The sequence below is a fragment of the Rhineura floridana genome, chromosome 13 (genome assembly GCF_030035675.1).
Source record: "Rhineura floridana isolate rRhiFlo1 chromosome 13, rRhiFlo1.hap2, whole genome shotgun sequence".
NCBI lineage: Eukaryota > Metazoa > Chordata > Lepidosauria > Squamata > Rhineuridae > Rhineura > Rhineura floridana.
Genome location: NC_084492.1, coordinates 22,005,495 through 22,121,587, shown reverse-complemented (window position 1 = coordinate 22,121,587; position 116,093 = coordinate 22,005,495). Strand labels below are relative to the sequence as shown.

Sequence of the window (116,093 nt, the reverse complement as noted above, 5' to 3'; positions counted from 1 at the left end):
GGTGTGTGGCCATGAGGGGGTGTAACAGTGATTATCATGAAGGGACCCTGCATTTCTGAATTTGCCATGATACTACTGTGGGTGAATGTGTGCAGGGCAGGTTGCCTGAGGTACAGGTGTGTTAACTGGATGCTGAATTTATTTGTGTAGGTATTGAATGAGTGGAAGCAGGGCCAGATTAAGACATGCTGAGGCCCTAAGCCAAGTCAAGATTCAGAGGCCCCATACCATAAAAATAAAGAGGAAAAAAGAGGTGGGAAAGTGGCAAGAAGGGGATTAGCAGAAATGATGCCTGCTGTGGAATGGGCCTTTAGAATGTGTTGGTAGGTTAGTTCCCATTGTCTCCTCTTGAGGTCTGAGGTGAAGTTGGGCAACCTGTGAATGACACGAGTAGTCCAGCAGCCCTGGAAGGGAAATTGATGGGATTGGGTGTGGAATTGGGTGTGGACTGGATGGGATTTGGTGTGGATTGGGATAAAGAGGTCAGGGGTCAGAATTCTGGTGGTGGATTTTATATGAAAGGCTATGTAAGCGACAACATTTTCAATGATAATGAATAATAATTATATTAAATAATATAACAAAATATTTTCAATTATACTAAAACTACAGTACTTAGTTATCTCCAACATTCTAGAGGCCCCTCAGCATGAGAGGCCCTAAGCCTTGGCTTACTCTGCTTGTTCCTAAATCCAGAACTGAGTGGAAGTATATTGAGTGGGTATATTTACAAATATATAAAAATTTCTGTTGTAAAAGACAGAATGAGGTTAGTCCAGTGTACTAACTAGTGTTGGGAATGCTGAGTGACTGGTCAGGGGTAGGCGGGGAGGAAAGTTGAAAACTAGGGAAGGGGGAGGGGAATGGAGTGTCCTGGAGGAGGGCACGGCTGACTGCCTGGATCACTGAACAGGAGCACCCTGCATTTCAATATTTTCTTGCAGGTCCCACTTGTATTATCCTTAAACCAATCAATTCCCAAACAAAATACAGAATGCACAGGCACCCTCCCCTATGTACCAAGTACCAGTGTAGGAGGAAGCCCTTGGAAAAGGTACCTTCAGCATTGGTTCTTCCCACCCAGTGGAGGCTGTTCTATTAGGATGAATGGGGCACTGCCCTACCAACTTCAGCCTGCCCTCAGCCACTCCCCACCTGCCTGCCTTCTTACTTACAACCAATCCTGGGGCAGCTTCCTCCTTCTCAAGTCTCAGAGTTGCCCCTTGTAGGACTCAGCCAGGAGGAGGATGGGGACAAAACTAGAATGAGTTGGCTCCGCTTGTCGTGGGCTCTGGCTCCACCTACTGTTGGCCTCCCTGCCTTCTGCCCCACCAGTCCCAAGGGGCACCAGTCAACACTACTCCACCCCCTTTGCCACCGTCACCACTGCCCATCCGCTTGCTTTCTTCTGGGCCCGATCTGCAACACAGCTACAAGGAGAGAGCTTGGGAAGGCAGATGAACAGGCAGCCACAATGAGGAGAAAGAGGAGGAGGAGGAGGAAGGCCCTCTGAGGGTTGGCAGTGCCCTTCCTTCTGGCATGTGGAGCTAAGCAAGTGCCCGGTGCTGCTGTTGCCAACCCCGGCACTCTCAGGATTGCCACAAGAGCGAAGGGCTTTATGGAAATAAGTCTTTGCCTCCCACAGAACATACTGACTTGCCCAGGAAAGCAGAAAATGTTAAGTCTGACCTCCTGCCCTGCTGCTCTTCTGAATAAGCTGCCTCCCCCCCGCCCCATCCACCAATGTGCTATGCTAGCAGTAAATTCCTTTATTATTTGTAGAAAAATAAGCTCTTAAGGGGTTTAGCTTGATTACTAAGCAATGTAGGTAGGCAACCCCAAAGAAGCTTTCATGTGGACTAGCAACGGGGTCGTGTAAAAGAGGTTTCATTTATTTCAGCAGGCCTTTTCCAGAGTTTTGAAATTGTTTAGGTTTAATTGTTGCCAACTGGGCATGTTTTTAATCTGTTTTTACAATCTGTTTTAGATGGTTGATTATTTTTTATTAAAAAACCATGGCTTTATCTTTCTACATTGTACTGAGACTATTTATTGCTGTGATTTGATGTCACCTTGAATACCTTGGAGAAAGACTGGAGGGGAAACATTGAATAGCAACTGATTTTTTTTCCTGGGGTGTTTGAAGGTTTAAAAAAATCCAAAAAGAGAAACGCCAGCCAACCGTAAGCAGCCAAATGAGAGGATTGAACATGCTCAGTGGGCATGGAATGCTGACTGACTGGGGAGGTGAGCGCAGAGGTGGAAAACCAGGGGAGGGGAAAATAATGGAGTGGCTGGAGCTCTGAACAGAAGCATTCTACACTGCAACATTTTATTGCAGAGCCCCACTTCTTTCCTCTGTTTCTGAAGTGCAACTATGTGTGTGGCTGCTTATGTAGTCAAAATGGCACCACAACACCCACACATCCACACACAAGAGGGAGGTATAAGCAGGTTTGGGGCAACTCCAAGGTTTGCAGAAATACAAAAAATCATGGGGTGGGTTGCAACCCCTACTAAAAACAGCCCAGTGAGGACTGAGAGTGATCTGTGGCCACAAAATGCTAACTGCCTGAGCCATGGGGAGAGGGGAGCAGCATGGAGTATCTGCAAAGTACATACACACACCATAAATGTAAAGTACATGACTTCCCCCAAAGAATTTTGGGAACTGTAGTTTGAGGGTGCTGGGAATTGTGGTTCTGTGAACGGTAAACTACAGTTCCCAGGATTCTTTGGCGGAAATCATGTGCTTTAAATGTATGATGTGTACACAGCCACAGGAGCACTCTGTGCTGCAACAGTTTCTTGCAGGTCCCACTTCTATTATCATAAAAGCAATCAAGGCTCAACAATTGTGCATACTCAACATAAAACATACACATGCTCCTCCCCAGTCACATCCTGCACACAAAATACCTCTGTAAGAGACACATCACATTAAAGGCCAATACAGGACAGCAAACTTCAGGTGGTTAAATATTGCTAAATGCCCAGTAAACAAACAAACAAACAAACCCCCAACTGTTTTAACCTGACATCAAAATGCAAATTGTACAGACTTGCAAAAAAGGGAGTTCCAAAATGAGGTGCTACTGAAGCAGGTAGAGACAGGCGAAATTGGCCATTTCAGTTTCTCTCCATTTGTTATTTTCCCACTCTCAGTTAAATTCTCCACATTTCCACACCAGTTTGTGATATTTTTTAAAAAAGTCCTTATCAACATTTGTCAGCATTTTAGTGCAAATTTCTCCTACTATTTTGTTGTTATGTGCCTTCAAGTAGATTACGACTTATGGCGTCCCTATGAATCAGTGACCTTCAATAGCATCTGTTATCAACCACCCTGTTCAGATCTTGTAAGTTCAGGTCTGTGGCTTCCGTTATGGAATCAATCCATCTCTTGTTTGGCCTTCCTCTTTTTCTACTCCCTTCTGTTTTTCCCAGCATTATTGTCTTTTCTAGTGAATCATGTCTTCTCATGGTGTGTCCAAAGTATGATAACCTACACCTGTTCATATAATTTTGCAGAATATACATATTTTTGCAAAGCAATTTCCCCTAAAACAATGCATTTCTGTTTGTTGTTTTCACGCATATATGCATTTTTATGGACTCTTTTTTACCCCAGTGTGTGCATTTGTACACATTACTTGGCTGGAGAATTGCATTGCAAAATGCAGATAAGTGCGAATTTGAAAGGATGACTGCTTTTCGTTCACATACTATTTTGGAAAGCGCAAATTTGGTAGGTTCACCTTTAAATGAGAACTATCTCACTTGCAGAGGACAGTCCTCTATTTAAGTCCAGTGAGACAAAGGGCTCATCCAGATGACTGTAAAATGTGTGACATGATCGCTTTGTGTTTTCATTATTTTTCGGTCGTCCATATGACGCCGTGCGCTTTTGCGCATTTTCGCACGGTTAAATCTGCTCCTGCAATACCACAAATCATGCAATTTGCTTTTTTAAACTGGGAATCATCCGCTGTATCTTCAGGCGCTCGGATGCAATACCGCGGACTTTACAGCTGTGGGCGTTTGATGGGCGGTTCTTGGGCGGTTCCCCATATCCCTTCCCTCATTCTCAGCCAATCACGTATTTCCACTGTTGCGCATGTGCGCGAATGTCCGGGGAAAGCCCGGGAAAAAGGAACCTATCAGAGCAATGGTGTGGTGTTGGGGGGGGGCACAACTTCTACTGTGCAGATGCAAAAAAGCACATTTGCGCAGAAGCAGCAACAGCAGTTAATTTTTAGCCAGCCTGCAAACTGGGCAGCTGCTCAGGGTGAGATCTGCAATTGTGGTTGTTTGTAAACTTTTTCAAGGGAGAAAATATTTATCTTTGCCTAACCTCCACCTCTCACCCCTCACCCCCCCCATCAAATGCCTTTCTTGAAGGTATTGGTCTTTGCTTCCAGGCATCCAGAGTCGAGGGAGAGGGGGGGAGAAGAGAAATAGAGGCTTTCCTCTTGGATTACAGACACTCAGGAACCCTTAGTCAATTTCACTTTCCTGCCTGCAAAGCTACTCTCTTTGAGTCTTGTCAATTTCAAACACAGCCTGCAGGTTCTCAGCCCAGCTGAGCTGAAAAGCATACAGTCCCTTTTGCGAAATATCGCAAATACAAGCAAAAAACCCACAGGAATTATTGGCATATAAATGGTTCGCTAGAGCATCTCAGCCACCCGCAACCATAGAAACTGGTGATCTACCTTCCTAGACATGACACATCGTTACTTGCTGTTCTGGAGAAATAAGTGGAATTGCAATCATGTGTATCTCCAGAGACCTTAATATGCGTAAAGGTAGAAAAGCATACAGTCAGTTTTGCGAAATATCGCAAATACAAACAAACAAAAATACAGGAATTATAGGCATATAAGTGGTTTGCATGTTTCTTTTATCAGAGGGAACACCGCAAAGCCTGCGCCGGTCACTTCACAGCAGCACGCGGGGCTGTTTGCCCACATTCCCTGCCCGAGCCAAGAGTGGCCACCCGTGGGGGGCCTGTTTGCTTCCCTCAGGGGCAGCATTCCTGCCGCCGAGCCGCATAACGGTCCGGGGCTGAACCCTGCAGTGAATGAGCCTAAGGGTCGGGGGGGGGATTCGCCCGGTGATTACAAGCGCTGATCCCTCGCACTGCCCACAATCCCCCTGGATGGTCAGGGGCACCTGGAGACATCCCCCCAGGCTGGCGCTACTCCAGAGTGGTGAGTGACAAGGAACTCCATTACAGCCACTACTTCCAAGCCATGAGGAAATTCAAACTTTCACACTCGTACGTTCAAGCGCATGCGCCTTGTTGTCCTTTCTTGCAAAGGGGGAGAGGAGCATACGTCATATTTTTGCGGACCAATTGGCTGATAGGGGGGAGTGTTATGGGTGGAGCTGGGAAAAAGCGAGAAGTACGGGTCCTCTTGCTGCATGTGTGGGCACAAAAAAAGTGTTGTTTTTTTATTGGGAAAGAGCAAACAAACAGGCAAAGTGAGGACTGTCCCATGACGAACCGGATATGGAAAACATGGATTATCCCGCTCCGTTTGGATGAGCCCAAAGAACCCTAGAAAGGAAGAGCAAGGTGTTGCAGTTATCCATCAATAGCAGCCACTGGACAGCAGACCGAGCAGGTAGGCACACAGGTCACCTCGACACAACAATCCCCACTATTGAAATTAGAGGAAATATTTCAAAATTTGCATCTATGCATATAAATTAGCAGAAGCAAATTTCATGCAAATCAGTGTCCTCTTTTTTGGTGATGCATTTCCTCTTGTGTGGGCTCCTGCTGGGAGGAAGGGCGGGATATAAATGCAATAATAAATAAATTAATAAATAAATAATAAATTTGTATGCTGACTCTCTTCTTGAGAGCCATCCACCTTGCCCTGAAAGGCAGATGCATTAAAAGCACAGCCACAGCTGACAATCTCCCTAGCCTTAACTTTCTCCAGTTGAAATCAGCAGGACTTAGTTAGTTGCAATGCACTCACAGGCATCAGAATGAAGTGGAAGAGTCCTGAGGTGGTAGAATGAATGGTACTACTTAAGACTGCAGGTATGGAATCATACTGATGAATGCTCTCCTACATTCAAAGCGGGGGGGGAACACACAACCTTCTCTCAAGTAGAAAACTAGCAGATGAGGGAACATGATGGACTAGAACATTTTCCTTGACAGGCTAAGTTTTTCATTGCAGGGAGTTTTTTTAAAAAAATAGGAGGGTATACCATTAAAATGACCTGTCTTCTATTCACTGCCTGAAGTGGTTCATTCTGCTCTGCCACCTCATACCACTGGATGGGTAGACCAGACATGACTTGAAGAAGGCTTAACTTTGGCAGGGTATGATTGGCTGGGAACATTTATTCCAGAGCGGCAGGTGGGTGGTTGTTCATGACAGCAGCTCTTAGCACATCCAGATGCCGAACAAAGCGACAACAGGCTGGTCCTGTCGTGTTTCCTCAAGATGGTAAGTCTCACTGGGTTCTGTGGGAAGTAACCCAGATACCGAGTAAGTGTGCCTCGAGCCCAAGAGAGTGGAGGAGAGCGAGCAGCTTTGAAAACCACCTGCAAAAAGGCAGAAGCCATGAAAACATAGCAAGGGTTACCCATGCTGAGAGCCAAGCAAATGTTCTTCTGACAACTCCTTCTGCTTGTTTGTTTATAGGTTTTTGTTTTGTTTTTAAAAAACAGGGCTTGGCGCCGGCTTGCATTGGGATGAAGCAGCCTTTTGTTTTGCCTTTAGCAAGGCCGCACGCTTGGTCAGTAGTTAATATTTTAAAATATTATGATTGAAAAAAGAAAAAGCAGCATTCAGAAGGCATGGGCTCATCCAACAAAGAGCTGCTCCCCAAAGTCAGCTCTCCGGAGCAAGGCCTTCCTGTCGGCAGTCAAATCCGAACATACAGTGTTCCCTTGAATGACGAAATGTTAGTAAGTGCTAAAAGGCAGACTTCTTTGCAGCAAGGCAGCTGCTTCATAGCAACTGAGCAGGAAGCAAGTGCAATGAATGTTGTGCTCTCTCGCTCTCTCCTTTAAGGCTTGCTGCTGTTTCTGGCCTGGTTTCTTTCTTGCTTTAAAATGCACAGAAATGTAGATAGGTAAAGGCCTTTTTTGTTTGTTTAATTTTTAAGCTGAGTCCCCTTCATTTGCCATTTCAGAATAGCTGGAGGGCATCAGGGTGGCAAAGGCTGCTCTGGAGCAATTGATGACAAATTTGCTTCCTCGTCTATATCAGGGGGGCTAATTCCTGACCTCGTGGCCTAATCTGACCCCCAATAAATGTTTTCTCTCCCTGCCCAAAACCAGCAGTGGCAAAGACACGATTATAAGTAGACGCTGGAGTGGGCAGTGAGGTTTAAACAACTCAGCATCCTGATGGCAGAGATAGGGAAGGAATTCCTTGGTCTGATCCATTGGGCTCTTCTTATGTTCTTAACTTTCTGAAACAATATAAGAACCAAAACACTGCCATCCTTTGACGTTTGCATTTCTCCGAATTTTGCAGTGCAGTTCTCTAGCCAGGTAATGTGTGCAAAACATGCATATACTGAGGTAAAGCATGCATAAAAATGTATATATTAGGGAAGGGAACATAAATATTCATTATAATAAAGAAAAGTGCTTTGCAAAAGTTTGTATATTAGGCAAAATTGGATATAAGCATGAATATATTAGGAGAAATGTGCACTAAATGGCTGATAAATTTTCATGAGAACTGTTTTTATTAAGAAAAATAATAATCACAAACTGATGTGGAAATGTGGGGAACTGAATGTAAGATTGGAAAAATAAGTAACGGAGAGAAACAAAAATGTATATACTGAGGTAAAGATTCATAAAAATGTGTATATTAGGGATGATAACATACAAAAATGCATTATACTGGAGAAAATGGCTTTGCAGAAATGTGCATATTAAGCAAAACTGCATGCAAGCATGTGTATATTAGGAGAAATTTGCATTAAAATGCTGATAAATGTTCATGAGAAAGTTTTTAGAAAAGCAATAGCAAACTGGTGTGGAAATGTGGAAAATCAAGTTTAAGACTGGAAAAATGAGAAACTGAAACAGACTCGCTCATTCCTATCTGATGGGGATGGAAATTGTCTCCTCCCCAACCGTCTGATCAATAATTTGATGAATAGGGAAGGGGTGATAAGTCCCTCTCCTCAGCTGATTTGCATGTGTGTGTGATTTGAGAGTAAAGGAGGTCACGGATGCTTTTGTCCATGCCCACTGCTGGCCTGTGTTCCCTGGAGGATTGCCCAAGGTTAGCCACCCCTGGTCCATGGGAAAGCCTTTCAAAGACCTGAAGATGGCTTTCATGTTAATTGTCCCTTCTCACAGCCAACTCCTTCTGCCTTTCCACACAGGACTTGGGATGTAAGAAGGCATCCATTTCCCTTCTGACCAAAATTTTGTTTGTTACAATCAGTGCTGTTTCCATTCTGCTGTAGTTCGGCTTCTCACTGTCCGCTTTGGCTGAATATAATGCAATTAATGACATAATGAATGATGTCATTAATGATGTAATTCCACAGCATTCATTTCAATGCAAAGGAAGTATCAGGAAAATGGAGGGGGAGGGGTCTTTAACTACATACAGTTTGTGGACTAAAAAACAACAGTCGCAAATACCAGTCGCTTGTCTGATTTCTGTTGCTGACCACAAACAAACATGTGAACTGCAGCCATTTCTGTTCCTGTGTCTGCTTTGAGCAGAATTCTCCACCATCCTTCGTCTCCTGGTTCTTCACCTTCTGCCAACCCTTGAATAGGGATGGGGGAGAATTTCGATTCAGGTCACATTCTGAGCCAAGTCTATAAAATCTGCACTTTCCGAAACAATATGAGAACCTAAACACAGCCATCTTTTGAAATTTATTCAGATTTTGCTATGCAGTTTGCCAATCAACCAATGTTTAAAAAAATGCATATATTAGGGGAAAGTATGCATAAAAATGAATTATGTGAGTGAAAATAATATGCAAAAGTGCATTATATGATGAGAAACGGCTTGCAAAAATGGGTACATTAGTTAAAACTGCCTCCAAAAATGTGCTTATTAGGAGAAATTTGCACTAAAACGCTGGAGAATTTTCATGAGGTTTGGATTTTTAAAAAAACAAACAAACCACAAATTGCTGCATAAACATGGATAACTTAATATAAGTCTAGTAAGATGAGAAAGGATAGAACCGAAATTGACAGAGCTTTCCACCCCCACCTTTGAGACAAAGCACTTCTCTTAATAGTTGCTATCTTTAAACTTCTGTTCCCCTTTCCTCCCCTTTCCTCATTTTTTTCAGTCAGCTCATTTTCTGATGGTGTATCTCTGTTTTGTTATTTTAAATAAAGGTGAAGGATAATGCAACACCAAGCTCATCAATCTGGCGAAGATCACTTCAAATACCAAAAGATCTTGGCAAACTGCCAAGGTCAGAATAATAACTCAGTACTATTTTCATTATAAGCCAAAAGACAGAGCTCCAGTGGCCAGAGTGATTTAACAGTCAGCCCCTCTTCCTAGAGAATTCTGGGAACTGGAGCTCTGTGAGAGGAATAAGGGGTCTCCTAACTACTCTCAAAACCCTTCACAAACTACACTTTCCAGGATTCTTTGGGGAAAGCCCTGACTTAAAGTGAAACAAATGTCTGGTGTCGATGTGGCCAATATTAAAATCAGTTAATGTACAGTTAGGAGGATAGGGAGGGAGCTCTAAACCACAAGCCCAGGTTCCAACAAAACACTAAACCAAACTATGGCTTTGCTCAGCACAGCGCAGCAGCATTACGACTAGGGAAAAGGGGCCGCAAGCTCCTCTGTAGTAGCCTGCATTGACACTAACCCATGGTTTGACTGAGTGTGATGTGCAAGCTAGCCCAGTGTCGTACACAGCTTATCCAATTAGGGTTGGTTGCTAATGGATGAACTGGTCCCTGCAGGTATTCCTTTCATAACAACAGTTCCATACGCATCAATTAACAAGTGAGCATGCTTAAGGCACAAAAGCATGCCAGACTGGTGGTGTTATTATTTTATGGTCAGTTGGCAATGCTATACTATTTTGTGTGTGTGTGTGCATTTATTTCTAGTTGTAGTCATGTAGCCTTCTTTAATTAATTCTGCCTGGGGAGAGTGTTCCATAATCTGGGTGTCAACATGGGAAAGATCCTGTTCCTGGGAGCTCCCCCTACCTAGGTGAGGCTGGTCTATTGGGGCAAACAGGGCACTGCCCCACCAATCAACCTCAGCCTGCCCTCAGCCAACCCCCACCAGCCTGCCTTCTTTCAGTCAGTCAGTCACGGGGTGGCTCTGCCTCTCATTGGCTCCATCTCCACCTACTGGTGGTCTCCCTGCCTTCCGCCCTACCAGTTCCAAAGGGCACCAGCCACCCCTGCCCTTCCTCCTCTGAAAGTGAGGGGACATTAAAAAAGGGTTTTGGATGGGCAGGTTCATTTTAGAATTAATCCATACCTAGCACTGAACTCTGTGCAAAGAATGGAAAGTAAGCAAGATACTAAGTATTTGCTTATGAGAGCTAATAGTAATATATGTTTGCATTTCCCGTAGCCTTGGTAACCATTATCTGGCTGTGGATTCCCAGCTCTCTGGAGTACTGTCCAGTTCACTTTATTGGTGTATAGCAGGGCACTCCATCTCTCTTGTTTCCAGAAGGTGAAGGGGAAAAAAACAGAATCCAAACTATATAGAGTGGAGAAGATCCTTGTATAGCCCCGTAGGCAGCACTGCACAATTAATACCTGGCATCATAGTGACACCTTGTGGTGAAACTGGGGAAGTCTCATATGCAGAATCTCAAAATGTTTGCTCTCATTTAAAAAAAATATTTTGCATGGATGTATTGTTTAAACAGGGTTCAAGGGTGCCTACGAGTGATGGGGGAGTCACCCCCCCACACACACCTGCTTTTCAGATTTGTTATGTGCCTTCAAGTCAATTACAACTTATGGCGACCCTATGAACCAGTGACCTCCAATAGCATCTGTTGTGAACCACCCTGTTCAGATCTTGTAAGTTCAGGTCTGTGGCTTCGGAATCAATCCATCTCTTGTTTGGCCTTCCTCTTTTTCTACTCCCTTCTGTTTTTCCCAGCATTATTGTCTTTTCTAGTGACTCATGTCTTCTCAATATCTGTCCAAAGTATGATAACCTCAGTTTCATCATTTTAGCTTTTAGTGATAGTTTTGGTTTAATTTGTTCTAACACCCAATTATTTGACATTTTTGCAGTCCATGGTATCCGCAAAGCTCTCCTCCAACACCACATTTCAAATGAGTTGATTTTCCTCTTATCCACTTTTTTCACTGTCCAACTTTCACATCCATACATAGAGATGGGGAATACAATGGTCTGAATGATCCTGACTTTAATATTCAGTGATACATCTTTGCATTTGAGGACCTTTTTAGTTCTCTCATTTATATTAGAGCAAAGTGTACATAATAATGAATATACTAGAGTAACATACAAAAATGTATATTAGGAGAAACTGCAAAAATGTGTACATTACTTAGAATTGCATACAAAATATTTTATTAGGAGAAATTCACACTAAAACGCTGAAGAGTTTTCATGAGGATTTAAAAAATAACAATAATTGCAAATTGCTGCAGAAATGTGAACAACTGAATTTAAAATTGGCAAAGGAATATTCGAGAGAACTGGAATTGACAGCTCCTTCCATCCCTAGCTTCAGCATGCCCAACGAACTTGCGATTTGTTTTAATTCTTTTGATACTGAATTTTAAATTGCTGCAACGCGCCCTGGGATCTGCTGGTGAAGGGCAGGAAATAAATACAACAGCAACCACAGCAACTCTGCATAGGATCAGTCATGCAGGCCCGCTCTTACATGCTTTTTAGAAGAGTGGTTGTCATCCTTTGAGAGGGCTCCTTCTGGCTCAGGAAGGTTTGGATGAGCTCATTAAATAGACTCTTCCTCCTGTTTTGTTCTGGCAACATATTAGCCTCCCACTACATCTGCTTCCCAGATTTTCCTGACTGTGTTGAAACCTACAAAGCGATAATGCTGCTCAGGCTGCTGTTTAGAAACTAATCCTTCATCATCATCCCCATGGCAATAAATAGCGACAACAGGTTTGAAGCTGCAGCTGGGGAGGGCTGAACCAGAAGCAGATGAGCTGCTGCTGCTGCTGTACCAACTGGATTCTTTGTATTGAGGATTAAGATAGATGCAGCGGGATACATCTGCAACACTCACTGCAGGTGGGCAGAGTGAGAGCAGCCCTGTTCTCTCCTGTGATGGCTCCTTTAGGTAAAGTTTTTAGAAAGGTGTTGAGGAGGGCGTGATTTGGCTAAAACTTTGGAGGGTCCAGGATTTTGTAAAGAGCCCTCCTACCTTTCTCCTGCGTCAGTGTTCTTCAGCTTTGGGTCCCCAGTTGTTGCTGGACTACGACTTCCATCGCCCCTGTCCATTGGCTAATCTGGCTCCAACTGATGGAGGCGGGTCCATTGGGGCTAGTAGGGCACTGCCCCACCAACCTCAGTCTACTCTCAACCAGCTCCCACCTGCCCGCCTTCTTATTTACAACCTGTCTAGGAGGTGACACTGGCTGTCAGCTTCCACTTCCTTAGTCTCAGTGTTGCCTTTGTAGAACTCGGTTGGCAGGGAGGAGGTTGGGGACAAAATCAGAATTAGTGGGCTCTGCCTATCATTGGCTCTGGCTTCACTATCTGTTGGGCTCCCTGCCTTCCGCCCCACCAGTCCCAATTAGCATCAGCCATCACTGCCAACAGCATCTGGGGACCCAAGGTTGAAGAACCCTGCTCTACATAGTTTGAGCATTGTATGTCTGTGCCAGGTATGGGGAACCTTTGGTCCTCCAGATGTTGCTGAACTACAATTGCCATCACCCCAAGCCATTGGCCATACTTAGTGGGCTGATGGAAGCTGTAGTCCAGGGACGTCTGGTGGGTCAAAGGTTCCCCATACTTGTTCCATACCGTAAATATGAACCACATTTCATACTTGAGCACTCTGTGTCTTTACTGCAAAATTTAGCTACGTTTCAAGCCATGTCTGGCTTTCCTCTAGAAACCTTGATTTTGTGGGGTTGCTCAGAACCTCCCTTTCCCTGCTAGCATTCTCTTAGTACTCTCACAGAACTACAGTTCACAGGATTTCTGTGGTGGCAGGCCACGGAGGAACCAATTTTTGAACTGGCCTCCCAAGACTGGCCCATTAATCAGATCTGTAAGATGGTCACTTTTACACATTGGCAAATAAAGAAGGAAATATATCACACACAAAAGCAGAACACAGATTTACAAAACAGTTGTTTATACTAAATTATATGTATAGATGCAAATACAGAAATAATTCCTGTAAGTTAAATAGAAATATAAGGCTGAGGAAATGGAAATGGACTGCCTTCAAGTTGATCCTAACTTATGGCGACCCTATGAATAGGGATTTCATGGTAAGCAGTATTCAGAGGGGGGTTACCATTGCCTCCCTCCGAGGCTAGTCCTTCCCAGCTGGCCAGGGCGTGTTCAGCTTGCCACAGCTGCATAAGCCAGTCCCTTCCTTGTGCACAACTGCCAGCTGGGGGGCAACTGGGCTGCTTGGGACTATGCAGCTTGCCCACGGCTGCACGGGTGGCAAGGCATGTAACCCCTGAGCCACTCCCTGTGGGGGTGATCTTTAGCTGGCCCTTGACACCCAGGAGACACGAGCGGAGATTTGAACTTACAGACTCTGGACTCCCAGCCGGGCTCTCCTCCCCACTGTGCTATACCAGCTGTTATAAGGTTGAGAACATACAATTAATGGTGACTGAGTTATTGTTTTTTCTGCCTTGTCCACACACAATGTAGACCTATTGCATTTTTTTTTGCCCCTGAAAAGCACTTCTTGACAAACTGCTTTTATTCTTGAAAAAAGCTCATCACAGATTGATTCTACACTACACTGCAGTGTCTCCGTTTGAAGACAGATGGAGGTGGTCCCAGCTGAGGTGTGTGTGCGTATGGGTGGGGTGTGTGTGCATATCCACACCTGCCCAATGACGTTGTGGGTGGAGGCATATCCCTAGTTCGCAAAAGAAGGGTTTTCTAACATCTAATCTAGTCAAGGGGAGGGATTTCAAAAAGTACTTGAGGAGGGCATGGAGCAGGGCCTATGATGGGTGTGGCCCCGAGGCTTGAGGTTCCCCACACTCATTGTACACAATTATAATGTATGCACAGTTATAGTGTGTGTAAAAACTTCGCATTTAGCCCTATGGCAGCCTTCCACAACCTGGTGCCCTCCAGGAGTTTTGGCCTACAACTCCCATCAGCCCCAGTCAGCATTCATGTTGTAGTCTGAAACATCTAGAGGCTACCAAGTTGGGGAAGGCCGCTCTGTTTTATAAACATTTTTACCTGATGGTGGAGGAGCCCAGGTGGCTGTGGCAGGTGGTTGCCACTTTAATTGCCCCACAATGTCTGTGGGGCCCCAACATGCCCTTGCTTTACAGCAGCCTTTCCCAACCTTTGGGTCCCCAAATGTTGCTGGATTACAACTCCTATCAGGCCCGGCCAGCAAGGCCAATGGTCAGGAATTATGGGAGTTGTAGTCCAGCAACATCTGGGGACCCAAAGGTTGGGAAAGGATGCTCTAGCAACACTACAGCATGACCCTAGAGACGTTGTGGGGGGAGTCCAAGTGGTAGGTGCCAGCTGCAGCACTTACCATCTAGACAGGCTTTTGGTGGTTGTTGCAGCTATTCCTGCCTGCCACGATTCAGGTACGGCAGGCATAGGGAACCTGTGGCCCTTCAAATGTTGCTGTTGCAGCCATTGGGGCTGAAAGGTATCATAGTTCAGCAACATCTGGAGGGCCAAAGGTAAGGGAAAGAGAGGGCAGTGCCACCATTGCCCAAGAAGCCCACCTGCATTGTTCCTGCGGGGTCCACCCAGAGAGTGCCATCGTAGAGCTCAGCAATCCTGGCCCTGGCCCCAGTGGCAATCCCATTATTTATTTATTTATTTACTTTGTATCCCACCCTTCCTCCCATTTAACTCCATCTCCCCCCCCCTCCATATTTCAGACTACCAGAGTTAGTTTGGAAAATGTGCGTGCTGGCGTTTTGTGCCACAGTTTAGCATTCAAGGCAGCTTTAACATAACTAAGGGCCATGGCTCAGTGGCAGAGCACATGTTTTGCATGCAGAAGGTTCTGGGTTCAGTTTCCATTTTCTCCAGGTAGGAATGAAACCTTGGAGAACTGCTGCCACTTAGATCATGCAATACTGAGCAAGATAGACCCATGGTCTGTCTCATATAAGATGTCTTATAACATCTTGCTAGACAATCTTTTTAAAAACAACAAGAGCGTTACAGAAAATAAAAATGCAATCGGAAAACATGCCGCCCTACATAAATAACAATAACAACAGCAGTTAAAAAGTCAGCAGCAGCTTTATGATGTTGTAATGTCTGCCGCCTGTTTAATTTATGCTTACTTTGCTTGCCGAATTGTCTCTGTTTTGATATATTCATTTTTGCATGACTGGCACAAAATGTAATAAAGAAACAAGCAAGCAGGTCAGTAGCAAACAAACACTCCCCACCCCCAATTCAATGTATGCATACCCAAAAAATGGAAATGGGCTGCCTTCAAGTCGATCCCGACTTATGGCGACACTATGAATAGGGTTTTCATGGTAAGCAGTATTCAGAGGGGGTTTACCATTGCCTTCCTCTGAGGCTGAGAGACAGTGTCTGGCCCAAGGTCACCCAGTGAGCTTCATGGCTGTGTGGGGATTCGAACTCTGGTCTCCCAGTTTGTAGACCAACACTCAAACCCAAGGGCTGAGTAAACAGGATGATCCACTGCTTAAAACTGGGGTGGGGATCTTATAGCCCATTGGCCTATTTATTTATTTATTTATTTGATTTATATCCCGCCATTCCTCCCAGCAGGAGCCCAGGGTGGCAAACAGAAGCACTAAAAACACATAAAAACATCATAACAGACCCTAAAATACACCAAAACAAAACAACTTTAAAACTTTTTTTAAAAAAAGCTTTTAAAACATCTTTGTATGGGTCCTATTTTCTCCAGTAAGGGTGATTTTCCCCAAGCCACTCCCACCTGCCCTACACTTGATGTCAGGTGTGAGGTGAGTAAAGCTGTGGCTCCCTACCAAAAGTGGAGTTGCAGGCATGGCTGATCAGCTGATTGGCACCACTGATCAGCTGATTGGCAGTACCTGCAAAGCCCTGTGCCTTTGCGCACATGATTTGATTTCAAACCATGTCTGCAAAGGAAAACTCTTCACCTGATGCCATGGTGATATCAGGTGGGTGCCATCCACCTGACCTGTCAAAATGGACTCCAGGGGTTGAGTGACCTAAGAATCTGGCCCAACAGCTGGAAAATATTTCCCATTCCTGGCTTATCAAGGCAGCAGGTGGAGAGAGTTCCAGAAGCAGTATTACACTTAAAAGAAAGGATTGCCCTCACGATCGCCACTGGCGACCAGCAGTCTGTCCTATATAGGGGAGAGCATACAAAGAAGGGTGACCAGTTTAGCTATTGGTTTAAAGGGAAGCAAGTGACCCGTGTGCCTGCTGACCAAGTGGTAAATCTTGATGGGCAGTCTCAAAGTTCTTGCCCCACCTTCTTACAGTTCCTTGTCTTTGAACCAATCTGAATTTGTTGGTTTGTGATCAAATCCCACCTGAAAATAGCCACAGTCTGGAAGCACCCTGAGTCAGAAAGTGCACAGCTGTATACACAATGCGCTCCAGCCATGAGCCAGCCATGCTCTCTTCCTCCATACTGATTGAGTGGAAGAGCCCTACCAGAAGCCAACAGTGTGACAAGGTGTTCTAACTTCTGTACAGAGGGCAATCCTTGTTTTAAAGGAGTCTTCTATCTAAAGGGCTGTCTAGTCCCCACTAACCCCGATGGGTATGCTTTGCCTCTATGGCCAAAGGCAGAAAGCTTCTGAATACCAATTGGTGGAAACCGCAGGAGGAGAGCGTGCTCTTGCATTCAGGTCCTGCTTGCAGGCTTCCCACAGGCGTCTGGTTGGCCACTGTGAGAACAGGTTGCTGGACTAGATTGGCTGCTGGCCTCATCCGACAGGACTCTTCTTAGGGTGAGTTGTATTGTATTTCTGTTTAGAGTAATTACTTCTACCTTTTCATCTATACATCTGAATCAGCACATGAGAATTTTATGTAAATCTGTCTTTTTCTTTTCTTTTTGCTTTGCTATCCGAAAGGGGCCACCCTGGGAGCCACTAAGGGTTTTTTATGAACACCCCTTTTGTAATTATAAGTAGGGTTACCAGGCCCGGCCTCCAAGAGGTCTTCTGTATCTTTAAAAGTTGTGCAGGGGGAAGGGAGAATTCCACCTTGTGGTTTTTCCCATACAGGGTTGCAAGAACACCTGCACTTGGCTGACTTTCTCTTCTCCTAAAGATACAGGATCAGTCTCAGGCCCTGAACCTGGCAACCCTATAATATAAGGGAGTCATAACCTGGGCTTCGGTCACATCCTTTACTCCTGGGGAGGGGCTCTGTGAGGCTTCTATTCTACTAAATCTTCTCAGCATTCCTCTTTCTGTTCTCCTCGCAAGAGCTACACAAAGCCTGGCCTAGTGCAGATGACTGACACTTCTGTGCATTAACACTGAGGACTCCTTATGAAGATGGATGCACAGTCCTAGCTACCCACCACCACCACCACCCTCTTTTGCAAATTGCCGGTGATTTTCAATTTCCCCCTTATCTCTCTTTTGCGTTTCCTTCTCCTACTTTGCTTCTTCTCACTGGACACCTCTGCCTAAGCAAAGTGCAGCTGCACACCCAATTTCCTGAGGGTTTTCTCTTCCTGTGACATGTTATAATTGCCTCATATGAGGTTGCTGGCTAGGCAGCTGGATGTCAACAGGGTGAGGGAGAAGGTAGAGGAATTAGAAAATCCCAGAATGATTGTTATTTATTTACGTGCTGACTTAGCTGCATTTATTCCATGCCTTTCTGCCAATGCACTAAAGACGGTGCATGTCTAAAATGGAAGGTTTTGCCATTCACTAGATGCATGGCACAAAAAGGATAAGGGGAACAGGCAAATTCAAGTATTCTCACCTCTACTGCCAGTGAAAAAAGCGGATAAGAGAAAAATCAACTCATTTGAAATGTGGTATTGGAGGAGAGCTTTGCGCATACCATGGACTGCGAAAAAGACAAATAATTGGGTGTTAGAACAAATTAAACCAGAATTATCACTAGAAACTAGAATGATGAAACTGGGGTTATCATACTTTGGACACATCATGAGAAGACATGATTCCCTAGAAAAGACAATAATGCTGGAGAAAACAGAAGGGAGTAGAAAAAGAGGAAGGCCAAACAAGAGATGGATTGATTACATAAAGGAAACCACAGACCTGAACTTACAAGATCTGAACAGGGTGATTCATGACAGATGCTATTGGAGGTTGCTGATTCATAGGGTTGCCATAAGTTGTAGTCAACTTGAAGGCACATAACAACAACAACAAACTGCCAGAGATGGTTCTGGGATGAGAGGAGCCAAATGGTTCCAGACAGGACAATGGAGGGGACCTTTCTGACTCGTGTCTCCATTGGATGCAGCCAGGTGGGTTAGCTGCAGATTGAGACGGTTCAGGGAGCAGACAAGTCAACTGGCACTTGAGTCTAACTAAGGTGATGAAGGGCCTCACTGACTCATTTCTCCCTCTAAATATTTTATCTGTGAGACCCTTTACTGGTAAGTGCGTGGGGATCAGTTTCCCAGGTATAATTTGAAGTAGGGTAGCCATGTGTCCTACTTTACTGAGGACAGTCTTCTGTTTGAAGATGTCTTCTATTTAAAGGACTGTTCAATCCATTGGAGGCTGGTCTATTTGGTCAAATGAGGCGCTGCCCCATCAACCTCAGCCTGCCCCTATCTCCCTGCCTTCTTAGTTACAACCAATCAGGGAATGGCTCTGCCTGTCATTGGCTCTGGCTTCACTTACCCTTGTTCTCCAAGCCTTCCGCCCTACCAGTCCAATGGGCACCAGCCACCACTTGTTCAATCCAAGTCTGGTTGAAAAGTAAGGCACATAAGGAAGAACGTGGGAGCTTGAAGATGCTGATCAACTATTAGCACCTGAGAAGCAGACTGAGCAGGCACCCAGGTCATGTGGTTACAGCCCACCCCGTGATGGTGAGGTAGATTATATTTCTATTTAAATTATTTCTAATTTTGCATCAGTACATGTAAATTAGCACATACAAATGGTAGGCAGTTCTGCATCCTCTTTTGTCCTCCTTTTTGGTAACGCCTAGGTGGCCACCTTATTAGGAAGCTGACCCAGCACCATCTTGGAATTGCTTCCCCATCACTGCAAGAGGTTGTGTGAACTCAGGACCCAGGAGTAGCATATTTTGAGCAAAATGTGTCTCCCTAAAATTCACCAACCCTACATTGTGTCCCAAATGTACCACCTGAGATGGAGTCTTTGGTGTGCCTCATTGTCAGGCTGATGGCATGCCTCTGTGTGTATAGTGACACCACCATGTTCTGCTGCTTTTATACTAGTTTTAACTGTCATGACTTCCCCCAGTGAATCCTGGGAACTGTAGTTTGGTAAGGTGTTGCAGGGAGAAAAAATTGTTTGTGATCCCCAGCCCTTTCTCATAGAACTATGTAAGTTATTTATATATTTATAAATATTTATTATATTTACATTCCTCCTTTCCAGTTGCAAAGTTGGATAATTTCAGTTTAGGGATGAGGAACCTCGGACCCAGGGTCTGAATGTGGCCCTCCAGGGCACTCTATCTGACCCTTGGGACTGTCCCAAGGCCACTGGCCTTGCTTTGCACCCTCCGTGTTTTTGCTAAAAGGTCTCTTGCTTGCCAGGATGGAAGATCGAGAGGGGTGCATTGAGTTTGTGTCGAAACCAGTATATTGTAAGAAGGTCGAAGTTATATTTGCCCACCACTAGTAATGAGGCCCCTGGAATGTTCCCCATAAAAGAATGCAGCCCTTGGGGATGAAAAAGTTTCTTCACCTGTTTTAGGCTGCGTACACCCTATATATTTAAAGCACATGGCTTCTTCACCCAAAGAATCCTGGGAACATTTCTCAGGATTCCTTGGAGGAAGACACGTACTTTAAATATGCAGTGTGCAGTTACAGGATTTAAGGGTCTTACAGGGGTCCTGAGTTGCTAGAAGCCAGAAGAGGGGAGCGTGCTCTTGCACTCAGTTCCTGCTAGCAGGCTTCCTGGGGGCATCTGGTTGGCCACTGGGAGAACAGGATGCTGGACTAGATGGGCCACTGGCCTGATCCAGCAGGTTCCTCTTATGTTCTTATGATTTCTTTTTAGCCCGCAATGTGCATTATTTCAAAATGCAGTAAGCCAGCCCTGTTCCGATGGGTGAGTGGGCTCTTGTGCATTCCTCTCAGTGGGGTCTTGGGCTGCTCCACAAAAGCCCTGCCCTGCCAGTGCTCACTGTGTCTTCTTTCATGTGGAACTCAAGGCGGCATATAATATTATATAAGACAGCAACCTCCCATCCAGGCACTGTGTGGAGCCCAGCTAGCTGGATCAGCAGTTTTTGGTGGTGACAGAAGAGAAGGCCTGCCCTGGCATGTCCTATCTGTGTGCATGTGCATTTACATGTGTGTGCTGTAGACAGCCAAAACGCAGCTCTCCCCACACACCCATCCCTTCCTCCCCACAATTTCACTGGAGGCCTGGGAGAGGGGCTGAAGCATCAGGGGCACCAGTGGGGTGCACATGCTAACAACAATTTTTTTTAAAAAAAGTGCAGTCTCTAGCATCTCCCTAAAAGGCAAAAACAGAGGCAGCCCTGGCAGTGTTGAGGGGGGCGCTTGGGAGAACAGCCCTTTGTCAGCCCCTCCTGTTCTGTTCTTGCCCTCCTCGTCTCCCTCCAAAAATATACCCAGCCCTCTCCCGCCTCGGGCCCCTCCTCCCTTTGAACCAGCAGCTCTGAGATCATCACTACGGAAATACCTGGCGATCCCTGCTTCCACAGCACGCTCCTGCCCGTGTTGCCGAGATGGTTTGCTTCGCCTGCTCCCCCCCCCCATCTACAAGGACAGATGGTACATTCCTCTGGTACAGCATTCAGACTTGGAGAGAGAGCTCCTTTCTCTAGCAAAGAGCTGCTGCTGCTGGCAACCTTGTGGTGCGCTTGTAATAGAAAAAGAGAGAGATTACCCGTGCTGGGCCGAAAGGATCCGGAGCCTGGCACCAGGCGTCTTTCCCCACCCATTCCTCTCTCCTAGGGTGGCATGACACTTTTTGGCAGCAGGGAAGGGTGCTGGCGATGTGAGTACTGGTTGCACCTCCATAATCCCATTGTGTGTGGGGCGTGTGTGGATGGGGGGGGCATGGCCTTTCACCCCAAGACAAGATGGCAAGGATGTTTGCTACCAGGAAGGAAGGTGGGTTAGGAAGGGGGAGAGCAAGATGCATGAGAACTAAGGGAGGGCGCCTTCCTCCACCCCCACCTCCAAGTTCCTGTCTAGGTTGGAGATGTGTTGCGGGGGGGGGGGGAGAAATCCAGATCCATTTTATTCTGCTAGGCAGGAGGGTTGGCATACTGTTTCTTTGTTTTGTTTTGTTTTTCCGTTTGTTGGTGGTTCTGGCTTGAAAAAAGGCATTTTAATTATTTTTTTAAAAAATACTTATTTATACAGTATATTTATTACTTAAAATAACCAACTCTTGATGAAAAGAAAGTTAGATCAGCCAGGCGATGAGAATTGACGAGGGCTTTTGTGGGTGGATGGGGGCTGTTTTTTGGACTGCCGTGAGCAGCACAAGAGGTTGTTACGGCAACTAGAGTAGTATGTTTGCTGAGTGGGCTACCAAACCTGAGCGGGGAAGGGAATGTCGTCTCTGGAAGTGCTCATTTGAAGCCACAATATGCGTGCATGGGTACGGTGTGCTGTGTGGCGCGAGGGTGCTCTGGTGGTGGTGGTGGTTGCGGTGACATTTGAGCTATTCCTCTGTTCAGTAAACCACTCGCCTGCATCCTGAGGATCTGTCTTCTCTTTTCACATACTGGGAGGCATACTTGTACGTGGTCACCTTGCCATGCCAAAGAAAGGATCCTTGTGTTGGAATGACAATGAGAAGCCAGCTCTCTCTCTTTCTGCGCCTTGCAGGAAATGGGGCTCAGGACGCCGGGGTTCAGTTTGTGGCTCTCTGACACTAACTTGCTGGAGGCCTCTGGGGCAAGTCCCTTGATGTCAGGCATTTGAATGCGCCATGCCCTGTAATTTTAGGTGCCCAGTGCAGAGCACAAACCCAGTTTCACAAATGATAGCAGAGCTTAGTATCAACAAGAGCAGCAGCAGCTGAGCACCTCTTGAGGCTTTCACAGGCAGGTAGAAATACTGCACCAGTGGTTCACATCGAATCTGATGTCCAGTGGGGGCATCAGACAAAAAAAAATGAATGGGCAAAGAAGGGTGGAAGTAAATTCTAAGAGGGCAAGCTTTGTTTCACGTGTTAAACCTTCCCAAACAGAAGCCTCTCTCCATTGTGGTGTTGTGGGTAGAGTGGTTAGAGGACTAGGTCCTGGGAGACCAGGGTTCAAATCATGACTCAGCCATGAAGCTCTCTGCGTGATCTTGGACCAGTCATCAACCCTTAGCCTAACCTACCTCACAAGGTTGTTGTGAGGATAAAATGGGGAGGGGGAGAACATGTACGTCAACTTGAGCTCCTTGGAGGAAAGGTGGGATATAAATATAATAATACTAAAAAATAATATATTTCATATTAATGATCCAATCCTAAATATGTTGCTCTGATTTCAATATGATTTATATTCAGGTGAATATATTTAGGATTGTAGCCTAAATTAAAATTCATACTTCGGATAGTTTTCTGTTTCATTTTTCAGTTCAGTTATAGTCTTCAAATGCAGCTAAGAATGCAAATCTTTTTTTTCAGAATAGAGGCCAATAATGGGAAGACTTTCCAATTTGTCTTGTAGAAAGAATTGCCTTATACCACCATTCTGCAAGCTGGGTGTGTGTGGGGAGATTTCTGTCCCACCCTGCCCCATGGCACTGCCTCTGCCACTATGCATTTCAGCTCTCCATCGCCACAGTATGGAGATTAATCTTGACTTTACATGAACCTGAAAAATCAGAACCATTTTATATCCTTGTGAAATACAGTGAAGATTCATATTGCCAGATGGCCTCTGGGATTTGCCTTGAACTTTGCTATGAGTCACTTTCCTCCACCTAACCTGTCCTCTCATGCTTGTGCTATCCTCTGTTCTGAGGTTTCTGTCTCCTTCTCCTTCTCTTTCCGTAGATCTAGACATGGCCCGGGAACCTAAACTGAGCCATACCAGGCCCAGTCAGAAGAGGCAGCATGGCGTATACCCGTGAGTCTTTGCCACCACTTATGGATCTTGTTGGGCAATGGTCCCATTGACTGTATCTAGTCAGGGACAGAGAAGCTGCGGCCCTCCAGAAGTTGTAGGACTCCAGCTCCCATCAGCCGCAGCCAGTGAGGTCAATAGTCAGGGATGATGGGAGCTGTAATCCTACATCTGATGGACCACAGGTTTCTCATCTTTGATCTAGAATTATATATTCCTGATATTCATATGGCTGGAGAAGAAAGATGTGTCTATTAAAAATTCAGAGAGGAGGAAGGGAGTGCAGGCCAGACCCTGTATATAAGAGATGCAACCTATTCCTGCTTTTGGATTGGGTGTACAACGTCAGATGCATTTCAGAGATGTGTGATTGTTTGAATATGCAGGACAGGGATAGCCCATGGATTGCAAATGTGAGATAACTGGTCCAGGTCTAGAACATCCAGTTCCTAGGTTCCAGTTCTTCCTAACAGCAAGTAAAGTCATTTCAGGAGACTGTGGGGCATGTGCATGAAAGAACATGGTGGGGAGGGCAGTAGAGGAATGTGTATTTTTGAAAATATCCTTTGCTGTGATGTGAAAAGCAATAGTTAAACTGTGAAGCAAAGAAATTGGAGATTTATATCCCACCTTACTTTCATGGAGCTTAAGGCAGTGGATATGGTCCGCCGTCCTCACAGCCTGAGATAGGTTAGGCTTCAAGGGATTCGTGAACCGGGCGCAAAAAAACCTTGATTTCTAATGCAATAAAATGCATGTTATTTATTTATTTATTTATGGGAGTCCATAGCTTTCATCAGATTCTCAAAGAGGTCTTGTGACCCAAACAAGGTCAAGAACCCCTGGGTTAGGTTGAGAGATAGTGACTGGCCCAAGGTCACCCAGCAAAGGAGATTTAAACCTGTTTCTGTCTGGTCCTAGGTTGCTTCCAGGCAACCAGTTTATTGAGCATTGTTGCACAAAGTTTGTGGGATGGTTAGAATGAATGGTCAAACAACTGACGTCGGCTTTGTTTTCTGGAGATGCTAGCTGATGTTGCATCAAGCAGATGTTATCCCATACTTTCCAGTGCATTTTCACATCACTTTCCCTATTTCAAAAAGTCTGGGGGGGGTTGGGGGGAGTGGGTTTGTTGCATAAGAGCTCCAAATCAGCTGTAGTTGTGCAGTCTAAATTTGCTGGTATGTGACTGAATTGCACCCAAAAATCACAACAGTGTGGAAGTGCCCCTAGTTAGACACCCTTAACTACTACACCACTGTAAACAGTTTACCTAGGGATAAGCCTAACTTAACATAGTGGGACTTATTTCTAAATAAATATGCATAGGATTGCACTTTTATTCATGCAGACCCAACATCAGATAAATTCACTGTTGGTATAAATGAGTCCCAGGGTATGGCCTGAAGGCACATGAAGCCACCACCTTGATGAAGCTAAGCAGGTCTGGGTCTGGTGAGTACCTGAATGGGAGATCGCTTGGGACCACATGTCTGCCACCTTAGGTTTCTATGATGAAAGAAAGGCAGGGTATAAAGGTAAGAACTAAAATAAAACGGCATATTGGAACGGACAGCAGCCTGCTATAGCTGTGGAGGTGAGAGACTGCGAAGTGCGTGTGTGTTAATACTGTGTTTGCACTTGGCATGCGAAGCAGCCTCCGCTGCCCTCCCTGGCTACTTTGCTGTATTTGCAGTGTTTAAACTTTTTTGCACCCCAGAGAAAAATGTTTGCTTGGGCAGGTGTCCTTAGTTGGTGGCAGGGCAGGATCTGAGAGGTGGTTGAGTAAGAGAGACAATGCTTGCTGGCTAAGAGAGAGTGTGTGTTTGGTTTTTGCACTTGGTTTCGTGCACAAAGCTCTGAGCAGTAGCCTCTGCCTCACTCCCCTCCTCCCTTATCAGTGGAGAGACCACCACTGCTAGCTGGCTAACCAGCCTGCACCTTGTAGTCACTCTAGTGTTTTTTTTTAAAGCAACTTAACTGTAATTGTAATTATTACTTCTGAGTAACAGTAAAGTAATCAATTCCTTTCAGAACAGTTGTAACTGTAATGGTAATTCATTCCTCTTTGGGGCCATTTAACAGTAATTATAATTTATTCCTTTTTAAAAGTAATATTCCAATCTCTGGTTTTGGAGGTCATCTAGCCTAACCTCCTGTTCAGTGCAGGGTCTACAATGCAGAATGTAAGTACAACATCTGTAAGAGATGGCTGCCCAACCTCTGCTGAAATACCTCTATCAAAGGCTAGCCCATCACCTTTTAAGGCGGCCTGTTCCAGTGTTGAACTGCTTTTACTGTTAGGATTACTGAAATTTGCTTCCTTGCAGCATCTACCCATCTTCTTAAATCTAATTTTGGCTAATTTGCGTTAAGCCAACTATCCCAGCATGCATGGCAGTTCCCCATCCTTATTGTTGTCTGTCATACACTGGGGCTGAAGAGTGTAGAATTGCTGGGGGAGGGAGGCAACAGCCTAGCCTGGTCCTGTCTCTTTCAACACAGAGGTGAGGAATCTTTGGCCATCCAGATGTTGCTGAACTACAACTTCCATCAGCCCTAGGAAGCATGGCCAATGGCCAGAGATGATGGAGGTTATAGTTCAGCAACAGCTGGAGGGCCAAAGATTCCCCACACCAGATTTAACAGATGTTTCCTCTGCAGAAATCAACAAATGACGTTTGTTCATGCTAAACATGCTAATTGCTGCAGATCAAACTGTTTTAAAAGGACAGCTACAGGGAACCAGTTCAAACATTGTCAGCTGTAGACAAGGGGGAGAGGAATCTGAGTATCCTGCATCATTTCATCCATGCTAAGCACTTGCTTAGGACTACCTCTGATTGAGGACTGTTTTTTGGCCTGCTGTTTCTAAAATGAGATGTACTAAGCAACGAGGCTCTCAAATGTTTTCTGGTTCAGGGAGCAGCAAGAATTACAGCTGCTTATTACCTTATCATGGTGCTCTTCTTTAAAGAGTCATGGATTGCTCCTATCAGGGTGAACGTCAGCATGCAACATCCTCTAGCATCTGCAAGGACCCATACAATAATCTTGTTAATAAGCCTCCTTCTCCAAAGTTACTATCCTGCAAAAATGTTTCCTTGCCTGCTTTTTACATATAAGAGAGGCTGGTAGAGGATGGCCAAAGGACTTCCTACTTTGCCAGCCCCTCTTCTGAGTAAAAAGCCAGCAAATAAAACACAGTGAGCTGGCGGAGGAGGCCATGGAGTGCTGCCTGCCTCTTCCAACAGCCTGATTTTTTCTATGCTGTGGGTGCAAGAGACTTGATCTCCTGTGTGATGGAAATGCAATGGGCTGGTGAAGAAGGGGGTGGCCACTCTGTTGCTGGTCATAGAGGAAACGTGCTCTGTTCCTCCGTTGCCACTTTGCTCAGATTCCATACTGGTTGTGGAGGAAGTGAAACTCCATCCTCCATGGCCTGTAGAGAAGCTGAGTCAGCTGCAAATGGGTATAGAGCAGCCTGCCTTTTCTTCACTAGCCAGCAGAGGTTTTGTGCTGACCATGGAGGGAAGGGGTTTCATTTCATCTGCAGCCAGCCCAGAAGCCAAGGGAGCTAGCAAATGAGCAACAGATCACTCTGACCCTCCTTCGCCAGCCCACTCTCTGCCTGACTTGAATTCCGTGCAGTTGCCTGCATGGAATTCCTAGTTGCTGATGACAGCCTGGATCTCATGTGTTGGGTGGCTATCAACTGCCATTTAAAATTTCCATGGAAAGTGATTAACAAATTAATAACAACAAATCATCATCAGCTTTTTTCTGACCCTGCTCCTGTACTTTTAACAGCAGCTAGATACACACAAAGTAGCATGTGAAACAATGACTGGCAAGAGGATAAGTGGTGGTGGAAAAACTTTCAGCTGTGAAATTTCAGCTGTGACTGGCCCAGGGTATGACCTGAAGACACATGAGACCACCACCACGCTGAAGCTAAGCAGGTCTGGATCTGGTCAGTACCTGGATGGGAGACTACCTGAGACTTCCATGTATGCCGCCTTGGGTTCCTTGATGAAAGAAAGGTGGTTTATAAATGCAAGAAAATAAATAAATAAAAACAAATGAATGTTTTTGTGGCATGCTGATAAATAGCACAGGAGGAGAGCCAGGAAAAAAGATGGTACTGCTACTCACACTGGTAGGATTTGCTAAAGCTAGAGTGGCCAACATGGTCTGCGGTACGAGACCATGAAGCTGGTATTTGACTAGTATTGGATGGGGATGTGGTCCCCCCTATACAGCCAAGAACGTTGGCTTTATCCAGTCTTCTCTGTTTGTTAGTGCAAGAGCCCTTGCACTAGTATATGGATGAGTTTTAATTTTGCGCAGCAAAGGAATCCGCTATGACAGTTGCATTCGCAGAAACTCGTACAACAGATTGTACCGTCTATTGCACAACAAAGTTACCAGCAACCTGCTTGTGCATTCTCTTGCATAAGTGTTCTGCTGACGCAAAACATTTCACGAATGGAATAAGGGTACCACTAAGTGCATTTAACTTAGCACAACACTGGATACAAGCCAACGCTGGGTTTGTGTCTGGGAAGTGCTTTATATCCAGCATTGCTGATGGATGACTTTTGCCAACTTTGGGTGGCATGTCATCTGCAACCCATTCTAGAATGGCATGATCTTGCCACATTTATCCATGCTCTGGTAACTGAAAGCTTATTTCTTGGCCAAGAAATGCATCACATACTAAACTTCTGCGCACCTTGCAACCAGATTCTACCTCCTGTTAAAAGTACAGGACAGCATCTAAGAGGGATTGCTTTGTTTTCTCCATTAGCTGAAGCAGAGCTAGGAAGGAGTAACATCAAACCATAAGTGATAAATGCAGGTTTGATTACTGAAGTAAATGATGAGGCTGCTTTTGAAATTTGTTTGGAACTTCCACTGGTTCAGAATACGACAGTGAAATTGTCAGTTGGGATTCAGTTGTGGGGGGAGGGGGAGCACTGGTGACCCGCACGAGGGCTGGTGACCTATGGGGGAGAGGGAGGGAGGGGGAGCATGGGTGACCCACGGGAGGGAGGAAGAGAAGGGAAGCGCTGATGACCCATGGGGGCAGGGAAGGGAGCACTAGTGACCTATGGGGGGAGCACTGGCGACCCATGGGAGGCAGGAGCGCTAGCGACTCATGTGCAGGGGGGAGGGGAGCACTGGCGACCCATGGGGAAGGGAGGGGGAATGCTGGTGACCCTGTGGGAGGGAGTGCTGGCAACAGAAAGTGGGGTTGGTGAGTGAAGCCCCTAGTTATCTATACTTTCAAATGGACTAACATAGAAGGTTAAGCTCGAAGAATTGGAGGATTGGGCCTGCCGCTCGAATGAACGTTTTTGTGGCATTAAAGAGGAGCACTCAGCATCTATGGCTGCTTTCATTGCGGCATGGCTTGCAACTACGATCCCTGAATTTGAACTCAGTGCCTCAGACTTAGAATGGGCACACCAGGCATTGGCAGCTAAACCTAAGATGGGGCTTCTCCGAGGGACATTATAGTATGCTTTGCCCGATACACTAAAAAGGAAGAGCTTATGGCGCGAGTGAGGAAGATGAAGGAATTAACATACAATGGACAGACTGTACTGACTCTACACGATCTCTGCCCTGAGACCCTGAAGCAACGAAGAGTTTCGCCCGATTACAGCGTCACTACAACAACCTGGTATAAAATATCAATGGGGGGGTTTCCTTTCAGACTGATCGTCGTGCGTAACGGCCAACAACTCACCGCAACATCACTTAAAAATGCCCTACTCTTCCTCACTGCCTGTGGCTTGGAATGGCCAGAGAACTTAACAACGGAGAGTGATGAGGATGTGGACGTGGAGAATATCAGACAAAGCAAAGATCAGAGATGGGAAACCAAATGTCTTAAAAACACATCCAAGAAGCACAACACCTCAACAAAGGATTCCTCACGACTGCCAATCTGACGCGGTGACACCACCCCAAATACTGCATTGTTGAACACCTAACTTCTTTTTCTTCTCACAACAGGACATAGATCATTGGACCAGGTTGCCAACTCAGAACCACAATAGGTGGTGATGAACGTTTTTCCTTTCTTGTTTATTTACTCTAATGTATTTCAGATTTTAAAAAAGATATATTTTTTTTAAATGGGAACTGGATAAAACAGTGCAAAGAGACTTTTCTTTGTGCACTGATTTAATTAGACTTAATATAGTTTATCCGGAGGAGGGAGGTTTTTTTTGGGGATCATTATATCTATATAGTGTATTTTAGTTTTCTTTCTCTCAAGGAGTCTTCCCCTTATCATTTGCACCAAAGATGTGTGCAAAGTTTAATTTTAGAGCATGTGCCATGAAGCACATGCACTGGCTGGGTTACAGACCTAAGTTAGCTTTCTCAGGTTGGATGTTTTGGGTTTAGAATGGTTCTTAATATTTTTATGTTTTTGGTCACTATGGGGTTTGTTGAGGGAAACTGGGAATTGTTGGGAGGGAGGGTTAGAGGAGGGGAGACAGCCCAATGGCATATACTTCTGTTACGGCAAAATATAAGTTTATTTTCTTTAATTAGGAAGAAAGATGATGGTAATCTCTTATTTACAATATATTTATCGGTGAATTAGATAATTTAAAAATTGTTGTGTTTAATGTTAAGGGTTTAGGCCATGACTTCCCAGGCATACAAAAGGAAAAGTATTATGAGCTATGTAAAATGATTGCTCCCCTCAGTAATTTTTCTACACGAAATTCACAATCCAAAACCAAAGAAAGCATTGTTAAAGCATGGATATTTTGGCAAACAATGTTTGGCTGCTGGAACATCGAAAGCATGGGGAGTTGCTATAATTTTTAAGCACAATTTCCCTTTCATGGTTCAAAAGATTTGGAGAGATCCAGAGTGACATTTACTTTTTGTAGCAGGATTGTTTGAGGGCAAGGAACAGTTAACCTCTGGTACAGTGTACACTCCAAACAAAGGGCAGATAAAAATTTTTAAAAGGGTGTTTAGAAAACTTTCTAAATTTCAACTTGGTCAATTAGTTATGGGAGGTGATTTTAATATTAATATGAAGGGAATGGATGCAGACAATGTGAATCAGAATTCTAAAACTCAAGCAAGGCTCCGGGGGAATAGGAAACATTTCATGTCCCATGTGGTCAAGATGCAATTTTTTTATTTATTACATCATCACAATTTAAAAGAGGTGTGGTCAGCAGTACACCCTAAAGATCCCAGCTTCACTTTTTTCTTTTCGGTATACCACACACATTCACAGCTAGATGGGATCTTCATATCAGATACACTTCTCCACTGCCTTATAGACACCTCAGTAGGGTCAATTAGAATAACAGATCATGCTCCTATAACAGCAGTAATTAATGCAAAATTGCATGTGAACGTACCCCCTAGCTGGCAGTTGCATCCATGGCTGCTTACCTCATCACCCTGTAAACACACATTAAGGGAAGTGTTGGTTAATTATTTTCAGGGGAATGACACCCCAGGTATGCCAATAGGTACTCAACGGGAGGCAATGAAAGTGGTAATTAATGGAGTTTGCATTAAAGAATTGCACAACATTAGACGAAATAACAACACACAAATGCAAATCTTAGAGACTGAAATAACAAATGTATTGAAAACATATGGAGAGACAGGGTCATCCAGAATTCTTCAAAAGGTAGAATCAAAACAAAAAGAATTGTATCTTCTTGCCACAAATAAAATTCCGGTTAACATGTTATATACAAAACAAAAATATTTTGAATATGGCAGTAAAGGCTGCAGACTCTTGGCAAATAGACTTAAGCAGAAATGTAGAGCTGCCAGGATATCCACTGTGCAGAAGCTGGATGGTACTATGGCCTGGACATCAAAGGATACATGGCACACATTTGCGTCCTTTTTTAAGGACTTATACCAGGAACATCAGGTGCCAAATGCCAGGATAACCGAATATTTAAATAGCTTATGTATTGAACAGTTGGAGGAGGAAGAGGAAATTGTGAGAGATATCACTTCAGAATAAATTAAAACAGTTATTAACTATGAAAACTAACAAATCTCCTGGCCCAGATGGCTTTATTAATGAATTCTATAAATATTTTAAAGATATTTTGATACCCAAATTATTAATTTTGTTTAATGGTATTCTTCATGGAGATCCCCTGCCCCAAACATGGTCTACTTCCAGAATTGTGGTTATCCCAAAACCTTTCAGAAATCCTTTTTTAGTTGATTCATACAATTTTTGCCCTCTGGGGCAGCCCTGCACATGCCATTGTCTTTCTATGCAAATGCTGGCCAATCAGCAAGAAGGGGGGCACAAAGAGGGTGTTCTTTGACAGGAGTGGTCTCCTCTCCCTTGGTTTCAAAAACAGCTGTTGATGGCGTGTCGGGCTCTGTTATCTCTTATCACTGCTTTGCTCCTTCCTGTTAGAGACCCTCAGATGGGGCATATTCTTGCCATGAAAGCAGATTATAACCCTGGGATTAAGATGGGTTTTTAAAATTGCTTTTATTTATTTATATGAAATGGACTGCCTTCAAGTTGCTTCCGACTTATGGCGACCCCATGAATAGGGATTTCATGGTAAGCAGTATTCAGAGGGGGTTTACCATTGCCTCCGTCTGAGGCTAGTCCTCCCTAGCTGGCTAGAGCCTGCTCAGCTTGCCACAGCTGCACAAGCCAGCTCCTTCCTTGTCCGCAACTGCCAGCTGGGGGGCAACTGGGTTCCTTGGGATTATGCAGCTTGCCCACGGCTGCACAGGTGGCAGGGCACGTAACTCTGAGCCACTCACTGTGGGGGTGATATTTAGCTGCCCCTTGACACCCAGGAGACACGAGTGGAGATTTGAACGCACAGACTCTGGACTCCAAGCCACTGTGCCATACCAGCTGTTTATGGCTGGTAATAAAAATTATTTGGTTGTAGCTGTTGAGAGCAAATTCTCCTCTTGAGCCTCAAGGAATTGTTTCGGCTAAGGTGGCATACCAGTTTTCCTGTAATGGCTACAAATCCTGGGAACCGTAGTTTAGTTGAGGGTGTTGAGAACAGGGGTGTAGTCATCCAGGGGTGCAGGGGGTTATAGACCCTTTACTTTTGGGAGAGTAGGGTCCCAGCAGGGTCCCAGCAGGGTCCCAGCAGGGTCCCAGCAGGGTCCCTATGTCTCAAACATCCTACGGACCAATTAGCATGAAAGAGGAGCATGTTAACAACTGAGAAGAGTCTTCTGGAAGCTATCATATTCTTCTTGCTGAACCTCAAAAAGACATACCCTCATCGTGCATTCATTGCTCAACAGAACAAACAAAGTAAGAGCATGAAAGCCCATTTTATTGTATAATCTTAGAAGGTTGTAGTCTTAGAAGGGGGTGTGGCATGACTATCATGAAAGGACCCTGCACTTCTGAATTTGCCATTACACTATTGGTTGAGAGTAGTTCTTAGACAGCCCACCCACTCCCACTGCTGCTGACTCCTGTCCTGAGATTCTGGGACAGGACTGCCAGCTGCCATTTTAAATCTCTCAGAATACCGCCCAGAATATCCACCATAATGTTGCTTTGGGGCACTGTTGGAAATTTTAAAATAATGGCTTCCTGGTACCAATCAGAGGAGTGCTGTTGCTAGTTAGACGGTGTCATCACAGGAGGGGGACCACCAGAAAGCACCATATTGAAGCCCCTCAAGCTAGCCTTCATTCTAGGTCTTCTGGAGGGAATGGCTGTTAAATCAGTGCAAGACGTGCCTGGTGAGAATCAGTAGGTTGCATCCACGGTTAGTTCTACTCACTGTAACTCCATTGAGATTAATGGATTTGACGAACTTAGGTCCATTTCAGTGGGTCTACTCTGTGTCAAGCTTAGTTGGACACAACCCAGTGTAATCTATAGAATAGCGAACGCTGGAGAGTACTTAGATGGGTCAGAGAGATCCACATTCGGAACTGTAGCCTTGCAGGTCTGTAATCACAAGAATGAGGATGGGATTGCTGATCCAACAGATGGAAACTTGGAAAACAAAAGGACTGAACAAAGACTCCCAAAATAACTTATAGGGACAGACAATAGCTGCTCCACAACAGCTTTTCCCGAATTCCTGGCTTCAGCTCCCCTTCTAGCTGCCAATGTGCCGCCTCACCCTGCCTTTAAAAGGAGGGGTGTTGCTAATGCCAGCCAGCATGAGGCATTCTCCAATCCCTCTGAAATACTATAGTCCCCTTTGTCTTGCAGTCCAGGGTAACATAGCCTGATTTGCAGGCCTCCTCCTCCGCTACCACCATTTGGCTACTGTAGGGGTTTGGCACTGGCTGAGTTTGAGGAGCTGCACCATTCCCAGGCATACAAAGAGCCTGTGAAAGAGGAGAGAAACAACCACAGAAAAACAGCAGAATTTATTATGGCGTGAGCATTCACAAGCGAAAGGCGGCCTCATCAGATGTCCTACTTCATCACTTAGGTTTTTGCCTACGAGAGCTCATGCCATAATAAATTGTTGAGTCTCTAATGTGACACATGCTTTTCTGCCTTTTTTGCTGCTAGTGACTAAACACAGCTGCTCTCCAGAAATGACACCCAGACTCTCTGGTCCACTGGAGCCAGAGGAAGTGGGAATGTGATGGGGGGGGGGAGGAAACATGCCATAAGCAAAGCAGTGTGCATTCTGCCCTAAAAATAATCATACACCCCAAAAAGCTGGATGCTGTGGCCTATGTTAAATTATGCAAGAAAATGTGCATTTATGTGGTTTATTTTGTGTAGGTTCTTGTGATTCTGCTAGTGGGGGGCAGGGACAGCTGGCCTCTTCCCTGTGCAAGTCCTGCTTATCTTACTCTGGCTTTTTTCCTTGTAAATGTATTTTTAATTGTTTTAATCAATAGGACATTAATAAGATAAATGCAGACATAGGCTGCATAAGCACCATACATTTAAAACACAGGACTTCCCTCAAAGAATCCTGGGAACAGTTGTTTGTTAAGGGTGCTGGAAATTGTAGCTCTGTGAGGGGTAAACTGCAGTTTCCAGGATTCTTTAGGGGAAGACATGTGCTTTGAATATAGATGTGTGCAGGGCTGAATATACAATAAAATGACAACTACCGCTCACCTCAAACTTTTCTGATAATTTCCCCCTGTGCCGTTCACTACCGTAAGCCCTCCCAGAAGGAAATAATAATTGCAGGACTGACTGTTGAGATTTCACCAGGCATTTTTTAAGGCATCTATATGCATAGAATGATAGAGTTAGAAGACACCTTGAAGGTCACTTAGTTGAACTCCAGCTGAATCCAGGATCTGCAATGCAGGATGCAACTACAGCATCACTGACAGATGGCTATCCAGCTTCTGAATAAATACCTCCAGGGAAGGAGAGCCTACCACTGGGGCAGGGGGTAGAAGGCAGATAAGGGATTTACATGAGGACTCCAAAGCCACTTTGGCTAATGCCACCCCTGTTTTAGAAAACAAATGAGCCAGCATCCATGGAATAAAGGCACAAATGGAAGTAATTCCTGCTGTGGCAGGGACATTTCACTGTGACAATTGCTGAGTAGGCAAGTAGATAAAGCTGTACAAAATCATCTCCTTTCAGCATCAAGGCATACGCTCTATAGATTGATGGTGGAGACTCACACTGAGGGGGAGGCTTCGGGGAGGAAGTGAAGCTGAAAATTTTTCAATTATTCTGCAAAACATTCCAAGCATACGTCTAGCAACTTGTCTCCCACGTGCTCCCCTGTGGGATGACAATCACTTTCCAGCTCCATAGATAGAATTAAACACACATATGCCCTCCTAAATATGTGACCAAACAAACAAAGCAAGTAGGAAATAAGGGTCTCATCCCCTTTCCCCTTTGTTCTGGACATATTCCTAGATGCAGTGAGTGCATTTGATTTGCCTTTTTATTTTGGCGTAGTCTGTTGTGTTAGAGAAATGGCAGGAATGCTGGGCTAGAAGGGGAAGCCTGGGAAATGGAACATTCCAGTTGAGTCCAGGAGAGGGCATGGCCTAGCTCATTTCCCAGGCAACCGAAGCATAACCATACACCATCCAAGGCTCCTGTACCTTTTAATAGTTGTGTAGGGAAGAGGGAATGTTGGCAGGTGCAACTTGCCATGTAGAGTAGAGAAAAGCTCCATCTGTTAAAAATTCCACACAATATATTAAAGGTCCTAGAGCCTGCTCTCTTTTGCATCTGCTGTCCTTGGTGCTGTCCTTTTACCAGATCAATACAAAAGAGCTTCTGCATTGGTTTCCTGTTATTTCCCCATACCCTGAGCAACTAGCTCACGAGGTGTGAGATTTATTACAGGCATATCAGCTTCCTTCAGGGCAGGTGTTCTTGCTGACAGCTTCCCCCCCCCCCATTTGGATGTGAGGGGTAGACAGCTTGCACACAGAACCTGCCAGCCGTGAAATTTAACATCAGAAATCTCTAACTGAAGATCAACAGAATGCCAGGCCCGATTTTTCCACTCCTGATGGAAGGAGTTTCTTTATTAAAGAAGCTTTACCAAATCTACCTACCTCCACCTCAAAGAAATAAAGGCACTTTGTTTATACGGCAGAGGTAGCCAACATGTGCTCTCCAGATGTTGGCAGACTCCCAGCTCCCATCAGCTCCAGCCAACATGGCCAATGGTCAGCGATGATGGGAGTTGTAGTCCAACATCTGGCGGGCACCACATTATCTGCCCTGGGTTGTCTATTGTGGCTCAATCGTTGAGCATATGTTTGCCATGCAGAAGGTCCCAGGTTCAGTCCCTGGCATCTCCAAGAAAGGCTGGGAGAGACCCCTGCCTGAAACCCCAGAGAGTCAATGTCAACTATACTGAGCTAGACCACTGGTCTGACTCAGTATCAGGCATTTTCCTACATTCCTACAGGGATTTTTGAGATCCTTGGAGGAAGTTCTTGCCCCTTCCATTGTCCACAATAGCCTCATGTGCCTACTTCCTCATTAGGGTTGCCAGGTTCAGGGCCTGAGACTGATCCTGTATCTTTAGGAGAAGAGAAAGTCAGCCAAGTGCAGGTGTTCTTGCAACACGGTAATGGGAAAAACCACAAGGTGGAATTCTCCCTTCCCCCTGCCCAACTTTTAAAGATACAGAAGACCTCTTCGAGGCTACCTCATCATAAGCCAGTAGACCTGTAGCCATAAGGAGATTCAATCCCTAGCTTTCTTTCTTTCTTTTCTTTTTGTTTTTTTACAAAAGAAGCCCTTGGCTCTCTTACTTGTGGACATTGAAGGAAAATCCTGCAGGCGGGATTCTACTGAATTGTTCTGTAAGAAGTAAACCAACTCCCACCTCCTGGTTTGGTGGCCAGTGAATACAAAGGTCCTGGAATAAAAGGATAAGTGGTAGGCACTCATTTTCAAATTGTATAAAATGTGTGTATATATAGAATACCATTAAATAACATACAAAACATTACAGTCACTATTTAGGTTCTGGCTATTTTGCATGGATTCTTCTAGCCCACCCTATATTTGTGCCAAATTTTTGGTTACCTTACCCAGTGCTCAAATTGTTGAAGAAAAGGTGGGGGCAGTTTTAATTAAATCTGCAAACTCTACCCTTTGGATGCCTCCAATTGTAGCCAAATCATGCTCCCCCCCCATATTCTTCTAAAACAGTAGCTGAGGAAGCAGGCAAAAGGTTTGGGCCCCTTCTGGCTGTCCTGCAATTAGAGCATTAACCTTACTTCTCTTCAATCTCCTCAGGTACTCCAGGCCTGATTATCGCCCCAGCTGGGCAAGCTGGGAGAACTTGTACTAGACATAGTTCATCATGACTGATATGCTACCACATATATGCTATTGTTATTGTTGACTGGTTACAAAAACCAGATTTTTTTTCTGCTTTGCAATTTTCCTTTTCTCAAACCGAAGCGTCATAGGAATTGATGTGCGCGTGGAGATTCAACATTTGAGATGCGTATATAATAACAAAGCTGTACTGTGTGGTGCCAACACAGTCACCTCAAGGACCTTATTGAGGACAGAAAGGCAATGTAGAAACAGAGCCAGTGTGATGCAGTGGTTAGTGGAGGGATGGGGGGACCATGTGGCCCTCCAGATGTTGTTGGATTCCAACTCCCATCATCCCTAGACATTGGCCATTCTGGCTGGTGCCAATGGGAGTTGGAGTCCAACAATATCTGGAGGGCCACATCCTTGGGCTAGAGTGTCAGACTAGGACTCGGATGACCCAAGTTCAAGTCCCCTCACTAGGTGACCTTGGGCTAGTTACAAATTCCCAGCCTAAACCTACCTTACCGAATGGTTGTGAGGATAAAATGGTGGTGGTGGTGGTAGGGAACCATATACACCACCTTGAGCCCTTGGAGGGCGGGAGGGCTATAAATGGAATAAAATAGGAATTAAAAACAATTACAACAGCTTGCAGTTTTCTGTGCACCTATATATTATGCCTATATATCATGGTACCATTGGGGATGTATTGTGGAGCAGTGACCAGTGTTGGAAAACTTGAAAGTAAATGGCACAGAGTTACCTGCATTCTTTTGTCTGTGCAGCAGCAGCTGTGACCTGGACTATGAGCTCTTTAAAGAGGATTTGCCATACAGGTGGGTTTTGTGCTTTGGTTTCCCTCCTTCAATGATTGCCCTCCCTCTTCTACCCATCAGCATAGCAAGAAGGGGAGTGTGGTTTTTACACATTAGCATACCTCAATGTGCAACCCTCCCTTGCATTTGGGCTCTTGTTTTAAAGGAATTATGCCAGTGACCCTTTCTCTTGCTCTCATTTCCTGCAGGGTTTATGAGTATCAGAAGATCCCTCCCCTCATCAGTCACATCCCTGTCAAGATCAGGCGAAGCCACTTAGGGGCAGGGGGCAAGACCAGCCTGGGCGCCCACACAGTGTTGAGAGGCAGCAGCAACTCCACATCCGGACGTACAAAGTGTGAGTGCTTGGGGGCTAGGATCCTCTGGGAAAGAGGCTTTGGTGTCAAGACACCCTTCCACCTGGCCTTGGGCACTGTTTAAGCATTCAACATCAATACCCCTTCTCACATCATCACTTATAAAGTGCTATTAAAGCAAAAGGGAGAACGCTCCTGCACTCAGGTCCTGCTTGTGGACTTCTCATAGACATCTGGTTGGCCACTGTGAGCAGGCCTGGCGTAAGTAGGTGGTCAGGTTGGGCACTGGCCAAGGGCCCATGAGCTCACAGGGGGCCCTCACCACCAGCGGTGCTGGACTTGATCACCTCTTCCTGCCACCCATCTTAGTTGCTACGGGGGCCTGCCAATGCTGCCTGGCATGACTCGAGTGAGTGAGTGATGCAAGGCAAAAGGGATGGATGCTTGCTTGCTCACTCTAGAAAGCAGCAGCAGCAGTGGTGCCTCTTTCTTCTCCTGCAGGAGTTGCCAGTGGGGGAGGTGGGAAAGGATGGGTGGGAAGCAGGGAGTCTTTCGCTTGAACACCTGAGAAGGAGGAGGTGCATCTGTTGCTGCTGCTGCCTCACATGACATGACTGAGTGCCCACCCCTTCACCTTTCATCACTCACTCACTCCAGTGAGGCCAGGCAGCAGTGGGGCCTCCTGCTTTGGTGTGCAGTGAAAGCCTCCCTCCTTCTCACCTCTCTTTTCCCACTTCAGAGATCTGCCACACGCTGGGAACTCCTGCAGCCCAGCGAGCGCAGCAAGAGCGGCAGCCCCCACCAGGAAGGGGCATGCAGTGAAGGGCAGCCCTAGAGGGGCCTGTGAGAGAGGGGGGGCAGAAGGGGGGAAGGGCCTGGAGATGAGGCAAAAGAGAGAGGTGTTGGGGGAAACAAGGAGCAGGAGGGTTGGGGGTAGTAGGAGCAGTTGGAGAGAGAAAGAAAATGTGGGTGTGAGGCAGGATGGAGAAAGAAAAATGTAATGGGAGAGGAGGGATTGGGGTGCGGGAAAACGGAGGGGTAAGGGCAGGAGGGATGAGGGGTTAGTGAGATAGTGAAATGAAATTGGGGGCATGGGACACGGGAAGAAAGGGATGGGGATGGGAGAGGCTGGTGAGTGAGTGAGGAAGTAAGAAAAATGGGGGTATGAGGCAGGACGGCTGGGATGAAGGAAAATGGAGGGGTTGGGGGTACGAGTAGCTGGTGTGTGTGTGTGTATGAGAGAGAAAGAATGGGTGTGAGGGTGTAAAGAGAAAAGGAGAGGTTATGGGGTAAGGAGGAAAATGAGGGGTTTGGGGTGAGAGGGGGAACAGAGGTACAAGGTGACTGGGAAAAGCTACAAGATGAATGAAGAACTATGGTATGGCAAGGGGTGCATAAGGTGTTGAGGCAGTGGCGGCCACCATGAGGCAACACCTTGGTGCCCTGGGGACAAGGGGTCACTGTGGCCAATGGCCCCCAGAAACCTGGAGCCGGCCCTGACTGTGAGAACAGGATGCTGGACTAGATGGGCCATTGGCCTGATCTAGCAGACTGTTGTTATGTTCTTAGCTTAACCTATTCATATAATCTTTTCCTTCCAGTACGAGCAGAGGAGCTACACTCCATCAAAGGAGAGCTAAGCCAGATCAAAGCCCAGGTGGACAGCTTACTGGAGAGTCTGGATCGGATGGACCAGAGACGTGAGCATCCCACAGGTGAGGTGGCATGTGTGTTTCTGTATTTAAGAGTCCTTCCTTAATATTGCACTAGTTATTTATATAATCACCATCAGTGTACAAGGTGCTTAAAGCCAAAATGGCAAGTCTTTGCCGGCTTACAGTCTAAGTTTTGCCAGGGGTGGAGAAAAAACAAAGGAGGAGGCAAGGATAAACCAGTGACACAAATGTTTTCCCAAAGGGGGATACACAAGTGAGCTTGTCTCATGGACACAACTACAGTATATGACCAGAATGATGCCCATGCATGTGGGACCCACAACAAAATGTTGCGGAGTGAATGTTCCTGTTAGGTGTCCAGCTAGCCATGCCCTTTTGCAGATACTCCATCCTGTTCCCCCGCACAAACATTCAGCATTCTGTGGCCATTGAACGTGCTCACTTCTCATTGGGCTATTTTGTTTTGGGGTGCTTTTTCTTTTTGCTCCCTTAGTTTTTTTCCCCCTAAAGATTTTTTGGACTTCTGAAAATCTGGTGTTTCACCTGAGCATTCTGAATACCTGCCTCTTGTTTCTCAGTTCTCCCATTTGGCTATCAGCACTCACCAGCTGTTTGCTATTAGTAGGAGCAACAGAAGAAGTCACTGAAGTGAATTTGCAAATATCACACCACGTAAAGACATGAAAGGGCTTTTCTATGGCAGAGGACAACTGTGCCATGAATGACCCTTGAGTTCCAATGTACTTCAGACAGCCTGAGTTTTCATTAGCCTCTTACAACAAACGCAAAAAGAAGAGTCCAGTTGCATCTTAAAGACTGACACATTTATTGTGACAGACGCCTTTGTAGACTAAAATGTTTTGCCTGATGTCTGAAGTGTTATCCTCAGTTGCCAGATACCGTTGTTCTCTACTATAGCAGACTCAGGTGACTGAGTGCCATCAGGACTGGAGCCAAAACAGGGCCTCTGAAAAACTAGAGGGGGTAGCAGAATGCTTTATTGAACCCCCAGGGTATGCAGAAGTATGAAACATTTTTTTTAAAAGAGTGTGCAATCTCCCCTGCACCCCCCACCTTGAAAAGCTCAATGAGACTGACCAGTGGCTTCCAGAATTGCGCAGGGGCTTGGACTTGATGGCCTTATAGGCCCCTTCCAACTCTACTATTCTATGACTCTGTCGATAGGAATGCTCTTTGGTTAAAACTTTATAATCTAAACATAGATCGCCGTCTTCTCTATCTCATCAGGGCCCTATACACTAATACTAATGCTATGGTTAGAGTAAGCCAAAGTGGAGACATGACGAGCCCGATAGTAATAGGGAGGGGCGTTAAACAAGGCTGCCTCTGAGCCCCCCTTCTCTTCAATCTATTTATTAATAACATCATATCTGACCTCTCCGGTCCACAATACTTTCCACCATCTATCGGCCACAGGAAGGTGTCCGTGTTGTTTTATGCGGACGACATGGTCCTCCTGTCTTTAGTCCCAATTGGCTTAAGAAAATTAATGAGAAACTTACAGGCACTCTGTACAAAGGAAAAGCTAGAAATCAATTACCAAAAAATGAAAGTTTTAGTTTTTGGTAAGAGATTTGAAGGACATCGTTGGTCAATGGCAGACCATCAGTTGGAGCAATGTCGGTTATATAAATATCTGGGAAAATACTTTGCGGACACTCTTTCTTGGAAAAGACACCAGCAACACATAAAATTAACAGCCATAAAAACTGCAGGAGCAATTCTAAAGTTCTATCGCTCTGTAGGAGGTAACTTAATTCCTCCGGCTCTAAAAATCTTCCAATCTAAAGTAATTCCTCAGGTCTTATACGGCGCATCAGTTTGGGGTTGGGACAAGGAAACTGTTTTGTCCTTAGAGACTATTCAAACAAATTTCCTCAGGCGTTTACTATCCCTCCCTCCAGGAACATCAGCAGCCATCTTACGTGCTGAGACTGGCCTTCCTCCCCTGGGAGCGCATATTCATCTTGCCCTTTTGAAGTTCTCAAAACTAGCTGGAAGGTCGCTGGGCAAGGAACTATTGAATTTGTGCCTAAACCACCCCTTCTCCTCTAATCTTTGGGGTCCTAAATTAGAAGAACTATTATCTAGTTATCATATAACTCCTCAGGTTTTTATATCATTACCACCTAATCAAAAATTACGTGAGATTGTTTTCCGCCACTCTGAGTATTTGGATAACTTAACACTAACTAACTCTAGAGTGGCCCCATGGTATGGGAAGTTTAAGACCGGTCATTATCTCTCCCCATACCTCATGTATCCTTTTCCCAAAAGCCTCAGGCACGCGTTCACTGCACTACGCTTCTTCTCCCTCCCTAATGCAGACAGAGAGGGACGAATCCTCGGAATTCCAAAAGATCAAAGACGATGTCCCTGTGGATATAATAAGGAGGAGGACATTCCTCATATACTGCTTCATTGCACAATTTATCAGGACCCCAGAACTAAGTTCCTCAAGAAGCTTTTAGATGAATCTGAATCTCTTACAGAAGCGGGGAAAGTAATTTCCCTAATGTCTGATTCAAATTTGGACGTGACACATAAGGTATCCCTGTTTGTGTTAGCAGCTTTGAAACTACGAGCTAATTTTATTCTGAATCTTAATAACAGCTGCTGTTCAAGTCTGTCTTAGTTTTAAATTTTAGACGCTGTACAATCAGCATAGATTCTCATTGCCTTATGATGTTTTAAATTTTCCTTTATAGAATTTATTTTAAACTCAATTATAAATTTTAACATGGTAAGTTTGTTGTACATGATATATTAATTAATTTTGTGTTGGCCTTTGGCCCTGCAATTTAAATAAACTATGAGAACTATTCTATGATGAGTCACCGAATGTTAAGTGTCAGATGGGGAAAAAAGACTGGAAAATGGAGGCGGAGAGAAGAGGGAATTGGCCTGCTTGAGTCCCTTTCAGCAGGAGTGGGGAACCAGATGTTGCTGAACTATAACTCCCACCAGCAAGCATGGTCAATAGCCAGGAATGAAGGGAATTGTAGTTCAGCAACATCTGGAGGACCAAAGGTTTCCCACTCCTGCTTTATAGCTTATAGTGCCGGCTGGCTGACTGGGAGGAACCCTGGAGTGCTCCTTTTAGTGTATGAGGATACACAGCAACATTGGGTTGCAAGTCTCATGGATATATAAAATTGTAAACAGTAGGGCCTGAAGGCTGTGAAGTGCAAGAATTACAGTCTGTGAAATTTTTCAATAGTTAGTGTGCTTATCTTGTATATATATTGGTGTAACTGCCGTATCTACTGCATTTCATGGGCTTTTGGCCCTATAGTCTACTGTTTGCCTCCCCCCTCCCATGTGCATCTGTCTGTACACAAACTTCTATATTAGCACACACATATATAACCAACTGAGAATAACACTTCATGTACCTGGGCTCCAGTACACGAAAGCTTCTGAAATAAGCTTTTCTGAAAGTAGTATTTTCACTACTGAAATAATAATTGCATAACTTCTCAAGGAAGAGAAATGGGATTTTCTGAATGGCTAAATTCTAGTTTCTTTGGGCATGTCTACAGCATAGACCTACTATGGAGCATCCTTTGAAGTTCTGCCTGTTTATAAACAAATTGGATCCCAGAGCATGGTCCAATGGCACGATACAGCCACCTTGCTGAAGCTTAGCAGGTCTAGGTCTGGTCAGTGCCTGGATGGGAGATCACCTGGAAATCCCGTATAAGTCACCTTGAGTTCCATGATGGAAGGAAGGTGGGATATAAAAGTGTAATCAATAGATATATTGACTAAGCCAACATGCTTAGCCCCTGCTACCAACTGATCCCACAGGCTCCAAAGAGGTTAAGAAGAAAGTGGTAGCTGGCACAGAGGCCTCATACTCAGCAGGGGAACCCATCCGGAGGAAGGAAAACACTGCAAATGATGGGCGGGCTGTTCTGCAGGACGTTGATAGTGCAGAGGAGAGCACAGATACTGAAGAGGCGGTAAGTGACAACACTGAGTTTTGAGTTGGCAGAGTAAAATTGCAAAAAGGAAAATAACTATGAAAATAGTCTCTCTCTCTCTCTCTCTCTCACACACACACACACACACACACACACACGAGCACACGCACGGAAATTTGCAAACAGTGGGTGCTCCTGAAACCAGAAATTATATTTCTATGTTATACCGTGCAAATACTACACTACCTTTTATTGCAACTGCAACGCTGCCAGCTTTAAACTTAAGCCTAACCTGACTAAGAGCATCTCTGGCCAAGGTAGTATTTTATGCAGAAAAAGTTGCCTGGGGTCTCTCAGGAACCTCTATGACAAGAGCCCACTGGCCCAAATCCTTTGCAGAGCCAGGCAGATCTTTTGTTGACAGTTTGGCTGAGGCGGGGGAGGTATCCTTCATTTCCTAAGCCTTTCTGCCTCTGTCTCCCTAGCTTCCCTAATAAATGATCACCCGTGCCACAGAATCCTAGTGAGGGTTAAGTCTGTGGACTCTTTAGACCTAATGAAGTGGAAACAAGCTTTTTGCCCAAGTGTTCTTACATTAGCCAAGGCCTGCTCCTTCCCTTTGAGATACAGATTAAAGGCATGAAGAATCCTATTAAGCAAGGACTGTAGATTTGCATCTCATTATATGCCCCAACACACACACACACCTTCCAGGCTTTGGTGTGGAGGAACTGCAAGGGACTGGGAGAATAGATTGCCATCTTGCCTCTCTTTCTCTCCCTGTGGTATTTGAAGACCACTAATTCCACCAGCTATACAGGAGAATAAGTAGGTTGCAGTATTGTTCCTCCAAAGGCTTGTGCCTCCTCAAAAGCAGTGCTAACTCAGAAAACAAAATTCTCTCCTGATTTGTGACGCAGACTGCTATGCAACTGAGTGTTGAGGAGACAGCAATTTCTGCATCCATTTCATGCCTTACCTTCTGTAACATCATTACAACAGTGTACCTAGGGCCCCACTCATACAGTGGGTTATGTTCCGGACCCCCGCTGTAAAGCGAAAACTGCTGTAAAGTGGAACCCATTGAACAGAATGGTGTTTGTTTTTGGATATATGACTGTTAATTTATCCCTGCATTTTATATTGCCAGCCACTGGGAGGATGCAACATATGAAAAAGTGGGATATAAACCTGCTTAACAAATAAGGGATTCCTTGTCAAAAGTGGAACTTTGATTTACAGCTAGTGCAATCCTATACATATTTACTCAGAAGTCATTCCCACAATGTTCAATGCTACTCGCTAGTAAGCACGGATACAAACAATGAATACAGGATAAGTGTTCAAGTCTGTAAAATGTGAAATCCATGAGATAGACAACAATTAACAACGCAATAGATCTTGTTCATCAGAGAATGAAAAGCAAATTAGCAATACTTGTGTTACGAACCTTTTTACACAGAAGCCTTCAAAACAGATCTTCTAGTCCATTGTTCTTCAGTCTTGGGTCCCCAGTTGTTGGACTACAATTCCCATCAACCCCAGCCAGCTTAGCCAATGACCAAGGACGATGGGAGTTGTAGTCCAACATCTGGTGACCCAAGGTTGAAGAACAGTGTTCTTTTTCTAACCAAGCCTTTCCCAACCAGTGTGCCTCCAGATGTTGTTGGACCACAACTCCCATCTTTCCTGACCATTGGCAATGCTGGCTGAGGCTGATGGGAGTTGTGGTCCAACATCTGGAAGTACACTGGTTGGGAAAGGAGGCTTAACCTAAGAGCCACATCCCTCCTCCTCTTTAGCCCCAGACCAACTGCTTTTATTTTACAAATTCCAACTTCTCCAGCAGACTCCCCCTCCCACTTACTTTGACATCCCATCCTCCCTGCAGTTTCTCCAATCTCACTCCAGTTCATTACAACATGTCTAAGATCACAGCCTTGAAGCGTGCAGACGTCCATGTCCTTTCTGCTCACCCAAACATTTCTTTTCTGGCACTGGGAATTTTAGGATTTCCCCTTCCACCTGCAACTTCCTATGGAGTTCTCTGGATCCTGCTCAGAGCCGAGGGCCGAAGAAAATAAGAGTACATTTGGGGCGAGTGGGTGTGTTCAAAGTGTGTTAAAACCATGGGAAGCTGTCCTCTCTGCACACATGGGGACACCACTGGGGTTAAGATATAATGGAAACCACTTTGCAAATCACAGCACTTCAGGATTGCTAGAGAGATTATCCATCTCTTAACGTATTTAAATGGTGGTTCCTAAACTTTTCCCCACTGACCACTTGAAAATTTCTGCCGGTGTTGGTGGATCACTTAATGATTTTTCTACCTGTTGCAGCAATTGAAATGTGCGGTGTGATTTTTAAAGAATGTTTATAGAATTCAAATCGTAATAAAAAAACACAACCTAATAAATAAAAGAAGCAATAAAAATACAATTAATCAACATGAATGTTTACCGTGCTGTCTCCAACCACAAGTCCACAGACACATGCCGTGGATCACCTGAATGATGCTCATAGACCAGTTTGGGAACCCCTGTATTAAAGAACTCTGTATTATGATTCAATAGACTAAGTTCAGAGTTATGGCTCAAGGACTAGGCTTACAAAGCATCTTGTTTCATTGCAGGCAAGAAATCACACGTTGGATCCTGAAGGCAGCCAGTAAAAGACCTGGAGTGCCATGACCCTTTTGCCTAGCATTTCCTTTCCTGTGTTTTGTATTTCTTTCAATGCCTTCAGCTGGTGCTGCATCTGACATCAGTTATTCGCAATCAGTGTTGGTGGAGACACAAAAAGTTCCGCCGCAGTCTCACTAGCACTTTTATCTGGTCTGGCAGAGAGAGACTCCAGTGACGTGTCAAGGGAGAAGCAGCTTGGTATTCTTTGTTGTCAAAATTAAAATATGCCAGTGGGGGAGAAAGGTGGGGGGAAAGCAGGCCGTACCGGCTGCACAATTGAACCAGCTCACCGTTAAACAAAAATAAAGCAGTAGCTATCTCCTAAGATATGTGTTGCTTCTGTTTACTGGCCGGGTACATCTCCTGGACAGCCACAGATTTGCCACATGCCAGACCAAAGATCATCCAGCCCTAAAACTCATCCCTCCCGCTAGGGATGGGTGAGAATTCAGTTGAATTTGGATTTACACTGGATTTTTCCCACATATTCTCCATCTTTGAGGAGCGATCTTGTTTGCTCCAAACTTTAGTGGCTCCCTGATACTGGATTTCCCCCCTCAAATATATGATTATTTTATTGATTTTATTCATAGCATAGCAGTACAGCTCTCTTTCTCTCTCTCTGCCACCCCTCCTTTACTGGAATAATCCAAGCTCCAAGCAGATAGGAAGTAAGCCAAGCTTATAATAGCAGAGGAGGAAGAGAAGCTGCTTTCCTTTCAAAATATTGATAGTTTATTTCAAAATATCAGTGTTAATATATATTTTTTGAGAAAATAAATCTAACCAGTAAAAGCAATCGATAGCAGACAAAGAACGAACTCGAATTGATACTGCTTGTTAGGTTGCCAGAATGATTTTGAAGTGGCACCAACCAATGGATCCCATCCAACCTCTCACACAGACCTGGGGCTATGAGTAATCCATTTCTGAGCTAACATATTCTCCTTTACATGTCTGCTCAGAAGCACATCCCATTAATTTCAATGGGGCTTACTCCCAGGGATATTGGTACAGGATTGCAGCCTAAGAGTATGTGGGTGGAGGAACGCAGCCTAAGAGTATGTGGGTGGAGGAACGCAGCCTCAGAATCTCTAGACGAGCCTTCCCCATCCTAGTGCCTTCCAGATGTTTTGGACTGGAATTCCCATCATCCCTGACCATTGACCAAGCTAGAGGGCTGATGAGAGTTTCAGTGTAAAAAATCTGGAGGGCACCAGCTTGAAGAAGGCTGCTGTAGACTCATTAAGAGGAGCCCTGTTGGATCAAACCCAAAGTCCATCTATAGTCCAGAGATGGGAAACATGTAGCCTTCCAGATGTTCTTGTACTCCCAGCTTCCATCAGTCCAATGGTCAGGGATAATGGGAACGAGTCCAACATCTGGAGGGCCATAGGTTCCCCATCCCTGATCTAGTCCAGTATTCTGTTTATCACGCTGGCCAGCTGGAAGCACAAGAAAACAATTGCCTTCTCCCGTTGTAGTTTTCCAGCAGTAAGTAAAGTGCAGAGGCATGCTGTCTCCAATTCTGAAGATGGCATACTACAGTCATGACTAGTAGCCATTGATAGAACTTTTCCTCCAAAACCAAGAATGTCCTAGTGCAGGCGGCTAGCAACTTTTTTACTGCACCACCTGATAAAGGCAGGAGTGATTATTGCAAGTCCATTTTGCATGTATTTTTGAACCAGTCAAATCCACTAGCCTAAAACTTGGCAATTAGCTGGCTGTCTCAATCTTCTTCCAAGATGGCATAGGGCATGAACATTGCCCATGAGCTTCCTAGAGGCTGCTCTGGGTTGGAACAATCTTATTAAAGATGGCACCTCCCTAAGATGCTCTAGGAAACCCCTCCACAAGATATAGGCAGGACAGTATCCTGAGGGTGGCTCCTATCCTACTGAGGCTTTAAAATGTACTTGTACCCATAATCCTTTTGAGGGCCTTGTCTCACCTGACTACGAAAAGGTGCCCATGGGACCCCTCTTTGAAGCTCAGTATATTGGTGCTTGAGAGCCAGTGTGGCATAGTGGTTTGAGTGTTGGACTACAACCTGGGAGACCAGGGGTTCGAATCCCCACACAGCCATGAAGCTCACTGGGTGACCTTGGATCAGTCACTGACTCGGCCTCAGAGAAAGGCAATGGTAAACCACCTCTGAATACCGCTTACCATGAAAACCCTATTCATAGGGTTGCCATAAGTCGGAATCGACTTGAAGGCAGTCCATTTCATTTTCACACTGGTGCTTATGCCACTGCTATGGTTTGTTTATAGCTATGCCTAATCTAGTATTATTGGCACCTTTTGCATTCTCATCCTGCTATCACGGATTTTAAAATGTAAATGTACTGCCTTCAAGTTGATTCCGACTTATGGCGACTCTATGAATAGGGTTTTCATGAGGCTGAGAGGCAGTGACTGGCCCAAGGTCACCCAGTGAGCTTCATGGCTATGTGGGGATTCGAAGATTATGGGTACAAGTACATTTTTACATGGTACTTTAGTTTCATTAGTCCTTTTCCCAGTTTACCCCATTCATGGACTTTATAGTAATTCCTGAATCCATATATATACACTCCATTTGGCCAGCAAGAGCAGGAGAGAGAAGATATGAAAATAAAAAGCTAGAAGTTCTAAGCAAAACAGTGCATTTTAATTACAAGAGGCCTTATTACAAGTAGCCAATAAACTTTTCTTCATGAAAAACAAGTTCTGAAGCCCTGAGTGTAAAACCACAAGTCCTAGTAGATCAGACCAAGTAAGAATGTATTCAGGTCAGGGGCAGATTGTGTATTGGAGATGGTTACAGCATAGCGAACCTATAACTTGTTGCCAAATTCACTTATCACACTCTGCATGCACCACGACCTAATCCAGTTACTGTAAGTGTGGAACCTTTGGCCCTCCAGATGTTGCTGAATTATAATTCCCATCAGCCCTAGCAAACCTGGCCAATGTCCAGAGATGACGGGAGGTGTAGTTCAGCAACATCTGGGCCAAAGCTCCCCTTTCCTGATTTACTGACTCACATCCATCATCTCTGCAGGAAGAAAGCACATTAGCTTTTATGATACCCATTTGAGGTTGGTCTTTTAACAGAAAAAGGTTACACAGACTTTATTATGCTATTGGTTTGCAAAAGCTTTAAAGTAGTAGTCTAAACAGTGTTCTTCTACACTGGGTTGCCAGATGTTAAACTACAACTCCCATCATCCCTAGCCAGTTTAGCTAGTGGGATGATGGGAGCTGTAGTCCAATAATGTCAAAATCTGAAGAATACTGGTCTAATACACAGTAGCAAATATTTAGCCAATTAGATCTAGAACAGGAAATAAAATGGATATAAACTTAACAAATTTCCCAAGACAAAAGAATCCTGAGGAAAAATGCAAAGTTTTTTTTCTGTTTTGCAAGCAAGGTGTTTTTAAAAAATGCAGCCAGCAATTGTCATGAGAAATATCTTACCTTATTTATAATTGCCTCAGTGCAAAGAACACTGACTTGGAAAGAAACTCCTTTGAAATGAATGGAACTTGCTACCAAGTAAGTGTGTTAAGAAGCGGGATGCAAGAATGTGCACACACACACAGAGGAATTGACACATTTTGTTCCTTAACATTTTTCAAGTGTTAACATTTTTAAACTTAGGAATTTCAGTGCCAAGAAAAACGGCAGCATAGCTGGATTAATGAATAAACACACATCTTCACATCAAGCACCAACAATTTAAAAACTCAAGACAAAGGCAGAACATTGGATTCAACCAGCAGCAAATAACCAAACTTTTTTTTGAGACCTAGTTTGAAATTAATGGGAAAAATCACCACCACCCCTCAAGTCTTTTGGGAATCTACTGAAGCCAAATGCTTATCAGCAGTTCTTTCATACAGTATTTGCCAGCATGCGTATTTTCTGCTTAGTTGCTCTGTTTCAGAAAGTGCCTTTCAGCACTGCCCGACTACAGCGATTTTCTCATACTGATAACTACCAATCCTGCTGTGAAAGGGAAGGCTGATGCTTAGATGCGGGTAGGGGAGCCTTTGGTCTCTTCCCTCTGAATTGCCATCATACGGTCTGCGGCTGTAAGTTCACTGCAAGGGAGGGTGGCAAGTCGCATTCATCCAATTTGGGGAGAGGAAGTTCCAATCCTGGAAACAGGAACATTAACACGAAAGGGCAGATGCCCACAGAGACATCCACGGGGTAGAAAAAAAACCCTTCCCTTTAGCAGCACTGAAGAGACCGACCAGCTTCCCCTTGGGGGCACACAGTACAGCAAATAAGACCCCCCAAAGGTCTTTTAAAAAAGGCGCGCCGGTCAGGCGGTGGCGGCGGGAGGCTCAGCTGAGTCCATATCCGAAGGCACTTGGGTCGCAGGGGTCCTGCGCTTTGCAGCGCGCAGGAGGCTTTGGCGCAGCAGCGGATAAAGGCGCTGGCAGCCGTCGAGGCCCAGGCGCACGGCTTGAGCCCAGCTGTCGGGGGGTCCGCCCTCGCCGCTGCCCAGTAGCCCGGCCACCTGGTTGAGAGAGGGCAGGAGCGCCACAGTGAGGCGGGCGGCGGCGGCGCTCTCTTCGGGCTCCGTGGGCTGCAGCAGCCACTCTCCCCCCGAGGGTCCCGGCGTCCGGCAGAGCGCGCAGGCCACCACGAGGTCGTAAAGTTCGATGCCCGCGTCGGCCAGGGCCAGCCCAGCGGCGCACAGCGCGGCTGCCAGCGTCGAACCACCGTCTTGTAGGATGAGCGCGCTTACTTCCAGCTGTGCCCGGGGGTAGCGCGCCAAGCGCACGGCTGGCTCCAGCGCTTCTTGCAGCGCCAAGGCCAGTTCGGGCTCCCGCTCGCTGGGCCGGATGCGGGCTCCGCGCCCAGAAAAGGGCGCCCGGCGGAACTCGCACACCAGCCGGCCGCGGGGCTCGCCGGAGATACTCGCTCCGGCACTGCCTGCTTCGCGCGGCCCGGCCACGGCGCACAGTACTTTGGTGCCGCCGTCCAGCTCCACGTAGGCCGAGCCTTTGGATTGGCTCAGCAGCCCTACGCGGGCGAACAGAGGCTGCAGGGCCGACGGATCCCGGCTGGCGTCCGCTGCCTTTTCGCCATCCTTGGCTCCTGCGGGCACGAACAACAGCGGCGTCTGGGACTCCTCCGGACCCGGCACTCGTCTGTGGTCGAGCGGCATGGCCTCCGCTTGTGACACGCCTGGCCCCGGAAAGGGAAGGAGAAAAGGAAGCCGCCCACCGACCTACCCAGACACGCCCCCTGCCGGCCTCGACTGTCTGTGGAGAGATCCGTTTTGTTACTATGCACAGGCAGCTTAACTCAAAAATGGTATTGTGGCATCCAAACGACGATCATGGAGTGCGCGATGTAGGAAATCCAGAGCGTACCTTCCAACAGCCTCTGCTTGAAGGCCTCCAACGAGGAAGAGAGCCCCCCCCCCATTGTGACATAAGCCATCGTGGCTCTCCAGAGCAGTAGCGTAGTGTCAAATTCATAACTGCAGGTCCCTTCATCGTAGTCACGCCATCCCCCTCACAGCCACACCCCCTCGCTTTCTTGCCCTTTGTCATCAACTCCACACTCCTTCCCCCTCACCAAACAGATATCCCAAGGAGTCAAATCAGCATGAAAGTGGAGTGTGAGCTACTGAAAAGAGTCTTCTCAGTGGCCGATTCACCACCTTCCACTCTGATTGGCTCTAATCAGCAGGAAAAGACAAGGAAGCATGTCAGAAGACTTGTTTTTAGTGGCTAACACACTCTTTCATGTTGATTGTCTCATAGGATGCTGGAGACATAGGGACCTGGCTGGGACCCTGCTCCCAAAAAAGTAAGGGGTCTAAGCCCCCCTGAGGCCATGGACAACTACACCCCTGCTCCAGAGGTTGTTGGATTCAGACTCGCATCAGCTCCAGCCAGTATCGCCCATGGTTGGCATGATGGGAGTTGTGGTCCAGCAACATCTGAAGGGCCATAACAACAACAACATCTGAAGGGCCATAGGCTGTTTCCCAACCCAGCTGCGTGAAGTATTATTCTGAGCAGCAGACACTACTAATCTTCTGTGTGCTTATCTTGTATACATTGTAGAGCTTTGCACAGAAATCATCTCTTTTGTTCATGGTCTTTTGGATCAACTGTTCACAGCGCTTTTCTCCCCTCCACCAAACCCCACATGTTTGTGTGTGTATGCGCACGCTACAAAGGGCAACATACCTGACAAATTGGGCTCTAGTTTGTAGGAAAGTACATCTGCTTTAACTCTTAACAACTAGTTTTGTAAAGTTTCCTAAGCCTTAATTTGAGCTGGAGCCCAGTGCCAGTGCCACTGCCACTCCTGGCACCCAATTTTCTGTTTCCCATCTTCACCCAACATTCCTGTGCCTACATCTGGAGTGTGGGGCTGGTGGTGTGTGTTAGTGAAAGGACATGCAGCTGGGCCTCACTGAAGGCTGTTTCTTTCTCCTCTTCAAGGATCTCTTTAGACTCCTGCCTCATTGGTGCGAGAGCAAAAGGATTCTCATCCTGTGGTGAGCAGTTGTGAGTGTAAGATGCTGGCCTATAAAGCATTAATGAAGCATGCCAGCTTACTAGTGGGGAAGAAAAGAGTGGTCTTCAGATGGCTTCAGCAGAATGCATTTCTCAATCCTGGCCCATGGAAATACAGCTAGTGCTGCTGCAGATCAACTTCTTTGCATTGTCCTCAGGATAAGGGTGTTGCCCCTGTTGTTATTATGGGTGTTGGGTGGAGGAAAATGTTTGTGGGTGCTGCCTAGTGGGAGGAGGGAGCTCCAGCGGTGGGGATTGTGTAGTTTTGCCCCACCTTTTGGTGAGAGCGTATGTTGGGGAGCTAGCAGCAGAAATGGGAGTGATGCCACGATACACACCTGCTTGCATGTTTGGAAGGTGGGGCTGGTTGTTGTATTTTTGTGATTTGACCTGCCAGTTACTGTGATTACTTTGTTGTCTTAGTTTATATTGAGACAATCTTTTAAATTGTTTTGCATTGTTTTAAATGTGCAATTTTGTTTTTGTTGCATTCGTGATTTTTGATTATACTCTAAACCACTTAGCGGCTTCTTTTGAAGTATGAAGTGGCGTACAGATTTAATAATCTGTATTTGGCTGGCATTTTCCCCTAAGAGTTGTGCTCCTGAAAACTTTGGGGTTTCCTGGAGTACCCAGCCCCTCCCTTGTTCTCATAATAGCCCCATGAGGGCTCCATTTCTGTCAGCACTCCTCAAGTCAGATCAGTATTAGAGGGAATGATTAGAAATACCAGTTTCACTTCAGAGGAAGCAAGTTCCAAGGAGGCTTGGAGCCCAGGTACAGCGGATTTTGGAAATGCAGCTGTGCTTTAGTTCTTCTGCCTTTCTCCATAGGCCACAGTATCGCCAGTAGATCTCTGCCTTTACCTTCAATTGTACCCACCCCTGTTCACAGCAGGCATCAGGTCAGGCAGCAGACAGCAAGGAAGTGCAAGGTGAGACTCCAGCCTATGCCCCCTCACCCTTACACAGAGATGATGGCAGGACTAGCCATGGCCGTCAGCCTGCATCTAGCACTCCAAGACATGACATCTCAGCTGCTGGAGGATCACTCCATTTAACTCTAACAGAAGGGTGTTAAGATTAAGCTTTTTTCAGTGTGCAAATAGTACTTGTGCATTGTGAGTCTGTTCCCTCAGAATGCATGAGTAGATCAAGTATTTCCAAAATAGTCACCCTTTTATTATCCGACTGTAACGTACTGAGCTACTGGGGTTTTGTCCTGCACCTACTTAAACATGACAAGACTGGAAATAATTTATGCCAGGATAGAGATACTGAATGTAGTTGCATAAAATACAAAAGCATGGTTTAGCATTACATGGATCAGCTTTCCTGAGGCCAAACGCATGGAGTTTCGCAGTCCCTTCCCCTTGCCACATGGCCAGGATTCTGCTCTGTTTAAGATTCGCTTTTGATAAAATCTCAGCTTACAGTTACATCCAAAGTAGGAATTGTGAATTACAACACACAGTGCTTTATAAGCCATGGTTTGAAGTTGGCCTCTTTAGCAGCAAAACACTGTTATAACCCACAATCACCAGTTTGTACATGACAATGAGCTGAGTATCTTTGAAAAGAAATCTAAACTCACAGAAGTCATCCCCGCATTTTAGAACATATCCCCAATTTTAGATAAAAGAGGGTGGGGGCTAGGTCCTAGAACCAGATGAGCTGCTATGCAAACAAATCCCAGGCAGCAGAACCACCACTCCATATTCCGAACGAGCCAGGACCCAGGTTCCTAATGAGGACGGTAATACAAGGGCTTTTTCCTCTGTCCTTCTAGACCTCGCTCACCACATACAGGAGGATTGGATGCATACTTCAGTCAGACGCCTTCCAGCAGATAAATAAGAGGAACTTCTAGTGTTCTTGTAGATGGTTTCTTGTGACAGTGAGGGGCCTGCCAGCATCCAAGTGGCAAATGGACATGTGAGCCCTATGGAGTCAGACCAGGATTGTGTCCTCTACACGAGTTGACAAAACTGATGCCACTTGCATAGTCACTTCCTCATCCTTAGCACTTCCCGTGAATTGTTGCAACAGTTCTTCACCCCAAAAGGCTCCAGCCGCATATTTTCATTGTCCATGTCTGTACTTCTTTTGAGGGTGTGTGTGGAGGAACCTGTGGTCTTCTAATATTGCTGGTCTTAAACTCCCATCATCCATGACCACTGGCCCTGATGGCTGAAAGAAGCTGGAGCCCAACAACTGGAAGGCCACAGTTCTCCACGTCTGGTTAAACTATATACAGTTCTACACATGCCATTAACTTAGCAACAGAAAACCAGGCTATGTCACTCTGCAATGCCTTTCCTAGTAATTTGGGTTGTCTTCCAGTAAAAAGTGATGTCTAATGCTACAGCTTCTTAAAGGTCTTGATGACAATCTATTCTAATGCTGTGCAAGCAGAAAGAGCTCACATTGCCCAAACCCCTGCTCTGTGGAGGTGAAAATTAGGGTTTAAAAGATCGTATTAATCCAAGCATTTACAATATAGAAAAGGGACAGAATTAGTTAATATGCATTCATGTGCAAAACTCCTTCAACCCCTGAGAACTGCCCCCCCCCAACCAACAGCACACGTTGGGATAATTCAAACACACTAAACGATGGTTTAGTGCAACCTGCACAAGCAGGAAGAAGCTGTAGCAAGGCACAGACCTCGGGCATCCCCCTCTGTCCTCCTCTGGCACAACTGGAGAGTTTGGAAGCTTTTGCCATCACATTCAGTTAACCACAGCTTTCTGTGTCTTCGAAATCAGGAACTGTGGCTGGCATTAATTATAGTTAATTTAAACAAGCCACTTTCAGAAACCACACCTTGAAACAACAAATAAAGCAGCCATGTGAGAAGAACTTAGAGGGCGTGAGGACGAGAGGGGATGGGGGAGAGGGAGCACCTGAATGTGAGGCTTACTGTGGCATGTTCCTGCTTACGTAGATCACTCTAATGACTTAGCATGACTTGCAAACACAATGATTTCAGGAGCAACCAATTGACTTAAACACACATCTGTTCATTTATTCAGCACTGAACCTATGGTGATCAGTACACCTCATGCTACCGCATTTGACTTTGCTGCAACAGAGGTTAACACTATGAATTGAAGCAAGGGCTTCCCCAGTTACAAAGAAAGAGATGATAGCAGCCTTGATGCTCACCCCCAGCACAGGATCACATTACAACAAGTGCTTCAAGTGCTTGAGCATGGAGGGAGGTGCATGTGCAGAGCTCTCCTTCAAACTGTACAACTGGAGCACCACTGCACATTTCAGTATTAGAATATTAGGGAGCATGCGTGTGACAAAATGTTTGTGTGCAAAAAAGGAGGTCAATTAATTGGCAGCGGGCGTTCTGAGGAGGTTGTTTTTATGACGACACTAGATGAGAGCTTGTGCAGTCCTGGGCTCTTATGTCCTGGGTTCAGGTTATTGCCTTACACACCTTGCTTGGTTAGTGTCTGAGTGGATGAATTTAGAAGGACAACCATGTGCAGTCTTTGTCTCCACAGACATGTCGCTAAAGTACAACGCCTAACCTATTGGCCGAGCAGACAATTCCCTCGAATTTGCTCCCAGACTGGAGGGATCAGTTCTTCAGCTCACCCAGCTTGAGCTTAGCAAAGTCTGTAGCCAGCTTCAGAGCTTCTTCAAGGCAATCAGTGTTTCTGCCTGTGGCCTGGGCAGAGAGGTCTTTTCCACCCCCCTTACCATCCATCAGCCCTGACACCTGTTGCACCCATTCGCTAGCCTTTAGCCCTTTGCCAACGACCTCCTAAGAAAGAGAGACAGAGAGAGAGCGCATTAAAAGTTTTGGACCTGATTCTAGCAGTGATCAGAACTGCACTTTATTATGTGTTTGTCAGAATGTATCTGGAGTACTGTGTCCTTAAAATGTGGCACCCAGAACTGGACATTACCTAATGCAGAAGGGTGAACCAGGATGGTGAGGGGTCTTGAAACCTATAGGGAACTGTTGAAATAGCTGGGGATGTTTAGCCTGGAGAAGATTAAAGGGGCTGGCACACGAAATCTGTTTTCAATTGTCTGCAGAGCTGTTGTGCAGAAAATGGAACAGACTTGTTTTCTGTTGCTCCAAAATAGGGGAGGAGGCTTTTTGGCCCAGTGGACCAGATCTTTGTCTCCTCGCATGCCTGAGGGCCAACTATGGCAGATGGGCGGAACCACCCATTTGTCAATCATCTGACATCTTAATGAGCTGAAAAACCGATACCTGGGAGGTGGGTGAAGGAGAGCTCTGTTCTAACTGACAAGTCAAGCTTGTAATCAATGGGAATGATTTTAGCCATACTCTCCAATCCCTGTGCTTTGAGGAAGGAAAGTGAATTATGTTTAGCACTCCCCCACCCCAATCAACTTTTTAAAAGGTGCCTAGGATTCATTTCCTCAGAAGGAGCAAGTGTGCCCACAAATTTCATCTACTTGTGCCAATTTCCCCATTCCAAAACTGACTCTTGTCTCATACTCAGGTCAATCCTGGCAACCTCAGCTGTGCCTTGGACTAAGGTGGGCTGTTTTTTGAAGCATCAAATTGGGGTCCAAACTGAATCTTCTGGTGGTGCACACCCATCCTACGAAGTTTCAAGCCAAGACATCAAATTATATATGTACACATGAAGACAGTGCTAATAATTCCAGGTTCCAAGCATTATGAGTAGAGTAGTAAGTGGGTTTGTTTGTCTTCATGGTATATGTTTTAATTTGTTAGTAGTGATTATGATTTATTATGTTAGTTATTTTAAGTTATATTAATGTTTAAGGTTTTGAAACAAATGTTTTTTATTGTCTTATATGTGTAATTTGGTTTTTACGATGTTTAATGTTAATGTTAAGATGTTAACATTTAAGATGGTTTCTTTTAAATGTTTTGCATTGTTTTAAATGTGTAATCCTGTTTGATTTTTTTACAACACTGTAAACTGCTTTTCAAGTATGAAGCGGTATACAACTTTATAACAACAAGAAGAGCAATAATAATAATAATAATAATAATAAGTGCCTCTATATTTACACCCTCCAGGAACAGTGAGAACGTGGGGCAGGGGTGAAGAACCTGCTTCCCCTGAAGCGGAATTTCCTCACTGGTTGCGACTGCAAGCCAGTGATGGGCACAGCCCCCCCCCCCCAAAAATGCAGCAAGCTAGCTATACAAGAAGAGATTCTCTTCCCGCGTAGCCAGCTCACTGTAGAACCAGAGAGGCTAGGGGAAGGGGGTAAAGCTTAGGGAGTGTGCTGGGGGCTGGATTCAGAAGCCTGGCATGTCAAATGAAGTCTGTGGGTCAGAGATTCCTCATAGCTGACGCAGAGCCTATTCCTCCAACTATCCAGATAAATTCTATCTAGTCAGTTAGTGTCCCATGAATGCCAACCCCCTCCCCCCCTCCCCCGATTTACCTGAGGGACCTGGCATAAGCAGGTGATCTTGCCAGCTTCATTATCCACTGTGAACAGCATGGCTGCTGTCTTGGGGGAATGAGTCTTCAAGAGCTTCAGGGATTCATTAAGTGCCTACAAAATGACACAAGGGTGGTTACAGAAAGAGCTTGCTTATAAGGCCACTGCTGCCATCTGATTGGGAATAGCCCAGTCACAAAATCCAGGCCAGGTACAGGGAAAGTCCCCAACAGGGTCTCTTGCCTGTCATTAGCAGATCACATCTGGCTTTCTAATATATGGGGAACCAGAACTCCTGACCAATAGAGCCCTCATCTAGGAAGGGGCTATAGCTCAGCTGTACGGCACATGCAATGGAGGCTGGTCCATTAGGGCAAATGGGGCATCGTCCCACCAGACCTAAGCTACCTGCCTGCCTTCTTAGTTGCAACCAGTCCAGAGGGTGGCCCTGGTTGTCAGCGTCCTCTTCCTTAGTCCCGTTTTGCACTTGGGGAACACAGCAGGGAGGATGGAGACAAAACTAGAATTAATTGGCTCTGCCCATCATTGGCTCTGGCTCCACCGACTGTTGGCCTCCCTGCCTTCTTCCACACCAGCCTCAATGGGCACCAGCCGCCACCGAGCATGTTTTTTGCATGGAGAAGGTCCCACGGTATCTCCAGTGAAAATGTTCAAAAAGCAAAACTTGGGGGGAAACCTTTGCCTCAGCCCCTGGGAAGCCACAGCCGGTCACCTTAAAAAAACTGGGCTAGTTGTATAGGCTGCCCTGCTGTGTAATGCAGCTTATTCCTACAATCTACAGAAAGGATAGGCTGAAGGTAGACTGCAATCTACTGACAGATCTCTGGGCGATTTGCAGCAAATCAGCAACTCCAAGTTGTTTAACAACAGCAGCCTGCTTGGCCTGACCTGGGATTTAGTCTAACAGTTCATTTGCAAGCTACCCCAAAGAAGGGTTTACAGTGCCGTAGATAACTGGCTCCATTCCCTAACCATCATTTTGCCTTTGGATCCAGCTGGTGAACCTTGGGGTTTTAGTAAAATACAAGCCTGATGTCTGGCCAGATCTGATCTCAGACTGCATGTATTTTCAGTGGTCCACACGTCTGCTGTAGACCACTGAAAGGTCTCTGTACTGCTGACTCTCCATAGATGAACACAGGGATATCCCTGGGGAAGAGGTATCTGCCTTTTCAAAGGATATTCTTTGCAAAGATCTGTCACAGGATGGCTTCGATATTTTATTAAGACTAAGGAAACAGAATAGCTATATTGAACTGGAAATGCTAATAGAGAGCTGCTGCGCTTTGCCCATTTTTGTCTCTCTCAGCCTGGCAGCAGAGTATCTGCAGCAAAAGCACAGGGTACAGGTTCCCTCTCTGTCCACACAACTCTGCCCCCTTTGCAGAGGACAAGGAGAGGGGCTGCTGTTGCCCATTCAGGCGAGTTACCTTTGCAGATGCGCCACTCTCCATTTCCAAAATGACCAGTGGCTGGTTGGGGTGAGCCTCGATGAGTTGTTTCGTCTTGTCCAGAACCTGAGGGAACAAAAAGAACAGTCAAACAAAGAGAGACAAGGCTGCCTGTTAGCCTGGGGAAGGACAGTGACAGAAAACAAAAAAGGAAGCCTCCATCAGATGCAATGAGACACTTTTTGTCTTACATTTTGTGGCAATAACAAAGTAGAAAATAGACATGCAGCTTGTCAGTATAAGGATGCATGTGTGTGTGTGTACACAGACACAATTTTTTGGCCAAGATGAACACTCGGAATGGCTTGCAACAACTAAAATCTAACAAAAAGGTCTGATGTACTATGACTATATAGTGTGTGCGTGTATATATGATAGATGGATCTAGCAGTCTGCTTTGGTGGTTCAGGTTCTTTACTCCAGAGAGAGTAGTAGAAGCTACAGGTGGGCTCGGGCAGTGGCGGGTGGGAAAAGCCACACAATAAAAGAAATAGCTACATTTCATTTGAAAATAGTATGACCAGAGTTGCACTCCTTTCCTGTACACACACTATTTGCATGCATTTCAAAAGGAAACACAGCAATTTCTAGATACACGGCACCCTTTGTATTCAATAGTGAGGGGAGGGAGAAGGGTCATACTTACTCGTTTCTGGATGTCTGCTTTGTTGGCACGATCAAGGTCATCCATAACCTTCTTCAGTGCTTTGAGGGCCTCTCGAAGTTCATCTTTCTGCCACTGGGGAATGACGGCGGTGGCCAGTGTCTGCAAACAGAAGAAAAATTTGAACTCACAACACAGCTTTTACAGGGACACCCAATCAACTGTATTCCCATCACTTCCTGCAGGGATCCATAAGTTTTTCATATATCTACAATCATAGCAAACAAGGATAGAATTTAGCTGTAGCTATTCTCAACATTCTCTGTCGATAAGCTCAGGCAGCATCTAGTTTATTCTCAGAAATGCACCAAGGGCTCAAGGAGGACAGCAGGGGCTTGCTTCAGGTTGTTGCTTCTTGTCCTCTTCCGTGGCTTGTAGTAATTAGTTATGCAAAAAAATTATATACAATGATGCAAATATCGCTTTACGTAATTCGTGAGGATGACAACGTTTGTATCCCCTACATACCTACTGTTAAGTTGCTTTGGTGCAGATTCATAGAATCACTGAATAGTAGAGTTGGAAGGGGCCTATAAGGCCATCAAGTCCAACCCCCTGCTCAATGCAGGAATCCAAATCAAAGCATTCACACAGCCCTACCTGTGAACCGACACAACCTGGCCAGCAGAGTTTAGCTCTGCCTTCAGAAAACTGGTCCTGCCTTAGCGGGTGCTCGACTGACCAATCTGACTTGAGATTTCAGCACCTTACCCAGAATTCTCCTTTCCCCTCCTGCCCTCTCCCATACCTCGCCGAGGTCTGCGATCTCATGCTGGACTTCTTTGTTGGGAGCGGTCTGGATCTTCACCTTGTCTTCCAAGTCAGACAGCAGCTTTTTAAGGATGTCCACTTTCCTTAGGGCCTTGGGAAAGAAAGAGTTCAGAATTCTGATGAGATGATTAAAATAAATGCAACTTTTACTCTCCAACAAGCCAACAGAAGCATCAAGTATCATCTCTCGGTCCACATCTAAATGGGGCCCCTATGAAGCACTGCAGATTATTTACATCGGGTGGGGAACCTTTTCCAGCCTGACAGCTGTGTTTTCTTAGGGACACAGACGAGAAGCAAACAGAGCAATGGATTTCTACCTTTGTACAGTAGGCTACATTCTAACCATACAAGAGCCAGGGGTTCCCATACTACCCCTCATCTCTCCATCCAGGCAAACAGGAGGCTTTAATAACAGTTAGAAGACACATTCCAGCCAGGCAGACAAAGCTGATGGGGATGTGGCCTGTGGAGTCCAGAGGACTAGACATTTGGCCCCCAGGCCTGAGATTCCCCACCACCCACATGCCGATAGGAAGGACTGCCAACTTGATCCTTTCCCACTGCACCCGTCCTTTCCCCCTCTGCTCACCTTCTGTGCTTCTGCTCCCGTGACTGCCACGATCCTCCGGATGCCCTTCGCAATAGCTTCCTCCGACACAATTACAAAGTGACCAGCATGGGCGGAGTTCTGCAAATGCCTGTAAAAGCAAAAGGGGTTGAGAAACCCTCTGTTCGGCACCGGTTAGGCCTCATCTTGAGTACTGCGTCCAGTTCTGGACACCGTACTTTAAGAAGGATGCAGACAAACTGGAACAGCTTCAGAGGAGGGCAACAAGGATGATCAGGGGACTGGAAACAAAGCCCTATGAGGAGAGACTGAAAGAACTGGTCATGTTTAGCCTTGAGAAGAGGGGAAATATGCTAGTACTCTTCAAGTACTTGAAAGGTTTTCACAGAGAGGAGGGCCAGGTTCTCTTCTCGATCATCCCAAAGTGCAGGACGTGGAATAACGGGCCCAAGTTACAGGAAACCAGATTTTGACTGAACACAGGAAAAACTTCCTAACTGTTAGAGCAGTACAACAATGGAACCAATGACCTAGAGAAGTGATGGCCTCTCCAACACTGGAGGGATTTCTTACAGTATGCATTCCATAGAATTCAAATTGTAATACAATACAATAAGATGTCAGAAACAGAAGATGCAATTAAAATACAATTAAAAACCAATATAAATATTTAATGTGATGGATATGCCCTTTCCCGTCTTCAGCCACAAATCCACAGACGTGCCATCGACTATCTGAATAAAGTTCACAGCCCACTGGTGGCCCATGGACCACAGCTTGGGAACCTCTGATCTAGAGTTTGTCGATACCTGCCAAAGCTACCAATGCCTAGTGGTGATGATAGGTCTCTCAAATGGCTATTCTCTGTAATGGGCACTGCTCAGGTTAAGAAAAGAAAGACAAAACCTACTTTGCATACTTTTCCCTGTGAGAACACAGGGCACACACCACTGCTAAGAGAAAGGGACAGGTCTTCCCTTTGCCATAAATCAGGACCAGGGAACTTACAACTCAACAGATATTGTTGGATTACAACTCCCATCATCCCTGACCACTGAATCATAGAGTTGGAATCATAGAGTTGGAAGGGGCCTATAAGGCCATCAAGTCCAACTCCCTGCTCAATGCAGGAATGCAGGGGCTGATGGGAGGTGGGAGTCCAGCATCATCTGAAGGGCCATATTCCTCACTCCTGCCACAGAATCACAGGCAACAAGACAGGTAAAACACAGTTGGGGAAAAAAGTAGAGCAGATACAGATTAGAAAAAACCTGAGTACTAAAGCAGAGGGTGGGTGGGAAGGAGGGGATCTACTTCCTGCTTGGGTGAAGCCAGGGACTGAACTGAAGGAGGAGCCAACAGAGAGACAAGATAGAGAAAAGAATAGAGACATACGTCCCTGCCTTGGGCAAAATGGAGAGACATAACTCATCAGTGGATGCTTTTCCCACTTGTAATTACTGGTATTCACAGGCATACCGCCTCCGACAGTGGAGACAGAACATTGCTACTGTGGCTACTAGCCACTGATAGCCTTACCCTCTATTTGCCTCATCCTCTTTTAAAGCCATCCAAGTTGGTGGCCATTGCTTCCTCTTGTGGGAGCGAATTCCACCATTCAACCATGCTCTACGTGAAGAAATATTTCCTTTTGCCTGTCTTCCAACATGATATACACCTCTATAGTGGCTTCCCTTAGTCACCTTGCTAGACGTCTCTGCTCTTCAGTGATCTGTACACGTGTGCATCGCAGCTCTTGCTATGGATCTAAACCCTCCTTCACCCCCCCAAGTCCTCTTCCCCCGTTATACTCACGTTCCTCCACAGAACTCCACAGACGTGATGGCACCTGCGCCACTGGAGGGATCAGCCAGCATGTCCTCGATGGGTATGCCAATCGAGACAACACGCACAGGGTCAGGGTACGTCTCGTCAAACACGGCGCGCAAACCTTGGATGGCTTTGGCAGCTGCCAGGGGACAGTCTTTGGCATACACCACCTAAGGAATTGACCACAACAAACTTAAAGGTGAACTGGTCCTGGTGAAGGGCAATCAAGAATAGAGGAAGAGGCTTGTTGGATCAGACCTCAAGCTGGTCCATTATAGTTATTTGCACAGATTAAAAAGCAGGGGAGGAACAGACAACATGTTTGGAGATAACACCGCTCTACCCCGCACAGTTGTTGTAAGGATTACTGAGATAATATAATAGAAAAAGCACAAGATAAATGCTGTTTATTTTTATGTGTGCATTTATTCTCCTACAGAAGAGAGAAGCGAGCGTTTGTGCCATGAGTGTGTTTCCAGAGGATCTCTGGCACACACAAAATAGTGGAGCGTTCTTTGGAAATGCCTGCCAAATGCTCCGTATCTGAAGCCTCTTGTCAAAGATCCTAGACAGAGCTTTGGAAGCGATGAGAACAAGATCTGGAGTTTGGCCATGTGCACTTCACACCGCTGGTGCGCAGGAAAGTTCTAAGCGCCATGCAGACCAGGAGGGGGGAACCTCTTCCACCCCAAGGGCCGCATAACATTCTGGCCACGTCAGTGGTGAGCCGGGCCAGAGGCAAGAGTGGGCAAACCAAGGAATGTAAATGTTACCTTTGCACAGCAGGCTACTTTCTACACACACTCAAACACCCCACTCTATCCTTCATCCAGGCAAGCAAGAGTCATTATCAGAGTTCAAAAACCTATTCCGGCCTGGGAAATACACTCAAGAAGGGTACAAAGCAGGGCCAATGAGGGTTGGGGCCTAGGGAGAGTACCAAGGGCCAAACAGGGAGGCCTAGAGGGCCACATTTGGCCCCTGGGCCTGAGATTCCCCATCTCTGATATATATAGAGAGAGGGCTAGCCACAGCATAGCAACAGAAACGGCACTCTGCCCCATCCTACCTTGGCCTCCTGAATCATGTGATTAGCAATTTCTTCTGCCTTCTTGATTTCCTGCGTAGACATGGCTCCCTTGGCAGTGAAATCAAACCGCAGCCTGTCTGGAGCAACCAAGGACCCCCGCTGGTCGGCCTCCCCCAGCACAGCACGCAAGGCGAAGTTGAGGATGTGAGTGGCTGTGTGGTTGCTCATGATGGGCCTTCGCCTTGGCTGCAAGGAAGAGAAGGATGTGAATGGGACAGGGAGGAGGGAGGGAGAGAGGGATCCATCGTCCATCAGTGGCCTAGAGCCAGGCTGCCGAGGAGTAGCCTGCAGGTCAGATTTAGTCCACAAAATGATTTTATCTAGGCCTCGGCAGCCTTACCCAATTTTAAATCAAGATTTGACCCTCCTTGCAACTGCCAAAAAAAGGTGCTCCCTATTTCAACCATATAGTAAAATATTTTTTTGAGAAATGGAGAAAATGGGGTGCTAGCGCTCACTTAGTACAATTACGCCATCAATGAATTTCTCTGCTCTTGATTATTTAAGGCTGGCAGCTGACTGCGTATTAACCGATCATATGAATGGATATGCAAGATTCATCTATAGCATTAGATCTGTGATGATCCGCTCACGTGTGCAAGTCCAGTGATGAACCAGCCCAGAGATAATCCACAACTCAAAGCCATGTTATTTCTCTTCGGGTTTTATATTGCAATGTCATGCACAGGCACATGTGCTCTGTATTTATTGTACTTACGAAAGTTTATATATCGCTTACTAGAACAAAGGACCTCTAAGCTGTTTACAACAGAAAACTGTAACTGTGAAGCTCTTGTTTCTGGATAGCACCTTATCTTACTTAAAGCAATCACTGCTGATTCAGAAACCAGCCAAAGACTCTTCTGCAGCCCCTGGACCGGGGATCATGTAAAAGGGTTTGAGAAGGACAGAACAACTGTGTATCACATGAATACATTAGAAGGGGATTCTAGCTCAACACATCATTCATGCTGAATGCAGAGCAGAGTTCCCCTCATTCCCGGCATGAATCACTCACCTCGTCAATGTACAGCCGTACCACGTCTCCCACTTTCAGGCTCCCATAGACTGTGCCCACATGAAGCAAGTAACCTCCTCGCACCTGTACATTTTTCACTGTAAACTCTGTCTTCTGGAGAAACAGAAAACAAAGGCTGACTGTTGGCAAAGGCAGGAAAAAAAGTCCAAGGACATTGCTCTTTCAACCAATTACCAGTTGCAGAGATGTATTTTATTTTAAATATTAAGAATATTTCCCAGTACAAAAAGTCTACAGGCTGACTCACAAAAGTAAAATTAACCATGAAATACATGTTATTGTTTTTTAAAAATCCATGTTATAATTACACTATAAAAGCATAACAGCAAAAAAAGAAAACTAACAGGCAAAAATTACAGGGAAACAGCCTCAACAATTAAGCAGAAAAGTGATTTCTAAACAATGAAAACGGCAGAAGTTGGCACTTTTAACCACTAGAATTCGTGGGGAACTCTCTCTTGATTCGACATCTAGAGGATGATAATGCTGTGTGTATTCTACACATGGGGTGCCACCATGAAGAAAGCCCTCCTGTAGTTACCACCCCCTTTATCTCCGATGGTGGGAGCAACTGGTGCAGACCTTAAAGATTAGGCAAGTTTAATAAGGGAGATAAAGTTGCAAGAGTGCTAGATTCTAGAACCAGCTATGAGCCTCCATCATGGGGCAATATAAGGCAATGTGCCGCCAATATTTTATTTATTTAATGAATTTGTCTCCTGCCCTTCCTCCCGAAGAAGCCCAACACCAACGCGTATGGAGGGGAGGGGGGAAAGCTCAAATGCCCCCAAAGCCCCACCACTACGAGACTCCGAGCATCAAGGGCTCCCAAGCAGGCTGTTAAATCCAACGTACATCCTCACTGCCTTCATCCTCTTTCACAAGGTAGCCCTCGTCATAGGTCTGCCCTCCCTGCTCAGCATAGAAGCAGGTGCAGTCCAGTATGACCCCACATTCTTGGCCTGTAGACACTTCCTCCACAAATGTCTTCTCCCGGCGGAGGGCTTTCACTGTGGCCACAGGACTGCTGAACTCTGTACATTGAAATGGAAAGGCGGGAGTTAGGAACACACATACACATAAAAAAGACCCTTTACTGTATCAGAAAGCAAAACAGGAGAATGGGGGTTATGCAGGCAGAGTGTAGCATTCTACATCGGGCTGGGTAACTTCTCCCACCCCTCGCGAGCGAAGTCTGACAGGTCCCCCTGTCAGTCACCTGAGGCCACTATGTTGCCAGGTTATCTGGTTTTGTCCCATACAGCGCAAAGCACTTTGCAGCCTCAAAAAAAACACCCAGAACAGCTGATCACCGGGGGCTTCAAAGTGCCATGCGCTGCTCTCTTGTAAGCGCTGCTGATCAACGGATCATCAGTGCTTACAGAGCCAGGCAGGGCGCTATGTACAGTGCGTTGCAGGTGCTGCCAATCAGCAGACTGCAAACCCCTTTTTTGTCCAGCCACAGCATCTTTACCTGTCCCGTCAGGTGTATGGCAGGTGGGTGTGGCTCAGCCCAAATGACCTAGTGGGCATAATCAGGCCCACGGGCCAGAAGTTACCCACTGTTGTTCTAGATTTTCAAGGGGTACATGGTACAACTCTTCCCCAAAGCGCCAGACAGCTCCTGCTACTTTAAAGAACCCCAATGAAAACCGAAGGTCAAAACACTAGTTAAGGGTCACTGCCAAGTATTATTTTGGTTTCTACCAATCTTAAAACAGTAGGAAATACTTTAGGAAATACAGGAAGCTGTCTTATGCCATAACAGACCACCAATCCATCTCTCTCTCTATTATCCATCTGGCAGCGGTTCTCCAGCTTGTCAGACAGTTTCCTCCCCACCTCCCAATTTTACCTTAAGGTCTCAGAGATTGAAACTGGGACCTTCTGTGCACCAAGCACCTGCTCCAACACTGAGCTATGGCCCTTCCCCTTAAACAGTGACAAAATTAAGGGGAAAGGTCTGCAGCAAGGTCTCCTAACACAGTGGTTCCCCCACGAACCACTTGAAGATTGCTGAGGGTCTCTGTGAACAACTTAGTGATTTTTTTCTGCCTGTTGCAGCAATGTAATGTGCTGTGCTAGATGCTGTACAATTTTTGATTTTATTTTTATCGCTTCTTTTATTTCTTATACATGGTATTTGACTGTTATTATAATTTGAATTCCACAGAATTCAAATTGTAAGCGTTCTTCACAGACATGCCACAGACCACCTGAATGGGGCTCACGGACCACTGGTGGTCCGTAGACCACAGTTTGCGACCCCTGTCCTAATGTGAATATGCTCACAACAAGAATCTTTTTTTTTAAATCTAGAATTTCAAATTCAGCTTTTTGGTTACATTCCTCAATTATCTGTTTGATGTACAGATTTTAGGGGAACGGAGGTATAAAATGTACTAAATTTCACAAGTTGAAGTGAGTTCCTTCTGAGATGCTCCAAGGCAGACACCATGCCCATGCAGCAAGATAAAATTTGCTGCATCAGAGGGAACAGCTTGAAACCTACCGTAAGTGCCACTGGGATCCGATGTGTAATTATATTTCAGAGAGTCATCTGTGGCCTCCAAGCCCCTGGACCGGAGTTCTTCAATAGCATAGATGTCTAGCATGATGAGATCTTCATCGCCACCTCCCTTGCCCTGAGACTTCAGCTGAGAATGTAACATACACAAGGGTAAAAGGCAGGTCAAGAGGCCCTCAGCACAGCGATATCCTAACTTAGGTATGAGTAACCTTGTGGCCCCCAAGATGTTGGATTCCAACACCCATCATGGCCAATGGTCAGGGATAACGGGAGCTATAGTGCGACAAGCCCAATGCTTTCAACCTTGATAAGCAGCAGGCTTCCACAAGGTTTCAGGCTTGTTAACCAAGCTGGGTCCAGCCACCCATCCAATTCCTGGCTTTTGACAACATGAACCACGTACAAGAAAAACTCTGTCATCATCTACCCCACCCTGTGCAATGCTGACTTACAGAAGCTACAGTAGAATGCAATAGCTAGAACAGAAATATCTTGTTTGAAACAGCTAAATGAAAGGGAAGTTTGTACAACAAAAAGCCAATGCAAGTTAGTGAATTGGTGTTCACATGGCTTTGCTTGTACCAATGGCTATTTATGGTCGAGAGAGAGAGAGATTTACTTGTAAAAGAATCAGGCTTTTACCCTGCTTTAAATCACTGAAAATTAAGACTTGGTTGAAAATAAGAAAAGCTACTTTGTTTATAGAAATATGTAGTTGATCAGAAAAACAGTCTAGTGCTACCTAACTAACTAATTTGGAGGTGCAGTGGCCAGGCTTGGCCATTGCCCCCATGCTACAGGAAGGAGACAAAGGCAAGCTGCCTCCTCTCACTTCAATGGTCAAAGAGGAAGGAGAGGTTGGAAGGAGTGGTCAGCTTCCCTAAGAGTATCAGTTTATGAAGAAAGGAGAACAGGTAGATGAGCACAAGATAGAAGTATCTCCCACACACGGCACTTTGAGAGTAAAGTTGCTTGCCTCCATAGCAGTCTTGACGCCCCATCCACATCTGCTGTAGTCCGCAGTGAGGTGTCCAGTGCAATGTTTGCTGCAATTTCTTGGGAACTGTTTCAATTGATGCAGCCTGATAACGTGGACAAGGTGCTTGCGATGATGTGGCCAGCAACATGTCCTCTCAATCCTTGCCCTTCTTGGCTTATTAAAGCTTGCTGAGGGGGTATGACACAGTGGATCCAGGGTGTGGTTAATGTGTCCTTGAGAGAGGGAGTGGTCCCAGCCACCCTGAAAGAGGTGGTGATCTGACCACTCCTGAAGAAGCCCACCCTGGACCCATTGATTTGTGACAGCTGCCGCCCAGTTGCAAATACCCCCTTTTTAGGGAAGATGATCGAGAGGGTTATGGCACAGCAATTGCGAGTACTCTTGGATTAAACAGATTATCTTGACCCATTTCAATCTGGTTGAGGCCTGGTTATGGGACTGAATCAGCTTTGGTCACCCTTATGGATGACCTTTATCGGGAAAAAGACATGGGGAGTGTGACCCTGTTATTCTTACTTGATCTCTCAGTGGCTTCTGATACCACTGACCATGGTATCCTTCTGAGCAGACTTAGTGAGATGGGTTTCAGTGGTACTGTTTTACAGTGGTTCTGATCCTATCTCCAGGGTCACTTTCAGAGAACAGCAGTGGGTGATTGTCTTTCGGGGGCCCGGCAGGTGTGCTCTGGGGTGTCACAAGGTACCATCTTGTCCCCAATGCTGTTTAACATCTGTATGAAGCCCCTGAGAGCAGTCATCAGGAGATCTGGGGTGAGGTGTCAGCAGTACACTGATGATACCCAGCTCTATTTCTCTGTAACATCTGAATCGGGAGAGGCCATGCAAGTCCTGGACCAGTGCCTGGACTCAGTGGTGGGATGGATGAGGACCAATAAACTGAGTCTGAATCCTGGTAAGATGGAGGTTCTGGGGGTTTGTGGTTCCTGAGTTCAGATAATTGGTCAGTTGCCTGCTTTGGATGAGGTTGTATTCTGAAAGAGCAGGTTTGTAGTCTGAAGGTGCTCCTGGATCCATCTTTGTCGCTAGAAGCCCAGGTGATCTCAGTGGCTAGGAGTGCCTTTGACCAGCTTCGGCTGGGAAGACAGCTGCAGCTGTTTCTGGACCAGGATAGCCTGACCGCTGTTGTCCATGCACTGGTAACCTCCAGGTTGGATTACTGCAATGCATTCTATGTGGGGCTGCCCTTGAGGTTGGTCCAGAAGCTGCAGCTGGTGCAAAATGAGACGGCGCAGCTGCTCACTGGGGCAGAGTTTCACCAATATGTTACCCCGCTGCTGAAAGAATTGCAGTAGCTGCCCATTAGCTTCCCAGCCAAGTTCAAGGTTCTAGTTTTGGTGTACAAAGTCTTACACAGCTTGGGACCAGGATACCTGAAAGATTGTGTTACCCTTTATATATCCAGTCAATCACTGCACTCTGCATCAGGAGGTCACTCCGCACAACATAGGAAGCAGACCTTTGGTGTTGTGGCACCGACACTCTGGAACTCCCTCCCCTTAAATATTAGACAGGCACCATCTCTGTTATCTTTTCGGCACCTATTGAGACCTTCCTCTTTCAACAAGCCTTTTAAGTAGAGACCTTATCCCATTCTGCGTGTGTGCTGGAATTGGTTTTAAAGATGTTTTGTTTTAATGTTTTAAAACATGTTTTGTTTTAATGTGTTTTAAAAGTCTTTTGTTTTTAGGATGTTTTAAAGTGCTTTTAGTGTTTTTGTTTGCCACCCTGGGTTTCTTCTGGGACGAAGCGTGGGATTTAAATTTAATAAATATATATATAAACATACACACATATATATGAATATGACAATACATTCAACCCTAAGGACATATTGCTCTTTTTATGTGCCCTGCTAAGCCTGACATTACAGGTGGTATCCAATGCTAGTTCTACTCAAAGCAGACCCACTGAAGGTAATAGACATGACTAACTTAATTCACTAATTTCAACGGGTGTGCTCTGAGTAGGACTGGGTTGAATGCAACCTTGTTTTCCAGGTTTGTGATGGCAAAGCCTTACCTGCGCAGTCTTCCTCTCCTCCTCAAAGCCCTCCATGTCAACCGTCAGGCCCTTCTCTTCTGCAATGAGTCCGGTGAGGTCCACAGGGAAGCCGTAGGTGTCATATAGCAGCCAGGCAGTGTTCCCTGGAGAAAGAGGGGAGACAAAGGGTCAAGGGTCAAACCCTTGGCGTAGCATCCAACCCGCCCAAGTTCTTGTTGGATTTTCTGCAGGATTCACAAACAAGCAGCATTGGTTTACTGGCCGGGTTTCCATTTCTCTTCACTATCAATTCTTCAATTTCACAGAAAGGAGGATCCTGTCTTGCTTGTGTGGAGGTGTGAATAAGGAAAGCGACAGTGGGAGAAACAACTGCTGTTCCTTTCCTTATAAAAAGCTCTGTGTGAGGGAGAGAAAACTTCATCTCTCCCTTGAGCCCAAGGCTTTCACACGCACGAGAGATGGAGGTCTTGCCTCATTTGCCTCCCAAGGAAAGAGAGAGAAGCAGCTTCTGTTTGTTTTCTTTTCCAAACTGCAGCCCAAGTGAACCTATCAAAAGCTGCTGTGAGTTAAGGCAAGGGGAAGTGTGCCCCTGGTGAGCAGGCACGTGGAATCATAGACAACGGGACTTGTGGCCTACACAGGCCTGGGAGAAAAACCTGTTAGCGTCCATTAGGAGAAGAGAGCTAGGCAAAATAGCAAAGAATCAGAGCCACAGTGATGTGGCCAGTTTGGTGGGGCCAAGATGGCCCACTGAGATGGCTGCTCTCTTACTAAATAATCAGGGATGAAGAAATAAGCAATGTAGCAAAATGTGGAAGGGGGCGGGAAGGAGAAGGGTCTGCCCCCTTGTTGCCTGGGGCCGGTCTGCGCTGGAAGCTGGACCTCTTTCCCTCACTCTATCAATCTACCACTTTCTGCCCATATAGGTAGAAACTCCTGTTCAAGGCCCAGTTGATCACAATACTTGGGAGTAAGAAATGAAGATTCTCTTCCAGCCCCATCCGAACAGATTAACTAATGTCTCTGGGGCTGGGCACTGCTTTACGAAGCAGCATGCAGCTTGGCTCACTTCCTTGAGTCTATCAGAGCCATCCCTATTCACCAGTTGGCCTTGGGTTTCATACCAGGAATAATTTTGCCATCTCCCAAGCTCTGAATCTTCCTGTCGAGGATGCGGCGCCCTCTACTGAGCGTCTTGAGGAACTGAGTCTCCTCTTCATTGATGATGTCTTTCACCATCTCAGGGTCTTTCTTCAGTTCAGGGAAGGCACCACCCTGAGAGGAATAGGTGTTAGGTCAGAGCAACTCTCTCCCTCCCTCATCACCCCATGAAACCCGAAAGCCTCAAGAGGAAAGGCAAGAAAATAGGATAAAAAAGTTTACCAGAGATTGTACCACCACATCAACCAGTGTGGCGAAGAACCCCTTGGGAGCATTGAGTTTCTCATGGGCATAGCGCACAGCACGTCGAAGGATGCGCCTCAGAACATACCTGAACAAGGGAAACAGAAGGCAGTAGTTAGTCTTATTTGGACCAATACACTAGAAATCACCTCAGAACCCCTTTCCTCTTGCAGCTTAGTTAAGGGACTCTTCACAATATCAGGTGTCCTGCACCTCTGAACCTACTTTAACCTGAGATTTAGTCATTCCTGACAAGAGCTGCATACGCACTATATAGGTAAAGCATCCCTCCCCCAAGAATCCTGGGAACTATAGTTTTTTTAAGGGTGCTGGGAACTGTAGCTCTGTGAGAGGTAAGCTGTCGTTCCCAGGATTCTTTTTGGGGGGGAGAGAGAAAAAGTATTTTAAATGCATGGTTTGTATACAGTTACGCTCAACGTCTCTGACACATCTTTCTTTCATTTTCAGGTAATTGAACAGTACCAGGGTTATCATCTCTAGGATAGGGTGAGACAACAGCTCCATGAGAAATGGCATGTTTTGCATATTCCAGGAGCAATCCAGGCCATTCCCAGTTGAAAGGATCAAGTAGCTGTGATGTGGAAGGCCTTTACGCAAGACTCTGGAGAACTGTTGCCAAAATAGACAATACTGGGCTAGACAGACAAATATTCTGACCTGGTATAATGCACCTACATATGTTGCACTAAGCAGAGCTCACACTTTGAGAGAAAACACAATGTCCCTAATTGGGCCCAGTGCTGTATGCAAATTTCTAGGGTAGCCCCATGACATTTTGCTGCCTGAAATGAAAGACAGCATGTCGCCTCCTGCCAGACCAGACAGCTTCTGTACATGGAACAGGGAGTTGAATCTTATTTCACTGTCAGTGATGGGATCATGTCCTCCACCATACCTGAGGCAACAGGCCAGATTAGAGGGCCTACGACAGGCAATGTAGCAACAGAGGGAAGTGACTGGGGGGCTCAGATTAGAAAACCATCCGCCACTTGAGGCAGTTGCCTCAACCTGCTTAATGGTAGGGCTGGCCCCAATCATTACTTTCAATCCTAATCAGTGTAGCCACAGATGCTGCATCGTTTTTTACCCAGCCCCTCGCCACAGTGAACAGCTGAATCACATGCACTCTCACCCCCTGCCGGTGTTATCGGGCCTTCCGCCGTCTGAAAGGGCCACAGTGATGGTTCGGGCGTGGTCAGCCAGGACTCGAAAGGCCATGTCTATGCCGTCTACATCATCCTCACCAACCTGCCCTGTATAGGGCCTGCAGCCAGTTCCCTACAAGGAAGAAGACATGTGGGTGATGTTGAAGAGAGGGACAGAAATTAGAAGGTTAAGGAGTCAGACCAGGTAGAGGTCTTGGAGGCTGTGGACATTGCAGGTGTTTTTTGTTTTAGGCCCCCTGACCGTTTATTCGTTTATTACGTTTATTTGGCCACCCTATAAATAAGGTTCTCTGGGAAACAAACAATTAAATTAAAATCACACACCCAATCGAATACTAATCAACTACAGAAAAATCCTTTAAAAAACCAACCAAACCACGAATATCACGGCAGAGATTAAAATAAATCCAGCCACACTCAAGTAATCCAACAACAGAGAGCTACAAAGTCATTTTTGCAGAGCAGTGGGATGGAACCTCCCACCCACAGGCCAAATTAAGTCCACCAAGCCTCTCCCATTTGACCCACAAGACTACAGATACTTCAGTCAGAGATGGCATGTGACAAGGAAGGGAGGGGGGAGAGGGAGGGGGGAGAGGGAGGGGGCAAAGGAAAGTCCTCCCTGTGAGAAAGCACCACTTCCACCCTCAATGGGTGGATGTTTTCAAAATAAAAAGATTAAATGTAGCAGCAAGTATATTTGAACACAGTTATCTAAAACCAGGAGCAGACAACCCTTTTCTGTCAAGGGATGTATTCCTCAGAGGAGATCCACACCATACATTTAAAGCACATTCAAAGCATATGGCTTCCCACAAAGCATCCTGGAACCGTAGTTTTTGAAGGGTACTGAGAATTATTGCTCTGTGAGGGGGAAACTACAGTTCCCAGGATTCTTTTGGAGAAATGTGTTTTAACTGTATGGTGTAGATCTGCCCATAATCTGTTGGGAGCCCCATACTGGCAGTGGGTTAGGTTGAAGTCAAAAGTGGGCAGATTAGAGCCAAAGGTGGGTGTAGCCAACCTCTTTCCCCCATTTTGTCCTTCCATGCCACCCACATGAAATTAGCCCCCGCAAAAAAGAACAAAAAGAACCTAGCCCCAGGGCTGCAGGTTGCCAACCTATGATCTGAAACATTTGTACCTTGCCTTCCAGCCAAAAGAGGCACTTCAGAAAGCTTACAAATATAGATCTATGAAAAAAATCTGATAAAAACTAAAACACAAGCAAAAGAAATAAAAACAGAAAAACTATCAGAAGCAGCAGAACAACAGTTCTCATCCTAGCTCACCAAAGGCCTGGGGAAATAAAAGCATTTCCAGTTTGTACATAAGAGAGAAGGGTGTCAAATGAATGTTTATGGGGACAGCACTTCCCAATTGGAAGCAGCACTACCAGAGAAGGCCCTATCCTTGATCACCATCTGCTTGACCTGGGATGGTGGGTGCACTTTTGAGTAGTCTCCAATGGAAGATCTTAACGGCCTAACCACAAGGCCTGGTCTTGGGACAAATAGAGACACACAAGCCAAAGCCAATCCATATTATTGACAGATTAACTCGCAATACAACTGGACTGGTACCTTTTGGATAGCCTCAAAGTAGGGCACAAAGAGGTCTGTATCATAGTTAGACATCTTGCTCTGCAACACGGACACCAGCCTCTCTAAGCCCATGCCTGTGTCAATGCTTTTCTTGGGAAGAGGTTTCAAGGTCCCATCAGCCTCTCTGATATAGGGGGAGAGAGAAAGAAATGCCCCGTTATTTACTCAGGAATTGTACACAGAGTGTTGGCTCGGATATGGTAGAGCACCTGCTTTGCATGTAGAAGATTCCCAGGTCCAGTCCCAGGCATCTCCAAGTAGGGCTGGGATAGAACCCTGAATCTGAAACTCTGGAGAGCCACTGCCAGTCAGTGTAGACAATACTGAGCTAGATGGACCAAGGATCTGACCCCAGTATAAGGCAGCTTCCCATGTTCCTAAGCTTCATAAGCGGAGCTATGAATGAGCCTTTTGCCCCCACATACAGCTCATTTGCTCGAGCAATTAACCATGAGGTCTTCCATTATTATAGATCTCCATTTCATCCAAACCAGGAAGTTATTGTTAACAGTTTTGGAACAAGCCTGGATCCATGGCTTTGGATACAAACCCATGGTTTGAAGCTGGCTTTACAGTTTCAGAAGAAGCCCGGATATTAAGCCAACTTCAAACCACAGCTTCATATCCAGGCCTTGTTTGGAAGCTGTTCTTCATGAGTTCCCTGGTTCGGGTCAACAGGTTCATCTCGGAGCAGGCAGGACGAAGGATGGGAAGTAGGTTGCTGCCTTCCACAGAGGGTCTGCTGAACTGCCTTCCAGAGGGAATGAGAGGAGCATCTGATACACGGATGTTACCTTCCACGGCAGAAAAATGCATTTGAGTAACTCCCCCAGAAGAACTGCATGAAAGCAATATGAGGCAGGCCACCTTATTACTCTTAATAGACACGACTTTATTGCTTTAGCATTTTGTAATAGATTGTTGTGTGTGTGTGTGTGGGGGGAAATAACCAGGAGATGATTAGAAATAGTAATGTGATTAGGACCACTGCAGCTGACAAGGACATTGTGGTAGAGGCAATTCTGAGAAAATCTTGCAACAGAAAAATGAACCCATCTAATTAGAGTAGCAAAAATATAGCTCAAATGGAAGCTTCTCTCACTGCCTGGCATCCCATCATGCCCTATTCTGAAAACAGTTAACTTGTGTGTACGCATGCGTGTGAGTGAGAGATGTTCCCATTTATTTATTCCATTTATATTCCACCCTACCCCTAAGGAGCTCAATGGTATACATACTTCTCCCCTTCCCATTTCATCTTCACATCAACCCTATGAGGTAGGCTAGACTGAGACACAGTGACTGACGCAGTCACCCAGTGAGCCTGGGTAAGTGGGGATTCAAACCCTGGCCTCCCAGGTCATAGTCAGCACCTTAACCATTACCTCTTTACCCTGGCCTTCGACACCTGAGAAGTACATTTTTAGGACCCAACTCTATTTTCTGTGATGTTGTTTAGGTTGTTTTTAACGGTTTTAATTATGTGCTTTAAAATTGTTGTAACCTGCCCTGGGAAATTTGGGTGAAGGTGAGTAATAAATAATAATAATAATAATAAATAATGCTTATATATTACATTGCAACACATTCTTAATATTTCCTATATAGATGAAAAGATCAAAATGGATTTTTTAGTGGTGGGAAATTAACAGAGGGGAAAAACAACTGCCATCATCCAGGCCGCTATCTTCATCATCGAGATCTGTGGTGAAGATCTGTGAGAGAGGAGACCCCGGAGATTGGAACAAACGTGGAACAGGAAAAAGATTTGGAGTCTATGGACTTTAGAAACAAAATCTATTGTTTGGAGACACAGGAGATTAAAGACATAGGGGTCCTTGTGAGAGAGGAGACCCTGGAGACTGGAACAGGGGTCCCTGTGAGAGAGGAGACCCTGGAGACTGGAACAGGGGTCCCTGTGAGAGAGGAGATCCCGGAGATTGGAACAAACGTGGAACAGGAACAAGATTTGGAGTCTATGGACTTTAGAAATAAAATCTATTGTTTGGAACTCAATGTTATCTCTGAAGAAATTAATGAAGATTCTAGAGATAAAGTTATCAATGGCATGGATAATCTTCTGGACTGGAATGATGTGATGGAGCCCAATATAGAGAAAATCTATGGAATTAACTGCAGCCATGTGACAATGGAAAAACTTTCAAGAGATGACCCAGTGTATTTTGAAAAAAAGAACAGAGATATGATTTTACAGCAGTATTTCAGCAACCTATTCAGAATGGATGGCAAGAAAATATTTGGGATAGAGGTAATTCCCATCAGACTCTTACTATATGACTATGGCTTTGACAGCAAGATTATTATGGAATACTGATAATGGAAGATTGGATATTGAAATTACTGGACTTAACAAGACTACTGAAGATGGAAGATGGAAAATGGAACTAATAGGGATAATAGAACAATGGCTACTGAAATTACTGAACCTAACAGATTCTGATGTGATGGATTAATTGAAATGTTTATTTTGACTATGGTTATGACAATAAGATTATCATAATTAGTAATGAGATGGATTAATCGATATGCTTATCTGGAAAAAAAAAATTGATAGATATATTTCTTAAAGAATTGAAACCTCTCTTTGACTTTTTGTGGAAAGAATAAAGTAATGTTTATGAGATTTGATGATTAAGTAAGATAACTACTGGAGGAAAGTGATTTTATAATATGACTTAAGAGACAGGATTGTTATATATTATAGACTTATAACTGATTTGATCTTTGACAAATGGGAAGTCAATATTTTACTCTTTATTTTTTATTTTTTTTTTCTTTTTTTTTTTTTTGTTTAACTATTTTTGATTTTGTTTTTTGTCTTTGAATGTTTTATGATTTCGTCTTGTATGTTTTATGAAAATCTGAATAAAAATTATTGAAAAAAAAAAAAAGAGATCTGTGGTGAAGATAGGAACATTTCCTCACTGGATGCTGAGGATGTATTTGTGTAGGACAAGAATAAAATCCTGCATTATCTGCAAAGCAGAGAGGGGGAAACACACATGCCTGGAAGGTGTTGCAGAAAAATACAAAGCGGCCTTTCACCAAGTCAGAATGGGTCCATTTCACTCAGTACTGTTTCCTGTGACTAGCAGAAGCTCTCCAGGGTTTCAGACTGGGTTTTATTTGCAGACGTATCTGGAAATGCCAGGGGTTGAACCTGGGACCTTTTATACGCAAAACATCTGCTCTACCACTGAGCTGCACTCATATACCACTGAGTTACAGAACAGGAAAACAATTCTTGCGTCACCTGTTGAACTGTATGAAAACTAGATTCCAGATCTCCAGCACGTTGGGATCATCTTGATTGACAAGGTGTGAAGCGTCCCGGTCTCCAATCCGATCATAGTGCATTTCACTGCAAGGTCCACATGGACCCGTGTCTCCCATTTCCCAGAAATTATCCTTCATGCTGCCTGGGAGAATTTTACCCTCTTTCAAACTGCGAATAAAGAAATGCACAGTGAGTAACAGGGTGGCACAAGGAAGTCAAGTCTGGCTTAATAGTAGCCAAGAGTGGCTATAATCTAGAAGAGCCACTTGACCTCCAGGACCCACCCAGCTGATTCAATTGAAAAAGCAGCATTATCATCACATTAATAAACCTATGATTCTGGCTGCATTTAGAGATCACACTAAACTATGGTCTAGCAGGATGTTGAACGAGCCTAGCCTCCTCCCAGACTCCCACTCACCCTCCCTTCTCCTCCTCTGTCATGGCCAGGAAGAGGAGTTCAAGTGTTCTCACTTTTGACTGGCCATAGGTTGTTGTGTCCAAACCTAAAAAAACTAGTTAATCTTAAGCTTGGTTAGTTTCAAACAAGCTAACTTCAAATCATGGTTTCTGAAACCTGGCTTCTTTAAACTAACCACAGTTAAAATTAACCAAAATTCTGGGTTGGACAACAGGGCAAGCTGTAGTTAATTACATGGGAGGAGGCCAGGCTCTTTCACATCTCGATAAATCACAGTTTAGCATGATGTCCAAATGCAGCCATTGTCTGGAACAAAGAAGCATTTAGGGTCACAGCAAAATTTGGAAGATCAAAAGGCATTTTATAATCAGGATCCTGCCATTTTGTTTAAGCCCATCTGCATTTTCCTGACCCCTTAGTTTTCTGCAGAAGACAAATCATGAGGGCATCCTGACGGCCTTTTTCCTTACCATACAGTATTTCACAAGGGGGTAGGCGGGGAATGTAACTCTTGATCTTCAAGATACACAGAGATGGCTCTCTCTGCACCCTTGGGATTTCCCAAACACCCAAACTCACCCTAGATCCAGCCAGATTTGTTTGCAATCCAAGTCTGGCTGCAGACCTGCGGCCTTATTGCCGCCGAAGTATGTGACGTACAGCCTCTCAATGGGTATGCCAAACTCTTTGGTGAGCAGGTCCAAGGCAAATTTACAAGCCAATTCCTGGGGGAAGAAAACAGGGCTGTGAAGATCTTGAAACATCTTGAAACATAGAATGCCCTACTAACTTCTCAAAGGACCTTTAAACACTCGCCTCTTTCTTAGATTCTTCCGCAGCCCCTGCCAGCTAAGGCACTGAATCAGTGAAGCCCTATCAGGAAATGGGCAGATTGGTATATACCTGAGAGCACGTGAGGGTAGATTTCAGGCTTGTGGGATCTACGGTATGTTTGACTAGAATCCTGAGGTACACCAATAGGAATCAGGTACAATATAGCGGCCCACAGTAGGGTGGCAGAGCCAAATACCTATTGCATCCCTACAGCTGTACACGGAGATGACCAGCATTACACTTACAATTAAGTTACTGCAGATCAAAGATGGCAACATTTTTATTTAAGGAGGAAAAGACTTTTTGTTGTAAAAAAACCCAGGGAGGTCAGAAAGTCTTGCTGATCTACTGCATCTCATCCAGTAATTTACCTATAGGCCTCAGTCTACCTTCTGCCCACCCCTGCTTCAAAGCATTGCTAATACCTCTTTTCTGTAGCTATGCATTTTTTAGTGTTTCTGCACAACCTGTGAAACAGCGTTTCCAATTAAAAAGCAGCACATTTTTAGGTCGCACCTGCACAGTTCTTACTGAGGAGGTAAACCTGATTTATTTATTTATTATTTAATTTCTATCCCGCCCTTCCTCCCAGCAGGAGCTCATTGGCAAAGATTTGGGGCTCATATGACAATATATCTACCTCTATAGAAAAGATTCTCTCCACATAGAAATCTAGATGTCAAGGAGAGGGTTTCTGACCTAATGGGCCTCCTGACATTCTATGTGCAGGAATCCCCCCCCCTTTATGTGGAAGTATTCAACCATGTAATAATCCTACAGCTGGTTCTGAAGCAATACAGCCCAGATATAGATTAATCACATCATGGAGGAAAACTAGGCTATACTTGTAGAGAAGAGTTCACAAATGCTGTGCAGAGAAGATTCAAGTTGGGGTGGGGGGAGATGACTAGGATTTCTAATGAGGAGGAGGACACAGGAAGGACGGCATCGATGCCCTGCAGTTCATTGTCCATCCCCAACGTCTTCCTCCCCCAACCACAATCTTCAGACAAGAGCCCACCCGTTAATGCCCACCTCCTTCTTTGTTCTCTGCTGATGTAGCTTTTGGCAAGCGATACCAAATTCTGCAATAACTCCACCATAACAACCAGTATAACCTCAGCATGCATGTATCCCTTTACTGTGGCAAAGCAGAGTGTGAATGTCTTCGATGTCAAATGTGCTCCGGCAGCCTCTGTCATTTGCGTTCGTCAAGCATTTAACCAGCTAGTTACCTGCAGTTCTAGCTAAAGGCCACTGGGCGGTATCCCCACTATACCTTGAAATAATCTCCAAAAGACCAGGAACCCAACATTTCGAAGAAAGTGTGATGATAGACATCCTTGCCAACATCGTCCAAGTCGTTGTGCTTCCCGCCAGCCCGGATACACTTCTGAGTGTTGGCAGCTCTTGTCAGCTTTGCCATGGGGTGAGAGGGGTCAATAGTGTTGAGGAAGATGGGCTTGAACTGGGAGAGAAATAAGAAGTCATTCTCCAACTCAGGGCTTCCATGAACACTATGCAGGCTAAGCATCTAAGCAGGGAGCGTGTCTGCCAGCACACAAGCCAACAAAGAGCCAATAGATAAAATGCCAAGAGATCCACGTTCAAGAGTCACCCTGGCAATGGATGCATAGGTTAGGTTTTGGCAAATCACCGAGCATCACAGTTGCCCAAGGTGGGTAACAAAAAACACTGGTTTTTAAACATTGATTTTTAAAATATATATAGGTATGTTTTTGTTTTTTTAAACAACCAAGTTAAATTTAAGTTCAAATACAAGCATGCTAAGCCCACACTTACAATTTATTAAAGCCAAATCACTGGTCCTCTGGCAAAAACATGGAGTTAAAGGCTGATTTTCTATGTAAATAAAGTACCGGGGGGGATATATTTTTGGAGAGGCCAAGCAGCATTATAAATATTGTACAACAGATTTGGAAGCCAAAGACTTGCAGGTTTTCACAGGTACCAGGATCCAGCACCCAACTCTAAAAAATGCCATTGTGTACATCACTAGAGGAAACATCCACTGAGCCCACAGGAGCAAATTTTATAAATGCCTTTTTTTACATTCTGTAAGTACTGCGTAAATTGCAGAGTTCACTTTCTCAAATAATGAATAATTACTTGTTATAAACAAAAAAGGACATAGCTACTTTGGGTATCATGCTACATGGTGCCTTCCAGGTGTTGGGCTACATCTTCTGTCATCCCTGATTATTGGCCATGCCAGCTGGTGTTGATGAAACTGGAGTGCAACAATATCTGGAGGGTACCACGTTGGCTACTCTGTGCTTACCCATAGTTAAGCATTTACGATAAAGAGCTTATTCTATTCCTGGACTCACATTCCCCCCAACCCCTGTGCGGCGGCAAGGAGAAAGCTTTTGTTTCAGTTTTTTATTAACCACTGCTTGCTGGATTGTCTGAACCTGGCCAAACTGCTTAATCTTAACTATGGTTAATGTAAACAAGCCCATTTCAAACCATAGTTTATTCATTTCTGTGTCTTCTCACTATTTTTACTACTCGTTTTAAAGAGGTTTTATTGTAGATTTTAAATTGTATACCTTTTACAACTGATTTTGTATGGTCCCTTGTGAAGACATTTGTTCTGAAAAGCCAAATATAAATATTTTGATTGATAAATAAACCCATTCTCCATGAATCTGTCCAATCTTCTTTTTGAAACCTATCTAATCGCTTGATAGCCATGATAGCACCCTGTAGCACTGCATTTCAAAAGTTAACTAAGCACTCTATAAAACAGTACAGTAGAGCCCCGCTTTACGGTGTTCCGTTTTCTAGCGTTCCGCTGATGCGGCGGCTTTCAATTAGGGGAAATTCCCCATTTTAAAGCTGATTTTGCGCTTTTGCGGCATTTTGTGGCATTTTCGCGCAATGCGACCCATTACGCTTTACGGCGGGGGCCTGGTCCCTAACCCACCATATAAGCGCGGCCCTACTGTACTCCCTTTTGTCTGTTCAAACCTACAGCTGATCAGTGTCACTGGTTGACCCCTGAGTTTTACAGATACGAGACAGGGAAGAAGATTATCTCCCTCCCCACTCTCTCCAGACCATTCATAATTTTATGAACATCTATGACATCTGACCTGATTCATGCCAGCATTGGCAAAGAGTAGAGTAGGGTCATCCAGGGGAATGGTGGCTGAAGAGTGCACATAGGCGTGCTGGTTCTCCACAAAGAAGTTGATGAACCGTTGGCGGATCTCACTGGCTGTTAACGTCTGCATCTTTGGATTGCTGGTGAGGAAAAAAAAGCACTTCAAGGAAATACTGAAAAATCTATATAAGAACAAGCTGCAGCACCTGGAGCTGGAATTCAGATCTCAGTAGTTGCAACCAAGCATGTACTCCAATTGTTTCAGCTACAAGATTGCAACCCTGTCACAATTCAAACCATAATGACCATAATTCCACAAGCAGCTTGGCTGCAACCGACTTTATTTGTTTGAGTACTTATAATCTGCATTTTCATAAGGATACATCAAGGCGGAATATAACATATAAAAATAAAATCAGTAAAAACAACCATAAAAACATCGTTAAAAACATCAATAAATACTAATTGGCTAAAAAGAGAAAATTCAACTTGCAAAGGCCTGTCTAAACAATATAGTGTTCAAAAAACATCTGAAAGAAGAGAGAGAAAAATTAGGAAACGGTTCCCATTATGGTCTCCAACTTCAGTTAAAAGCACTTTCCCTGCAAACCTGGTACCCTTCATGTTTTTGAATACAATTCCCATCAGCTGGAGTTGGAGTCCAAAACATCTGGAGGTGACCAGGTTGGGGGAAAGGTGCTCTAGAGTCTAGTTTAGGCTATTCTACTTGCAAATTAAGTCCACAAAGAATTATATATGAAGATGTGCCCTTGATTATCCGCTCCCCAATTCTAAAATCCCCTAACCTGACAGAATTACCAATGCGCTTTTCAGAAGCCTGAATGTATTTTCGGGGGAAGCGGGGAGAGAAATAGCTACAGATTTTTATTTAGAGAGTCAGATATATATTTGCATAAACACCCTGTCCATTCACTGTTTTTTGCAGAAACTAACAAGGGACAGCATACCCTAAGTTAGAGAACAAACAGTGGAGAGTGCATTTGCAGAATTTGTCCTGCAGCAGCTGCAAGAATTTTGACAGGCAGCCACCTCTCCCCAGGCATCCCTGGGCTGCTCTTTACCCTCTCTTGCCACATACACAGTGCTGCAACCTTCCATCTGATTCTTGCACCAAAGAGAGCCAGTGAGATGACAGAGAAACACAGCAGCATTCAGGTAAGGACAGAGCTGGTAGGAAAAAAGCAGATCTCATTCTTGTTCCCTACTGTGATCTGGCACATGCAAGCAAAGGTAGCAGCTTCTCCAGGCTACTGTAAATCCCCATTAATGCTCACAAGGAGTCTGCACAGCAAATATAGCTGCAAGGGCTGCACAAGGGGAAAGAGAATTTCTACCAGACTTGTTAACTAATCATATTAAGAGCTAGAAAATTCTTTCCAATATTACAACCAGGTTACATACAAGTATGAACAAACTCACCCATCACCCCTTTCTAGTGGATGTACAATAGCATTGCCCTACTTCTGTAGGTTAAATAATTGCCCTACCTCTGAAGTAGCAGCAAGGGAAACTCCGAAAGGACAATAAAAGAGACAACCTTCTATACAAATCATCCTGACCATAGTGAGCCACAAGTAAGGCACCAGAATAAAAAGCATCGTGAATTGGTTAAATACAGATGACCATATGCCACATGGAAGAACTTAACCACAGTATTACATGCCAGCACTTGGTAAACTGGTGATCTACATTGGCATGTCAAGCAGCCAGGTTTGATGCCCTACCGCTTCCCTAGATTTATGATCAGGTACAAAAGTGTTGTAAGAATCTCCTCACTGCTTGACAGGACAACAGGGCAACCAGCTTATCAAGGGGTTCGTTGCAATACCATGGTACAGTGTTGCCATTTCAACAAATGCAGCCTTTGCCAACCTGGCACCCTCCAGATGTTTTGGGCTACAAATCCTATCTGGCTGAGGCTGATGGGAGTTGTGGTCCAACAACATCTGGAGGCACACCGGTTGGGAAAGGCTGATCTGGAGGGTCCAAGTTGGCAACGGCTGGGCAAATGGGTCATCTGCATTCACACACACACCATGCATGTATATTGACCTCTGCCTTGATGCCATCATGAAGGAAATTACCAGCACACAGGGCTGCTGTCTTCAGAGACACACCCCCTTCAGAGGGCCATATCACTGTGCAGAGCAAGGATGGGGCTCATTCTCAGCTTATACCCAAAGCCACCGGCATGAACCAAACCCCCAGCATCCCCTGCGGCTATGGCCCTGAACCAGACCCAGAAGAGCTGGGAACTAGCTTGACCTAGTAATATCGGATAAGAATAAAAAAGGAACATCAGACAGTCAACATTCATTCATTCATTCCCCTTCTACCCAAGTACAGCCACGGTACCTTGTCTCTCCTTCCGCTCTCTAACCAGCTTTTCCACGAGTAGCTGCGGCAATACTGCCACCGCGCACCCAACCCTGCTACAGATTTTTTTTAGCCCGCCCACTTCGTTGGCAAATGAGACTAACGAACCAGACTGCAATTGGTTAAAGCTGCTGCCCGTCAGCTTCGCACCGCTCCGGACTTGCGAACATCACGGTGAGGCAGGGGCTTTAGTGCGGCTGATGCAATGGCTCTGAAACGATAGTCACGTGATCTCCAAGAACAGGGCTGAAGGCGACAAGGAAGCTGCCATTATGGGAAGGGCGCTCTATGAGGGGGATTTCAGAGGGGTAAACTTGTTGGTCTGTTAACAGCAAAACCCAAAACGAAGTGATTTGGCAGCTTAAAGACTTAAGCTTGCCCCCCTCCGAAGTCAGTGGGTTTTATCTTATCTCTGAGTAGACATTACTGGTTTGCACTGTTATTGTGGCAAGATAGCTTATGCCATAGTAACAGTGCAATCCGATGCAATGCCTACTCAGAATTAAGACTCAATGGGTGGTATTAAACTAAGTCCTACTCAGAGTAGATCCACTGAAATTAATTAACCTAAGGTAATCATGTCCATTAATGGGTTTACTCTGAGTTGGACTAGCACTGAATACCACCCTATGATTTAAGTGGCATTTACTCCCAGGTAAGGTAAGTACACAGCAGCAGTAAATTTTATACACCTTGTAGTGGTGAGTGGGCTTGCATGTTCCAATGATCCTTGTGAGTGATGCCGTCGGGACTTGGGAGTCATGTACTCCCAGCAGGGTCACGCATGGCGATAAGGTCAAGGGAGAGGAACCAGACAAAGAACGATCCAAGAATGTCCTCAACGGCAGAACACACAGAGGATAACAATGTGTACGTTACAACGGCTGTGAAGGCGGATGAAGGCTGCAGCAGATAAAAGACTTCCAATTGTCGTGGTACCCATGCCATTGGATCAAAGCCTTTTTCTGTCAAGATTGTGTGTTGATCATTGTGCGCCAATCTCCCCACATAAATTCACGCACAGGCGTCTTCCAACGTGCTATGGACTTCGAAGAAGCACGGATACAGGGCAAACGGGACAAACGAGCTAAGCAGAAGGCACGTCAACAAATCCTCATCTTAACCATCTTCCATCTGGAAACCTATGTCCTCACTGTGGGAGGCTGTGTGGATCCAGAACTGGCCTCCACAGTCACTTATGGACCCACTGTTAAAGACCTTATCTTGGAAGACAGTCTTACCTGGCCACGAGTGATCGTCAATGAATGAATGAAGGCCTATTGAATTCAATGGCATTTACTCCAGGGTAAATGGTATAGTGTACCACCTATCACATGTCTTCTGTCACAATTACACCTTTTGTTCTTTTGTTTCTATGACAAAGAGAAATTACTGCCTTTATTACTTTCCACTGTTTGTGGAGGCAGGATGCTCCTTACTTATCATAGCATCAAGATAAAACTACAAAGGTAAAGCACCCAGAAGGCATAGCAATATATTGAACCTGGGACCTTCCACATGCAGAACATATGCTCTACCTCTGAGCTATGGCCCTAACTCCAAATGGTGCTGCTGTCGTTAATTTATTACCTGTCCTTCACCAGGGTGGGTTACAACAATATAAAATATATTATTAAAAACAATTTAAAACAAATTACATGTTGCCATTGTTAAACAATTGAGAGTCAGAACTCCTTGCCAATCTACTTCAGATCTCCCAGTGATCTTACTAACAGATCTCAGTCTGTCTTTGCTCACCCAGGTCTTACCCAGGCCAACTCTTGTAGAGCAGCCTTCATCCTTTAAAAGGATCCCACAAATTGGAGGTGGGATTGAGAGTGATCCTGCAAAATAGTTTCCTCTACTAAAATGCAAGATTGCTTCATTAACATCTGATAAACCATAAAATAAACTAGTGTGCAGCTAAACGGTAGCTACTTGGTGTTTTTCTTTTTTAAAAATGATTTTGTGTACATTAGAAAAAAACCAGCATATACGCATGGGAAAAACCCAGCATATATGCACAATAATAAAGAAAAAGATGAATAAGATCATTTATAAGATCTAAATAATTTAAGATAGACTATCCTCTTTAAATAATGGCCAGTGTGTTACTGTAGGTTCCTTCAGAAGTTAATTGTATTAATTAATAAATAATTGTAGGAAGATCACAGAAGCATATTACTGAAGTAAGTCCTGGATAGAAACCTTATTTTTTAACTCTACAAGGTAACATAGTGTAGGCAGTAAGAAAGGGCATATATTTTATTTCTTACATTTACATTTCACCTCTACTTCATCATGGAACTTACTCAAGGTGGCATACATGTGGTCCCCAGCAGGTCTCACAACCAGAGCCTGACCAGACTCAGACCTCCTTAGTTTCAGTAAGATGACAGTCTTATGTGCCTTCACAGCACATCCTGAGAATGCTACAAACTGAAGTAATCCATGAAAGCATGGAAAAGTGAGGAATGTAATGTCAAAGGTTATTGCATGTCCTAGTGGTAAAATATGCTGCAAAACAAGAAACTATCAGAGAAAACAAGAGATTATCAGAGCAGCTTTGGGGTTAAGTGAGGTGGTTTGATTAGATTAATATAACAAATGCTTGTTCTGAGAGGAGAAAGAAGCGTGTGGAATGGAAGATGAAATGATTGTTCACTAATAATGGGAGGCACGTTATTTGTTTGTTGCTTTATTTATGGAATCAAAGGGACAGGTTTAGCCCAGTAGTTCCCAATTTTTTTTCTCCACAGACCACTTGAAAATTGCTGAGGGTCTCTTGGTGGACCCCTTAATGATTTTTCTGCCTGAGGTAGCAATTGTAATGCGTTGTGCTAGATGCTATATGATTTTAATTGTATTTTTATTGCTTCTTTTGTTTCTTTTCATTTGCATTCCATAGACTTCAAATTGTAATACAATAAAATACAATGTAAGGAATAAAAGAAGCAATAACGATACAGTTAAAAATGAATCTGAACATTTAATGCGGATGTCGTGGACCATCTGAATGAAGCTCATGTATTCCTGGTGGTCCACAGACTACAGTGTGGGAGCCCCTGGTTTAGTAAGGGTGCTGAGAATTGTATATCTCTGAGGGGTTAAGTACAGTCCCCCAGATTCTTGTGGGGGGAAGGAAATGTGCTTGGAATATATGGTGTGTATATTTCCATACCCTAGCCAGAAGGCCCATTGAATGGTTTTCCAATCAAGAGGATTAACTACGTCTAACCATGCTTGGAGAACCCAGTTATTTCTGCTCTACCATACTTGAGGTCTGCTGCTGATGTACAGAGAACATGGGCATTCTGTTTCTTCACACTGTGCATGCTACTGATAGATTCAGATCTCATCATCATACTTTTTTGATAAGGATTTCCTCTGGTTGGAAGACGACAGAAAATAGAAGAGAGTGAATGATGCCAGCTTTATTTATTTACCACATTTATACTCTGCCCTTCACCTGTAGGTTCCAGGGTGGAAATACATAAACTTAAAAATTTGACTTCTCCAGGCCTAGGCTTGAGGAGCTGCTGGATTCAGAGTGACCCCTCTGGGCCTACCCCCACCATCACCACTCTCATTGGACCATCAGGCCCCTTTCAGTAATGGCTGCCAGCCTCTGACATTTGAGGCCGGCAGGTCACAATCACTCCCCCCTCCCACTTAAGTGGCCTAAGTGCTGCTTTCAGGCGGGAGATGGGCAGCTGATTCTGATGGCCACTGTCTTTTGTTTTCCAAAATGCAATGCCTGATATTGATGTGAGGTGGTGAATTTTGGGAAAGAGAAGGTGGCAGGTCCCCCAGCACCCACTCTCCCATCTGAAAGAAGCACCAATGTGTAAGCGGGAGGAGGGGAAGGAGGAGCCCGAAGGGAGTGGGAGCCCAGGTTACTGCCAAGGAGTCCTGACCAAACCCACTGGACTTAGACTCAGATTCACGGATGTGTTTCCCCCCCGTTATATTTAATGTGAAATCTCATTTCATAGATAAGTTTACAGATTACACAGAACGCTGCGCCTCTGTACAGCATAACTAGGCATGACTACTCAAGCTAAGCCGTTGTAGCAGAATTAGACATGCCCTTTGAGACCCTTTAAATAGGCTTGGGGTGGGCTTTCTATTTGTGTGGGGAAAGTTTCTCTGAATGGGACTGTGTGAGCAAACAAGCACTCCTTGTTTGAAAAGCTGGCACTATCTGCTCGTGCCTGTGCATCTGCAAGCACACCTGTTGGTGACGACGGCATTTCAGCCAGATCCTCCTCTGCCACTGGTTGAGCCTCTGATTCCTTCTCCTTGGGAGGAGGCATGAATGGCGGCTCAGGCAACAAGGCAGGGTTAAGAGGCAGGACAAGGGCCAGCTCATTGTCAGACAGCGCTTCAGCTTTAACAGAATTAAGGGGATGGAGCTGTCACTGTCTAAACTCCTGTTCCAGCCCCCCTGCCACTGCAGTTCACCATGCCTCTCCCCAGGAACCCATTCTTCCTCCTCCTGATCACTCCACCAGGAGTTCTCCATGGGGCCCATGACACAAGGGGACCTATCAGTGGGCACAATGCCAAGGGTCCACTTGAATCTGGTGCCATGACTGGACTTAACAAGGTGGTGGAAGTGTCACTGTTCATATGAAATCAATATAGGAGCCAGTATAGTGTAGTGGTTAGAGTGCTGGAATAGGACCTGGAAGTCCAGGGTTTGAATCCCCACTCACCTATGAAGCTCACTGGGTTACCTTGGGCATCCTCAGTATAATATTTTTAAGATAGCCCTGCCCTCCATGGAGAGGGAAGAGGCCACTAGTAGTGTCATGGAAGCATCAAAAGAAGATAAGCAAAAGAATGTTGGGCAGCCCAGGAGTATGATGGAGTCTTAGTTGGAACGAGGGTTGGAGGAGAAATTTCATTCAGTTCCCATTTAAAACTGAATCTATCAAATTCGTACTTTCCAAAATGAAAACTGAAACTCAGCCATCCTTTGAAATTTTCACTTATCTGAACATTCTGGTGCAGTTCTCCAACCAGTGTTTACAGAAAAAGCATATATTAGGAGAAAGTATGCATAAAAATGAATATATTTGTGAAAATAGCATACAAAATGCATTAGGAGAATGTGCTTGCAAAAATCTGTACATTAATCAGAACTGCATACAAAAATGTGTGTGCCAGGAGAAATCAGCACTAAAATGCTAAAGAATTTTCTTGAGAATTTTTGTTTTGAAAAATTCCCAAATTGCTGCAGAAATGTGAACAACTGAATTTAAGATAAGAAAAATTAGAAACTGAGAGAACTGAAATTGACAAATCCTTCCATCCCTATTGGAACCAAACTGATTGACAGGCAAGTTATAGCATCTGTTGAAATTGACAGTTGGAAAGATGAAAGGAAATGAGATAGAATGGGAGAAAGAGGATGAGAGGAAATAAGATGGAAGGGGGAATGGAAGCACAGAGAAGAGTTTGGAGGAGTTAAGCTCTGCCAGAGGGGAGTCAACTAGCTTAGGATAAAAAGAATGGTGATTCCATATGAAAGAACAACTTGTTCTGGGTGTTATTTTGTATAAATAAATATATGTTTAATACTGTGTTTTAGCCAGCTGTGTCATGGTCTAGGTGAATTATAAGAGCAGTGTATCTTACTCTGAGTGTCTTGTGTAGAAATACCCAAATAAGACAATAGAGGGCTCTGTAGCTCACGTGGTAGAGGCAGTTATTATGAAGACTGTTAAGGGAAACCTGGAATCAGCAGAACAGAAGAGCAATTAGCCTAGCATCGTCTAAGGGACCAAGGCCACGTGGGGGATCCTGGTCCCTCATCCCAGGATATAAACAGAAGGAGAAAACGTACATTTTTAACATTATGAAACTTGTCTCTGGAAAGATACATTCTTTCAAACAAACTCCTGTCTACCTACCTAAATGCCTCCCTAAACCTTACTCGTATGCCTAACCCTAACCCTAAATAACTTTCTAAATCAAATATACAAAAATGTTAAGTATGAATAAACAACAGCAGGTGGTATGCTTCTGAATTTCAGTTCCTGGAAACCGCAGGAGGGGAGAGTGCTCTTGCACTCAGGTCCTGCTTGTGGGCTTCCCATGGGCAACTGGTTGACCACTGTGAGACCAAGATGCTCATTGTCATATAACCAGCTTGTAAACAAATGTGAACGGATGCCAAATAAAGATAGGATATAGTCTAATCTCTGTGTGAGCGTTCTGCAAGCAAATCAAGAAGAATGCTCAATAAAAAGGTTGTTGGGAGGAACCCCAACTGTGCTTCTGTTGCCAATAAATAAACTAGTGTGGTGTAGTGGTTAGAGTGTCAGAATGGGACCTGAGAGACCAGGGTTCAAATCCCTGCTGTGCTATTAAACTCACTGGGTGACCTTGGACCAGTTACTGTCTCTCAGCCTAACCTACCTCACAGGATTGTTGCGAGGATAAAATTGGGAAGGGGAGAACTATGTTTGTGCTGCCACCTTGAGCTCTTTGGAGGAAAGGTGGGATATAAATGTAATAAATAAATGTTCTGCCAAAATCTCACTGCTCCATTTTCCTCAGAGCTGCTTTGTATGCTGAGGTTCCTTCCAGCTGTGCTGATTATCCTTCTGTTATTCTGTTCTATTTGCACAATATAAATCTCAGTTCTTCATTCAACTATTTTCTCTATCAAGATGCAGGCCACTTTGCACTGATCCAAATTAGCCACCTTTGCACCAGACCCAGTATGGTGGTCAGGGCAGGACAAGCATAAGTGCTTCCTCATTTCTTTTTTGCATCCAGAATCTGCAGTGAGAAATAAACACCAGGCAGAAGGAGCCCAATAACACAAGTTTAAACAAAGATTCTAGAAAGTGTCCCTAAGCATGCCCTGCAATATGTCAAGACATCACATTAAACTAAACAACTCATTGAGATGGGACCACCCCAAGACCTTTTGAGGCAAAGGACAAGATGGTGCCCCTTCCCAATTTACATACAGTAGTCCACCAGAATGGCAGCTGAATCTTTCTTCAACCTTGGCAATGGGACAGTTCCTTCCCATTTTCACTGGAGTCAGCAGGGCCAGGACAGATTGTGTGGCACTTCTGTCCTCCAAAAGAGGGGAGTGGGTGGGAGCTCAGGGGGAATGACTGGGTGGGGGAGATATGCTGCTGATCCCCTACTCCCTCCAGCATCTGCCACTTGGGGCAGTCGCTTCTTCCTACCTAATGGTAGGGCTGGCTCCAAGGACAGGCCAAAGAGGCAGCTGGGCAAGCCCTACTTTCTCAGCCCTGAAGCATAAACAAAAGGGGAGGAAGATGGCGGATGACTGAAAAGCTCCGGTTGAGTTCTCCGGTGCTCTGATTGTTATCGCTTTATTATTTGTGCACAACCTGGATATTTTTAGCACGTTTTCTCCTTTTTCTCTAAGGAGTTTATCTCTGCTCTACTTTGAAACTATTTTGAAACACTGCTCCCGAATGCTGTGAGAGTATTTTGTTTGCATAAAAGAACTGGCTTCTTATCAGCCAGTGGTGAGTCATTGCACTTTTGAGTGATTTGTGTAAGCAGTCTAATGAAAGAACTCCCGGCCTAGGACGACTTTGGAAATTTTTCATACAATTTATTGACTAAAATCTGGACTTGAAGGTTATTCACTCCCTTGTAGTTATTTTATTTGAATCATCCAATTAAGCTCGAATCCAGTGCTTAAAGGAAAAGGAATGAAATTTTCCTAAAACCAGAAAATGGAGCATAAATTGAAGATTAAACTTGGGAAATAGCTTTTGGATCTGTGCCTGCTTAAGTACAACCCCTGTGAGTCCTTGTAATATAAAAACCTTATGAACGATGGTTCAAACACGGAAAATGTGCTACGAACAAGAAATAGGTGAGAACTCAGGGGAGCCTGGCAGGGAAGGATCTCAACCTAAAATTACCCAATTTTTTTCATTAAACAATACGGACAAGTTAGAGAGAAAAAGGACACATAGTGCTGCGAAAATTCTTGATACAACCTTAACGGAGCAGCTGTATCCTGGTTTGAGTGAGATCATCTCCGAGTCAGGAGACATGGTAAATCTGCATAATCCAAAGCTTGGAGCTGCCATGGACTTTTCATCTGCCCAGAACTCACCAGCTAGTTCAAACAACTCCCTGTTGTTGGCACTTGAGGCCAACATGACGCAAAGGACTGTAAATACCTATAACTCTAGGGAATTAACCTCACTTATAGATTTAGAGAATGAGAGATTCCTTTCTTCATCTCTGCCAATATTAGGGGATTCACAATCCAACCCAGACGCTGCCTCAAGTTTATATACTGCTGGTCCTGATGGCCCTGTCCTGTCTACTGCACAATCTCAATCACTTCCTGTTCATTCTACAAAGGCTACTGACTACACGGAAATGGAAGAAATCGGCCAAAGGTTGTTGCTAACAGGCGAACAATGCCTGCAGTTGCAGATGGCAATTGCAGCTAAAGGGACCGAAAATATCAAAAATTTTATTGAAGAGACAAACGGTCTATTAAAATTTCTTACGGAAGAACTCATCAAATTAAATCTGACTTTAAACCGTATTATCTCTCCTTCCAAGTCGGTAAATCCCCAGAAGGGGACAAATGGTAGGAAATCTCAAATTGCACGGAAAGGAAAAAAATAAAAAAACATCAAAAAATATAACCCACCAAAGTGTAGTAAGTTGAATTTTCAAAGACTTTTCAAACTATTAGATGCACAGCAATGGACAGAGATGTCCGCCCCAGAGACAGTGTCATCAACTGCTCCTATCACGGAGGCAGTTCTTAGGACAGATAGTGAAGCACCGCTTGTCATCTCGACTTGTTCTCCAACTGATGAGTTGCCCATTAAGCTCAATCATGAAATAAATAAATAAGCTTAATGAAATAAATAAATCAGAGGACTGAAAATCGGAAAGACTTGATTTGCGAGAATATCCCATGGCGGAAGAATACTGTCGGAACTTGGATTTTAAAATACAATCAAAACAAGCTAGTTTTATTAAACCTCCCCTGTTCTAGAATCAGAGAGAGAGTTGCCGAGAGGAAACAAAGAGTTTGTAATGTTCTCCAGTCACTGGGTTTGAAAGTTATATGGCCAGACGATATCGTGAACGTGGAGTTTCTTTACAATCCGTCATTAAACTCATCTGTCTTACTCACCTTTAAATCTTCTGTTGTCACAGCTCGGATACTTGCATTCAGATCCTTCCTTAGCACTCATGGAATACAGGTCCAGAGATATTTTATAAACACAGCAAAACCTCTACCTCTGCTTATAAAGGGAGCTTTTTTAACCCATCATCCTCCAGCATTGGAGAAAGTGAAGTTCCCCTTGGATGGATGTAACACCCTACTAAATACTGAAACCTTTGTATCGAATGTTGATTTCTTCCATTAACCCGACTCAAACAAGTAACTCTTTACCATCTTTAGGGTTAAATGTATTGAAGAGCAACGTAGGACATATGACTCCCTTATTGCAGGAAAAATTAAGTTTGGAAACATTAAATTCCATCAGTTCTGACCTCATCACTGTAGATGTGGTAAGCTCCTCTCCTTTATTGTCACCCACCACTGCCCCGGTTCATCCTTCTGCTTCGGTAGTTAGCAAGGTAAATCCGGAAGTATCCTTTGATTTTTCTTGCGAGGGTGAGAAAGAATTAATAAATAGCTTTTCCACATTTAACGACTGCGAACAGAGTGAGGTCATTAACAAACTACAGAACCTTCTGAATAACCTAAGGGCCAGAAGGACAGGCTCTAGATATCTGGAGTTTTGCGAACTGGGTTCTCCATCAAGTGCCCAACTATTACCTATAAAGGATTCTTCGACCGAACTACCAATGGGCTATTCAAATGTTTGTAGACCCAGTTCATCATGCGAAGCAATAATCCATGAGGACCCTGTATTAACCTGACAATTTCCCCCTTTATCATCTTCAATTTTGTTACCTATTGCTGTAACTCCTAAGAAAGAGACAAATCGGCATTTTAAGTCAACGAATTATAACTCTACTGTCATGCACTGTTTCCTCGAAAGAGGAAAATCGGATCTAAATCTTAACCAGGTTAAAATCCTTTCTTGGAATGTTGCTGGATGGGCTTCAAAGTTAAACTGCCCCGGGTGTGTGGAATTTTTGAGTTCTCGCGATGTGATCTGTCTCCAAGAAACTTGGTCTGTAAAAAATATTTCCTTGAATGGCTTTCTAGCTTTAGAACTTCCTGCAAAACCGGCAAAAAGTAAGGGCAGACCCAAGGCTGGTTTAGCAATTCTAATCTCTACTGCATTGGGTGCCAAAATTAAGAACCTTGCCCCTTGTGATAATATAGCCATTGCAGCCTTAGTAGAATTAAAATTGTCATCTATTTTAATAATAAACGTATATATTCCACCATCTTCTCTCAAGGGTGATACAATATCAGTTTGGCAACAGCTAGAAAATTATATAATAAATTTAGAGCAACAACACCCAAAGGCTCAACTTATAATTATAGGAGATCTAAATGCCAGAATTGGTCCTAATAATGATACTTTGGCTGCATCCTCTTTATGGGGTGATATGGATACTGAAAATGTTATCCCGCGGTATGTTAGAAGTTCTAAAGATCACAAGATTAATTTTGCCGGAATATGTCTAGTACAACTAGTGGCTCGATTAAATTTGGTAATTGTAAATGGGCACAAAGAGGTTGACACCCCTGCAGAGTTCACCTTCATTTCAGGGCGTGGCAGCAGTGTGGTGGACTATGTGTTGATATCTCCCCTTTCGTTTCCTCATATTCACTACTTTCTAGTGGGGGATAGGTTGGAAAGTGACCATCTTCCCTTACTATTTAATTTGTTTATACCTGGGGTTCGCTGCTCTGCCACAGAACTCTTATGTGACAATACATCATCAGATACTTATTACAAAAGAGTGCACTGGAATGAACGTGTTCTCTCCAAGGTGGAGAAATTTTTAGTCTCTCCAATGGGCCTTACTCGCAGGTCTCATATGATAGAGTCAAAGGTAATTTCGGAGGCATTATCTGAGTATTCTTCCTTATCTTCTGGTCTAGTTAAGATCCTGAAAGTACCACATCGTCTTCGACGCTCAGCAAATTTGATGTATCCAAGCTGGTTTGATAAGGAATGCAGGGAGTCAAAACAGGATTTAAGAAGAATATATACTAACTATAGGAAAGCAGAGGCAAATACACTTCCTCCTGAATATTACTCAGCAAAAAAAACCTATAAACAGCTAATTGCCCATAAAAAGAAATTAGCATTGCAAGAAAACTGGAAGATTTTAATAAATGCTTCCTTAAACAATGATTCTAAACTCTTTTGGGCACTAGTTACTAACGTCCTGGGTTCAACAGCGTTTCCGCAATGTACCATTTCTTCAGATATCTGGGAGCACCATTTCTCCCTTCAGTTTGCAAAATACGATGATAATCCCTGTTGGCCTTCATCCTTGTCTGGTTTTAATTACCTGATTGGCCCCCGGTAGAGCAAGCAGAGGTTGCCTTCCTGATTAAAAATCTTAAAAATGGAAAGGCTCCAGGAACTGACGCAATACTACCAGAAATGTTAAAATCTAATATTGAATGGTGGGCACCATTGCTCTCATCTCTTTTCACTCAGATCAATTTGTCAGGAAAAATTCCTACTTCCTGGCTAGAGGCGGTGGTTATTCCTCTATATAAAAAAGGTGATAGGGATGACCCAGCAAATTATAGGCCCATTAGCCTTCTCTCTGTTGTGGGTAAGATCTACGCGAGTCCTTTAAATGTCAGACTACAATCTTGGTTAGAGGAGGAAGAAATCTTGGGCCAAGAACAGGCAGGTTTTCGTAAAAATAGATCCACCATAGACCACTGTTTAGTACTAAGGTATTTGGCTGAAAAAAAATATGAGTGGCACCAACAGGGGCCTATTTGTTGCCTTTATGGATCTCAAGACGGCATTCGATTCAGTTCCAAGAGATCTATTATGGGCTAAATTAAATAGGACCTCGATAGATAAGCGTCTCCTATTCTTAATTAGTCAGCTCTACCAAAGTACTTCGCTTCGGGTGAGATATGGGACAAATGGTAGTTTGACTAGACCTATCTCAGCGAATATTGGAGTACGACAAGGATGTGTTTTGGCCCCTGCCTTATTCAATCTCTTTCTTAATGACCTGAGTTCCCAATGTTGTATTGAAAATTTACATTCCCCTAAAATTGCTGAGGTGAGATGTCCCCTGTTGCTCTACGCAGATGATACGGTTTTGTTGTCCTTCTCGGAAATTGGTCTCAAACGCCTTCTCCGTGTTTTTATGATTTATTGTGAAAAAAATCTCCTTACCATTAACTTTAAAAAGTCCAAAATAATGGTTTTCTCTCATAGGCAGTCGAAACAACATTGGAAAATAAAAGGTCAAACGATTGAACAGGTTAGGCAATTTAAATATCTTGGCATTACCTTCTGCTCTTCCCTTTCTTGGTCTCCCCATATTCGGGCTGCAGTCCTTGCAGCACATAATATTTCTAAAGTCACCACTAGATTTTTTTATACCAGAGGTGGCCGATATATCCCTGCTGCTTTAAAAAAATTTTAAATTAAAATACTTCCTCAACTACTCTATGGCATCCCGATTTGGGTAACAAATTTTAACATAAAAGTTGAATTGGTGCTCTCGGGCTTTTTATGGGCCATATTTGGTTTCCCAAATTGTGCCTCTCCAGCTGGACTTTGTCTCGAAGCAGGAATCACCTCAGTTGAATGTTCAGCCTGGCTACAAGCTTTTAGATTTTGGGTCAAGATGGCTTATACTGAACCCTCCTCGGGATACCTTCATTTAATATGGAAAGATCCTTTTGAAAGTTCTTGGTCCACAATTTTTAATGGAAAGCTAAATTGCATAGGTCTGTCACTAGAACTTCTGGCTACCTGGGATTCCGAGGTAGCCAAATACAATATTGGACAACGGATAGAAGATCTAGATCGCCAGTACCTATTGTCTAAGGTGCGCACATCTTGTTCTCCTTTTTATTTTGGCCTGAGCTTTTGTTTTCCTTTCCAAGCGTCATATTTAGAAGAGTTAAGCTTCCCGTATTATAGATTTCTGTTCTCCCGAGCGAGATTTAATTGTTTACCTTCTGCACTTTTAACGGGTCGCTTTCAAGGTACTCCTGTGGAGAACCGTTATTGCATTTGTAGGATGAAACTGCCCGAAACTATTGGTCATGTGTTCTTTGTATGCGAGTTATATCGAGATGCAAGAGCAAAATTTATTCTGCCATTTATTACAGGGTTTCCTGGCAGACCCACAGAATGGTTAATACAACATCTTTTGTCAGATAAAGTTAAAGATACAACTGAACAAGTTGCAAAATTTCTTTATATAGCCCAGTCTATACGAAAAAGGCAGGTTTCCAGCTCTGGATTTTAGCAAGTAAATTCTGTAAATATTGTATTGCTTTTAAAATGTTTAAAAGTGATGATTTTATTTCTTTTGTTTTAACTTGTATTGTGGGTCTATGACTGTATAATAAAGAGTTGAGTTGAACAAAAGGGGAGCAGAAAAAGAACTGTACCTGCCCTTCATATATTTTAAGTTATTTGGACAAGTAGAGCAAATTATTGAATATACGAAAATGCTGATAATGGAGTATTGTATTGTTGATTCTTCAACATTTACTAGCAGCACAGGTAGCATTAGAGACAGAAGAAGAATAGAAAGAAGCATTATGCACAGAAATGATTGAAGGTCCTTGACAGCTCGCCCTCTCAGCTGAAGGACAGAATAGACAGCCACAGAATAAAGTTGGCATTGAAACAAAGTAACTTAAGATGTTAGGAATTTCTAAAGACTGAAATGAAATAGCAACAAAACATTTAATAATGTTTGATGTTCACTTTCCAGAATGTGAAATACCCCCTACAGCAGTCATTCATTCACTCTGTATCCCAGTTTTTGACTGGAGTCCTAATATGGCTCACAGCATTCATAAAATATTATCATCATTTGTCGCATTTTTTCACACTCCCATTTAAAAAAGCAACCTTTTCCAGTTTAAAAATGAAAAAATCATGAAAGAAATGGATTGATGAGGAAATATAAATTGTATATTTAGGTGATGACAGGACACAGAACAGGAGAAACAGGTTGAAAAACAGAATTTTCAAAACACTGGTGGGGGCGAACGAGATTTTTTTAAAAAGAGTTTCTTGACATATTAGAAGGGTTTCACTCATAATGCACTTGCATGGACGCTGTGGGGAAGGAGACCAGTTAAGCCAAGAGCAGGCCTGTCTGTTTGTGGTGATTTTTTGCCTAACGCCCTCCATCTCCTGGTTGAAAGCAGAAAATATAAGCTGTGCCTAAAACTACAAGGCAAAGAACTAACCACCAGCGGTTTTTAAAATGCCCACCATTTTAAAGATTCTCAGTATTTTGAGGCTCAGCTTGTGGGCAGTCAAGGGGGCTGACAGCATTAAGAGGTGAGGATAGATGAAGACTGACGTCTGAATGCTGCAGCCATTCTTTTTTAAGTGTTGGCCTTGGCCCTAGCAAGGGGTGAGGGTTTGGAGGGTGACATCCAAGCTTTCTTCTTCAGGCAGCAAAAGACCTTGGGGTACTGCGGTTGGTGCTTCAAGGCCTGAGCGCCAGTGCTGGATCTCTGTCCAGAGTCCCCTCACCAAGGAATGCTGTTCCCTTTCCAATCCAGAAAAGCTCCAGTTGATGACGACGATAAATTAGCCAGCACCTTGAGGATGCCTTGCACGCTGCACTGCACAGTCAGGGGTGCCTATAAATGAAGGGAAAGCTGAGTCATGATCCTGAGAGAGGGGAGCTTCAAGGTCCCACTGATGCAGTTCTTAGAGCAGGAATGGGGAAGCTTTTTCAGCCCAAGGGCCATATTCCCTAGTGGGCAACCTTCTGGGGGCTGCATGCCAATGCTGCGTGTGGCAAAAGTGGGTGTGACCAGACAGACACCACCCTTCAGGCAAAATGGAAATGGACTGCCTTCAAGTCAATCCCGATGTATGGCGACACCATGAATAGGGTTTTCATGGTAAGTGGTATTCAGAGGGGGATTACCATTGCCTCCCTCTGTGGCTGAGAGGCAGTGACTGGCCCGAGGTCACCCAGTGAGCTTCACGGCTATGTGGGGATTCGAACCCTGGTCTCCCAGGTCATAGTCCAGCACCTTAACAAGAGGCATTATTACAGTTCAAGAAGACATTCCAGCCAGGTAAAATCACGAGAGGAGGGCAAGAGCAGGACCAGTGAGGGATGTGGCTTGGGGAAGGAGTGTGCCCTGAGCAGTCCTGAGGGCCACATAGAAAGACCTGGAGAGCCACATTTATCCCCCATGAACCACATCCATGACATTCCCCATCTCTGAGTGATGGCTGGGGAGGGGGGTTCCCTTTCCTGGGATATGTTAACACCATCTGTCTGTCATCTATGCAAGGCTACCAGAACGTGTTACCAATGATGCCACATATTTATTATTTATATCTACTGCTTTTCAGGCAGGCCTCCCCAAGTGGTTTACATAAGATTATTACAACTATAAGCATCAATTGAAAAAGTGAGAATAAAATTAAAAAGACAACTTGTTTATTTAGAAGAAGCTATTACTGCTTGTTTTCACTCCCCTCCGGGCAAGATAGCTGCATATCCTCCCAGCTATGGACTATTCTCCTGCCTCTCAGCCATTGAGCCCAAATGAAGCACAATCAGCTCCAGGCCAGGCCAGGCCAGGCCAAAAAAGGTAATCCAGATGGGAAGGAAATGTCTCCAGAAATTGACCTGAACCTGTATGTACTAAGCTTAGGGCAAGTTCTCACTCGGAGCAGTTAAGGTGGTAAACAACCTGTGCCTAGACTGCATCACTTCAGATTATAGGTTGGAGAGCTCGCTTGACTGAATGGTTTCCCATCTAAAAACAAATTAATCCTGTAGACAAAAAATATGACAAAATCCTGTAGACAAAAACAAAATAGCTCTGAGATGCTATTTTTCTGTTTCTTTTTTGTGGGTGAGCCTTCCACCAATTCTCTTCCATTGTAATATTTGCTTGATTCAGTGGAGGATGGTGAAGTACCATCTGCCTTGAACAAGGTGGTGGTGGGTCCCTTCACTAAGAAGATCTCCCTAGACCCAGAAGTGTTAAACAACTATCGCCCAGTGGCAAATATCCTTCTTTTTTTCATGAATGCTCGAGAAGATTGTGGTAGTCCAGCTTCAGGCATTCTTGGAAGAGACTTTCCAATAGGTCAGAGAGATTGAAGCTCCCCTTCACACTTCCTCCAGAGTACCTTTTCTGTTCCCATGTCAGTTTTCACCCAGCCAGGATGGACTGAAGTGCACAGAATCCCATCTTTTTTCAGTTCCACAGAAAGGCAGATGGTTATCATATTCAAAGCAGCCTACAAAATAAAACAAAAAAATTGCAATACTCATAATTACACAACAAGGCTTTCCTTCTCCTAGGACCTATCTTTTGGTTCCCTGCTCCAGTTATTAAGTTGAATCTGAAAAGACATTGAATGGATCAAAAGATATTGGGTAGTATTCAACAGTAGTCCTTCTCAGAGTAAACTCATTGAAGTTAATTACAAACTTAGGTTTAGTGGGTCTGCTCTGACTGAGTAGGACTTAGTTGAATACAGCCCACTGGGTCTAAGGCAGGGGTGACCAACATGGTGCCTTCCAGATGTTGTTGGACTACAACTCCCATAATCCCTAACCATTGCCATGCTGGTTGGGGCTGATTGGAGTTGGAGTCCAACGTCATCTGGAGGGCACCATGTTGGCTACTACTGGTCTATGGACTGGCACATGGGATGGCTGGATATGTTCTGTGCTCCCACTGCCTACTGTCCTGAATAACAGAACACCCCTTGAAAGGAAGACTTACCTTGCTTGAACGGTATGAGTACATTGGGGGTACTGAAACATCAAAGCCTCCAATGGAGCCTATTAGGGAGGATACATTGATAATGGCTGCCTTCCTGCAGCTCAGCTCCTCTGTGGTTGTCTCTGTGGCTGCCCTCTTCAGCAGAGGCAAGAATTCCTAAAATAGATATTAAACAGCAAGCCACAAAAATTAGGCCTCTGGACTCTGATGATTCAGAAATCAACTGGTTATTATGGACACTGTGCAGTTTTAATGCAAGGTCATCATTACTCATCCCCGTCACCACTACTGCTGATCAAGACCAGTCTTCATTTCTGTACTTGTTCAGTATTAGCCATCCCCCTTCTCTGTTCCCATTGATCTCTTATATATGCAAGTCTCTGTCTCACTCTAGGTGCCGCCTCTGATTGCTTTAGCTGATGTTTGTCCTCATCGATATTTTTATTGGCTGCTGTTCACTAGGGATGGTTGAGAAATTCAATTCAGTTTGCACTTCAAGCTGAATCTGTCAGATGTGCACTTTGTGCAACAATGTGAGAACCGAAACACAGCCATCCTTTGAAAATCGCACTTATCTGATTGTTGCAATGCAGTTCACTAACCAAGCAATGTTTCCAAAAATGCTTAGGGGAAAGTGAACATAAGAATGAATATATGAGTGAAAATAATATGCAAACATGCAATATATGATGAGAAATGGCTTTCAAAAATGTGTACAATAGTCAAAACTGCCTACAAAAATGTATTTATTGGGAGAACTTCACACTGAAAAGCTGGATAATTTTTTTTTTTAAATCACAGATTGGGGAGAACTCCACAGAAATGTGGAGAACTTAATTTAAGACTGGAAAAATTAGAAATGGAGAGAACCAAACTTTCCATCCCTCCTGTTCACTCTTGTTGACTATATCCCTGTCTATAGCTACTGCCCCTGATTATGGGTAAGCAATAACCAGTTTTCACTGTTGATTGCCTCTGACCTCCTTGCTCCTACTAAACAAGCTCAAGAATGAAAGCAATGCTAAATTACAAAATTTATGTTCTGGGTTTTTGTCCCCCACAGTTTTTAATATGGTCCTGGCAAAGGCAAAACTTGTATTATTCAGCGTATCAAAGATAGGGACTTTGAAAAATATGTTTCAGTAGTCAAGAAGAGCACATTTTAGCACTTGGCATTTTACCTACTTCTGTTAGCTCTCAGAGAAAATATTTGCAGAATTTAAGCATTGTGGAATGCAGGAGAGCATTCCATCTTGCCCATTTCAGTGTGATACCTGCAGCTCTTTTGGATGGGAGATTCAGGGCAATAGCTTATGTCCCTGTGGTTCAGAGGAAACCGAAACAATAACACATGTCTTATTATTCTGTAACTTTTTTCAAGATCTCCAAAAAGAGTTTATTAATCCAATAACCACTTTGTATCCTGGAAGAGCATCTGAATTCCACACTTTTCTTCTTTTTTCTGATACAAAGAAGACCACGACAGAAACTGTAGCCAAATTTCCGGAAGGAGTGTAGAAGGTCCCAAGTTCAATCCCTGCCATCTCTAGGTATGGATGGGACAAAATCCTGCCTGAAACTCTGGAGAACTGCTGCCAGTCAATGTAGTTGATACTGAGCTAGATGGACCAATGGTCTGACTCCATATAGGCAGATTCCTATGTTCATAAATTCCTGTTGAGAGCAGTGAAGATACAAGGACAAATCTTATCTAGTCAAATGTAACCACGTTTTCCTACCAGATATTAGAGATATTTGATCATTCTTTACCTTACTTTAGAATGCTAACTGGTGTATACTTTGTATTGTGAGGTCTGTTGACTGCATCAATAAACTGATTGAGACATGATAGAAGTGTATAAAATTATGCATGGCATTGAGAAAGTGGATAGAGAAAAGTTCTTCTCCCTCTCTCATAATACTAGAACTCGTGGACATTCAAAGAAGCTGAATGTTGGAAGATTCAGGACAGACAAAGGAAGTACTTCTTTACTCAGCGCATAGTTAAACTGTGGAATTTGCTCCCACAAGATGCAGTAATGGCCACCAGCTTGGATGGCTTTAAAAGAAGATTAGACAAATTCATGGAGGACAGGGCTATCAATGGCTACTAGCCGTGATGGCTGTGGTCTGCCACCCTAGTCAGAGGCAGCATGCTTCTGAAAACCAGTTGCCGGAAGCCTCAGGAGGGGAGAGTGTTCTTGCACTCGGGTCCTGCTTGCGGGCTTCCCCCAGGCACCTGGTTGGCCACTGTGAGAACAGGATGCTGGACTAGATGGGCCACTGGCCTGATCCAGCAGGCTCTTCTTATGTTCTTATGTTCTTATTCTAAACACTGTTCAATCCTGTATCAATTCTTGTGGGTCATTTCCTGTCCTTCATCTGTGCTGGCATTGATCCTTTTGAAGATGCATCTCAACTCTACTCTAAACAGCACATAGCACTTATCCACATATCCCAAAGAAATGTTAGTTTCCTAAACACTTGAGGTCAGACTTCCCTTCTCGCTACCACAAACCAGAGAGAAGACAAGGATATTTTTACCTTGACCACAATGATGGGCCCCGCTACATTGGTGCTGAAATCAGATAGCATATCTTGCTGATCCACATCCTCCAGCAATAGAGTACAGGAGTTCCTGCCTGCATTGTTGATGAGAAGGTTGAGGCCCTTACCCTTCAGGTGAGATTCCACCACTGGCACAGCGGCTTTCACACTGGACTGATCCTCCACCTCTGCCATGTGAAGAGAACAAATGAGGTAGGTATCCAAGAGAAAACAGACCAGAAAAGCAATGTAGTGGCTAGAGTTTTACATTTGTATTTTTCTCGAAAAATTGGGTTCAAATCTTGACATAATGAACTCAGACAGGAATGTGTCCCAAGTTTCAGTGGAAAGACATCCATGTGGAGCTCTTAAATTTTGAATGGTTAGGGTTGCCAGATCAGAAGCATCCCAAAGCCTGAGATTTCAGAGGCGGGCCCTATTGATGTCATGGGGGCAGGTCATAGTGATGTCATGGGGATGGGCTGTAGTGATGTCACACAGGTGGACCCAAGTGATGTCATTAAGCATGATACTGTAAGCATCAACCACAGTTGCTTAGACCACACAATTCAAACAAAAACATTTATCTGATTGGAAATTAAGATAGAAATCTGAGCTCAAAGATAGAACCTGGGTAGGAAACATTTAATCTAGCCTACTTGATTCTGGCAAGAAGGATTTAAGTGCCCTCAGGCCAGGCCAGTCACCAGAAGGCCATTGTAGGTAGAAAGGAGCCTAGTGTTGTGGAGATGTTAGATAGGAGCACTCAGGAGTAATGATGGATGCCCCTGAAGGCTGCAATTCTAAACATACTTACTAAGCCCCATAGAATACAATAGGACTTACTTCTGAGTATATATGGTTTGGATTGTGTTGTTGGTAAAGGTTGACTAGGGATCCTCTGCGTCTGCAATGATATCCATATCCAAGCAGGGCAACCCCCTGCCTGCAATGCCCTGCCTGTACCTTTCAACATGGCTACTCTAAACTTCTTTACAGATTTGACCCGTCACTTCCAAAAGATGTCTGAGAAATGAATAAGATTCTCTACCCTTTTCTGTCTACCTTGTGGTAGCCAATCCAATTCCAGTGAGTAATAACTGACAGAGAGAAAACACACATGGTTTGATCTACCTTCACAGACAGCAGCTTGGGAACAACAACAACAATTGCAGCCACGCTTCCCAGTATGTGAATTCTCTTTTGCCACGATTGGGCAAGAAACAAACCGTCATGCAACCAACAAGGTGTATCACCAGTGGGCTTAAGGGGGTTGAGCTGAGTGCATTGAACTACTGTTGTTGCTTCTATGGATATAAGGGAGTGAGGTTAAAGGTAAATGAAATGCAAATAGAAAAAGAAAAAGAAAAGACAGTGATGATTTCCTAAATGCAATACCATACCAACAACAACAAAATTCCTATGAGTAAGGCAGAAAACTCAGCATCCCACAGCCTGTCAGGATTCCTAACCAAAAACCAAAACTAAAAAAATCCTGGCAGCCAGTTAGCCAAGGTCACAGAAATCCCCATGCAGCACAACCTGATCCAGGGGCTGCAGTTAGTGCAGAATGCTGTGGCACAACTGCTGACAAGAGTGTGACCCTATCAGCACATAATACCTCTGCTCCAAAATCTGCACTGGTTGCCGATTTTCTACCAGGCCAAGTTCAAGCTGTGCTTCCCATGCTACAGGTGCCACACAGTACTTGTTCTGCTCTTGTAAGAAATCAGTCCTTTAGTGTGGCAGCACCTACGCTTTGGAACTCCCTGCCTATTGACATTAGGCAGACACCTTCATTGTACTATTTTCAGCATCTACTAAAAACATTATTGTTTAGGCAAGCCTATTCAGGCATGTAGAAGCTATTGTGTTTTTTATCTGTTTTTAACTCATTGTTGGTTTTATTATTTTGAATGTTTTTAAATACCTGTCTTTAACTGTTTTTGCCAATAATTTTATTATTTTAATTCCTACCTCACAAAGTTGTTGGGAAGACTCCATACACACACACACACTGGAGATGTAAAAATACATAGACCCCATATAAGTTTATTGTCAAAACCCGTTGGTCATTGCAGAACATTTTTTTAAAAAAATCAATATTAGTTTCCCACATAATAAAAGCAGTGATATCTATGTAAGCCCTGCCCAATTGCTTCAAAATAGGATTGGAGAGGGAGAGAAAGATTGACAACACAAACACTTTACTATGTTCACTCAAAAGACCCATTGACTTTCAGCACAATCCTAACCATGTCTATCAAAAGTAAGTCCTATTGAATTCAATGGGGTTTACTCCAGGTATGTGGGATTAGCATTGCTGCTTTACTCCCAGAAAAGCAAGTATTGGATTAAAACTTCATATTGGGAAGGTTTTCAAAACACTGCCATCTTCAACAGCCCAGGAAAATTTAAACTTGTTTGACTCATGAACACAAGATTAAAAAAAGACTTTTGGTACTGGTGAAAACTATATAGTTTCTCAGTTTATGGGATCTTCAGATAAACAGGAAAAAACAATCATTTTCTACCTTTGCAATGGAGTCTAAGTACTGCCTGGAGGCCCAGAAATCCCTTGTCAATCAGAACCATGACTTCACTTATTGGCTACAAACTTGAAAGGGCAGGGTTAGAGCAGCCATCTAAGAGATCATTTCACAGAAGTTGCAGGGGGGACAGCTGACATTTTTGTGTATATCTCGAGAACCAGACAACCTAGAAATGTAATTTTTTTTTAGATTAAAGACGAGAGTCCAGAGATTAAGCTGACTCACTGAGAGACCCAGAGAGAACCCCCAAAAGCCAGCATATCCGGTCAAAAACCAGACATCTGGGAACCCTAGTTTACATGTATTTAAATGGCCAGGCTTCCTGCGATGAACACGATGGGAAATATTAGGACAGAAATGCCAGGGCTAAATTCCATACCTAGCTGAACCACATGAATGTTGGGGTGCTTATCAGCCAGATCATGCAGAGCCTGGAATTGGAAACAGTTGAAACAAGAGAAACAGGTCAAAGGGATAGTAGGAAAAATGTTATTTTTTTATACTGGGAGTCACCAATCTTTTTGGGTCCATTGGCACATTTAGAATTTTGTGTCATGGGTGCTAACCTCTATAGCCATTTCTGTTCCCCAAATCAGACCCCTTCCCGCAAGAGCCTCCAAGAGGTCTTCTGTATCTTTACAAGTTGTGCAGGGGGAAGGGAGAATTCCACCTTGTGGTTTTTCCCATTACAATGTTGCAAGAACACCTGCACTTGGCTGAATTTTCTGTTCTCCTAAAGATACAGATTCATTCTCAGACCCTGAGCCAGGCAACCCTAATACGCATACACTTTCCCAAGGGATCTGGATAAAAGTCGGTTCCAGAACGATTAATCTAAGCCTTGAAAAACACATAAACCCATTAGCAAGGGTGGGGCTCAGAGGCTTTGTGGGTGCCAAGGGAAGACCTCAAGGGCAATACTACACCCACAGGCTCCATGCTGGTGACCCCTGTTGTACTCTGGGTTAAGCTAAATCACAGTGACCAAATGTATCAACTTATTTACCATTTGCATACTATATTTGTAAAACCAGTTCAGTCTGTTTGCCTCTGGGTTTCATTTAAAGTTCTCTCTCTCATTTTTGAAGCTCTGCTTGAATGCACATCAATGCACCATTTAAAACATGTCTAAACAAGACGACTATGCATAGCCAAGTTTCTCCTCCCACTTTGAGGGAGCAAGCAACTTTGTTTTTTTCTCTCCTTTGCTACCTTTACTATGTCAGATGTACAAGTAGTACCTGCAACAAAATGTTGCAGTGTTGGAGTACTGTTTTTAAGGTTTTCAAACACTCCGTTCCATTTTTCTGCCCTCTTCCTTTATTATTTGGCTTCCTACAGACCTTTCCTCGGGGTCCATCAGGATTCCGGCAGGTTGCAAAGATGTGCTCTGGAGGATCTGTCATCTCAACAAGCTGTCTCACTAGTTCCATCCCAATTCCCCGGTTGGAGCCCGTCACTAAGATACTATGAGCCAGTGGAGCCATTCTGTCACTTAGCTCTCACTCTCATAGTAAGTAACTGAACTTTGTTCAGTGACTAAGTAAATATTTAATCTGCGGGGCTCAACAACAGAGTGTGCCTGTTGAAATAATCTATTCACTAGCCAGGACCTCTGCATCTTCCATGGTGAGAAGTTGGACTCAATTAACCATTTATGTTAAGTCAGTTCAATCTCAAAATGGTGAGAGCTTTCACAGGTCCCAGCACGTACCTGAGGTTTGCTTTCCTTGGAATTAAGGTCACTGGAGTCTGGCAGCATGTCTTTCTTTTTCTCTATTTAAAATTAAAAATATGTTTAAAAATCCAAACACTGTATGGAGCACAGTGTCTTCTTGCTTTCAATCACATTACATTAGGCAACTATGTATGGCATTCAGTCACATTACATTATGTCATTTCTCTCAAATACCAGTTGCTGGAACCCACAGGAGGGGAGAGTGCTCTTGCGCTCAGGTTCTGCTTGTGGACTTCCCACAGGTATCTGGTTGGCCACTGTGAGAACAGGATGCTGGACTGGATGAGCCATTGGCCTGGTCCAGCGGGGTCTTATGTTCTTATGTCCACAGCATGGAGCCAACTACCCCTCCCTCACTTGTGAGCATAGATCTGGCCAGAAAGATTTATGGTGGGTGGATGGAGCAATCACAGAGGAATCCATGCCTATATACAGTAAGAATGGCTTCTATGTGTCCAGAAACCTGTGATATTAGTAGAATTCCTGCAATATAAGGGTTATTTACATAAATATACAGGCTGAGCAAGAAATGAAAGGCTCACAGCATTAAACACTCCAACAGCTCTTGCTCCCACATGGTTCCTCACAAACAGCAAAAGGCTTGTGTGCTTTTAAGACCCTGTTTGAAGATTGCCAGTATTGTGTTCTCTTACACACAGAGATACCTTGATGACATCACTTCCAGCCAGGGGAGATGGCAACTGAAAGGCCCTTTGGGAAGGATCTTCAGTTATTTACTTTCTGTGGCAACACATCACCTGTTCTTGGCCATGTCTTTAGTAATGCAAAGGCCCATTCTCCCACTCCAAGAGTTTATGCCAGGCTAACCTTGTTCACCTGGTTTGCCTTCTTTAGCAGCCAGAGTCACAGGGTGGGATGTGGGGAGCAACATTTCATCTAACCGTAATCTCATGGGGGAGGGGAAATGAATTTTTCCCAAAGCACAAAACACAAAAGACAGGCATATTTCTCCATCTGAGAGAAAGGTCGTAGACAGGGATGGAATCTGTCAATTTCGGTTGCCTCGGTTTCTCATTTTTCCTATCACAAATTTGATTCTCCACATTGTTGCAGCAATTTGCAGTTTTTTTAAAAAGAAATCCTTGCGAAAATTCTTCAGCATTTTAGTGTGACTTTCTCCTAAGATATTTTTGCATGCAGTTTGACTAGCGTACACATTTTTTGTGAGCAACTTATCCTAATATAATGCATTTTTGTATTATTTTCACTAATAATACATTATTCATTTCATGAGCATTTCCCCCTAATATATCCATTTTTGTAAACATTGCATGGTTGGAGAACTGCATCGCAAAACTCGGATAAGTGTAAATTTCAAAGGATGGCTGCGTTTCGGTTCTCATATTGTTTCGGAAACTTCAATTTTGATAGAGTTGGCTTATGATACTCCGAAATGGCGACCAGAGCGGGCGAGTGTTTGTTTGAAGCTCTCTAAACTATCCATGTTTAGATAAGGCTGAAACTATCATACTGGCAGTTATATACTAGGTTTCAAATTGTAATAACTTATAGAAACAGCTCGGAGTTAAAAACTAATCCTGGAGGCTTGGACTATCTGACTGATAAAGCCAGACAACTAAAGAACCCTGGCAGCAATTAATCACTCTTGGAAGATAGGCGTTTCAATTAGAGAAAACAACATCGGTTTCAAGGATAGAAGAGATTTAGAAAAGCAGAAAGAAAGAAAAGTTATCTTGGAACAGTGTCCTTGAAGTCTTCCTATGCTAATTATCATTCAGCTGTTGACGGAAAATTTCTAACAGCTCCAATCACAAAGTAAGTACCAATTATACTCAAGAGTGTTAAGTGCAAAAGTATAACAGATACCTAAAGAAAGATTATCCTTGTGAACTTGTGCTGCTAAAACTATAAGAGTAATCATACTGGCGGAATTAAATCATGGTTTTAACGAGGAAGTCCTATAAAACATTGGGCATTACTCCCTGTGAAGAGCCCCTCCCAACCTGCAATAATGTAAAGAACCCAAAGCAAATACAGCCAAAACTAACACAATTCTACAATATAAAAGAGAAATAAAAGCAGGGGACAGAATCCAAATCTATTTCGGACCCTGAAAATAATATAAATGATTGGACTATAAGTAATCCATGCGTATGGGTGAATAAAGAATGTGAGCCTTTTGTGTCAAATTTGGCTCATGAATTACTATCTGTTGTCGATTTAAATAGCCCTTCTCAGCTGGATGAGAAGATGTTGAGTGTTAACCAGATGGAGGAGAACTCATATAGCTCCGTGCCACCTCTGGAATCCTCTCACACCGATGTATCAGTTGAGTTGACACACATAGAGGAATTACAAGAAGTGCTGTTCCAGGATGAAGTTCTGTCGGAGCAAAATCTCGTGGAGAGGTTGACGTACAACCTTAAGCTGCCCACAGATTATTCACAACAGGAAGGTTCTTTTGGATCCACTTTAATGGCAAATTTGCCTAATTTGAAGAAATTAGGTACCCCCACGACTCCCTTGCAGAAAGTAACATTCCCAAACGAAACATGGAACTCGGCGGTAACACAATCTTTATCTCAGATTTCTAGTTTTGTTGCCGAATCTATTTCTCTACTCACCATTTTGATAGATTGTATAATGAAATTGGATAATCAAAACAGAAGGGCAAATGAAAAACCTGATACAGTTACTCAAGCATGTCAAACAACGTTTACAGATTGTAGACAATGTGCCAGAAAAGACAAAAAGTACAGATACTATACTACGGAACATTGCAAGAAAACATATAATAAAAAAAATCGCAGACATAAATCCAAATCGCATATGAATTTTGGAAAACTTTTCAGGCTAATTGATCCTCCATGTCAGATGCCTAAAAAAAGAAGAGAAGAAAGAGAAAGAGAAAGCACAAGAAATCCAAAGTTCACGAGAAGTTCAAATCAACTAATATCAGAAAACAACCTTCCAATTCCTAAAGAAACTCTGTTAAACCCAGAGTTACCGGAAGTTAAAGAAACTCAAATACCAGTTACCTTCTCACAAGGGAGTCCTTACAAAAAATCTGAATCTTTGGAAGTTACCAACTTACCCATGAATTCTTCATACCAAGCAATGAATCTAGTGCTAAACAAAAACAAATTGGTTCTTATAAATTACCCAAAACCCAAAGGAGTGTTGAGTCAACAAGAACGAAGGCATCATTTCTGTAAACTAGTTGAAGGAATATGTTATGTGATGCTCAAACATAACAAAGTTATAGATGTCGAATATTTATTTTATAACTACGTAAATGCAAGAGACATAATCACGTTCCAAAATTCCAACATAGTAAACTCCTTATACAAGAAAATATCAAGTTTTCTAGATCATGGAATATGGATTACAAGATTTTTTGAAAACCATGCTCCTCCGTTTAATCTTTTGACAGCGATTGTAAACCATCATTTATCAACAAAGAAGTACTGTGAACTTGATCAAAGAACAGCTGATGATTGGTCACATGCGAGACGTGAAGATTCTGCCGATAAACAAGATATCCAATATCGTGTATCATCCGCTATAAATCCGTCAACAAAAAATAAGCCCATAGAGTATCCCGATTTTTTACCAGAAGAATTGCTCCTCTTAGACTCATATGGAGAATTGGACCCAAATGCTCAAGCCGAGATTCTTATTAGACTGAGAAAGTTAATCTTGACTCTGGAAAAAAAAAGCCCCCCCAATAAGCAACATCCCTTATTAAGTCCTTCAGTTGATTTGAACTCCCAAAATAGAGCTGAGACCTCTGCGCAAAATAGATTTGCTTTGCATGAACAGAACTCAAAGGCAAAACTTTCCATGAACCCAACGTCTCACCTTTCCTTAGAAAACTCTATACTGCATACGAACACCTCAAATAAAGCTAACAATTCAATATCTCAACGGGATCTGCTTTTAAAGTCCGGCCAAAATCTAAAGACATCACTAAACCATAATCGATCTATACCTCCTTCCATCTGACTGAAAAACAGCCCATCAATAGATAAATTAAAAATAGCTTCCTGGAATATCGCAGGCTGGAAGAGTAAGGTAAATGATGAGTACATAAAGGACTTTTTGCTTATGCACGATTTCATTTTACTTCAAGAAACATGGTCTGTGGAAGAAGTCAATTTAGAAGGCTATACATCATATTATATGGCAGCTACCTTGAGTGATAAAGGTGGTCGCCCAAAAGGAGGGCTTAGTATCTATATTGCAACCTCATTGAAAGTCAGATTTATTAATCTGTGTATGCTACACAAATTGGCAATGGCTATTATTTTAAAACTGTCAAATTTCTCCTTAATATTGGTTAATGTTTATCTTCCACCTTGTCGAGATAAAAAGACAGCCAGAAAACAAACGGCATTATTGGAATCTCAGCTAGTAAAATTGACATCAACTTATCCCGAAATGTTGATGATATTAGCAGGATATTTTAACGCCAGGATGGGACAGTCTGACTCATCCCTCTACGCCAAATATCATCAACTGCCCCCAATAATTGCAAATTCCCAAAAAATACCCACGAGACAATCAAAGGATAAAAGAACAAACTATGCTGGTCTCTCTTTAATGAATCTGACAACCAAACTAAATCTCATTTTGCTAAATGGCCATACAAGTGGAGATTTAGTAGGGGAACTTACATATTTTTCTGTCAGAGGTTCTTCAATGATCGACTTAATCTTTCTTTCTGAAGAATTATTTCAATCGGTCGAAAACCTCAAAATTACGAACCATCCAGAAAGTGACCATTTTCCTGTATCCTTCATTTTTAACTGTACTAATGAATATATTCATTTAAAACAACGTACGTTTGAGGATGAAGATGTTGACATCCGTCACGTTAAGATCCGATGGGTGATAAAAATAGAAAAGGCTATTACAGACAGTCTGAGTACCCCTGAAATACAGTTCATCAAAGCCCAATTACTATCTCCCACTTTCTCGATAGATCCTTTTCACGACCTTCATAAATTGATGGTTGTTTTACAAACGACCATTCAACAAAACTCAAAAGTCAAACCAAATGCGGTTTATCACAAATCTAAATCTTGGTTTGATAAGGAATGTGGAGATACTCGTAAGGAATTAGTGGCCATATACCACAGGTATGTGACAAGTAGATCCTCGATCCATCTGCAAACATATTGTGATGCTAAAAAGAAATACAAAAGATTAATAAGGAGGAAAAAAGGTTTAGAAACTACAGAAACTTGGCAGCGGCTAATAAATGCTGCCAAATTGAAAAATTCAAATGTTTTCTGGCGCTTAATTTCCCACCACTGGCCAAAGACCAACGCAAAATTATACTGCGTGATACCACCAACTGACTGGGAGAATTATTTTTTAAGAGTCTATCACGCCAATACTGACATGGCAACTGAGAATCAATATTTGCTAAATGTGGTTTCTTCCTGGCCCCCTGTAACAAATGAGGAAACCTTAGAACTTATCACTCAATTAAAATCAAATAAAGCACCAGGCCCCGACAATATTCCATCTGAAGTCTTTAAGACAAATGCAAAATGGTGGGCTCCCATTTTGGCGGCCCTTTTTACCTATATTGATTCCTCTATGAAGATCCCTGCCGATTGGGGTGCGGCAATTATTATTCCAATCTATAAGAAAGGCCCACATTCCAATCCGGCAAACTACAGGCCAATAAGTTTATTTAATATTATAAGTAAACTATATGCAGCTCATCTCTATTCAAAGCTGACCCTATGGTTGGACCAAAAAGACATTTTAGCCCCTGAACAGGCAGGCTTTCGCCCAAAACGATCAATATATGACCAAGCACTGATTTTACAGCATTTACTTTCTAAGTACGCAGGTATCAAAGGCGGTGCCTTATATACTGCATTTATCGATTTAAAAACCGCCTTTGATTCGGTAGATAGAGCCAGATTATGGTCAAAATTAACCAATTTAGGAATAGATAAGCAATTGCTTATACTCTTACAAGGACTTCACAAAAATACCTCCCTCCAAGTAAGATGTAATAATAAGGGTTACCTGACAAACCCTATACCAACATTTAAAGGTGTTAAGCAGGGTTGCATCTTGGCACCACTGCTGTTTAACATCTATATTTACGATGTTGTCTCAAAACTGGCTTCTGTATCTTCCCATCCTCCGATCTTAGCAGGCAGCCCGAGAAACATTCTTCTTTATGCAGATGATATAGTATTAATATCAAGGTCCCCAATAGGTTTAAAACACTTAATCTCTCAAATCGCCGCCTATTGTTCCTCTGAATTACTGAAAATAAATTACCAAAAAACAAAAGTGATGGCCTTCACTAAAAAAAGAACTAAACATCGTTGGTATATAGAAGGCCAAGAAATTGAACAGGTGAATTCCTTTAAATACCTGGGAATAATTTTTCAAGCATCAGGGAGTTATCAGTTGCACACCAAACTGGCGGTGCTAAATGCAAAAAAAACTACGAAAGCCTTGACA

General features: G+C 44.2%; 4 protein-coding genes across 8 annotated transcripts; 1 reads left to right on the top strand and 3 right to left on the bottom strand.

Moving 5' to 3' along the window:
• Positions 1 to 21,094: 21,094 nt before the first annotated feature.
• LOC133369088 (heterogeneous nuclear ribonucleoprotein C-like 1) lies at positions 21,095 to 47,014 on the top strand. Of its 4 annotated transcripts, none has more exons than XM_061593977.1 (7): positions 21,095 to 21,361; positions 23,369 to 23,441; positions 37,989 to 38,036; positions 38,225 to 38,373; positions 39,934 to 40,047; positions 43,840 to 43,994; positions 46,591 to 47,013. In XM_061593977.1, exons 1-7 carry the CDS (start codon positions 21,325 to 21,327, stop codon positions 46,627 to 46,629), a joined length of 615 nt encoding a protein of 204 aa, XP_061449961.1. In that variant the 5' UTR covers positions 21,095 to 21,324; the 3' UTR covers positions 46,630 to 47,013. The 4 variants fall into 4 exon arrangements, with proteins under 4 accessions (XP_061449961.1, XP_061449960.1, XP_061449963.1 ...); XM_061593976.1 differs by having other exon boundaries at positions 21,098 to 21,361; positions 37,986 to 38,036; positions 46,591 to 47,007; XM_061593978.1 differs by lacking the exon at positions 21,095 to 21,361 and adding an exon at positions 21,430 to 21,477 and having other exon boundaries at positions 37,986 to 38,036; positions 46,591 to 47,014.
• A 2,262-nt stretch (positions 47,015 to 49,276) lies between these two features.
• Positions 49,277 to 51,904, bottom strand: EXOSC6 (exosome component 6). The gene has a single exon (XM_061594570.1). It carries the CDS (start codon positions 51,813 to 51,815, stop codon positions 50,964 to 50,966), a length of 852 nt encoding a protein of 283 aa, XP_061450554.1. The 5' UTR covers positions 51,816 to 51,904; the 3' UTR covers positions 49,277 to 50,963.
• A 4,281-nt stretch (positions 51,905 to 56,185) lies between these two features.
• Positions 56,186 to 86,013, bottom strand: AARS1 (alanyl-tRNA synthetase 1). Of its 2 annotated transcripts, none has more exons than XM_061594566.1 (21): positions 85,847 to 86,013; positions 83,460 to 83,610; positions 81,620 to 81,808; positions 80,086 to 80,231; positions 79,062 to 79,253; positions 75,767 to 75,911; positions 74,150 to 74,295; positions 72,976 to 73,084; positions 72,717 to 72,867; positions 71,611 to 71,735; positions 68,554 to 68,698; positions 66,897 to 67,075; positions 66,021 to 66,134; positions 64,982 to 65,188; positions 63,898 to 64,082; positions 62,104 to 62,212; positions 61,489 to 61,602; positions 60,723 to 60,842; positions 60,056 to 60,142; positions 58,605 to 58,718; positions 56,186 to 56,964 (listed from the first exon to the last, which is right to left on the bottom strand). In XM_061594566.1, the coding sequence occupies exons 2-21, from the start codon at positions 83,598 to 83,600 to the stop codon at positions 56,779 to 56,781; spliced, it is 2,904 nt and encodes a 967-aa protein (XP_061450550.1). In that variant the 5' UTR covers positions 83,601 to 83,610; positions 85,847 to 86,013; the 3' UTR covers positions 56,186 to 56,778. The 2 variants fall into 2 exon arrangements, with proteins under 2 accessions (XP_061450550.1, XP_061450551.1); XM_061594567.1 differs by lacking the exon at positions 85,847 to 86,013 and adding an exon at positions 85,576 to 85,599.
• Positions 86,014 to 99,953: 13,940 nt separating this feature from the next.
• LOC133369042 (C-signal-like) lies at positions 99,954 to 109,394 on the bottom strand. The gene is made up of 6 exons (XM_061593875.1): positions 109,222 to 109,394; positions 108,258 to 108,309; positions 105,324 to 105,514; positions 102,780 to 102,935; positions 102,178 to 102,288; positions 99,954 to 100,658 (listed from the first exon to the last, which is right to left on the bottom strand). The coding sequence occupies exons 1-6, from the start codon at positions 109,363 to 109,365 to the stop codon at positions 100,545 to 100,547; spliced, it is 768 nt and encodes a 255-aa protein (XP_061449859.1). The 5' UTR covers positions 109,366 to 109,394; the 3' UTR covers positions 99,954 to 100,544.
• Positions 109,395 to 116,093: the final 6,699 nt, after the last annotated feature.

Bases quoted from the DNA above. Each gene is read 5' to 3' on its own strand.
- LOC133369088 (XM_061593976.1), top strand. From the start codon at position 21,325: ATGACACTTTTTGGCAGCAGGGAAGGGTGCTGGCGAT. The intron at 23,442-37,985 runs GTGAGTCTTTGC...TTGTCTGTGCAG, and splicing joins AGGCAGCATGGCGTATACCC to CAGCAGCTGTGACCTGGACT. The intron at 38,374-39,933 runs GTGAGTGCTTGG...TTTTCCTTCCAG, and splicing joins CACATCCGGACGTACAAAGT to TACGAGCAGAGGAGCTACAC.
- EXOSC6 (XM_061594570.1), bottom strand. From the start codon at position 51,815: ATGCCGCTCGACCACAGACGAGTGCCGGGTCCGGAGGAGTCCCAGACG.
- AARS1 (XM_061594566.1), bottom strand. From the start codon at position 83,600: ATGCAGACGTTAACAGCCAGTGAGATCCGCCAACGGTTCATCAACTTC. The intron at 71,736-72,716 runs GTATGAAACCCA...CTCTTTCTCCAG, and splicing joins AGATGGCAAAATTATTCCTG to GGAACACTGCCTGGCTGCTA. The intron at 64,083-64,981 runs GTAGGATGGGGC...TCAATTCCTTAG, and splicing joins ACATGATTCAGGAGGCCAAG to GTGGTGTATGCCAAAGACTG.
- LOC133369042 (XM_061593875.1), bottom strand. From the start codon at position 109,365: ATGGCTCCACTGGCTCATAGTATCTTAGTGACGGGCTCCAACCGGGGA. The intron at 108,310-109,221 runs GTCTGTAGGAAG...TTCCAATTCCAG, and splicing joins CTGATGGACCCCGAGGAAAG to GCTCTGCATGATCTGGCTGA. The intron at 105,515-108,257 runs GTATGGAATTTA...TTCACATGGCAG, and splicing joins CATTCATGTGGTTCAGCTAG to AGGTGGAGGATCAGTCCAGT.